General features: G+C 30.4%; 11 protein-coding genes across 19 annotated transcripts; 5 read left to right on the top strand and 6 right to left on the bottom strand.

Annotated features, from left to right (window-relative positions):
* The first annotated feature begins 2,941 nt into the window (after positions 1–2,941).
* On the top strand, positions 2,942–8,505 carry LOC113852718 (replication factor C subunit 2). Its single transcript, XM_027483068.1, has 14 exons — positions 2,942–3,132; positions 3,221–3,289; positions 3,524–3,580; positions 3,662–3,740; positions 3,834–3,913; positions 4,664–4,786; positions 4,876–4,945; positions 5,029–5,102; positions 5,927–6,047; positions 6,146–6,208; positions 7,081–7,140; positions 7,623–7,748; positions 7,855–7,938; positions 8,119–8,505. The coding sequence occupies exons 3-14, from the start codon at positions 3,537–3,539 to the stop codon at positions 8,221–8,223; spliced, it is 1,029 nt and encodes a 342-aa protein (XP_027338869.1). The 5' UTR covers positions 2,942–3,132; positions 3,221–3,289; positions 3,524–3,536; the 3' UTR covers positions 8,224–8,505.
* A 2,417-nt stretch (positions 8,506–10,922) lies between these two features.
* On the top strand, positions 10,923–11,447 carry LOC113867382. Its single transcript, XM_027502677.1, has one exon. It carries the CDS (start codon positions 10,923–10,925, stop codon positions 11,445–11,447), a length of 525 nt encoding a protein of 174 aa, XP_027358478.1.
* Positions 11,448–19,773: 8,326 nt separating this feature from the next.
* Positions 19,774–24,208, top strand: LOC113867378 (metal transporter Nramp5-like). Its single transcript, XM_027502664.1, has 13 exons — positions 19,774–19,896; positions 20,005–20,083; positions 20,165–20,205; positions 20,310–20,388; positions 20,882–20,986; positions 21,233–21,342; positions 22,296–22,477; positions 22,613–22,682; positions 22,822–22,995; positions 23,142–23,246; positions 23,357–23,488; positions 23,608–23,703; positions 23,876–24,208. The coding sequence occupies exons 1-13, from the start codon at positions 19,774–19,776 to the stop codon at positions 24,206–24,208; spliced, it is 1,629 nt and encodes a 542-aa protein (XP_027358465.1).
* A 7,683-nt stretch (positions 24,209–31,891) lies between these two features.
* On the bottom strand, positions 31,892–35,825 carry LOC113852833. Of its 2 annotated transcripts, XM_027483211.1 has the most exons (9): positions 35,749–35,825; positions 35,573–35,637; positions 34,673–34,831; positions 33,848–33,895; positions 33,734–33,780; positions 32,707–32,773; positions 32,575–32,618; positions 32,308–32,365; positions 31,892–32,226 (listed from the first exon to the last, which is right to left on the bottom strand). In XM_027483211.1, exons 3-9 carry the CDS (start codon positions 34,745–34,747, stop codon positions 32,176–32,178), a joined length of 390 nt encoding a protein of 129 aa, XP_027339012.1. In that variant the 5' UTR covers positions 34,748–34,831; positions 35,573–35,637; positions 35,749–35,825; the 3' UTR covers positions 31,892–32,175. The 2 variants fall into 2 exon arrangements, with proteins under 2 accessions (XP_027339012.1, XP_027339013.1); XM_027483212.1 differs by having other exon boundaries at positions 32,039–32,226; positions 35,573–35,750.
* Positions 35,826–37,351: 1,526 nt separating this feature from the next.
* LOC113870304 (SWI/SNF complex subunit SWI3C) lies at positions 37,352–46,750 on the bottom strand. 4 transcript variants are annotated; one of them, XM_027506905.1, is made up of 9 exons: positions 46,494–46,750; positions 45,834–46,355; positions 45,172–45,707; positions 39,764–40,127; positions 39,623–39,696; positions 39,155–39,282; positions 38,757–38,830; positions 38,458–38,642; positions 37,352–38,222 (listed from the first exon to the last, which is right to left on the bottom strand). In XM_027506905.1, the coding sequence occupies exons 1-9, from the start codon at positions 46,510–46,512 to the stop codon at positions 37,761–37,763; spliced, it is 2,364 nt and encodes a 787-aa protein (XP_027362706.1). In that variant the 5' UTR covers positions 46,513–46,750; the 3' UTR covers positions 37,352–37,760. The 4 variants fall into 4 exon arrangements, with proteins under 4 accessions (XP_027362706.1, XP_027362700.1, XP_027362713.1 ...); XM_027506912.1 differs by having other exon boundaries at positions 37,475–38,222; positions 39,623–39,677; positions 39,760–40,127; positions 46,494–46,723; XM_027506918.1 differs by having other exon boundaries at positions 37,593–38,269; positions 46,494–46,724.
* Positions 46,751–53,448: 6,698 nt separating this feature from the next.
* Positions 53,449–58,877, top strand: LOC113864831 (N-glycosylase/DNA lyase OGG1). Of its 2 annotated transcripts, XM_027499009.1 has the most exons (4): positions 53,449–54,120; positions 54,209–54,419; positions 54,895–55,123; positions 55,203–58,877. In XM_027499009.1, exons 1-4 carry the CDS (start codon positions 53,450–53,452, stop codon positions 55,205–55,207), a joined length of 1,116 nt encoding a protein of 371 aa, XP_027354810.1. In that variant the 5' UTR covers position 53,449; the 3' UTR covers positions 55,208–58,877. The 2 variants fall into 2 exon arrangements, with proteins under 2 accessions (XP_027354810.1, XP_027354801.1); XM_027499000.1 differs by lacking the exon at positions 55,203–58,877 and having other exon boundaries at positions 53,455–54,120; positions 54,895–55,191.
* On the bottom strand, positions 56,882–61,974 carry LOC113867354 (beta-galactosidase 16-like). The gene is made up of 17 exons (XM_027502631.1): positions 61,879–61,974; positions 61,650–61,762; positions 61,420–61,486; positions 61,101–61,193; positions 60,864–61,007; positions 60,562–60,656; positions 60,344–60,449; positions 60,124–60,208; positions 59,927–60,045; positions 59,556–59,717; positions 59,197–59,378; positions 59,013–59,104; positions 58,620–58,729; positions 58,083–58,175; positions 57,653–57,757; positions 57,240–57,385; positions 56,882–57,011 (listed from the first exon to the last, which is right to left on the bottom strand). Exons 1-17 carry the CDS (start codon positions 61,972–61,974, stop codon positions 56,882–56,884), a joined length of 1,938 nt encoding a protein of 645 aa, XP_027358432.1.
* A 5,666-nt stretch (positions 61,975–67,640) lies between these two features.
* Positions 67,641–70,215, bottom strand: LOC113852560 (BTB/POZ domain-containing protein At1g21780). Of its 2 annotated transcripts, XM_027482874.1 has the most exons (5): positions 69,966–70,181; positions 69,718–69,869; positions 68,770–68,885; positions 68,437–68,497; positions 67,793–68,367 (listed from the first exon to the last, which is right to left on the bottom strand). In XM_027482874.1, the coding sequence occupies exons 1-5, from the start codon at positions 70,073–70,075 to the stop codon at positions 67,889–67,891; spliced, it is 918 nt and encodes a 305-aa protein (XP_027338675.1). In that variant the 5' UTR covers positions 70,076–70,181; the 3' UTR covers positions 67,793–67,888. The 2 variants fall into 2 exon arrangements, with proteins under 2 accessions (XP_027338674.1, XP_027338675.1); XM_027482873.1 differs by having other exon boundaries at positions 67,641–68,497; positions 69,966–70,215.
* Positions 70,216–73,605: 3,390 nt separating this feature from the next.
* On the bottom strand, positions 73,606–78,460 carry LOC113849667 (F-box protein 7). Of its 3 annotated transcripts, XM_027479744.1 has the most exons (12): positions 78,231–78,378; positions 77,769–77,855; positions 77,521–77,633; positions 76,855–76,971; positions 76,677–76,773; positions 76,208–76,281; positions 75,366–75,419; positions 75,177–75,278; positions 74,929–74,987; positions 74,148–74,358; positions 73,816–73,870; positions 73,611–73,777 (listed from the first exon to the last, which is right to left on the bottom strand). In XM_027479744.1, exons 1-12 carry the CDS (start codon positions 78,244–78,246, stop codon positions 73,773–73,775), a joined length of 990 nt encoding a protein of 329 aa, XP_027335545.1. In that variant the 5' UTR covers positions 78,247–78,378; the 3' UTR covers positions 73,611–73,772. The 3 variants fall into 3 exon arrangements, with proteins under 3 accessions (XP_027335553.1, XP_027335545.1, XP_027335535.1); XM_027479752.1 differs by lacking the exon at positions 76,208–76,281 and having other exon boundaries at positions 73,606–73,777; positions 76,677–76,757; XM_027479734.1 differs by having other exon boundaries at positions 73,611–73,870; positions 78,231–78,460.
* A 22,865-nt stretch (positions 78,461–101,325) lies between these two features.
* Positions 101,326–108,075, top strand: LOC113867508 (IAA-amino acid hydrolase ILR1-like 6). Its single transcript, XM_027502882.1, has 5 exons — positions 101,326–101,879; positions 102,766–102,891; positions 106,948–107,262; positions 107,390–107,518; positions 107,604–108,075. Exons 1-5 carry the CDS (start codon positions 101,391–101,393, stop codon positions 107,967–107,969), a joined length of 1,425 nt encoding a protein of 474 aa, XP_027358683.1. The 5' UTR covers positions 101,326–101,390; the 3' UTR covers positions 107,970–108,075.
* An 836-nt stretch (positions 108,076–108,911) lies between these two features.
* On the bottom strand, positions 108,912–115,138 carry LOC113867513 (delta-aminolevulinic acid dehydratase, chloroplastic). The gene is made up of 12 exons (XM_027502896.1): positions 114,635–115,138; positions 114,440–114,551; positions 113,960–114,033; positions 112,886–112,954; positions 112,721–112,804; positions 112,556–112,625; positions 111,787–111,842; positions 111,289–111,410; positions 110,619–110,690; positions 110,437–110,518; positions 110,222–110,299; positions 108,912–109,428 (listed from the first exon to the last, which is right to left on the bottom strand). Exons 1-12 carry the CDS (start codon positions 114,884–114,886, stop codon positions 109,261–109,263), a joined length of 1,239 nt encoding a protein of 412 aa, XP_027358697.1. The 5' UTR covers positions 114,887–115,138; the 3' UTR covers positions 108,912–109,260.
* Between the last annotated feature and the right edge of the window lie 4,748 nt (positions 115,139–119,886).

The raw sequence follows: 119,886 nt of genomic DNA, 5'->3' as shown, positions 1-119,886 counted from the left end.
TTATGTTTAGAAATCCACATAAACATGCAGTTAAACAGGTCAACTTGTGGGACACCCAACATTCATTTATTTATTTTATATCATTTCATCATTCTTACTTTAAAATAATTAAAAATGTATTTTTTATTTTAACGTGCTAATATTTTTCTTCTTTTAGGTTAAATGGGCTGACCTGCTAAGCTCACGTATATTTGAATAGTTTTACTAGCAGGCATGCAAGCCAATTCACACAGACTTGCATCACAAGTACTCATTTTAAATGTATGGTACCTTGCTTTCTTTTTTTAGATTTCTTATTTCTTTCAATTTATATAAATTTATTTTTCCTTTAGTAAATTAATATTTCATACATAGTTTTCTCGTTTTAATCAATATTTATTTTATCTATTTTTAAATTTTTAATAAATTTACTTGTTTTTTAGTTTCTTAAATAAAATTTCTAATAGAAAGTCTTATAAAAAAAATAAAAAACGGAAGGCCTTTTGAAATATATAAGAAACATATCCAAATTAAATTACAAAATATTAAGCTAATTTGGTTTGATTTTGACATTATGTTTAAAATGAATTGAATCAAATATCTTTATCTATATTTCATATGCAAAATTAATTGTACTAACTATTTTTTTATATATTTATAAAAAAATTTATGATCACTAAGATTTAAAATACTTAAAGTCACTTATATTGTTGATAATTATGAATTATATTTAATAAAAAATTATTAAAATTACTTATAATATTTAATATAATTTAATAATTATAATTATAATTATTTCACAGTTATTACTTTTAAAAATTTTAAATAAAATTTATTAAATGTATCTATTTATTACTCTATATACTTGTAACAAAAAATATTATTTTTAAAATTTAAAATGTTTAAAGTCCCATATATTATTGATGACTTTGAATTGCATTTAATAAAAAATTATTAAAATTAATTATAATATTTTACATAACTTAAAAATTAAAATAATAATTTATTCATAATTATTATATCTAAATTGTGTTTAAATAGAATTAATTACATTTATTAAAATAGTACTAACAAATTTACTATAAATTATATTTACTAAAAATTTTAAAATTTATTATATATAAAAAGTGATAAATTTTACCGTAAATTGTTGAAATTATAAAATAATATTAATTAAATTGTATGAAAAATAAGTTCACAACAATTGAATAAAAATTCCAAGTTAATTGAAAATAAAATTAAATCATTATTTTAATATTATTCAAATTTAAATTGTATTAATTTAAATTATTTTATTAATTAGTTTAATATATTGAATATTTAAAATGTATATTAAAAAAACTACACATATTTATAGACCTATTGTTTTATATTGTATGTTATTAAATTATATTTCTCATGAAAAGACAAATAAATTATAATAAAGATAAAAATATAACTTTTATTACATTAATTTTTTATCTTTTTATTCTTCATATTTCACTAAATAAATATTCATCTTTACCTATACAAATAGTATTTACACATCTTTTAAAAATTTGTAAGTAATTCTTACTACCATCTTACTTAATTTGTTTATAATTTTGCAACCATGTCATCATACTCAAAAATTAACTATCAAACTAAGTATATATGTTTTGTAAGTTGATATTTTTATTTTGTTTAACTAAATTATATTCATATATTTTATTTAAAATTATTGAATAAGCATAAAATTACATTATTTTTAAGTAATATTATATATTATATTTTATCTTTAACTAGTTATTATGTATTAAAATCTATCAATATTTTATTAACTAATCTAACTTACAATATTATTGATTTAAATTATCTAAAATTATGTCATGAAGTTGATATATTGTTGTTTTATTATTTATAATAATTTGTATTTAATTAGAATACAACTTTAAAAAGACAAAACAAATAATGCAAGAGACATTACTTGAAGATTTAAAAGATTAAGTATTAGCATATAAATAATGTTAAGATTTTGTATTATTTAAAAGGTGAGATATATTTATTAAGACATGTAAAATTGATCACATTTACTCATGCTACATGTATTTATGACTAAACTTGTAATTATTAAGATTTGAAATGCTAAAAGTCATATATAATATTAATAGTATGAATGTTACAATATTAAAAAAAAAATATCACATAAAGTTTCAGTGACGTTGATAGTTAAAATGTGTTATGGTGCATGTTAAAAATTAAAATACAAATTGATTATGAACTGCATATAATGGAAGTTTATTAAAATCAATTATAATATTTTACACTACTTAAAAATTTAAATTATAATTAATTTATAATTATTACTTTTGAATTATATTTAACAAAAATTTATTAGAATTGATTATATATAAAAATTTCACAACAGAAGTGAGTTATACAATGTTAAAAATAGAAACTTAAAAAGATTTTATTGAAATTAATTAGATGTGAAAAATAAAAAAAAATTAGCACAAAATGTTAAAAAATAATAATAATAATTAAAATTGTAAAAAATAACTTTATGAAAATTGAACAAAACTCTCTAATTATCATTTTATTAAAAATAAAATTATACCGTATTTTAATATCTTATTCAAATGTAAACGATAATGATTTAAATAATTTTATTAATTAGTTGAATATATTATATATTTTTAAACATACATTACAAATTAAAAAATGACACACACTTACAAAATTATTATTATTTATTATATATTATTAAATTATTTTTATGATAAAAAATACCAATTAAAAGACAATTGTTATTACATTATTTTATCTTCTTTTGATATAAACTAAAATTAAATTTTAACTACAAAAATTTGAAATTTACCTACAAAAATTGATAACATGTTAGTAAAATTGCTGGGAAACTTGGGCGGGAAAAATGCCCTGGGAAATGGCACTGGTGAGTGATGACATGTATTGGGGGTTGGGGACCCTAATCTCAAATTAAAAGCAGAGAACCCTGAAACTCCTCCATCTTCCATTTACGATATTCCACCGTTCCATTTCGGACTCTTCATTCGTGAATCGCGATTTTGATTCCTTCTTCCTTCCTCTTCATTATTGGCCTTCTTGTTTCGCATGTTCTCGTCGTTCCACTGAAGCTTCCTACCGTTGAAGAGTTTCGTTTCAGTCCTACAACATGTATTTGCTTTCTTCTTTCATTCTCTTGATCAATCCATTCAGAATTTCATTACCAGTATTTATTCTTACCTTTCATTCATTTTTGAAGCCTAGTTCTACTCATAGATAACGTACAGCTAGTATGAAGGCTCTAAGGAACTAAAATGCAATGTTTAAGGTTATAGCTGTTTAGGTATATTGTTTATTTACACTAATCACACTGACTAGTAAGTTTGCTTTCACTGCTGTGGAATTCAGGTTGAAGTTAGGAAACTACAAACATAACTTGTCTTGATATATTATGATATGCAATCTCCTAGTAGCTACTACTTATATTGGTGTTTTTGTGCATCAGTGCCTGGTTGGTTACTGTCTTAACATGTTTTAAACTTTTTATTACCTTTTTTAATAGTGCTTGAGAATAGATGGCGCCACTCTTCCAGAGCTCACAGCCATGGGTCGAGAAATAGTAATGTGTTTTTGTTTTTAATTTCATTTTTTTAATCTATTTCTTAGTTTAGCAAATCTAATTTTTTTCCTCTTAACCCAGCCGTCCAAAGCAAGTGAAAGATGTTGCCCACCAAGATGAAGTGGTTCGAGTGCTAATGAACACCCTTGAAACTGGAAGTGTAATCACCCTTTCTAAATCCATTTTTTTATTCCACTACTAGTCTATTACTACTCATTTTATCCCATTGACTTGTGTTGGCCTCATATTACAGTGCCCTCACATGCTCTTCTATGGTCCTCCTGGCACTGGAAAAACAACTACTGCCCTTGCAATTTCCCATCAACTTTTTGGGTATGCCTCTTTTGTTTATTTTCACAATTAGCAGATATCTTGTCTTTCTCTGACCGTAAGTGAATTTCTTTAGCCCGTGTGTGGAGGCAACTCTAGCAGCTGCCAACTTTGGCTGCTGATAGAAACGAGATCAGAGACTTGAAAGATTTTTTTTTTTGTTGATCAAATTCCTCATTCCCAATATCATGCTAGTGTAATAGCAGAATTGAAAATTTCACTTTAATATATGGTTTGTTTCACTCTTCAAAAATTTTCTGTTTAGCTTTTATTAGTACAATCAGTTAATGAAACTGTTTAAATAAAAAAGGAAAAGCAAAGATTATCTTGGGAATATTTTCAGGTTAAGCAAAAATGTAGTCAATAAAGTTATATGACCAAATTTTTGGATGTTACATACTTTACTTTTGAACTCATGACATGTTGAGTCATTGAGAACCATGGACTATGGAAGTTCATGCACCACTTGCATAACAATCTGTTGTAATAGATTTACCAGAAAAAAGCTATTTATGAAATGGTTGGAACAAATGACGCAAAATTGTGCATTAGAGGATCAATTTGAAAACTTTAGTTATCAAAATGTCAATTTTTTTTTTGTTCTATGACCTGAAATTCGTAGGTAGTAAATAAATGCATCTGTTCTCTCCCTTTACCTAAACTTATGTGATAATAGGTACATGGACTTTTAAGATTTATCTCCTTCCTGGACTATTATGTTATGCTGATAATTTTGACAACCATGCATTACAGGCCTGAGCTCTATAAGTCTAGGGTGCTGGAGCTTAATGCAAGTGATGACAGAGGGATTAATGTTGTTCGAACAAAGATAAAAGATTTTGCTGCTGTGGCTGTTGGTAGAAATCAGCACAAGAAGTATGTAAAACTGAATTCCCTTTCAAGACATTTTTTCTTCTTTTACAATTTGTATAACTTCCTCTACATTTAATGTTTGAATATTTCAGTGGTTATCCTTGTCCTCCATTTAAGATTATTGTTCTAGATGAGGCAGATTCAATGACTGAAGATGCTCAGGCATGTTTGCTATGTTTTTCATTTCTAACTTTACATGTCTCTTAAAGTGCTATTGTTTCACACCATCTGCAATTTCTGTACAGAATGCCCTGAGGCGTACAATGGAAACCTACTCTAAAGTTACAAGGTTCTTTTTTATATGCAACTACATTAGCAGGTACCTTGTCTTCCACACTAACATTTACTGGTTACTTTGTTTAGTTTTTTAATCTTGCATCTTTAAGGAGGTGATGAGAAATGTAGGCACAGCACCATTATAAACACGATTTTCATCAATTTTTTTCTATGTTCAGTGGTTTGCAAGTATAAGGTCTGGTTCTATTATATATCTCTCATTTACTATTTTAAACCAATTGTTTTGTTTGATTAAACAAACATTTTTACTATTCTGATTATGGCATACTCCAGTTTTCTCACATCATCAGCTAGAAAATTACAAGGATTGTTTTATTGGTTTGTTAAGCACCACACAACTGTTGAGGATTTTCCCCTTTGTAAGCTTCATTTAAAGTCGGCAGAAAAATCATAAAGTTAAAATAATATATTGATATAGTCTTTTTGCCCATCGTTTCTCTCAATACTTCATCGAGGATAGGATAGGTGACACATGAATTTCACATGTTATAATTATAAGAAATCAGGGTTTAACTTACTCCCCAAAGTTTACTCAAGAGAGAAGGATTGCCTAGCTTTATAACAAGTATCTTGGCCATATTCTTACCAGTGTAGAACATCTTAACACATTGCTTTAAGCCTAGGACTCGATATCTTGCGCATAAAGTTTACAAGATTAAACATTTGTGGGTGGTCCAACGTCAACTAGATAGGTTTTCATAATACCATATTAGGAAATAGAGCTTAACTCACTTTCAAAAGCTAGCTTAAGAGAGGAGACTTTCCTAAGCCTTATAAGGAGTATCTTGACCATATTCTTTGTCAATTTGAAATATCTTAACAAGAATGTTGTCATTTTTTTTGTAGGATTATAGAACCACTCGCTTCAAGGTGTGCAAAATTCAGGTTCAAGCCATTATCGGAAGAAATCATGAGCAACAGGATATCTTACATTTGTAAAGAAGAAGGAATCTGTCTTGATCCTGAGGTGGGAATCGTAGTACTTGTACAATGTAGTTTATTCTTAATGGTTTCAATTTTTGTTGACATAATAATGGATTATTTTAAGTATCTTTGCTTCTATAGGCTCTTTCAACCCTTAGTTCTATTTCTCAAGGAGATCTTCGTCGGGCAATCACATACTTGCAGGTGAGAAACATGACCTGATTAGCATAGTATATTTTCAAACATGCAAGTCATACTACTTCTATTTTAACAATTTTACATGATGTTTATTTTTCTTGTATTTTTCATTGGCAATTTAACTGAACCTGTTTACTTTGAGTGAATTGTGGGTGTATAATGTGTGTTAACAGTGCTGCTATTTAGGGAACAAGTGGTATAAACAAAACTGTTAATTTCATTAATTTTCCTTAGAAAGGTCATTTTGTTGTTGCCTGTTGTTTAATTTGTAGGAATTCACACCTTCATCTTTTTGTTCTTATCTAGTCTAGCTCAATAATTAAAGTCAATGGATAGATGATGCAGTGGTGAGGCTACAAGCTCCTGGTTGAAGGGGAGAACCTCTACTGTAAATGGGAGTTGTTTGATTGGTCAAATGCATGCTTTCATCTTTTAATGCTGGCTTGATATTAAAATGAACAGAAAATTGATGCAGTAGAGAGTCCACAAACACGAGGCTGATAGGGGAGCCTCTACTTTAAATGGGAGATGTATTACACATAGGATTTTGTTGCCTTAAGAATTATGCTTCTGTTAAAACTTAGTAGAATATAGATTTGATATGGGTACTTATTTGCCACTTGTTCTATCCTTTAGAAAATACTTCTATACTTTGTTCCATGTAGATTTTGCTTTAATCTTTAATGCAAAATTAATTTATTAGCATAAAATGGGATTATCTTATGCACTATAGTTGGATACAAATATGCTATTACCAAGAGTTGTGAATTTATTTCTTAAATTAAGGCAATCTTTACTGAAAATAAAGAATTGTTTAGTATATCACATCTATGTATATAGTATTGATTATTTGAACTAACATAGTATTAACATTGCAGTCTGCTGCTCGCTTATTTGGATCTTCCATTTCTTCAGAGGATCTGATTTCTGTGTCAGGGGTAGGTTGTCGCTCTAATTTCTCGTGGCTAGTTCTGTTTTCTATTTTTTAAAAGAAAACAATATACATTTAAAATATTAAAGTTGTTTGTGAGCATTATTTTATGTGGTGTTTGCGTGTCTGATGATGTACATTGTTTTAAGGATTGACATAATTCTTGTCCCAAGTGTTTTTTCCTCTTGCTTTTTTAATCGTATGGATAAAAAGGTTTTTCCCTAATCAATAATGTTGTGCCTTGATATCTAAGTTCACAAATTTCCAGTCTATATGCCATTTTGTGAAACATAGGATGTCAACATTGCATATATTCCTTTAAGTGTCTTATTGAGGTCTTTTATTCATGCTGTGTGCCACTTTTTTGCAAGATTAACTAGGTTTCAATTTAATTGGTTGTGTTCAACATTTCTGGTAATTTTTGTGATAGAGGAATATTTCTTTTTCTCCCTTGCTGTTGTCCTGACTTCTAAAACCTCAATCTATCAGGTTGTTCCAGCAAAGGTTGTAGAGGCACTTCTTAAAGCTTGCAAAAGTGGTAATTTTGATTTAGCAAACAAGGAAGTTAACAATTTTATTGCGGAGGGATATCCAGCTTCTCAGATGCTTACACAGGTATTGGTTTTGCCAGTTTCATTGGGGATTTCTTGTCAATAACTGTGCTTACTCAGTCTTTTACTATGTAGCTGATTTGGGTTTTTCTTTTTTTCTCCTTTTCCAGTTATTTGAGGCCATTGTTGAAGAAAATGACATATCAGATGAACAGAAAGCAAGAATATCCAAGAAGCTTGGTGAAGCAGATAAGGTTACTATGATTCCTTAGGAATTAATATACACACTAACCCCCATCTCTTTTTCCTTTTGCCGTTCCTGGACATGATGTTATCACATTATTCTTTTTTTTAGTTGGTATTTCAAGAGCTTGATAAGTCTGCTTAAATGCATATTTTGGGTACAACTCTTACTTATTGCTGGTGGATTGCAGTGCCTAGTTGATGGTGCCGATGAATACTTGCAACTTCTTGATGTGGTCAGCAACACAATGCAAGCTTTTTGTAACATGCCGGAAGGATTTGCTTGCGATGGTTAAACGTTAGATAGTCAGCTTGTCAAATGGGGCAATTATTCTGCTGTAAAGAAAAGGGAACTGATATAATTTTGTATCACGAGATAAGATTTGGTACCCGTTGCTAACTTGCTTTATGTAAAATTGGATTTTGAAGAATTCATCCTTCATATTTGCACTCAAGTAAATGGTCTCGTAACGGCAAATATTAGACAGCAGCATAGGACATTTCTGAGTGCAAAATTAGCGCCGCTGCTGATAACGTGAATATGTAACGGAACAATTGTGCTGTTTTTGCAGTCATTTAAAGAAAGGACTTTTCTTTCAAGTCCTTTTTTTTTCAGTGTCGTTCCAGAACGAATTCATTGTAAATTACGAATTGAAGTTCAGCTTCAATTCATTTCGTTGGCGCCTTTTTTATTCAATGATTTTATCAGTATGGAACTTAGTATAAATAAAAAGAATATATATTTTCATCCTAATTCGTTAGATAATATTCAGATAATCGTTGGACTAGGGTTTGTGCAGAATTTTGTATTTCTACTAGTAGGAATTTGTTCATGCATAAAGCTTTAGTATTTGTTTCATTAAAATATAAACGTCATTAAACGCGAAACAATTTAACACTATTGTACATGAGCCTCAGGAATCTAATAAAAATGAAAGTCCGAACCATTCTGAACAATATAACATCATAATATTGTACCCTTTCCACTTTAACATACAGCCCCTACGCTGAACCCATTGCAAAAAACAGTCAATAATGAGGAACTAAGTAAATTTAACATATTCCCCACTGGCCACTTCTTGACCACAACAACAGCAATAACAGCCATTTTTTCAACTAGGTTTCCACCCAACAAAAAAAGAAGGAAAGACAACGAGTAGCTGACGACAAGCTTACATTGGCAAAAACTATATGAACCCCTGCTAAAGCCATAGCTGGTAAATGAAAGACATGAGATATTCATTCAAATAGGGTATAGTTGAAATTTTCCACATGACAAAATAGTCACAAGTTATCCCTTAAAGAACGTATTACCTAGCTTGAAATATTAAGGAGACAAACCAGTATACCACAGTCCCAAAGAGCACCTTTCATATCTTAAATTCACTTTCAGGAGTAACCCAATACCAAAGAAATTTGAATTCTTGCCTCCCTATGACGAAGTCAAGAATACTAAAGAAAGAACCTTTTAAGTATTAAAAACAGTCCAACTGGTTCATAATATGTTATTTGAAATAAAAACATTTCCAACATATGACATTTTAAATTCAATCTGAGTAGTTTCTTCCCTGCCTCTGCACATATCACAAGTAATATATACCCCAAGTAATTCGTGTTATCCAAAGGGTGCGGTTATCACTTATTTCGCATGAAACACGAAGGTGTTCCTTCCTGCCTCTGCCCATAATGAAGGGAAATCATGCATAAATATACCGGAGTTTCAAATTTTTGCCTCATTCCACCTTCAGGAGTCAAAGATCAGAAGGTGCAGCCATGGCCAACAAATATCAAACGTCAGGTAACCTGAACAAAGATCAGCATTATATGAATGATGATAACACGGAAATGAGTGCATAAAGCACAGTACATGCATGCACAATTTATAGAGCACACAACTTGAAATTCGAACCCATTCAAATCACGAGGGAAAACCTAGGAACAATACATGGCAGCACAGGGCGTGCGTACAACACTAAAAGTCCTAACAGTTGCTTGTATCGTCCCGCCTGCACAATACACACAGAAAAACCAATCAGAAACGGCATAGAAAAAAACATTAGGACTGTGGTATTATGGTTTGGAAAAAACAGCATAGAAAAACAGCCAATGTGAAGTGATAGTAATAATGGAACTTAAAACTAAACCAGACCATATGGGGCACTATAAAATGTTGATAACAACATATGGGAGAAAATTCAGGGAGGAACAACAGTGCAGCTTAAATCAATGCGGTATAATTGGCGAACATAAAATAATGTTAGGCACATTGGGGACACGAACCAAAGTGGAAGAATAATAAATTAACTGAAAAACAAAACAAAGAAACTTATGAAGCTGGGAGAAAAACAAAATGATGTTACGAAGCTACTAATTAATCCAACTGAACGGTCATAAACGAGGACTAATAAGCACGCTGAATATTATTATTGAAGCGGTAATTGCTGAAAATGATATTCTTTTACCACATGAAGAAAATGATTTATTAACTTTGGTCTTGCACGGCAGTGTTATTACGAGCCACTAAGCATCTTCTAGTAGACTAGACTGGTAGTACTCATAACTGTAATTGAGGTCATTGTTGGGCCTACCTAACCTTGTCTTACTCAACTGGTCTTAGAACTCCCTTTTCCCTTTCAAATACACCCAAAAACCAAAATGATTACACGTGCTCCAACTCGTCCATTTTAATTCAAATCCTGAGGAGAAATGTACCAAATAATAGAATTCTCAAAAGACGTTTCAATTTTAAATTTTGACGCCAAAAAGTCTTAAACACAAAGCTTAGTCACATGGCATGTACTTACTTTTTCTAATAGAGCTGCTCAAAACTGCAACAAAGTCACAGAGAGTGTGGGTCAAGCCCGTAGTCCCCACTAATCCATGCCTTTGATTTCGCCGGCACAGCACCTAATCACCGCTCATCAAATCACAGTATAAATACACCATTAGTTTTTAAAAGAGATATAGAAATTAGAATAATAATAAGCTGAAAAGAATGGGTTTAAGTGTAGAGATTGATGAAGGTGATTGTTGTAACTTTAAGAAGGAAGGAGCAGTTCCTTTCAAATGGGAGATCAAACCGGGAACTCCCATAGTTCAACAAAAGCATCACCACCGCCAGCACCAGAAACCGGAATCGCAGTTACTGAAGCTCAGGCCACCGCCACCTGCCGGTTCCTACCTGTTATCTCCGATGGAGCCTCGGACTCCGTCATTCCGCTCCACTCCGAGGGCCCGGTCGGAGCGGTGGCGGTTCGAGCGCCCACTTCTTGCCCGGGCCGAGAGCGTGTCGTCGGGTTGTTTCTTCTCGCCATTTCTCAGGCGATTACGGAGTAGGAAGAGGGTTACGAAGCGAGTGGTTGAAGAGGATTATACGCCGGAGTTAGAGACGCTTGGTCGGTGGTCCCTGTCGTCGAGGAAGTCGCTCTCGCCGTTTCGGGCCTCAACGACGTCGTCTTCTGTGGCCTCGTCGCCCCGACCCGTCGGTGATGCTGAATGGGCCGGGTTTGGGCTTTTCTGAAAAAGTAGTGCTTTACTTACTGGATCATTTTAAACTTTTTCCTTTTTGGGTTTGGCGCGTGTGCGGAAAAAGGTTACGAGGAGTTCTGTAGATATTAAATTATAAATAAATATCCGAAAGATCAGTACCGTTTTAGAAAAGAAAAATAAAGGGTCTTTTACCTTTCTTAATTCTTCATGATTAGGCCTCTCTTTGGGTCATATCTGCTGCCAGTTTTCTATAAATTTAGTATTATAATTATATAACTTATTAATGTTAATAGCTTTTTTAGAGATTAAATTTTATTAATTTAAGTTTCTATTAAATAAATTTAATTTATAAAATTTTATAAGATTTAAAATAATTAATTCTTGAATTAATTTTATTTAATATATACTACAATATATTTTTAAAAATATATCATCTATAAGTTTTCGTATATATGAATGTTAAAATTTGATAACTATTAAGATGATATCACACACATGTAATAATTAGTTGTTAACTTCTTTACTAATGGTTAAAATACCTTATACAAATAAGGTTTAATTATGCTTATTTAAATATGTTTTTGTGCATTTAGTTTCGTCTAGGTGTGATTTTTCTAGCTGATTAAATAGTTCTATTTTTAAAATTATATAAATTTAGTTTCTCTGTTATTTTATCCTACTTAAAAATTTTAAATTGTTGTTTTTATTTAAATATTTAAAATTTTGAAAAAAAATTGAAGATTTTTTTTTAAATGTAAGCTTAAGATTTGAAGGAAACTTATTTTGAACTTTTTAATATTTTACTTAAAATTTGATATTCAGGTTGATATGTTTTGATGAAAAAAGTTTAAAATAATTTAATTGATTTAATTTATTAAGTTTTTAATAAAAATAAAAATAAAAATTAGTATTTTTAAATAGAAAAAATATAATTTTAAAAATATAGAAACTTAATAAGTCAAAAAAGTTAAAGAAACTAAACTTACACAGGGCAAACTAAAAAGAAGTTAATTAATTAGTGTTAAAAAGAAATTAATTAAAAGTACAATTAATTCCTTTTTTGTTTTTTTTTAACTTTCATACTTCAATATATTTACGGCAGTCCATCTTAATCCTTTGGGGGAATTTAGTTTGTAGATTTTGGTCTCTCTGAAGCTAAATATTTACACTGCATCTTGTCCACATTATATTTGAAAGAACGTATTTTGTGAATAAATAATTAAATTATGTGATTTATCACTGGATCATAATTAAGTAGTAAGTACCGTTAAGTTAAATCTAAAACTAATAAATGATCAAGATATTTAAACGCATAATAATATTAATTAGTTATATTAAGTTGGCTCATATATTTCTTTCTTTTTTGTAACATAGGCCTTTAATTTAAAAGTATAACTAGTTACAGGCCAGTAATAATTAAAGAATAAATTTACTACCAAATGATTAAATAATATAGATTTAATTACTTCCATACATACATACACACACATATATATATATTATTAATAGTTTAAAAAAGTTAAAATCTCTTATTAACATAATTTAAAATAAATATTACAAAAACATAATAAATAAGGAAATAATATAATAAAAACCTAAAATAATAGTAATGCTATTGTCACAGTCAAAGATAAGAACTATGATAACACTTTAATATCTTATATTTTACATTATTATTTTATAATTATTTTTTTATTTTTGTTTTCAACCAATATAATTTATTTACTATATTTTTAGCATGTAATTATTTTTATTATAATAATGATATAATGTTTGAAGCATTAAAATTTTTTAGACTTAATTTACTAAATAAAAAATATTATTTAATAACTAAATTAATAAAATTTAATATATGTAAAATTAATTAAAAATAAAGCTTATTAAACTTATTTCACTCAATAATTCTTTCTAAATAAAATATTTACACTGCAATCTTGTTCATATTTCCTTTGAAAGAACTTATTGTAAACAAACAAGAAATTGTGTGTGTGATAGTCACTTAATTCATTGCAGAAATTTCTAATGACCCCTTTGAAAATTAAGTTTTGATTTATTTATTTAGTGGGATTTCATTATTTGTTCATACACTAAAACACTTTAGACACAAGATAATTGAATATTAGACTTTATTTATTTAGGAGTTAGTTTTTGGAGAAAGAAAGGAGGAAAAAGAATTTTTTTTAATAATTATCTTTATTTAAAAAAGTTTAAATTAAAAAAATTAAACTTTCTAAAACACTCCTAACTACATTTTTATTTTTTATTTTTCAATTTAAATTTTTTTCATTAACCCTCTTTTCTCTCTTTTCTTTTCTCCTCTCCTCTCTTAGGCTTCAAAATATCTTCTTCTTTCTGACCGGAAACAACAAAATCTTAGAAAATAAATAAATTTAATGTTAATTAAAATAAGAAATAAAAGAAATATAAATTGGAAATATACAAATATAATTGTATTAAACATTTGAATAAATTTATAATCCCAAACCTAATTTGGCAACTAGAAAATCAAGTAAGGACTTGGATCAAATCCGTTCATGAAAGTTCAACTGTGGGAAAAACAGAGCAATTAACGGGAATTGATGATCACACAACAATTATTCATGATATATTCATCACTAAAAAGCGACACTGTTTTCATTGGTTTCTGATTTTCATGCATCATTATCAGTAATTTTACACCCAATTCAAGAAGATATGGTAACAAAATAAGTTGCACCATTACAGCAAATGACATGCAGAGAAGAATAAGTAATGGTTACTTATAGAAGCTACCACTATAACAAATGGTTGAGCTAGCGTCAGTTTATCGAACACTATCTTCTCGGTTGCTTAATATATATAGGGGTGTGATTTACCAAAAATTAAATATGGTGTCTGGATCACTAATTCTTATGATAACTGAATGAACAAAAATATGATTGCAAAAACTGTTTAAGATGACGACTATTAAATGAACATATTCTCACTTCGCTGGAAAATGTCAACTCGCAAGAAAAACTATAATATTCACCATAGCTCTCTAAGCTAGTTTTAAATTTGTAATAAATCATAGACACCATCATCAGTAGCTTCAGAGTTGGATTAGCACTAACTACTAAGAGAGCATACTTAAATAAGCTTGACCGTGCTGATAAGATCCTGCTACTTGGCGATCTAGTGACTCAAGAAAGACAAGTACTTCTCAAATAAGGGACATTTATATTTTCATACATATCGTGATGACTCAAGAAAGACAAGTACTTTTCATTCCAAGGACATTTTATTTTCATATATGATAGTTTGATGACAACAGACTAAAGGAATAGTAAATGTTTATTACCTACGTACCCATGTTTGACTACAATTGATATTAAAAAATAATAATACATCAGTACTAGTAGAATGATGGTACATTGAATGCTCTTCTGTTTTTAACAACCAAGAAGATTATTACATACACAAGGGTAGGCCTTTGATTGCTACAAATTCAAGAAAAACTTGATTATTTCCGGTGAATTTAAATTTATAGAAAAATTTGTAAAACAATGGTAAAAATGATTTTAAAAAGTTATGTTGAAGATTTTTTTAATGATAATTTGTATATAATTTTGCAGAAAATTAATAAATTTTTAGTAGTTTGTGTTTTCTATAATGGATAACATTTTTAATGAATGGGTAAGCGGTAGGACAATGACTGTTTCCTTATCCAATGATCTGTTTAGTAACAAGTCAACCTTGCAGGATCAATATTCTAAATCATTACCAGAGTTGACAGTAGCTGAAGTACAATCCAACACACTTCAAAAGCTAGAACGTTTCTATTTTCTATGTACGCTGGCTACAAAGCAAAACATTAGCCACTGTTTATGACTCCAGCAGAAGATAGAAGAAGTCCATCTCTCATTGCTTTGAGGAAGAGCCACGTCATAACTTAATTTTCGGATTATTTTCCCAGATATTCAAAATGAAAATTGTAATGAAGCATGGTTTTTATTATTATCTTTTAAATCTGAATGAATCATGCTGTCTTGCATGTAACATGTTATCGTTGCACACTAGAGAACTAGAAAATATCAAACATATGACCCTAATATTTCAAACCGTGTCCCTGAAAAATGCTTAAAGGCAGCATTTGGTTACTGTCACTAAACACTAAAAATAGAAATACTAGTGTTTCTTTTTTTAAGAAATACATTGGTGTCTTTTAAATTTGTATCTCCTGTCTCCTGAGTCCTTTGTATTTTTGTTTTTTTAACAAGACACTAGCTAAACATGATACGCACCTCCATATCTCTATCTAAGTGTCTCTATCTCGCAACCAAACACTACCCAAAAGTATGCCACGTCTTGCAAGTTGCACCTTATGAACAAGCTAATAAACATGCATTTGTGCAGGCCACTTTATTATAAATTTATTATATTTAAAATCAGCAATAAATTTAATGCCAAAGCCTTAGTCTTATTCAACGTAGCTAATTGCTTTTATTCAATTTATGTTGTCATTGATTGCTTTCATACTTATATATGCTAATCAATTTATCGTTTCCGTACAAATGGGTAAATTTTGATAAACAAACTGATGGAACTCCAACGTCACGTTAATGAATCGAATAATAAATTTTATAAAATCGACAATATAATGGGGTATGGTATCTCTCAGAATCTACTCATGATTTAATTTGTTTCGTTGATAAAAATAACTTTTAAACAAACTTATGATAGATAGCTTCCAAAATATAGAATTATTGTTCCATGTAACGTGTTGAGATTGTATATAACTCTGCTATTAACAATTTGATATACAAATCATGAATCGTACATTGGAGTTCATTAATTACTAATTAAAAAGAGATAATTTTTTTCATAAATTAATAAACAAAATTTCCAAATTCTGTGGAACTAAATGACTTGCTTATTTCTATTTCATACATTGACCAGATGAACTATCTATACTCATGACCACTAATTTGTCTTGCTGTCCAATTTTCATTTTCTATTTATCTTTCGTAAGCAAAAACTTTCGTCGGAGTATAAATATTATATATGGGAAGTACTAGCTGTTTAAATTATGTGTCAATACATTATTGAATAATAGTACGTATAATTTTTTTAATAATTATATTGCTTCATATTTAAATTCTTTTATGCGTTGAAAACATCTACATATTATTGTAACTTAGAACCTACTTTCTCTTAAGTGAAATTATAAAATTAAGAGTTTTCATTTTGACATATTGTACGTATAAATTATTTTACATTATCATTTAAACTTATATTGGCTATCTTATTCAATAAATGTTTACTATGATTAACAACTCTGAGATATTAAATTCATTTAATAATACAACAGTACACTATTTAAGGCGTAAAATTGTTTTATAAACACTAAGATTTATCAAATATTAAATTCCAAATTAATTACATGAAAAACCTAATGCTCGAATAACTACAAAACCATATAGACAAGTTTGCGATGGCTTTCGTAAGGCTCTTCCCCACAAAATAAAGTATGATGCAAGAGAGAAAAGTGGCATGCAACACGACTGCAAATATTCATATACAGTGTATATTACCTAGTCAAAGAAAAATGATCGTTTTAGTTAATACACGGTGTTATTTATTCCATTAATCAATCTTTTGGAAGTGTGTGTTCTTTCAAATTTTGGTATTTGTTTTGGAGGAGTGCTTAACAACATGTTATTTGATAAATATTTTTAATTATTAATTAAAGTTTATTAAATATGAATGTAAATTATTAATTAAAAGTAATAAAGTATGTTATCAACATTTTTCTTTGTTTTAATAAAAAATATTGTATTTATTAAATTTTGAACTTTGCATTAGGAAAATTGGCTCATATAAAGATTAATTTGTGATAACACAATCTGGGTAGATATGTAAATGTACGGTTAGAGTAAATAAATATAGAATTAATTCACAATACGGTTCTCAACTTCATCGATAGTATATGATTCTGAAAATTTTACTTTAGACAAAAGTGTCACGAATTAGAGTCATTCGCAGTTAAAAATATAATAGTAAATGATCCTACCCTCAAATAATTTTTATGTAGTGATTTAAAGTACATATATATAATTATTTGAATGATTAAAGGAAGAACCGTACGGCTTGCGGTTTTGTTTAAAATGGATATATTTATACATTTTTTCTTATTATATCTAATAGATATATAAATTAGTTCTCTTATCAATTTTACATTTTGGAGGAATGCTTTTAGGATATATCTATTACCATATTTATATGTATATTATCATTCATTTTTAAAAGTTATTTTTGTATGAAAATATTCTTTTTCTTATAACTTATTAATAATAAAAATATTTTACATATTTTTTAAAATTAAAGTAACAATAGACATATGCATATGACAATAAATACTCTCATAATTTTTAATATAATATTGATGCTTTTTTCGTATGTTATAAGTGCCAAGGAATATGAAATGTAACATAAGAGACCTTTATTATAATGTTATAGGAAATTGAATTATAGAGTACTTTTTTTTTAAAGAGAATTTTACTTACTGATGATCACATTTGATTTGAGGATTAGTCTCAATTATGTATAAGCAGCCATTTATTTATTTAAAGAAAAAATTTGGGACTTCGTTGACAAGCAGCCATATATATATATATATATATATATATATATATATATATATATATATATATGTTAAATCTTCACCTAACATCAAATAATTAAGAAAATTAGTTTTTGATAACATGATTTAACACAATTCCTTAGAAATTATACTTTTTTCACTTCCAATGAATGCCTGTAGGAGTGATGGTAAAAGGTAAAGAGAGATTAAAAAGTTTTAAATAATTAATAAATGAGGTGAAAAAAATATAAAAAGTTTTTTTTTTGCAGGCCTAATTAAATTAAACTACAAAATTTACGTTGCCTATTTCATGCAAATGGAGAGTAATAATAATTTGATATAGATATATTAGTCAGATATTACATTCATAATATTTTTATATATGTTTCTTTTAAATAAGGGAGAAATTAAAAACATGAGAAAGAAATATATAATAAAATAAGTGAGATACTCTAGAAGTTTTGATATAATTTTATTAAATAAATATAATAACTCAATCCTATAATAGAACATTCACACACTGACACACAGATCTATATAAACATTCTTAACTGACATGATTCATGCTAAATTTGTTTGGACAGCGACTGATTTGATTAAATTATCATCAATTAAGTTATATCTGTGTTCTATACTTGGAATTTTCCATTGTTCCAATGTTGATGCAACTCGTTGTGATTGGATGAGGATAAAAATGAGGGAGCAAGTACTACCTAATCCATTGATAAGCTACATAGCATTGGAATAAAAATATTATAGGAACATAACTGAGAAATGAAGAAAAAATAAAAATATTATTATTATTATTATTATTATTACTACTACTACTATTATTATTATCATTATGAGATTCTTATAGTATTGTAGTAATATTTTTAAATAAAAATATATAAATAACTCAGATTTAGTAAAGAAAAAAGATTCAAAATATAAGTAGTTAAAATTTAAAATGAAAATCATGTAAAAAATATTTAATGAAAAATATTATAATAAACAGAACGTTTTAAAAATAATTGAAGTTGAGAAACATTAACCTATTATATTTATTAGTGAATATATTTATTATATGTATAATTTAATATTATGATAAATTAATTTTTTTATTTTTATATAAAAATAGATATAATAATTCATCATGGAGTGATAATGTAAAAAAGTTATAATGTTAATGCATTATAGTAAAATTTATATAAGAAAAGGTAGTATTAAATAATTGTGAACTCACATGTGAATAAAAGGAAAAGATTATTATATAAATATCACATTAACGTAAGCATAAAATATTTAAAATGACAAAGTATTTGATATTTTTAGATTGAAGAAAAAACTATTGACGATATGTTTTGTCGAATTATAAGTTAAGTAGACATAAAAAAAAAATCAGTAGAATAATTACAACTATTAACGATTTTGTAAACATGGCAGAATGAGCCGTACATCTTCCAAACAATTTTCAGCATTTCCTTCCTTAAACAATATAAAGGAATATATATATAATTGTTAGAGTAAACAAAGAACTAAGGTAAAGATTAAATTCATGGCAAGTGTTAACACCAACATGTGGTGTGGTTACGGTGAAGAAAGCGACATGCAGCTGAGGAAAAGGCATGAAAATGGAACTCTAAGATGTCTGAACGCCAAACAAGGGATAGTCATTTGGTCATCACTCTTTCGCTATAAATAAATACTCTGATATGCATACTTTTTATTCAATCATTCTTTCGTAGCATTTCATTGACACAGACAACAGTGATTGATGGCAAACTTAATGCAACAGCAACATCCAACAAGGCTTGGAGGGAGCAATCGCATAGTTGCTGTTGAAGTCACTTCTGGCAACCTTCCAAATCCTACACCAGAGGCCTCCACAGATCATGAGGTCCCTCTCTTTCTTTCTTGCTTCCTGTGTCTGTTTTTTATAAGCTATTTTTTGAACACTCTTAAATAGCTTCATCTTTAATTTAACATTGATGCATCAATGAGACAGAAACCTGGGTGGAGAAAGTTCCTGTCCTATGTTGGTCCAGGATTCCTTGTTTCCTTGGCTTACCTTGATCCTGGGAACAGTAAGTCTCTTGCTGTGTATATGCATATACAGCTATGTGTGTGATTTTGTGTGTGCTTATTGGCCTTTTGTCACTGTGCAGTGGAAACTGATCTGCAAGCAGGAGCTAACCACAGATATGAGGTATAACATTTAAGTTTTTGTTATTTTGTAAGAAACAGATACTTATTGGATTTTCTGTAAGCTAAGATATAATATCTAAAATTGAAATGAATGATGGTATTCAGCTGCTGTGGGTAATTCTCATTGGATTGGTGTTTGCGCTTATAATTCAGTCGTTGGCTGCAAATCTCGGCGTAACCACGGGTTAGATCCAATGCTTATTTCCTTCTTCTGTGAACTTAAATTTAATTATCTTCTTATTTTACTTGATTAAGATTTATGTCTTTCACCTCTTATATTAAATAACTTCTTTCACCACATATGCCTCACTCACTCACATATTCATATATGTATACACACCAACCCTTCTTCCTGTCTAATGAAGTTGGAAAAATAAAGTTTCACAGAAGAAAACGCGATTCACTACCCTTTGAAATAAAAAATATTTTTTTTTATAATGTTATTTAATTTTTCCTTTTTCTTTCTATCTAATTAACATCTCAAAATTAGGTGTCAGCATATTTCTTATAAAAAAATGTGATCCACCGTAGACATAAGAAGAGAAGAGAGGGAATTAAAAGAATGAGATAAAATTATTAAATTTATCAAAATACTATCAAAATGATTATAATCAAAATTATTTTGATAAAATGCATTTTCTCTCTAATAAAATATTATTGTGATTTGAATTTTGCAGGGAAACACCTTTCAGAAATATGTAAAGTGGAGTACCCATTATTTGTGAAGTACTGCTTATGGTTATTAGCAGAGCTTGCTGTCATAGCTGCAGATATACCTGAAGGTTTTGATTTGTTTTTCTACTTTCTTTTCACCTTTTTTTTCCTCCTTTCAATTAAAATCATATAAATAAATATTAAGTCAAGAAGAAGTTTGTGTGAAGTTTTAATTTTGTTTTTAGAAAATATTTACTTTTTTAAAAAAGAAAAAAATTGTTATAAAGTTGACAATATATATAGACACAAATACAAGTTGAACTACTATACATTTTTATACTCATTAATTTTTATCTAAAATTTGATTGTTGTAGTGATTGGCACAGCATTTGCGTTGAACATACTCTTCCACATTCCAGTATGGGCAGGAGTTCTGGTGACTGGGTGCAGCACCCTCTTATTTTTGGGTCTGCAAAGATTTGGGGTAATTTAGCTTTTTGTAATAATTAAAAAATATGAACATATGATATATATCATTTAAGATATACAATTTCCTAATAATATTTAATTTAAGATTTTGGTTGTTTATCAATTGAAAACAGATAAGAATCAACAAAGAGAATTTAAATTTGTCTTATTCTCAAATATGTGGCTTTCACTCCAACTTTTTCTATTTTTATGGAACTGCTACTTTTATTTTCATCCAGTTTATCACGGCCTCCTACTATTATATTTAAATATTTATGAGTTAATATAATAATATGCCTTCTCTATTAAAAATAGAATATTGTCTTTTATAGTTCCTACCATTTGTGTAATTTTGAAGAATAAAAAGAAAAAATAGATTTCATAATTTAAAAAAAAAATTAAGTATGGTTTAAAAAAATAACAAATCGTTTATTTTAAAGTTGAGCAGAATTACTTTTAATAATATTGATTTGAATCACTGAATATAACTAATATTATGTTTCAAATTTAACTCTAACTTTCATATTAAAAACAGTAGTTTTAAAATTAGACTGACCATTAAATCAGTGAAAGAATTAGTATATAGTATATTGATTCAATAGTTTTAAAAATACCTTAGAATAAACATTTTTTAATAAAATAAAAAACAATATTTTATTATAAAATAATCTATTTAAACCAATTTTTTATCCTAAATCTTATGTAATTTTGATCGATTTTGTCTGCTTTAACTATTTTTCATTTTACTGATTTTTTGAACCGAACGAACAAGTTAATTAACTAATTTCTCTCATCTAATTTGGATTGAATAACTATGATTAAAACATGTCACTGTTGGAGAAATTGATTATATAAATTAACCTGGTATATATATTTTCAACTACAACTAGTTGAACTCTAAATGTCACAAATTGGCTTAAAATTGTTTCTCTTAGGCATTGATAAGAACTTATTTGGGTGTTTGGACAGGTAAGGAAGTTAGAACTGCTGATATCGATTTTAGTTTTTATAATGGCCGGATGTTTCTTTGGGGAAATGAGTTACGTAAAGCCTCCTGCTTCTGATGTATTGAAAGGGATGTTTGTCCCAAAACTCAGCGGTCAAGGAGCCACAGGCGACGCCATTGCCCTTTTGGGTGCTCTTGTCATGCCGTACGTAAAAAATAATTTTAATTTCTGTATTTAATTTTATGTACTAATGTATCATTCAAAATAAATATTGTTAAGTTTGCATAATTATCTCTTTGAATATTCATTACCTGAAATTTTGCTTTTGACAAAATGCAGTCACAATCTTTTCCTCCACTCTGCGTTGGTGCTCTCCAGAAAAGTACCCAGTTCCGTGCGTGGAATCAATGTAAGACACTTGAGAAAAAAAAACTATCATGAGTGAAAAACTTTTAATTTGGAAAAAACAAAACAGTTCAAATGCACATCTAATTTAGCTTTGCTAGTATACTATGCATAAACTCACACGTGTTTGCTTTATTACGCAGGATGCATGTAGATATTTTCTCATAGAAAGTGGGTTCGCCCTATTTGTGGCATTTCTGATCAATATTGCAATGGTTTCTGTGTCTGGCAGTGTTTGCTCTGTCAGCAACCTTTCTGCAGAAAACGTTGATCACTGCAGTGATCTTACCCTTAACTCTGCTTCCTTTCTTCTCAAGGTTCGTAATTTGATTGCCCTAGTCAAGTTATAATATTAAGTTTAAGGATGAGAAAGCCCTAGACTCTTGCTTTTGATATTCTACTGTAAAATTAAATGCCTAATTTTCAGCGCCAAGTTATCTCATAGGATGTTCATTGCTTGTAGAATGTGTTAGGAAAATCAAGCTCAACCATTTATGCCATTGCATTGCTAGCCTCAGGACAAAGTTCAGCTATAACTGGAACCTATGCAGGGCAATACATCATGCAGGTCATCTAGGAATATCATTTAAAACACTTTCATTTCAATTTTTTTTAATAACACACACGTTTTGATGAAGGATTTACTGAATAGGGATTGTTGTATATTGGTGCTATTAGGGTTTTTTGGACTTAAAGATGAAAAGATGGATTAGAAACTTTATGACAAGAAGCATTGCCATAACACCTAGTCTTATTGTAGCCATCATTGGTGGTCCTACTGGAGCTGGTCGGCTAATCATTATCGCATCGGTTTGTATATTCAATTCATTCTTTCTTTGTTTAACATGTGTGTGTGTATATATATATATATATATATATATATGCATTAAACTATTCACGCACACTAACTGACTGAAATTATTTTGCAGATGATACTTTCTTTTGAGCTTCCATTCGCTTTAATACCACTCCTGAAGTTCAGCAGCAGTAGTACTAAGATGGGACCTCACAAGAATTCTATGATTGTGAGTTGTTTTCTATCTTGTTTATGTATGTATGCTAATTTAAGTTGGATTACAAGAATGAGAGAATTTTATCCCATTTGATGGTTACTGGCCATTAACCCAGAATAAGGTTAGAGATAAAGACATTCTTAATTAAAAATTAGAGAAAGAATATGACACAATTTTCTTGCAGATCATTGTCATCTCATGGTTACTAGGCTTTGGAATCATCGGTATCAATATATACTACCTCAGCACATCCTTTGTGGGTTGGCTAATTCATAGCAGTCTACCAAAGGTGGCAAATGTGTTCATTGGAATCATAGTGTTTCCACTAATGGCACTTTATGTTGTTGCAGTAATCTACTTAACTTTCAGAAAAGACACTGTAAAGACATTTATAGAGACAAAGAATGAACCAGCAATGCAAACCCACATGGAAAAGGGATTTATGAATAATGGTCAGTTAGAGTTGAGTCATGTTCCTTATAGAGAAGACTTAGCTGATATCCCATTACCAGAATAGGAGACCAATCTATAAATTGAATGCATCACAACGAGAAGGAATTTTGTCCATAAGTATGAAAAGTCACGTTGCTTTCAAGTTATTCTAAAGAGTAACGAGACGGTTGGTTCTCATAAATAATTGATTGGAAGTGATTGTGATGTTAGGACCTTCAGAATCCTCTTCTTTTGTCACATATGTTCCTGTTGTGCGTTATACTGTACTAATGTATGTTTTATAGTTTTTATAATATTGCCTCAAGTTTACACGAAAACCAGTTCATTGTAACCCACACAGTCAACTGGCCTTGAAATTTTTTGAATAAGAAAACCCATGAGTAAGTAGCTCTGTCCTTTTCTCCATTCAGGGGGAAGGCATAACTGAAGGTGAGACCTTACAGCTTGTACTGTTGTATTGCAACCATTTTCTCTTAAGAAAGTGAATTGTGTTCTCTTGTGTTTTTCTACCCTACCTCTGGCTCTACATGTTTTTAGGCAAATTTTGACTCATCATAAAGTTTACATCATGTGTCCATGAGACAAAATCCACCAAGATATAATCAGATTGAGTAACATGGACTAGATTGTACAACAGCACAGGCATTAGAGACACACGTCACCATGGCCTGGTAATCTAACTAAAAAGATTTATGAAGACAACAATTTTTCATGGTATATTAAGTCCACACAAACGAAAATAGAACTGTAGAACATCAAAAGCTACTTGTTTCCTTAATCCAACTTCAGCTTTAATTGCAACCAATACAGGCTCCATAATAACTTACACGCCACAATAAGCTAATTTCCTCTTCATTTCCTGAAATCAATGACCATATAAGATTGCACCATTGAAGTCCCAAAACTTATGCTTACTTCCCTAATTAGTCTCAACTAGTTATTCCCTGATACAGATCTTAACAGCGGACGAATGGTTGTGGGCTAAGCATTACTAGGGACATTAAACGTGGCATTTAAAGAGGTTGATTGTGATTGTTGCATCGTAGATGGGGCAATCTTTGCCCCAACCTAAACATGGTTTAGAAAAGATACGACCTAGGCATGGGGTATGAAAAATTTTAAAAGTTACAAGACTCAATATGATTAAAACATTAGAGTAACATAAATTAATATTAAAAAAACAATCTTAAATCAAAATAAAAAATTAACTAGTACGGTTTTATAATAAAATAATTTATTAATGAAAAAATACCACCTATTATGTAACATCTAACTTAATTATGTTTTTTAATTTTTTAAATTTTTTGTGAAATAAAAATAATTAAAAGTAATAACACAATGTTAAGAATGCAAATTCGAAAGTCTCCATTTCAAAAGGAGTTTTAAAATCACTGTAAATGAATGTGATTCTTAAGAGTATAAATAATATCAAATTTTAAAAATAAAATGTGAACTTCTCTCACAATTTTTCTATATTTTTTTCATTTGAGTCTCAGTAATTTAGTTTTTTTGTAATAATTAAAAAATATAAATATATGATATATATCATTTTAGATATTACAATCTCCTTTATTATTTAATCTCCATTCATTTTTTTCATTGTTTGTCAATTGGAAGCAGTTAACGATTATGCTTCTAATTAACGATTAGCAAAAGAGAATTTGAATTTGTCTCAAATTTATCTGTAGTTTTGAAGAATGAGAAGGAAAAAAAAAAGATTTCATAATTTAATAAAAATTAAGTATAAGTTTTAAAAATTAGTAAATATTTATATTAAAGTTTAGTATAATTAATTTTAATAATATTAATTTGAATCACTGAACATAATTAGTAGTATGTTTCAAAATTAACTTCAGCTATAAATTTTACATTAAAAACAATAGTTTTATAACTAGACTGACCATTGAATTAGTGAAACATTAATTTATAGTATATTCATTCAATAGTACTTAAACCAAAGAAAAAAAAAACAACAAAATATGTTTTTTAATATTATGTAATATATTAAGTAATAAACCTTATATTAAATTATAAAAATTTAAGTTAACTGAAGTTTTAAATTAACATAAAATGAATATATTGCATATCTTATAAGCTAAAAGAATTATAATAAATAGTTAATGATAATAATGTGTATGTAAAACCTTTTCCGAGCCGGTCGTCGCTCTCTTCAACGTAAGTACATCACGTATTGCACTCAAACTTTTGAAAAAGACTATTTTAAAAAAACCAGAATGGTCGACCCTCCGTGTTAATTTTGATTTAATGTCTGTATTATAAAAGCAGCCCAACACAAATGAAACTAATAGCAAGGATGAATGGCCACCTTAAAGCCCAATATGTGTTGCATACCTCAGGGTCTTCTTATTTGATGAATTTTTTATATATTTCCTTTCTTATTTTTGTACAGCTCATGTCTTCTAGAAAGAATTGGTTATGCTGAGTCATTACGTTATTTCTGTCATATATTTTTAGAGCTTGTTATAGGATAGCAATATTCACCTTTCTGTTAGAATTTTTGTAGATTTCTTAAGATTTGCTGAGCTGTAAAATAGTGCTAGCCTTTTATATATACACACATTGTACAATGCAAAAATAGTGAATGCAAAACATCTATCAATACTCTCAATTTATACTGTTATTACAAGTTCTTTTATGGTATCAGAGCTCCATCAGAGCTTTGCTGCTACCCACAAATGCCGAAACATACCTCTCCTTCTTCAACCCATAATCCTCCATCAACACCACGTCTTCACAAACCACCCCTGTCAATGATAGTGCATCTTTTCAAGATCCAGCACTAAACCCGTCTAATTCATTCTACATACACCCAAGCGAGAGTCCTTCCACTGTGATTGTCAGTCCCGTGCTCATCGGAAGTAATTATCACTCATGGTCTCGTTCCTTCAAAATGGCCCTTGTCTCTAAAAACAAAATGGATTTCTTAGATGGCTCCATTGTTGTCCCTGCCACTACAGATCCCCTATATTCAGCTTGGGAGAGCTGCAACACATTGATCATGTCTTGGATTCTTAATTCTGTCTCTCAGTCCATAGCTCAGAGTGTGATTTACCTTGATCATGCCTCTGAGATATGGAAAGATTTGAGGAAGCGTTTCTCCCAAAGTGATTTACTCCGCATTGCTGAACTCTAGGAGGAAGTTTATGCTTTAAAACAAAGGGCATCAATCTGTCACTGATTATTTCACTAGCCTGAAATCCTTATGGGAAGAGCTTGATAATTATCGACCCTTCATTCCATGTAATTGCCCAGTCAAAACCTACCATCATCAAGACTTTATCATTTATTTTTTGAAAGGGCTTGATGAGCGTTTCTCTGTTGCTCGTTCCCAAATTCTTCTCATGGACCCATTGCCCTCAATTAATCGAATTTTCTCTATGGTTATCCAGCACGAACGTCAAATCCTCAACCCTGTAAGCATCCTTGCTGACCACCAGGTTCTCTTCAACTCCACTGAAAACCGTCGCCTATTAGCTAGCCGAGGGTCAGCCAATGGAGGACGCGGAACATCGCAGAAGATATGCACCTATTGTGGACGAAGTAGCCACACAATTGAAATTTGTTACGCTAAGCATGGTTATCCACCAGGCCACCCTCGTTACCCAGGGCGTCCCCGCTTCCATGATCGTAGCTCTGGTAGTGCTGCCATCAATAACGCTGTGTCTGATGCAAGACAATCTTCTGCAGAAGGAGTTCTTAAGGATGATTCAGAACGGGCCGGGTTTCATCTCTCCCCAGACCAATATCAAAGTCTATTGGCTCTCCTCCAACCAATTACGGGTTTAGGCCCAATCTTGCCAATGTCACTCAAGCTATTGAGCCATATAACACCATTTCTGGTGACCCAATGTCAGGTAACCATTTTCCTTTCTACTTGACCCAAAGTAAGCATGCGTCTTTATCCCAACAGAATCACCACACAGCACACACAACGTCTTCCATTCCACGCAATAGCTCTTGGATATTAGATTCTGGGGCAACTGATCATATCACTTCATCTTTTAATCAATTTGAAAATTATTCTCAAATTAATCCGATCATTATTAAACTTCCAAATGGGTCATCAGTCATGTCTAAATTTTCAGGTACAATTAGACTTTCTTCTTCTCTCACTCTTTACAATGTTCTTGATGTTCCTAATTTCAATTTTAATTTAATTTCCATTTCCAAATTAATTTCTACTCTTTCTTGTAAACTAATCTTTTATGATAATCTCTGTGAAATTCAGGATCTGAGCTCATTGAAGATGATTGGTTTGGCTAAATTAGAAGAGAGTCTTTACAATTTAGTGATTGGCAAAAATGAGTGTTGTTCACTTCCTCCAAATTCTCTTGTTAATTCCTTTATAGCCACCCCTGTCACCATGACCAATATTTGGCATTTCCGTTTAGGACATTTGTTTGGAAAACGTTTGAATATATTAAATCAAGATTTCCCTTTCATCTCTAAACACACCATGGAAACGTGTGATGTTTGCCATTTGGCCAAACAAAAGAAATTATCTTATTCTATAAGTATGAGCAAAGCATCCAAAATTTTTGAGTTACTACATTTGGACATTTGGAGTCCCTTTTCAAAAATTTCTATACATGGTCATAAATATTTTTTAACTATTCTTGATGACTATAGTCGTTACACTTGGGTTATATTACTAAAAACCAAAGTTGAAGTCCAAAATAGTGTTCAAAATTTTGTCAATCTTGCTGAAAACCAATTTGATACAAGAGTTAAAATCATTCGATCTGATAATGGTCCTGAATTTTTTATGACAAATTTTTATAGATCTAAAAGAATTTTACATCAACGAAGTTGCGTGGAAACATCCCAACAAAATGGGAGAGTAGAAAGAAAGCATCAACACATATTAAACGTAGCTAGAGTTTTAATGTTTCAATCTAATATTCCAAGTAATTTTTGGTCTTATGCCATAAGTCATGCTGTTTATTTAATAAATAGAGTTCTATCTCTTATTATAAATAATAAATCTCCTTTTCAACTTTTGTTTAACAAACCACCAAATTTTGCAATACTCAAGGTTTTTGGATGTTTATGTTATGCATCATCTTCCATTACTCATAGAAATAAGTTTGATCCACGCTCACGACGTGGTGTGTTTTTGGGTTTCCAAACTGGGGTAAAAGGAACTATAATATTGGATCTTAATAACAGAAATTTTTACATCTAGAAATGTCCTATTTGATGAAATGCAATTTCCCTTTCATAAACAAAAGCAGCCCATTACTTCTCCCTTTTCTTGGCCTATTGGACCGCCAACACATCTTCAGCCCATTTCTCATGAGTCAACCAATGACCTTGGCCAGCAGGATACATTGCCCACCCCAAACTCCTCAGCCCAACCATTTAGCCCATCTATACACCCTCCCTGTGCTACTCCACCGACGTTATCACCTCACTCTACCCCTACTCTCAAATCCCTAACTGTACCCCATTCACCCAAACCTTGTCGCTCAACCCGTGTTTCTCATCCTCCACCCAAACTTGCTGATTATTATTGTAACACCTCTTCTAATTTGTCATCACCATCATCGTCGACATGCTCATATCCAATTTCTACATTTGTTGATTTTTCACGCTTGTCACCTTCTCATCATCGTTTCATCTTGTCTCTCTCCACTGAGTCTGAACCATGTGGGTACGAGGAGGCCAACACCATTCCTTACTGGCAACAAGCTATGAAGGCTGAAGTAGAGGCTCTGGAACTAAATCAAACTTGGGCTATCATTGATATTCCTCAACACATAAAACCCATTGGATGTAAATGGGTTTATAAGATCAAGAGATTTCCTGATGGAACAGTTGAACGTTATAAAGCACGCCTCGTTGCTAAGGGATATGCACAGACCGAAGGCATTGACTATTTTGATACTTTTTCCCCAGTGGTCAAGATTACTACAATCAGAATGGTTCTTGCTCTAGCCTCAAGCAAGCGATGGCCAGTGCAACAGCTTGATGTCAACAATGCTTTCCTACATGGTGATTTAAACGAAGATGTTTACATGACGCTCCCTCCCAGTATGTCCACTTCACGTCCTAACCAATGTTGTAAATTGTTGAAATCTTTGTATGGCCTCAAATAGGCTAGTCGTAAGTGGTATGAGAAGTTATCTGTCTTACTCCTGTCATGTGGGTATGTGCAAGCTCACTCTGATCACAGTCTTTTTATCAAATCTGTTGGTGAAAATTTTATTGCTCTGATTGTTTATGTTGATGATATTGTCCTCACTGAAAATTCCTCCGCGGAAATGAACATCATTAAAGGCATTCTTCATTCTACTTTTCGAATTAAGGATCTTGGGATTCTTAAGTATTTTCTGGGTATCGAAGTTGCCTACTCTGAGCAGGGCATTTCTCTATGTCAACGTAAGTATTGCCTTGACTTGTTGCAAGATTCTGGCTTGTTGGGTTCTAAACCAGTTTTCACACCCATGAACTATGCTCTCTGACTCCATCATGACTCAGGTGCTGTTTATCCTAATGCTTTGGCTTATCGGCGATTAATTGAGCGTTTACTGTATCTTACGAATACTAGGCCTGACATTGTGTTTGCAACCCAGCAATTAAGTCAATTTATGAATACTCTAACCCAGGCTCACTTCAAAGCAGCAACACGTGTTTTGAAATATCTCAAAGACTGTCCTGGTAAAGGATTATTTTTTTCCAGAGATTCTCCCATTCAACTTCTTGGCTTCAGTGATGCTGACTGGGGAGGCTGCCTTGATTCTAGAAAATTAGTCACAGGTTATTGTTTTTTTCTTGGAAAATCTCTTATTTCTTGGAAAACAAAGAAACAAACCACAGTTTCTCGATCTTCTTCTGAGGCCGAATATAGGGCCCTTGCCTCAACTACATGTGAACTACAGTGGCTCACCTATCTGCTACAAGACTTGAAAATTTCTTGTTCTAAGCCTGCTGTTTTGTATTGCAACAACCAGAGTGCTCTACACATAGCAGCCAATCCAGTTTTTCATGAGCATACAAAGCACCTTGATATCGATTGCCATTTGGATCAGGAGAAGGTTCAAGCAGGACTCATGAAACTGCTACCAATCTCTTCCAAAGGGCAACTTGCTGATGTGTTTACAAAAGCTCTCTTACCAAGGCCTTTTGGTGATATTCTTTCTAAGCTGGGGTTAATTGACATTTTTCAACCACCTCCAGCTTGTGAGGGGATATTAGAAAAGCAGCCCAACACAAATGAAACTAATAGCAAGGATGAATGACCACCTTGAAGCCCAATATGTGTTGCATACCTCAGGGTCTTATCTGATGAATTTTTGATATATTTCCTTTCTTATTTTTGTACAGCTCATGTCTTCTAGAAAGAATTGGTTATGCTGAGTCATTATGTTATTTCTGTCATATATTTTTAGAGCTTGTTACAGGATAGCAATATTCACCTTTCTGTTAGAATTTTTGTAAATTTCTTGAGATTTGCTGAGCTGTAAAATAGTGCTAGCCTTTTATATATACACACATTGTACAATGCAAAAATAGTGAATGCAAAACATCTATCAATACTCTCAATTTATACTGTTATTACAAGTTCTTTTAGTCTGTGGTAGTAAATCACATAATTTGAATATCTTAAATGATATATATCATATTTTCATATTTCTTAATTATTACCAAAAAAACTAAATTGCTATGAGAGTCAAATGAAGAAAATATGAAAAAATTGTGAGAGAAGTTCATATATTTTATTTTTAAATTTTGATATTATTTATACTCCTATGAATTCACATTCAATGGTGCAATCTTATATGGTCATTGATTTCAGGAAATGAAAAGGAAATTAACTGATTATCTTGCAGCAATAAATGTCAACCGCTTTCTACGATATGAAAGTGCAACGGTCAGCAATTCAATATTGAATTTACTGGAAAATCTTTAGGTATCAGCAAACAGTAGTTAAAGTCACTGCCAACTCCACAAGGTTGAGCTCAGCAGTTCTGCATGCTAAACTTAAGTTGATATTTCATCAGCAATTTCTTACCACATTCTATTGTCGACCACAGCAGAAATAATGCCTTTCAGTGTCTCCTGCATAACATTGAAATATGAGGGGTTTATTTATTGTTTCTTCTCCTTTCCCGTGACGAAGAGAAAATCAGTAAAGCGTACCGCAGAATGGTCTTTAAGACCAAGTGACAGCACCAATGGCCGGGAGGAGCCAGACACGCTGCAAATCAGGAATTGGAGAGTCAATATGATTACCTAAAACGAATTACTAAAGTATACATGCACAAGGGTCATATATTAACAACTATTTTAAAATATCTCTTTTTAAGGGATCTTTGAAACTCATGTTAATTTTGAGAAGTTAACAGAAGTTGAACACAACGGAAAATAAGAGTTCATCATAACTAGGAAGAATAGCAGAATACTTACCTCATATGTTCAATCAGCTGGCGTGCGCATGCTACTAACATTGGCTGCATCAATGCATTCGGTGGATAAGAAGCACAAACTTCATAGAAAAGATCAAGGAGAACAAATATTTCCAGACATAGGCAAGCCTACCTCATCCCGTTTGCCAAATATAACAGAAACATTGAATGTTGGATTAATAGAAACCGCTTCTTCCTTCCTGGCAATGAAAACACACATACACAACTGTGTGAGCAACCCTTCTCTTAAGCATCACTACTTTAAAAGTGCACGATGATCCAGAATTTCAAGCTGAAAAAAAAAAAAAGGATTCTCTTAAGTTTTAGTTCTCATACGACTACCAAGTCCAGTGCCATTAATACTTATCCACAATGAAGCAGATGCACTAGCCAATTGCCATATTAAAAATATGTAAGAAGAAGGGATGAGGGTAAATGCTTTCGGTGTGTCCAGCCATATAGCCCAACAGATGTCCAGAAAAAACAAAGCATCAATTTGGCAGAAGATGAACAATTGGAGGAAGATGAGAGATTTGTGAAGACCAACTCTCAGAAAGGAGAAACGCTACGGGAAGGTGAACCAGTTGAATTTACATGTCAGATGCTTGATTATCTCTCTCTTAAGTAGGGGGCATTACACAACCACGAACCACAGAGCTTTGTCATGTGGGTAGGTCCCATGTACTCATCATGATTGATAGCAGGGCAGGTAATACCTCCATTACTCGGGTGTTAGTAAAACACTTGGGATAAAATGTATCCCCAACCACCCCATCTGGAGTTAGGTTAGGGAATGGGCAAAAGAAATTTCCCAAGGGTGCTGTGAAGATTTGATGTTGTCAATATCTTATCATGTCTAGAGGAGATTTTACTCATTTGAGTTAGGAGGAGTGGATCCAACTTTAGGCTTGGTATGTTTGGAAACCACAGGTGACAAGAAGGTTAACTGGACATCTCTACCATAGTCCTTTGTCCATTAGGGGATGGCTATTCTAATCTAAGGTGACCTGAGTCTAACTAAGGCAATGCTATCCAATAAAGCTCTGCATAAATTGTCAGATGTGGAATTCTCTTCAGTACCATTTGTTCTCTCTGAAATTGTTGCTCAAAATTTTATTTGTAAAGAAATATAAAGGAAAACAATGAAGTCATATGCAGACCTGGCATACAATATTGTCCCCATGGTTCCTATTTGAGTGGCAATAACCTGAGAAGTACTCAGAACGTTTAGAACAGTCACCATAAAAACAGATCAAAGCTCCACCAGAACTCACCAGAAAATGATCTTCATAACTCGAAATCATAATCTCTGTTTCATTTCCCTGAAAAGTAAGCAATTATTCAATATTAATTATCAACATTTTAATATTAATATCCCCTAATAATTATTAAATTAAATATTGAAAGATAGTTTTACGGGATCATTTAGGATCCCTCTCATTTTACGTCAAAACACTCCCTGTTTCACTTCATCAATTCTAACCACATTTATTTAGAATCTTGTCAACGCCTATGATTGTGCCACCTAACTACAATTTTGTTTTATTTGAACAGACATAATTGATATTGCGCTTTATTTGTCAAACTTTACATAATTGGTCTCAGGGCCAAATATAAGAGGAGGGTTTAGGCACTCATAATCAACACAAACTATTTGTAGAGTCTCGTGACATGGATCGGAGTCTGTCCTTCATAGGTTATTCTTCCTCTCTTCCTAATTCCTACCTTTCCCTTGCCATTGCTCCAACACATACATGTGGCAGAGCTTTGTGTGAATTGCTCGGGATGTTCTAAGGAAATCATTGTATCTAATATAGAGTGACTAGGCAACCTAGCTGCATTCTTGAGTTGTTTTTCGTAACCCTTCTAATAACATCTATAATTTTCTATTTTGTAGGATAAAATATACTATTTTCTCTTGATTGTTCTTTCCTCATTTCTCTCTAATGAAATTAATTTTTCTAAATATAAAAAAAATCAAAATCTTTTTTCCTACAAATAAAATCTACTACAGATGATTTTTTCCAACTTCAATATTTTCTGAAAATTTTCAAACCCAAAGAGCAGCAGAAAGAGAAATGAGTGAGGGAAATGCATACCTTGATTTGCCGAGAGAAATTCAGTTGGGACACAGGGAACTGTGGGGCTAAAGAAGTGTTACTGCCTATATTCATTGACCAGGTCACTACTACTACTTGGTTTACGAGGATTAGCTGCAAGGTTTTCACAGGTCACGTTTCACTCACCGGTCACTTGTACTGCATAAAATAAAACAAATACAATAAAGTATATAACTATATAACTATATATATATAGGTACAAAATGTCGCAATTTTACCAAGTTCGAAAAAATACATGTTCAGAATTACTAAAAAATAGTTCAGAATTACAAATAAATAACACCAGCTCACGTTTCAAACTTTTTTTTTTTTGAAGATGAACTTTGTTAATGTACATTTGATGATGGCATCTTATTTCTCAAGGAAAAATAGCACCGAAGCACAAAGTAGTACTAATTAACATACTAATACAACATATAGATTGGTCATATTTTGTTATTCATTTTCTTTTAACCGACACTAGTTCAATCCTTCTATTATCACATTATACAAAGACCTAAAACCATCACCTCAAACTGAACCATCCACGTGACTAGAAAATTCTAGCTGTAGTGTAAAAATAAAGCATAAAAAATAATAATTGCTGTTGTTACTAAGTTCAAAATCACTAATTTTATATTTCTTTGCAAACAAAACTTTGAGCAACAATTTCTGAGAGAACAAATGCTGTTCAGGAGTTAGACAGCTAAGGAGGAAATCTTGATTAATTGTACTTGATAAAATCTGGCACCCTCTGTTCAAGTTCTAAAATCATGAAAACATGTCATTTTCATTGCCATTATAATTCGACCAACAAGTGCAGCAAATAAACTTCATTAAATGTAGATTAAAAGGCAACGGAATGCTAATTTAAGGGAAGATAAACAACGATTTACTTACATGAAACAGAGGTAGGAGGTGGATAATTAATTAGCTTTGTGCAGGTAACATTACACCCAAGTTCGCTGCCGAAGTATCATTGATCGAGCAGATTAATCACCGTGAGAGAGGATCAATTTCACTCTTCAAACATATTCCTAGTTCGTAGTGTATAATAAAGGAAGAAATTCGCTAACCTGAAAGAACAAATTCAGTGGGATTGTTCTATGTGATGCGCAATTCACCGCTAGCCAGAAGTTTTGCACCCTACCATAACGAAGTACGAAGCCAAGTTATCACGTTTGATTCGTGTTAGTTTTCGGGGCAGGGCTGACCCGTGGATTGTCCCTAGCCTGACCCGGAATGTTATGGGCTATTTAATTTTGGGCCGGACTAGTTTCTTTGGGTTGCTTTTTACACTTTTTTGTTTGTTTATTTATTTATTATTCTGTACATACCCCAAACGGCAGGTTCTCTCTCCTCGTCGGTGGCGAAGCTCACCGCGTCATCAAGGTGCATCCCTTCCGACAAGGATTTTCACTTCTACCGCAACTTCGAGGAGTTCAAGGTCCCCGTCGAGGTAATCGCGCGGGAATCACAGGTTGATGGTCGAGGCCATTGGCGCCGCCGCACGCGGCATTCCCCGTTCACGTCGATGACGCATATGACTGGCTTGTGAACTTGAACGACTGCGTTTTGGAGCTGTTTGATGCTTCTGCGGACGAGTTTCGGAAGGTTCGGCAGCAGGAGGAGGAAACTGGGCGTCCGGCGAAGCATTTTATGGAGGAAGACGGGTTTCGATTGGTTTCTGGGAGGAAGAAGAAAGGGGGAAGAGGGAGCGTGACGGCGATGGCGACAATGACAACTGAGTCTGAGACAAATACGGGTTCGGCTTTGGCGATGCCTGGAGTTACGGTGGATTTAATTTCCCGAAATCTCTTCACAAATGCTTCCGGAAACTAATTTCCAGAACGTTTAGTTTCGGAATTTAATTTCCGGTAGGCGTTGAATGTGAACTCCTCGCTTGTCCAAAGCTATCTTTTGTTTGAAGGGGTGAAGTATACGAAATTGATAAATAACTTACCTTATGCGAAAATGTTGCTTCATTTTCGTGGAGCAGTGAGAAGAGGTGAAGTATTTTTTAAGCATTTTTTAAAACAAGAAGTGAGAACAAGAAGCCATAAAGTGAACGGACAAAAGTTGTAATAAGGGTATTTTTAAAACAAAATTTATAAAGAAAATAGTATATGGGGAAAAAAATGAGAAGAGTTTTTTTTTTTTTCCCTATTTTTTATGGTAAGAGTATTTTTTTCTATTTTTTTTACCAAAAAACAAAGAAAGAAAGAAAAAAACTGGGTGCAGAAAGCAAAGCGCATGTGTTGATCAAAGCAAAGATTAGCCCTTGCGCTGATGCCCTTATTGACACTGATTCTCAATTATTGGTTGTAAGTGCTTATAAATTTGGGTCGTTGCTAAAAGTTTGGACCCTTTCGCATTTTTGTGTGATTTGCCCAAAGTCAGTGGGTAAACCGGTTTAACTCAAGTCTCACTGTCAAATTGTCTTGAAAATTCTTGAACAATAAAACCCTACGTTGTTGTTTCAATTTATCCACATTCACATCGAAGGCACATCTTACACAAAGAACTCATTCTTTTTCTGTACCATTTGTATTTCAACCATTTTCAGTAGCATTATGTTGATTTATTCCAAATTTTCTCCTCCATGAGAAGCTTCATTTGATTATTTTATTTAAAGTGAAACTGCTTTATTTCTAAATAACACGAGATTCAATTATTTCGAACTTATTTGCAGACAAATGCGGGACACTGGCTAAAACCAGAGAACAGTAGAGGAGACAAACCGCACAATAGATACAAAACCAAGTAACGTGGACTGCAAGAAACAGCACGAGCAGTGAAGACAAAAAGTCAGCATAGCGTGTGGTCCTTATTCATCCAAGTATCTTTTTATTGTAATCTGACTAAACAAGATTAGTGCCACTTAATAAATTTTCAAAGTAGGTACCTAAAGACCACAAGAAAGAAACAAGAATTATGAAACATCAAATGCTACTTATTTCCTTTAAGCAACAGTTTCACAATCAATAACTTTTTTGGCACATCCACCTAACTTCCTCCTTACTTCTGAAATCAAAGACCAAATACAATTACACCTTCGAAGTTTCAAAACTTACATCTACTCCCCTAATTAACCTAAACCAGAGTTAGTTCCTGATACAGGCCTCAACAATGGATGATTGGTAGTGGACTGCACATTACTAGGGGCATTGAACATGGCACTTGAAGAAGCTGATTGCGACTGCTGTATCATAGATAGGGGCAATCTTTGTCCCAATCCAAACATTGAAGGTCGTGGGGCAAAGGACATATGTGGATGAACTGGTTGGTTGTTGCCATACCCCGAGATGCTGGGCTGTGAGGAAGAAGCAGAGATCATTTGTTGCCTATTGTTGCCATTACTAGCCATTGAAGGACCAACACCAGATGCGTTCATTGAGGGTGTGGCTCCTGTATTTCCAAGACGTGCCGATATTATGCGGGACCGTTCACCAGCAAACCTCTGCTTTGTTCTCTCCATTTGTTCACATTCTTTCATCAACAATGTTTCAATTTCTGCAAACTGTTTCAGCTTCAATTCCAATCTTTTCAACTGTCAAGAACAGCAAGCCACTAACACAAGTTAAACACATCAAAATACTACTGGTTCTGCACTTGATTTTGAGTAATCCCCAATTACTTAATTTATGTTATTCTGTAGAAAAATGTTTAACTAACTTCACATCTATGCATACCATCCAGATAGAAATGGAGAGAAGAGAGATGAAGTATATCAATATTTTAGTTGAATCAACTGGAATTGAAGAATTAAAAAAAAACAGTGATACCTGATGATTAACAATATTAGCACATAACCTCTGAATTTCTCGTTCTTCATGATCAGCAAATAATTTAGCTTTCATTGCTGCAGCAGAGAGGCCTGCTTTAGCAGCATCTTCAACTTTCTCAGCAGAAAGAGGGGTTGTCCTACCCTCATTTTGACCCCATGAACCAATTACTTTTGCCTTATCCTCTGAAATCAAAAGAAGTATTGCTCAAGAAGAAAATAAAATATTGGTATTGGGTCTTGTAGAAGTTGGGCTAAGGATGTAGATCAATGACATAAAAAGCAGCAACCATAACTGACCAATATGATTGTTCGATGTTGCTGTTTCTCCTCTAGGCCCACCATCTCGACAATGTATGGTTTCTGGATTTGTCCTTCATATGTGAAAAATATGAATTTTAGCACAAAATTCATAAACTAGCAAACTACAAAGACAACAGTTCATGTTGAGCTTAATTTTTCCACTCTACCCGCCATACCATTCTACTATAGTTAATTTTGTCTTCCCTTTTTTTTGTGAGTGGGGTGGGGGGAGTAAGGTTCAGTTCCACGGCATAAGTTTTTAAGAAAAAATTGAAAAAGAGAGAGAGAAAAGGACAAAAGCACAAGATAGGATGTAAAGAAAAAACAGAGAGTAACAATCAAAGACCAAAAATTTCATTTAATAGAATTACATGCACTATGACAAATAAACTCACCTATTATCGTGTCCTGGTGCTTCCATCTGAGATGTGCTGCCAGAATTATCCTCTGACAATACTGCTAATGCTGCATGGGCACAAGAAGCAGCTACTCTTGGTCCAACAGCAGAGGCTAAAAAGGCAACCTTTAGAATACACCAACCAAAACAAAACATGTAAGAATCTCATCAAATGAACTGCAGAACACAAGTTTAATTTGTTGTGAAACTCTGTCAAAGAATCTAGATCACCCTTTTATGATTTTGATCAGAAAGAGTGATGATCAACATACATGCTCCTTCAAAGAGAACCGATGCAACTTGAAGAAACAAGTTATTTATGACAATTTTTTTAAAACTAGAATAAATAAGTTAAGGACACAATGCTAGGTGCAATAATAAATAACCACATCCTAGCCTAATAAACATGTTTTCAATTGTCTGTTACTTGAATAATAACTTAGGCTTATCATTAGCAGTCACCTACCAGAGCCATTACAGGATTTCCAGAATTAGCAAAAGGAAGCCGGCTGTTAGAATCTCTGATTTGATGGAAAGGTCCTGTGACAGCATATGTACAAAATCAAAACTATATAACAGTGAGTTGATTTAAAAGCATACAACAGACCTGCAGTATCTCCGTTTGAGTAACAATGCAGTCTTCCACTATCATCTCTATTCATCACACTGGATGAAGAAGACATGCTTGGAACATTGATATTTTCCAATTTCCCATCTTCCATGGGTAGACGGAGAAAATGAAGAATGCACTGTGCTTTTGACTTGGTACCAACATACTCAGCAATTTCATTCCAATTTTCATTGTAAATTTCCATTGCTTCAAGCAGCAGCAAAGTTTCTTGATCAGTCCAATTATCTCCATCTAGTTCACCATAATCCCTTGTTGAATCGACCCTCATAAAATCTATACTTGAATGACCAACGACAAATCTCCCATCATGAAAGCAATCAGTGCAGAGTAAAATATCAACCTGAAACAAGAGATGCTAATTACATATGACAGAATAAGCGTTCACAGTTATTCTGCAGCCTACTTAGTTGACAAGTGGTCTCATAGTTTACAAATTTTGAGTACATATATCAGGTAAAGAAATACTTAACACATAATATTGCCTAAGACTTTGAATAGTCTTCTTTAATCAGGCGGATAGACTCTCTCTCACACACACTCCAAATAATAAACACTTCTCAACCCCTTGGAAGGAGAATTCTCTCCTTTTCTGTTTGCCAACCATCACCACAGAAGCATTTTTTCACTTTCTCTCTTCTCAGTTTCCTCAGTACTCTTTTAAATCTAATACTTTGTTTTGGGGTTTGTAATAATTTCATCTGACCTGCAAGAACTCTTGATCAGAAAGAAATTGAACAAGGGGTAGAATGTTTTGGGAGTTTGGAGGAGTTTTGAAGACAATCAGTAACCACGATATGTGACTACACTCTCTGGATGCAAAGTTGAGGACTGAAATGAAATGCAGAGTGCAGGCACAAAACCTCAATGACATCATGAAGAATATACATCTGATCAAAGTTCTGAGACAGTAGTGTGCTTCATAGTAGTCAATAGCAGCCATAGCAGCCACTATTGCAGAGGAGTGGAGTGGCAAGTTGCCGCTATGAGGAGCTTGTAGCGTTGTGTTTCAGTGGAGTGGCCGCAAATAGCGGCCAAATTGCAGGAAAATCGCAGCCATCGTGGCTGCTATTTCATCTCTGGCCAAAACTCGACTTTTCCTCCCTTTCTGAACGTTGGACGACTTTAAATGGAGGCAATCTTGGGATTTCTCCTCCCTTTTACATTTTTTATATCTTCTTCTCCCTCACAAGCCTTAAGTTCTCATTCTCATCTCTCAGTTCTCTCTGGTTCTGTCCTTCCTAATCTTCATTCCCAATGATATTCTTGCTTCTGATGTCCTTCTTCGCTTCAGCGAGGCTTCTGACGCGCCAAAGTCGTTCTCCTATTATCTTCTTCATCTCCAACAAAGCTTCCAACATGACCCAGACATTTTCCAATCATCTTCATCTCCAATGAAGCTTCCGACATGACTTAAACGTTTCACGCCGTCTTCTTCAACTCTAGAGAAGCGTCTGATGTGACCCAGACATTTCCCGATCATCTTCATCTCCAACAAAACTTCTGATGAACCTACACATTTTCCAATGACTGACCAATTCTCTGTTTTCTGTTTTTTGTTTTCCTTCTCTGTTTTTTATTTCTTTTTCTGTATTTATTTTTCTCACTCTATTTGAATATTAATTTTATATTTTTCAACATATATTTGTGTGTAGCTTAATTTATATTAGGTATACTTAGAATTTTGCAGTCGGTCGCTCTGCACCACTATCTGGGATTGATTACTATGGTGTGCTTCCAAACTCCTCCCAGAATCTCGGCATTGAGCTATGGCAACAAGTTTCTAAGATATCTCAAGTAGAAGAATTCTCTCTTGTGGGGGGTCTATTGGAGAAGCTCCAATGAGCTAAACAAGCCTACATCACGGACCCAACGTGATTCAAGGGTAGTCATCTACAGGGCCAGTCAAGAGTGCCACTAGCCCAACCAATTACACAAATAGGAGAGCACAAGGAGAGGATAGAGTTCCAATATGCATTACAACCAACTCCAGTGCCAGTAGCACATGCCCACAAAGAAATACAGGAACTAGACAACTTCCATATCAGGAATATATCAAAAGAAGGGAAGAGGATGTAGATTTTTCAATGTGGCTAACCAATTTTTACCATGCACATGTGCTCAGAAAAAAGTATAAAGGTTACAATCTTGGCAGAGGAAGAACTAGTAAATAAGGATAGGGAGATTGTCCAAATATACGAGGTAAAAGCACAATGAGAAGGTGACCAGCAGGAGTACTCATGCACCAGGAATCACCAATTTCCACTTGAGGACAATGTTAAACACCTAAACATCAAGGGTGGCAATGATGGTGCCAAGACACAAGAATGAAAGAAGTAGAGCCAAAGCAGTTAGAGTAGTTACAAAACTAGTTAGGTGGTTAAATGTCACTACAGAATTGGTTAGATGGTCTGTGGATAGCTTAAATGGTAGGACAGGGTGGGTAGAAGGGGAACCATTCCGAAATTTTAATAGTGGAGAACTGAGCATTAGCACCGTTATAATAGAGGAAACTTTTGGCTGAAGGGGAAACCCTTGTAAGGAGTATTATCTCCCTACATTCATTCTACCATCAGATAAGAGTTCTTTCACTTTTTCTCTTCTCTATTTTCTCAGTTCACTCTCTCTGAAATCTAAGATACTGTATTTGAGTTCTTAACAGAGTACTTAATTTTTTAGCTTCAAAATAAAATGCTATCAAAGAACCATTGATAGTAGTAAAAACATCCAAACATGTCCATAAGCAGCTGATGCATGAAGATTAAATATAAATAAATATATGTATATAGGGAGACATCGGAGGAAACAAAACGATTTACATACAATTTTTATTGACTTGAAAAAGGCATGATTAGGTGCCAATAGAGGTTTTGTGGAAGAACCTAGAGAAGAAAGGTGTTTGTGATAAATATATTCAAACAATCAAGAAAATGTATGAGGGGGTCACAACTAGGTCAATTACACAAAATGAAGTCACAATCGATTTTCCTAAAACCACGAATGCACCAAGAGAAAGATTTGAGCCTTTATCTCTTTACCTAAGTATTGGATGTCCTTAAAGAGCAAATCCAAGAGTAAGTGCCACAATGTATGCTCTTTGTAGAGAATATAGTTCTAGTTGAAGAATCAAGAAAATAAGTGGGAAGTCTGAGATGAGAAAACTTGCTTCAGAAGAGCACAGCTTTCACTTAAGTAAAAATAAGACGGAATATACGATATGGGAGTTTAGTAAAAGGAGCAACAACCAAAGCATAAAGGTAAAACTTGGAGAACAAACCTTACCATAAGTTATGCAATCTAAGTATCTAGGGTACATTATATGGGATGATGGAGAAACAAAGGGAAATGTAAACCATAAGATTCAAGCAAGCTGGATGAAATGGAGCAGTGCCTTAGGTGCTATCTGTAGATAAAATGTACCACTCAAACTTGAAGGAAAATTTACTTTACAACCATAAGACCTATCATGTTGCATGGAACTAAATATTGGGCGATAAAAAGCCTATAAATAGAATAAACTTAATGAGATGAGAATGTGATAGGGTTTAAAACAAAAATTTTATTAAATTAGACAGAGTACATAAACACAAAATTCTTTAGATAAATTTCATTAACCGCCTTATAGCCAATGCTCTCCTCTGAGAAACAGTTCTCAGCCTTACAAAATAGAAAATACATCGTACAGCAGAAACCCCATACCCATTCCTATAACTACACATTACACAGCATACAATTAAATACCTGTTACATAACTGCCCCATTACAATTAAATAATTGCTGCAGCACCAATAACTGATACTAACTGCCCTATTACACAATGAAATAATTGCTGCATAACTGTCCTGCCATATAACTACCCTATTATTAATTCTGACCTCCTACTTTATTATATCTCCAAGAGTACACAAGCCAAATTTTGGGTTTATTCTCTGCATGATCAAGAACTTTACCTATATCTTGATTCTGGGTTCTAATAGAATATTGCATTGGATGAGGAGACGTGGTAGACAAGATAGAATTAGGACTGAATACATAAGGGAAAAAATTGGGGTAACACCTATAGTAGAAAAGATGGTAAAGTCTTGCCTTGGATGGTTACTGGTTAGAACATGCATGGGTAAGACCTCAAATAGCCCCAGCAAGGAAAGTAGATCAGTTTCAAGGTAGCCCAGTAGCTAGAGGCAAAAGGAAACCAAAAAAAAAATATAGAATAAACAATTAAGACAGATCTAGAAGTCTATAATCTGTCTATAGACATAATTTACAACAAAACATTATGATGTTGCTTTATCCATGTAACTAACCTCACCCCATAGAAAAAAACTTAGTTGTTGTTTAGGGTGAGATTACAAACACCATGAGTAAACAGAAGAGGTTGAAAGCTGAAATCCATGGAAGATAATAGAGTTGCTTCCCTTTGATTTAAGAGAAATAGGATATCATTTAAAAAAGAACAAATAAGGAATTTAGAAGGAATTTCAAGAACACTAACCTAATTTTTCTATTTATATTAATAATCTATGGAATTTATAGGATAACCTAGTACAAGCCCAACTTAATATACTACCAAAAATTAAGCCTCTTAAGACAATAAGAACCCTAAGATTATAATAAATGATGCATTGATCCTATCACCAAAAACAGTTCCACATCAGTGCTTATCCCAGTAAATTTATTAATAAACTTACACATAATTATTAACACAACAATCTAAGTAATTTAGTAATTGCTTATTGACTACTTGAGAATGCATTTCATAATACTAAACAAGCATGATTTCATAACAATAAACAAGCATGATAAAAAAAACACTTGGATTCGTGATGCAGCAACAAATCATCAGCATAGTATGTTTCCCTCCACATGGCATCCTCACAATATAGCACTTGATGCATCCTCACATGACAAATCAAATCTCACTTGTTTTCATTTTACCTTTTGCTTTGTTTGTGTATTGAGCCTGAGTAAAAGGAGAAATTATATGCCAGGTAGTGAAATGCAACATTTACAAAAACAATAATGCACTGTCTTGCATTTGTAAACCATTTACTCAATTTTTTTATTTTTGATTTTATCAACCAGTTTTAAGGGCAAGGAAGTGGATAGCTATTTATAGAAATGGGTGGAACTAGACATGGTGCAATAAATAATGTTTCTACTAAAGGTGGTCACCATCTCCAGGCTCCAGCAACTATGTAGTATTGGACGCTCAATGTTATGATAGCTCTCCATATCATGTAAGGAAGGTCAAACAGTGTTATTCAATAACTGAAGCACTTCCAATTCATATTTTCATCCAGGCAACCGTTACCCATATGATAAAAGCAATAGACAGCAGCCACAGGACCATGATATATCATTAAATTTCAAACAAAAATCCAACTTACCTCTTTTTGAGACTGATAGTATACAACGGGAAGAGGACGAGAACAATAATTGCAATGATTTTCAGATAGATGCTCTCTTATTCTGTCCTCCAGATCAGAGACATTGGCATTTTGCGCTGCCAACGATGAATAAATTTCGTCTGCTTTCAGCTTGCAATTGGGTTTGTCAAATTTGATCAAACTGTCAATCGATTTTAATGCCTCCGATGGCAAACGGACCTCTCCACCTGGCTCCTCCCTCAGGCAGGACACGGGATTCGGAGGCTCATTACTCGGTATCCGAACACAGTAATTGATGATTCCCCAGTGATCAAGGAACCTGACAATTCGAGTCAAATCTTCAACATCAACTCCAGCCACCAAACCCTGGCAATCAGAGACCATAATCCTCTTTCCTGGATCCTCCATGTGCAATGCAACAATATAGTTCCTACACTCCATGTACTTCTCAGGAGTATGATCCTGAGATTTTCCAGAAAAGAAATGAGGCACTGCTTGTCTCTCCAATCTATGCACTGTGGCTGGCGAAAACCAATCTGCGCACACAAATTCCAAAATCAACATCACCTCAACTTATTACCCAAAGCTCAAACACGAACCGAAGCCTCAAAATCTCAAACCAAACACAATAGGAATAAAATAACATGGATAGAGAAAAGAACCTGAATGCATTGGAACTACAAGAGTCTTATTTCCAAAACGCTTAACAACGCCACGACCTTCCAAAATTGGAGGAGGAGTGATAACATAAGAGGAATCTGAACGGTCCTGATCAAAAGCGGCGCTATCAGAGGGCACAGTAGAAAGCGCTTGAAGCTGACCATGAGACACATTCTCCAGAAACGGAGGGTTATGAAGCTGAGCCTTGTTATCTCCAGATTCTAGGGCTCGCTCCAAAGCCACAATTGAAGTAACAGAGGAATGTGGACGATTGACGGAACGCTTAATCACGAGTGGGAACTGCGAAATCTGAACAGCGTGGTCAGAGAGAACCTCAATCTCGGGATGCTGTTGGGAATTAGTGTGGTTGTTGGGGTTATGGTGGGTTTGTTCCTCGGAATCGTAGTCGCGGTCTTCGTCGGCATTGGGGTTTTCTTCTTCCTCCTCCTCGTCGTCGTCGTGCTTCTGGTGGCGCCGGTTGATTTGGGATTCTCTCTTGCGCTTCCTCCATCGGGTTCGGTTCTCTGCGAAAAAAGGGAAAAAGGAAATTGAGAATAGAAGTGAGAGATTGAAAATGAAATTTAAGAATCGCGCGAATTGGTTGGCATTATAGAAAGAGAGAGAGAGAGAGAGAGTGAGGGTTTTAGAGAGAAAGAGAAAACCTGAAGGAGAAGCTGGCATGGCAAGAAGAGAGAGAGGGGTTTAAGGGAGGGAGAGAAATTTTTGATTGTGGGGTCGTTGATTGGCGCAAAGGGTTCTGATTGTTGTTGGCAGAAATTTTTTTGAGTTTGAGGATCGATCTCTCTCTCTCTCTCTCCCTCTCCTCTCTCTCTTTCAACCCTTTTGTGTGATGTGTGAGGCAAATTTGGTTTGGGTTTGGGGCAAAAACAGTGTTGATGTGCGTTTCTGCGGATGTTACCAGAATCAGAATTGGGGCTGTAGGGTAAAATTCTGGCCGCCTCCCTTCGTTCGCGCGTGCTAAAAACGCGACTTTCTATTGGCCCGTGATGTCCACTTTAACGTTCAGATATTTAACATGCTATTTTGCTGGCTTTTTTATATGTATTTCCCTCGCTTTCTCAATTTTTGTGTCTTGTAATTTTGGATTTTCGTTTTATTTTACAATTAAATTTTATAATTTACCGGAATAAATAACGTTGCCGTTTAATGAAACTTTAATTACATGAGTTATGAAAATAAAAATCTAGTTTAAATTAAAATAATACTAAAAATATCTAAATATTACACTTGAAGTTTGTTTTTCTCCTTCGTTTGATCTGATTGATGTATAAATAAATAATGATCTTAATATGCGATGTACCCAAAAAAAAAAAAAGGGTTATTATTATAATAATGCCAATATTTCAGTTCTAAAAACAGAATATTTGAGCAGAAAAAGTGTTAAAAGAAGGAATAATTAAATGATGTTTGAAAGACAAAGCCATGAGATGTTTTGAAGGAAAAAATAAAGGATGTCTTGTAATAAATTGTGTCCAAAAAGAATCGGAATGATAAATTTTAACTCTGGTTTAGAAAAGGGTGTATGTTAGAAAAAGTGTTTTTATTAACATGTATTTTAAAAATATTAGTTAAAAAAAGAAACAAAATAATTCTTTTAGCATAATTTATGATAAAATTACTTTGAAAGGTGTTAATAATTCTTTTTTACAAGAGTTTTTATTTTAAAATTGTTCATTGGAGCACTAAAAACACTTATTAGGATTACATTTTAAGAAATAAAAAATATTAAAAATATCAATTAAAAGATTTAGTTAGGATTTTAATAATTTCAAAATTTTTATATATGTAAATTAATTTTATTATAAGTTTAAGTATTGTTGTTTTAATCAACAACTATAGCTAAATTTTATCCGCGAAAAAGTGTACAGAATGTCAAAACCAAAATCTGTATTTTAACTGTAATTATTTTCAAATAAAATAAATTGAAGTTTTTCCACATAAAATTATGTTAACTGGATTTAATAAATTTTAAAACTCATTAACACCCACTTTAAACTAATGAACACACACACACACATATGCATGTTTAATTAAATCAATTCTTTCAACAGCAAAAAATTACTGCGAAGTAAAGTTAGATTTTATATATTAACTTTTAAACCTCTCACATTCAGTTAAAAAATAACTTAATGTGTATCTTTATATTACAATCCAATACGTGGACAGACAACAGCAAGAGACTATTAATCTTTGTTTTCCGATAGTTAAGTTTTAAACAATACCCAAAATAATTGTAGTTAATTCAAAACTTTCAAAGATGAACAATGTTTTTAAAAAATGTCTGCATCGTTCATTTTTAATGAATTTGATTTATATGTTCGTTTTTAATTGGTTCCATTATTTTCTTTTTATTTTGGTATAGGTGTATTTTATTTTATTTTTAATTTAATTAAGTTGTTATACTTTTATACAAATTTACTCTATTTGTTAATTTTTTTTCTTACCTAAAACATTTAAAATGTAAATAAATTGAATATATTAAGATTTTTAAAACTTTCTTTTTCTGAAAACACATATTTAAACATCAAAATTTTGTCAATATATAAAAAAAAATTATTTTTAAATATTAATTTATCATCATAAAAAAACTTGTAAAAAAATCACTAATTTATTTACTTAAACATTTAAAATCATTTTATATAATAAATTTTCTCACAATATCCTCAAATATCTGGAAATAATAATAATAATGACAATAATATCAAATTTTCAAGTGTAATAAAATAAATGGAGGAACCAAAATTATACAATTTTTTGGCCTATGTCATGAAAGTTGTATAAGCTGAGATTTGAATTGTTAGTAGAATATTCATCTTGCGCAATAAACTTTTTTCCTTCAATAAAATACATGTCAAACATGTGAAAAAATAATATAAAAAATACACTTTAATGTTTAAGCCAATAAAAAAACTAAAAATTAATAATATATGTTAAAAGACATAGTTAAACTCATATAAGTCATCTTATTTTATAAAATAAGAAAGTTTAAATTAATATACTTTTATTTTATATATATTTTTTAATTTTAGTCTTACTAAACTTTATTTTAGCTTTAGTCTTTGAGTTTTAAAATATAGTACTTTTATTTTTTTAATTGATAAATAATAACATGTTTAACTAAAAAATTAATACATGACTGTGTTTTTAATAAATTCACATTTATAAAAAACAAAATAAAAGATTTATGAAAATATACGAAATAAAAAAATTATAAAAATTTAAAAATAAAAAACACATTTAAACATCAAAAAACAAAAGAATGTCTCCATATGTTGACGAAGAAAATAACATATTTAGATTTTATAATACCTTTGAATAATTAATTTAATCAAGTGCTTATTTTATAAAAAAAAAATTATACAATCTTATTATAAAAATTTATAAATAAATTAAAAATTTGTGAAAGTCTTTAATCTTTCCGAATGCCCACTTGGTTCTTTTTGATGGAGAAGGCTAAATGATGAATGACTTGATAAGCCGAAAAACCAAAAGTTAAATCGACTGACATAATATTATTTGAGAAATGCTAGAAATGATTCTCTCTTGTGAAATCTCTATCTCTCTACAATTCGGAAGTTTCACCACTACACAACAGTACTTGATATTCATGGTGGATTGAAATGGGTATTCTTGATCTTGGTTTGACAAAATCAATTAAGGCATTGATTGTGGAAATATATATAAAACAAATCTTAAGACATTCTATTATGTTGGAATATTAATTATGATTCTAATTTTTTTATATAAATTTTTTAATTATCTTAGTATTTTTTTTTCTTCCTCATCATTTTGTTATAAATTAGAACAATTTAAATTAAAGACAAGGTCTCAGCAGTTGGAGAGCAACATATTCAATTTCAAGCCAAGAAGTGAGTAGAAGTGAACAAGAAAGAATTGAAAGTTGGCGAGCAGCTTAACACCCTTTGGCCCAATGCTGGATTTGCATCAAGACAATGGTTCATCAAACTCAAAAATAACAAGAATATAATGGAATTAAAGAACACATAAAAATGAAATATAAGTCCTATGCCGTATGAAAGGATTTCAGGAGTTGAACATTTTCTACTATTTGAAAAACTGCAAAGGGACAAAAATAAAAATTGCAGAAGCTTAGCAGATGTAATAGATCCTGATAAAGTGTAGAAAGAATCACCAGGGAGTAAAAATAGTAAGTATATAGACAATAACAAGTATTAAAAAATACAGAAGAGAAAGGACGAGAACAAGATCAAGACTAGAACAAAGAAAACGAGACCAAGAACAACATCATGACCAAAAGCTAGAACAAAGTCAAGACCAAAACCAAGACCAACACATGAACACAAACGAAAGCAACAAGATCAGGATCAACAACAAGAGCAAGAAATTGAGACCAAGAGCAGGAACAAGAAATCAAGACCAAGATAAAAAAACAAAACATGAACACACACGAGTGAGAACAAGATCAAGACTTAGAAAACGAGACCAATAACGAGATCAAGACCAGAAACAAGAACAAGAAAAAAAGACCAAGATAAAGAATAAGAACATGAACTCAAATGAAAGCTAAGAACAAGAACACAAAAAAGACCAAGAGAATGAGACCAATAACGAGATCAAGACCAGAAACAAGAACAAGAAAAAAAGACCAAGACCAAGATAAAGAATAAGAACATGAATGAAAGCAAGAACAAGAACACAAAAAAGAGCAAAAAATGAGACCAATAACGAGATCAAGACCAGAAACAAGAACAAGAAAAAAAGAACCAAGACCAAGAATAAGAACATGAACAAAAAAGAAAGCAAGAACACAAATAAGACCAAGAGCAAGAGCAAGAGCAAGAAAACGAGACTAATAACGAGATCAAGACCAAAAGCAAGAACAAGAACACAAATAAGAAGACTAAGACCAAGAAAATTATGTGTTAGCATCATATATTTTTTTGCTAATAGTTAGCATCATATTTTGATAGTAATCTGTAGTAAGATAACTTATAGGATGTGTAGAGCATGCCGTTGATTCAGTAATGTCGGATCCTTGCATGGTGTTATTGCGGCTCAAGTCATTGAAGTGATCGAAACTGGAGACTCATTCATATTAAACTTAGTTTCATCTTAATTTTTTCCTATCATATCTCGCAATCTAAAATGATTGATTATATTTTGCAATGAATTAAGGAATGAGCCATGAAAACTAAAGGATGATACTGTGAAAAAATTGTGAGCTATTTCATGATGTAGAAATAAATAAACAATAACAACCGAATTTAGTAAGCAAGGTTGATTATATCATACATTCGGTTTAAATTTGAATAAAGACTAAAATTTTTAAAATATATTATTTATACTTAATTAAATATTTGTTGTATAAGAAAATTATAGAGTTTAATTTAGTATTCATATAATATTTTTGTTAAAATAACTAAAAAAGATTAGTTAAATTAAGCGGCTCAATATTATTTAAGTAATATATTTACTCATCACTTTTAGATACGCGACCTGAATCTGAATTACATTAAATGAAAAAAAATTTTAAAATATATTTAATAGACTATGTCATAAGCTAAAAGTAATAGTTTGTAAAAAAATAAAATTTTATAATAGCTAAGTATAAATTCTACAATTTTTATAGGACTAAACATTTAATTAAACTTTTTATTTATTATAAGATAATTTTTAATAAATTTGTTAATCTCTTTACACTTTAAACAAAATTAATTGTTAGTAAATTATTTTATTTAATGATTAATTAGAACTGATTTGAAAAAAAAAAACAGCTAGCAAAGTGTGATTTAACCTTATAATTTCAATAATATAATAATTTTTATGCTGTGAATCAATTAAAACAGATTTAAAATATATTATTTTTATATTAATTATATATAAAAAAATAATTCTGATACGTTATTCTATAATTAAATAATATTATTCTATAAATATTTATATATTTTTTTACTTAAATATAATGAATGAATTTATTATTGAAATTTTTTTACATACACAAAAATTTGAACTTAAATGATACCAAACTTCTTACTACTTGAATCAATTTTTATTAATAAAATATTTATATATTTAATATATTAAAGCTTAATTCTTAAATATATTGTGATAATGTTTTTAACGTATTGTCAAGATTCTATTAGTTATGCCTAACATCATTTTTGTGTTTTTGTCGACCATGATTTAGTAGCAACGAAATGAAATCATAAGAATGATTGAATCTAGGGTGTTCATGGATTAAATTTCCAAAAAACCAATCTAGATCCATTTAAAATCTAATCCATGAATTTTAAATCAATTCATTTTAATTTTTTTAAAATCGGTTTAAATTTAGTTTTAAAATTTTGATTTGGATTAAAATTGGTTTAAAATCTAATAAAAATATATTATAAATTTTTTTATATTAAAAATATTTAAATTTTATAATAACTAATATAAAATTATATTTATATATATTTTAATTTATTAATAATATAATTTTTTATTATTTTTATATTATATTAAACTAATAAATATTTATATATATTCTACTTTTTATCATCTATCTACCATACAAATTAAATTTTAAATTATTTTATTTTATTTTTTTAATTAATTTAAAAGTAATTTTAAAATTTGAATTTAATTTAAAATTAATTTAAAATTTAATTTTTAAGGTAATACTAATTTTTAATACATTTGTGAATTTAGTTTTTAAAGTAAAACTAATTTGTTGCTTACACGGTTGAATTAAATTAATGCATTTTAAGAATATTTTAATAATATTTATTAATTATATTATATTTTATAGAAATTTATAAAATATTTATACTTATTTTTAATAAACAGAGTTGATGATAAAAATTTAAATTAAAACCTATAAAAATAAAGATTAATAATATAAATGATGATAAAATTATTATGTTATAATATTTTAAAAAATAAATATAAATATAATAATAGTAATTAATTTAAAAATATTTATTATATTTTAATATCTTTAATATAATAATTATATTTTAAATTTTGTTGGCAAAATACATATAATTAGAGATTTGTGTACCTATAATGTTACGAATAAGCTGCAGTTCAATATTAAAGCTTTGTACTATATTGGATAGTTAGAAATAAAAAAATCTTTTTAGTTCCAAAATATTCAGTCATGATAATGGTCAAATCTTAATAAATTTTTTTATATAACTTTACACCTATTACAAGTAAGAATTAACAAAGGTAAGGGAAAGAGAATAAAAAAAAATAAAATTAAAGAAATTCAACGTACTTGCGATATTAGTTGTCAGATTTAAAATAAAAAAAAAGGAAAAAAATCAGTTTTCATGGATTACATATTCAAAATTTTTTTTATTATGAATTAGACGCCTCATTTTATTAAAATTCTAAAATTTTAAATCTGGTTAGATTAAATTATGAATTAGATTTCTAAATTTGAATTTTTTTTTACCCCTAATTGAATCTTTTCAAAGTCGGCGCATTATTATTATTTTTTCTTTTAAAATTTAAAATGTACGACAGTTACAAGTCCTGAAACAGTACCCTCCCGAATCCAACCCGACCCAATTTCGGGACAGTTTTACCGGGCGCTCTCCCTCCTGACCCGAGGGGGAAACGGGTGCACATGAACGCGTTGCATTGGAGGGCCATTCAAGTACCGGCGATGAAGAAGAGAAAAAGATCCCCAAAACAGGTGGCGCCACCTCCCTCGACGCCTCCATCGCCCCAAACCCAAACCCGCCACTCTCTCAACGCCACCAAATCATGGGCCTGGGCCCCTCTCAACCTGGCCCAGCAAGAACTCTCCCTGCCCCTCACCTTCCCCACGGGCCAAACCTTCCGTTGGAAAAACACCGCCCCTCTACAATACACCGGCGTCGTTGGGCCCCACCTTTTATCCCTCAAAAACCTCCAAAACGGCGACGTTTGCTACTGCCTTCACTCCCACTCCCACTCAGACGACGCCGTAACGGCCCTCCTTGATTTTCTAAACGCCAACGTTTCCCTCGCCGACACGTGGAAGGTTTTCTCCGCTTCCGATGCCAGGTTCGCCGAGCTCGCGCGCCACTTGGGTGGCGCCAGGGTGCTCCGGCAAGACCCTTTCGAGTGCCTTATTCAGTTTCTGTGTTCTTCCAATAACAACATTGCAAGGATCACCAAAATGGTCGATTACGTTTCGTCCTTGGGAACTTACGTTGGCCACGTTGGAGGCTATCAGTTCCACGCTTTCCCCAATTTGGAACAACTTTCATTGGTCTCTGAGCAACAACTCAGAAACGCTGGTTTTGGTTACAGGTTAATCGCATTCAGATAACCAGAATTACTCTGAGATATTATATTAGGTTTTTGAATGTGATTATCATTGTTCTTCTGTTGTTGCTAGGGCTAAATACATAATTGGCACGGTAAAGGCTTTGCAATCAAAACCTGGTGGAGGGGAAGAGTGGCTTCGGTCTCTTCGTAAATTGGATCTTGAAGATGTTATATCTGCACTTTCTACGTTACCTGGTGTGGGTCCTAAAGTGGCTGCTTGCATTGCTCTTTTCTCACTTGATCAACACCATGCCATTCCTGTTGACACTCACGTGTGGCAGGTAATTAACCCTTTGCCTTCAACAACGAGTGCTTCAAGTTGAAACTCGTCTCCATGTTATCACCATCAAGCTATTTTTTTTTTCTTTGCTAAACATTGTTGCTCCTGCGGCAAGCTTATCAACATAATCCATTATTGTGATGGAGTTTGGTGTTAAAATGTATAATGAAAGAGAATGTATTTGGATATATCATATATTCTAGATAAGATAGGAAGGCAAAGATGAAAGCAAATGAATGGATTTAGATTACCATTTAGTTGGAAATAAAATATATCTATAAATTTCATTGTGGCTTTAGGAGAATTCTTGATCCTCCTGTTTGTAGTTTCTACTTTCTTAATTGATTTCTTCTATACAAAAAATTATCATTTATGCTTTAATGACTGTTACATCATGTAGAATGTTCTGATTCAATTTCTCTTATTCTATACTGTTGAGTGTTAATTTGTATGTGTCATTTTGTAACTCGGGTAAGATTGCCACCAAGTATCTCTTACCTGAGCTTGCAGGTTCCCAGTTGACACCGAAGCTCTGCAATCGTGTTGCAGAGGCATTTGTAGCCAAATATGGTAAATATGCCGGCTGGGCACAAACTCTATTATTTATAGCTGAATTACCTTCACAAAAGGCCCTTCTACCTTCACATTTGTGGACTATCAAACAGCACAATCCTGCGAAGATAGAAGATGGCGAAGAAGAATTTGGTAAGAAAAGTAACTGTAGTCTTTTGATTCTTGAACTTCACCTCTCTGGCAGATATTAACTTTTTCTTTTTTCCGCTAGAGTGAGATCTACAAATGGTGTGGCTCTCAATGGACAAGGGTTAGGTGTGACATGCTGCTGTCAAGAATTCACAAGTTAGAATATGGTGATAACGGACTGCTATGTAGGTTATTCCATTATATAACTGTTGACTGCCTTGTCTGGCTTTCATTTTTCTTCTTTGCATTTTATTAGATTTGATTGATCTGTTGTAATTGATAATCAGTGTCTTTCTTCTTCATTAGAAAAGAAAAAAAGAAAGATTTATTTTTCTTGTTTCATGTTGTTTGACTTGAAATTCTGCTTTCCCTGTAAATAGATACTTCGCCTAGTTGATTATTTACTTTCATTTTAGCTCCTGCAGTTAGAAAGACCTGTCTTTTGCCTGTTTGGTTCTTATGTGCAATAAACATGTTATCTGTTTGAACATATTCTTTTGTTTAATGAACGTTTCTATGTACATATGCACTTCTTCTAGTGACATGGTGATATTAAATTTTCAAGATTTTTGACACTTCCTTTCATGTTTTTACTGAGTCATTGTATGCCTTTATCAAGAGGTAGCAAACTGATTTTTTTTTCTTTGTTATTTTTTAAGACCTATTTCAATAGGTACATTGAAAAGGGTAATATTCACACAAGCACTGGTATTGAAATTTTTTTTTTGATATGCTTAGTTCTTCATTGCAATTTGCTTTGTATATATACTATTACTGTGTTATTTTTTCTTCTTTAGCTCATAACTTATGCTCCTTTGAATTGGAATGTTGAACCTGGCCCTTCCTCTTTCTTAATTGAAATTCTGGATGACCAATGTGCTTCTAATTTATTATATTTCCTGGATGATCAAATAATAAATATATTAATGTTATAGGAGTGTTGCATGAAACCCCAACTTCAAGGTTTGGTATTGAAAGGTAATATGACTTGTTGAGTTCTTCATTGCTACTTGATTTGTTTCTAAACTATTACTTTGTGCTGCTTTTCTTTCTTTCCTTTTCTTGTTTGGCTCATAACTTCTGCTCCTTCACAATGAAGAGTGGATTTTCTTTGACACACTTTAACGGATTTTAATACCTTGATTATGATCAAATACTACATATTATAAGGTTTACAGTAGATTTTAGGGGGGATTGGTGTATGTGATACCTGAATAAAAATGTTCAATTGTAAGTAAATAAATGCTTGCATGCAGGTAGGAGACTCGAATTATATTTTAAGGTATATATAGAGTGTAAAATCCAAATTTGAAAACATGAAGAAAACAGAATTAATTATTCAAGCACAAGGCACTTATGTCATTTTTGTTTGAAAAAGTTATGCACTATAAAAAATTATCATTTAGAACACCTAAAAAGTTTTGTTTGTTTTCATACATGTTGTCTAATTTGCATCAATAACTTAAGGATGACAAGTATCATCTGCTAAGAGAATGGCTCCTTGGTCACAAGAACAATTAATGAAGATATTGAAATTCCTCACGACTAATGACAATTTGTTTGTCTCTAAGACCGCCTTTTTATATCTTGGAGAAGACATCTAAATTTGTATCTGGGAGAGAGAGATACAGGGTCACAATAACTATCTTTCCTTTAGCTATTCATCTGGGCTCTCTGCAAGTAATAAGATAACCCTTTACGCTAACCTGGAGCAGAAATGCTACAAAAAAGTATAATTGAAGATAGAGCATTCTTGTATACTCATGACGTGCTATCTTTCCCTGTAATGTGGACTGTGTCTAGAGTGATCCCTAATGGGTTTCCAGTATCTTCTTCTAGTAGAACTAGCAGGTTCCCAGTAGATTTTAGGAAGGACCTAGGTATGTGATACCTGAATAAAAATGTTCATTTATAAGTAAATAAATGTTTGCTGTGCAGGTAGTATATTTTTAGGTATATTGGCAGTGAAAATTCCAGATTTTAAAGTGTGTAGAAAATAGAAATTTATTATTCAAACACAGCTTTTATAAGCATCTCTTACTTTTGTTTGAAAATGTTATTTTATCTAAGACGATGATAATTTGAACACTGGGGAAAAAAATGTGGCATAGGAACATACCATTTCTGTGAAGGAGTTCCCTGTGGTGTGTGGAAAGACACCCAATATCGGCCAATACCTTGGCCATTAACCCAAGCAAATCCCTTTCCCATAGAACCAAGGTTCAGCACCACAGGATCATTTCCCACTGGTGCATCAAATGTGGTCTGTTGATCAGCAGGGAAATAAAATATTAGTGTACTGTAAAAGTAATGTTGAAGATAAATGGTCAGCAGTTGTGATGGTGAAGTGGTTTACACCTTAATCCTCTTTCCAATCCATAATAAGGGTAGTGACTAACTGTAGCACAAAGTAGTAGGAGAAACAACAAAAACTAAGGCCTTTTAACATATTTAGTTGGATGCCCTCCAAGATCATCTATGCTTTGTTGAAGAAGAATAATGGAACTGCAAAATTTTCTGATGATAATATACCTGATACCATGTCAGTGGTTTAGTAGAGCTTTGAAAACTTTCCCACTGAACTTTACTTGATCCACTAGCTGTATAGACTTGCAATTTTTCTCCTAACAATCCAACCTTCATTTAAAAATTTAACATCAGCAAGCAGTAGACGATATTTAATTTAAAGAATATGCAATCAGAGCTGACAGTTCAAAATCATATCTATTTCTTATGATTTGAAATTTTAAGCAGTTGATAATTATAGTATATAGGGGTCAATTAAATAAAAATTTGGTCAGAGAGTAAATGGTGTAGGAAAAGCAATATTAACTTAATTCTGAGAACTGCATTATGATGAGTATGCCAAGATGGTTTATGATTAAAGAAACATGATTGATAATTGAGATCTCATTTAACTGCAGTCTACTAAGTCAGCATCTCACAGTTTAGAGATAATCACCTGATATCCCCATGCTTGATTTGTGAAATCTCTGCCTTGAACTTTCACTCTATACAAACCAGCTACTCTGCGCTCTAGATATGCTCCTGAGTTCTTCATGCAGAACACATTTCATGTAATCCATTATAAATTATTTGGCTACCATATTGTCTGATATTTATTTCATATGATTATTAAACAGAATGTGCTTGATTCTACAAGGGCATGCCTAACAGATTGATAAGAACCTTGAGAGAACCACAATACAAAAGTTAGCTATTGTAGTTGGAGAGTTCAAGGCATAATAAGCCTCACATTAGAACCAAATACTTCTATGTGGGAGTCAAATCTCATTCTTGCAATTAGATTCTAACACAAATATTTGTTGTAAAGGAAACATCTCAAATGAAATAACCATGCATATTATGTCGTACTTCATCTTTAGAATTGACAATTATCATGGAGATCAGTTTAATATTCAACATTTATCTTTTCTAAGTAGTTTCTTTTGCTGGTTAATAATGAATAAAAATAAGACTTAATAATGGAAACAATTACCGGCAATCCGACTGTTGCACTGAGGAAAGAAATATTGTTCATCCCATTTATAAGATTGAGTTTGTTCTCCATGATGAAAGATGCATTTCTGTGACTTCCATGTGCAGAACCTAGAGTTAGAAGCATGAATAGAGCCCTAATTAACATCTCAAATTGTAGTTATGAAAAGTAAAGTAAATAAGTGATGTAGAATATACTGAAGATGAAAAGTAAAATAAGCATTATAATCTAAAAAAGATGAAAGACAGATATGGACCCAAAAAGAAAGATGAAAGAAAAATATACATTATAATTTAAATTGATACTTGTGTAATAACCAACTCTCCAACTATATTGATACTATTATTTCTATCCAACAAATGGGGATCCTCAGTGTTGAGGTTTAGAGCTTGCCTACTAAAACTCCATTGGTGAAGACATGCAAAACATGTCCTTGGCTGTATGCACTAAGAACAGATTGAGCATTAGGAGAGTTGTCATAAAACCTGTTAGAGCAAGATGTCAACACAAATCTTAGTAGAGTATAACAAACATTTTCAAGTGTAGCTAACATTAAGCACATATGTTGTTATTTTACCTGAATGTGTACCACATGTAGTCAGATCCATCTTTTGCTGTGCTGATTTGATCTAGTAGTTTATTTGCTCTTAATGAAGTATCATCAAAGTTGGGGATGGCTTCTTTGTAGACTTTCCATTTTTCAGCTGAATTGAACTCTAACTGTGATTTCATTTCTCTGGCATTGTTTTGTGTGCTTACCTATAAGAGCATAAAATATGAAGTGGCTTTTACTAGCTTCATTTTATTTATGTAACTTATTAAATTAGTACGAAGAATAATGGTCAAAGGAAGATGGCAAGAGCGAAGAAACTGCCCAATATACGCATTGTCTTTTAAAATAACTGAAATAGTATATATTGAGCATTTGATTTTTACCTTGGCGGTGTTGAAGGCTACATTCTTGCAGTCTGGTAGGATACTGATTGATTTGGGGGGTAACTGATATGGAATATTTTGAAATTGGATTGTAACAATCCGATCTTCACTATTTTCCAGGAAGGCAGCACATTCTGTTGAGCTCCTTTTGAAAATATAAGCCTGAAGATGAGGGATGGAAATTATTTATTTTGTTTAAAAGATTCAGCTTTTAGAGAGTACTTCGTAAATTTATAGATTGAAACTCAAAAGCCAGTATATTGTAAGAAATTTTTATCAACGTTTATTCGCTTCATGCTCGGTTCTCCTGTTTATACTGGTTAAAGAAAATATAACAGCTAAGGAAAATAACAGGAGTTTAGTTTTCTTACTTCTTGTTGTAAGCCCAAGCTGAACGCAGTTTTGGTTCCATAAAGTAGTGATGTTGAACATGACTTGATTGTCGCATGTAGCTCCTTTAGATGCCCCCATTTCGGTTGCCTAACCAAACCTGGTTACCCTCGCATAGTCAATCACCTAGTGTTCAATATCTACAATTTTACTTAAATGGAAAAAGGAAAAAACATACCATATTCATCCAACGGAGCTTCATCATAATAAGCCGTTGTCACGAAAGCAGAGGCTATCCTGTCCAAATTGGTTCCTCCATGGTACTGCATCAAATCGGTCACGTGACTTAATAACTCAATATTATCATATTCAGCTGCGTTGGAATACCTACTTAAATGTGAGGGAATAGAAGAGAGAACATAGACACAGTTACAGCAAGGTACTGGCAGTGTTGATACCATGTAGTAATTGACGTAGCTTCCGTTCTTTGCAATGAACAGGGCAACATTGTACGCGATGTTTTCAGCTGATCTTATGTATGGTACTCCACCGAAGACTTGGTAACTTCAAATTTTAACATGAAATGAATGACACTGTTAGCCTTATATGACGCTGTGATAACTAAATTTTTAAGAAAAATGGTTTATAAATTGGAATGAATTCCACAAGAACGTACAAACTTGTCCAATTCTCTGTCCATAGTGAAGGCTTGTTACGAGAGTTAGGCCCCATAAAAGTTTTCCCACACTGCATACCATTGCATGTGTTGATCTGCAGATTACAAACAGGACTTCATTTATAGATGTTATAAATGATCCAATGTAACGTGTGCTTATAACCGTCTTTTCTGATTTAAATAATATTACCCTTGAATGTGTACGAAGTATATTTAGTAGTGATCCAAATTCTTAATTTTTTTTGTTATATTGAACGGTCTGAATTTGTAGATCTTAGGCAAAACAATTCGTAGAGACTAACCACTGGATCAGGAGCATTATCTTGCTTGCACATTACCCAAGGCACGCCAGTTTGGAGTCCCACAGCCATTTGGGCAGACCAACGAACATAGGACAGTCCATTCTCGTGAAACGCCCCTTCAACATTGCCATATTCGTTCTCAATCTGCATGGACCATGAACCCTTTATAAATACCTCCTAAATAAACTCAAAATGGTATTTAATTGGCAAGTCAAATTGTTGATTTGCAGGTTAAACCTGAGATAGTATGATCGGTCCTCCTTGTGAAGCATAAAGACTGGCTGATTTCATCATATTGACTATTTTGGCAGTGAACCTTTGCATGTGGAACTGCCATTAATGACGTGAAGAGGAGTTAATGAATGGTCTGTTAATATTATATTTGAGTGGAAAGTATTGCATGCACAGAGTAAATTCTGTGTTTAAGGTCCAAGTAGATAGACCCAGCCCCTCAAGTATGTTTAAGATCAATTTGGATAAGATTACAATTTACAGATGAACTACCATGATTTAGTTCAAATTATAGGAGGCAAGGAAGGTGAACAAGGGTTGATACCTTGAATTGCTCATCATCAGATCTAAAAACAATTCCCGGAATATCATGTAACCATATTGGTAGACCCCTGCACCATCAAAACCGTGAGTCATTCTCTTCTAAACAACTGTAATCATTATCATATTGTTTAGTATGATCAGAGTCTTCAAAACAACTATATAATGAAAGCAAAATATGTTTAAATTTATAGTAATTTCTTTGTATTGGAAATTTTGTTAGGAAGGTCTTACCCGTAAGTGCATTCACTCTCAATGTATGGTCCAACTCGGAGGGTCGCATACAAACCCTGAGCTTGAACTTCCTTAATGAATCTCACTATATCGCGCCTTCCACTAAAGTCGTACTGCAAAGCAGGAAAGAAAATATCACAACCATCACCCTGCTTGCAAGTGCTGAGATTAAAAAACCAAATACATGACAAAAAATAGAAGAATAACATAAACTCGAAATCGAGGTCACCTGGCCTTGCTGAGGTTCGTGAAGGTTCCAAAACACGTAAGTTTGTATGACATCTAATCCCCCTTCTTTAGCTTTGGTAATCAAATTAGGCCACATCTGTTAAAATTAAGAACGAATTGCAATTCACAATCTAGAGGTGTGCCTTTCAGTCTTTTTTTCATGTTACTCTCACATACCCCTTCAAACTCACAACTAAGCTACATTTTAATCTAAGTGATTTTCAATGAGTAAATTGCTACGAGATCTGTTTAATATAAAAAAAAAAATTATACAGTTTTCTTCCATTCATAAAAACGTTGCAATTAATCTCGTTTTTGTTCTTGTCTTGCCTGATGATAGAATCACAATTGAGCATTTGAGCTTTGATGTTTTATACTAAAAGGCCATTGTTTAACCCTTTATCGCATTTGTATTTAGTACTGTAGTTGAATTGTAAGCTCATTTTGGTGCTTAACTCCATGATAGTTTAAGTCAACATGGATAAAATGATGGTGCCCCCCCGCCGCGTCAATATATAGAGCTAATCGCATAAATTTTGATTACAAAATATATATCCAAGAACGAATGGTTCAATTAATGAACATGTTTTCTTTTGGTTAACATGAAAATTGATGAATATGTTAGGACAACATTATAGAGCTAGTTATGTGTTTTTCTGAATACGTTTTTTAATAGATACTTACAATAAAAATAATTTAGTAAATGTAAAATATAAAGAAATTCTTTAGTGTTTTCATTTTTGCACAAAAATAATTATTTTTTGCATTAATATTGGAACTAAGAACAAGAGAATTTGAGAATACATAAACATATTACAAATTACGTCTCAAGAACCTAAGGGTCCAAAAGTATTAATCGATTGAAATGAATAAATTTTAAATTATATTTCTAGCATGCCTCTTAACGCAACAGTTCTTGTGGTCACAGAAGCATTTAAACAAAATGACATGAATCAATCATTTTAAAAATTTAAATTATTTGCTATAGATAGATACATGAATGGCTTGGGTCCTTATCAGGTGGTCCAACTCAGTTTTGAACCTCACACAATTCACTTTGTATAATATTTTGGTGAATTAGATGATAACTAGTGCATTAGAAACATGATATTTTACTTATATTCTTTAAAAATTAATTAAATTTACCCTATTGGTCACCGTATAATTTCTCTCTTACTCTTTTGTCCCTCTAAAAGAAATTAATTAATTTTGCCTGACCATGAGCCAATTAAACAACAAAATAATTATAGAACAACTTACTTTGAATTGGTGTCGCAAAACCTAAATCATGTAGGTTTGACTCAAACGAGATCTAGTCAAACTTCAAAAAGGCTAAAATAAAATGGGGGTGAAAGAATAGCCCACCAAAATGTCAAACAATACGATTAATTTTTTGTATTTAATAAAATATATATAGTATAAATAATTTAGTAACACACTCGCGAAACTATCATACACGTTTCCTTCTATAATATTTTTTGGAGCACCCTTGTTGTCTGATTAATTATATTTATTTGGTTCATATAATTAAAAAGTCAAGCAATATATAATAAAAAAAATGAACTCTCTCTCAAGGTTCGCCCCATGTGAACTGAAATCTACACATAACATACAATAAATGCCATTACAGAAAAAACAATGATAAAATAAAAGACTTAGAAGACCATGCAAATTACTCATATTATAATAGCTCTGCCAAAACAACTTGTCCTGTCATTATGCCAAGAGTTTTGACGTGTAAGTAGGTTCATGACATTTTTAAGTCTTATATTTCTTCACGTATCTTTTATTTTTTTTATCCTATTATCTATTTTTTTATCATATTATCTATTTTACTTTTTTTTTACACTCATTATGTCTCTCGCTATCAATTTATTTGACACTCTAGGAGTATCTCTTACACAAAACTATTTTATTCAAGTTTAAAAATTCGTAATATGATAAACTTATTTTTTTATTTAGCTTTTTTTTACCAGGTTAAATGTTGAAACCTTTACATATTTGACATTTTATAATAGAATAAAAATATTAATTAAAATTAGTAATTTATTTTAGTAATTTGTGATAATATTAAATAAAAATATTTTATTAAAGTAAAGTTTTATTTTTAATTATAAAATAACACTGAAAGCACCTAAAAATGACATAAATTTTATCTGTTATAATAAAAATTAAAATTTTATTTTAATAATCTATAATAATATTAAAAACAAATATTTTATTAAAATAAAGGACCATTTTGAATTAGCAAACAATATTAGAAGTATATATCTAAAAAAACATCACACAAATTTCATCTTTTATAATTCGTAAAAAACAAAAATAATGTGAACTAACCATCGTTGTTGCAAAAATTAACCGTGTCAATGCTAAGTTGTTCAGAGTATTTTGAAAAATGGAGCATTGTTCCATATTTCTTACCTAACAAGGACAACGAGGATAAAATGACTCGTCTCTCTCTCTCTCTCTCTCTTCTTATGTTTCTAAGACATTATCGGTTTTGTTCTCAACCCCAGAAACATAAACAACATAAAACATGGCATAAAATGAACTTAAGTTCAACAAAAGTAAACATGAAAAATGTATAAAAGATAACATCACATAACATACGAAGAGGACAAATTAAGAAGAAAAGAAAGGACGATGAGTAATGAAGATACCTCAGGAGTGCTACGAGGATAGTGAATTGAACCGGAGAAGAGGATTCTATGTTGGCCATCAATGATTAAGGATCTTCCGTCGTAGGTGACATTGCCACCATTGACGGAGCCAAGGGACGCCGTTAAAATGAGTGCAAGGAAAGAACAGCAGCACCACTCCCCCAACAGCAACACCATTATATTTCACTTCCAATGGTAATGCTTGTCTCAGCAAAGAGTATAAATGCTGAAGTGGATGCGTCTCCCTCTCCTTCTCTTTCACTCTTCAGTGTATATATATATATATGTTTATGTATTTGGAGCTGTAAGAGTCATTTGTGTTGACTTGGTTCTCTCCTGGGGCTACCTACAAATAACTATATATACAAATGGCAAGGATCGAATTAAATCATGTAAGTATATATTTATACTCATAGTGAAGTTAAATTCTTTATTTTTCAAAATAATAACTTATAAATTTATAAAATTATTAAAATAAATAAAATTGGTTCGTACACAAATGGTTAGTTGGCAGCAACAGAAAGTACGGTGATTAATCGTCCAAATTCATTTATGGGAAAATTAGTTAGTTGTGGTATGTAGCATCTTTAGTAACCGAAAGTGTCAGAAAAAGTAGTTCGTTACTCTAAGTAACTTTATTTTTCAGTACTCTATTTTTATAGATTCTATTGCGTCATTACACTAAGGAGAAAAAAGGAAATGTGATAAGGATGTTAATTCATTTCGTCAAGAAAAAAGATAAGAACATATAACATTCATTATTCTATTAATTTGAATGCATTATTGTTTTGGTAATTTAATTTTGAAATAAGAATTGTAAGGTACTAAAATGAGTGAATATATTTAATAAGTGAATATATTTAAAAAAATTACTTTCATAAATTTTGAAGTATTACCAAAATGAGGATGTTGTTTGCATGATTTGATCCAAGTTATTGCAACGTTAATATTAATATATTTATATATGACAACCATTGCGTGACGATAACAAAATAGCTAATTATAATGCGAGTATTTGATCCCCACAAGAATTTCTTACCTTGTTTTTTCCTGAACTGCGTTGGCAAAAAAATAATGTTATTGTATTGATTCTTCAAATATTTCATAAAATAAATATATTTAATAATTTTAAAATATAAATAATATTTAAATACTCGGACTAGATGAATTAAACATTCGAAAAGAAAAATTTTGCCCATTGCCCATTGCCCATTGCAGTAATTATACCCGACTCAAACATAATTGACTAAAAGATACTTGTTCTATAAAAAAATACGTCAACAAAAAAAATTAATGTTTTTTTTATTTTATCCTTCCATTTCAAGGGTATTAAAATTTCTTTCCCTTTTGATGTCACTAATCTTCTGGGTTAACTCACTTTTTAATGATAAAAGGAACATTATTGTACAAGCATTAAGATGTTATAATACCTGAATAAAACTAGGAAAAATCTCTATAAATTTATGGCGCAGAGCATATCTAAGATTTTCAATTTTCCCAATAATTTATATTGATTGCTAGTAACGTTTGACTTGCCAGTGTGAGAGGGATACTTTTCTATTGCGTAAATGAGGTTCCCCCTTCTTTGTCAAATGTTCATGTTAGTGCACAAGGAAGATTCTTACACTTAACCTCACCAGTCACCAACACTATATCTATATATATATATATATGATATTGATAGGGAGTGAGGTTTTGATATTTCCTTCCCCTTTTATTTCTAGCTTAATTTTGTTTTTCATATTGTCGAAGGGCAAGTAATGAATTTTATTTCCTGAAAATGGTAATTAAGACTAATAATTTTCAATGTTGCTGAGGCGAGATCTCTTAACACGGCACAGAAGCCTCCCTGTTTTGTGGTGCAAAACGTGACGTTTCCACAGCCACCAATCTCCATCAACCCTAATTGTATAACATAAAACCAAATATTAATATCGAAGGAAACGCCACACTGACTAGAGGCTTTGATCGAGTACCAAAAAATTAAGAGCAATGTTAATAATAACATATACTTTTAACTTACATTATATAATTAGCTTTATTTTTAAAACAAAAATGTGTGTTAAAAAAAATAAAGCAATGGAGGGCCCAAAAAAAATCTTAAAATATGATTTACTAAAATTTCTCAAAAAGTAATAAAGTGGGACAGAGTTCACCTAAAATGAAGTAAGAACTTGTCTTTAAAATGGGCTAATAGTGTTTTATGCATTGTTGATTTAATTCAAAATGCATCCCAAATTCAATTAACTAAAGACATGTTTGAGTAATTAATTAAATTATATTTGTATTGAATAAACTCTTATTAAATGAAAGTTCATAAGTTTACTGTGAAATTTATTAAAATAAGTCATAACAACCTAATTTTAAACGTGCATTAATGATATCTCCAATTAATAAGTGAAGAAATTATTATAGTGGGTACTTTTTAAAATAAATAAATTTTCAATCATATATGTAGAGAGATCGAACTTAATTAACATATTTGAAGGACCAAATTAATAAACTATAATATATCTCTGTAGTTAAAAAGGATTTATTTTGATAAGTTTTTCCATGAATTATTTAAAATAAATTAAAAATATAAAAATATCATAAACTGCTAAATAAACTTTATAAAAATTCTTTCAAAAAGAAGCCTTTCGTTATGGGACTAACAAGAAAAAGAGCAACACTAAGAAAGAAAGTCGAGGTGTATAAATTGCTGGAAAAGAAAAGGGTGATGACAGTTTAATGAAGAGAAAAGCATTAGTTTGAAACTATCGATCGAAATCTCAGCAAGTGTTTATATCCAATATAAACTACCCCTTCCTAACAACAAATATATACCTATCTTTTTATTTCACATAACTTGCACCAGACTCCTGACAATGTGATCAGAAACGGAAAAACATCTGTATATTCGAATTGTCAATATTGCATTATAATTTAAATAACATTGAATTTTATGCCTTACACACAGAATTTTGACCTCCGCCAGATGGACAGCAAGTGGAAAAAAATCAATCAAAATAAACAAGGAATTATCTATTAATTTTTAAATCACCTTTCCAGATCTGGTCAAGTAAAATGTTTACTAATTATACTAGTTTATATATATAATTGAGAATAAACAAACTATAAGATCATTTGAATAATCAAAAAGAAATGTTAACAGTCCTTCGCATCAACTACTAAATAATATACTTTTCATTTGCCATTTTCACCACCGGGCTGTTGAAGGCAAATACAATTTAGTATTATGAATTATTATCCCTGTACAGTGAAAAGTATGAGGAGGAAACGTGGCTATACACATTGATGTATCATTTACAGGGTCCGAGTCCAAGGGGCCAAGAATATTCCCATGTTAACCTATACTGGGTTTGAAATTGAGAGCACTTCATGAAACATCTCCACCATTAGCTCCCTATCAGCATGCTGGAAAAAGTTACTTTGTTCATCCTCTTTAATATCATATATCTTACCAAATTCAAATAAGTACGTCAAACATCCTTTCTTTAACTTGTGTAATTGATAAAACCAAGCCTCATTTAGCATCTCGAGAACATTTCCAGAGTTGAGATCTTCCAGGAGGCTTTCCTCACAGAAATCCTTGAGACCACCAATATCATATTTGTTTGCCGCTCCAAGCAATGCAAGCCGGTGTTTCAAGAAATCTTCTTGTTTGATTGTTCCATACAAGTAAGTTAGAAGAGCCATGCATGATTCAAGTGACATGTCTTCTATATGGATTGTAGAAGACTCTTTTTCCTTCAGGTTGTGATGAAACATGCTCTGAAACACTGGAGAACTTGCGGACAGAACTGCCTTGTGAGCTTTCAATGTACCATCTGCAGTGATAATGGTTAGGTCAGCATGTATGGCCTCATCAAGCATGCGAGAGAGGCAACGAAGAGTACTATTTCGAGATGCAATGGATTGAAAATTTCCTTCAGATGGCAATATAGAACTGGCCTCACCCTGAGTTCAAAAGAAATGATCAAAGGTTAAGTGGCGACAATCTGTAACTAGTTCAGAGATCTAGGGACAAATTTAGTCTATAGATAATGCAATGTGCTAAGCAAGTAACTCAAACCGACTTCATCTTCCAGAATAGTCACTGTAGTTTATATACTTCCTAAATGGTTAGATAATGAAATGGAAGCTAGTATATTTCTCAAAATTATATATAATAATTTAGTACATCAAGATCATATATTATAAAAAAAATAAAATCAGGTACAGGAACTCACATTAAGAGGGCATATCTTCAGGTCTAGGAACTCAACATCAATGATGAAGCGACCAACAAAAGTAGTATCCACAGGCCAGACGAAGTCGTCATGCGTTCTAAGCACCCTTTCTTGAACTACAGCATTTCAAGAAAAAGCAAAATGAAGGTACTACCTGTGTGAGCATTCCTTTAACTAATCTTGAAACTGCTACAGGTAATTCCAATTTCAAAAAACTTATTCATGAATTTGAGTTGTAAATAGCAGTATGAAATTATCCCTATTTCTTCTAGGCAAAAAAAAGTGGTGCAGAGTAAGGAAGACAGGCAACCAGGCTCAGAACATCAAGAATAAATAAGTAAAAGGCCTTAAGCCCTTGATGGCATTGTTACTTAGAATCTGCTTATAAGCAACTTATTTCAATAAGTTTCATTGTTAAATTTACAGCATAAGTTATCATTTAATAAGAATTTATTGAATTAACACTTAATTAAACTGTATCCAGTCTTACCATAATAGCAAACTCAAAGCATGCTGATCACGTAAGTAATTTATCTACCTTTCTTAAAACAATTTTTCAAACCTGTACATCGTTGAATGTGATAAGAAGTTGTATACAGTAAATTTTTATTAAAAATTATAAAATTCAATGCATTAATATTAATGCTATAATTTTCAATAAAACTTTATTGTTTATTGATTTCTAACCATGTGCAATGGTAACCAAGTTAGAAAAATCGTTCTTAAAATCATAGTGTGATTTCCCTAATTTGACGGAATACTCACAAGCTTTCACCATTGATAAAACCATTTCCCAAAAGGCAAAACACACTTTTTAAAAAAAAAAAACTTATCCCTTTTAAAAGGAAGATAGCACGTTAAAGAGTGAAAATAGAATGATATAACAAGTAAGCTTAAAAAGTTAAAGCTAAAGAGAAGGTGTTGATGCAATGATGCATATAAAAATACCAGGAGAAATACGAAAGCTGCGGGAAGAACCGGCATTGGAGACACGAAGAATGAATCGGGCAAGGGGTGGATGATCCTTAGAAACCCGGGAAGGTTCTGGGAAAAGATGTATGTAAAGATACCTATGGCTATTCCTCACTATTGAAAAGTACCTGTTTGATGATTGGTTAAGAAGGTAAATAACAGAATGAATGAATTGAAACATTGAATTGAAATAGAAATATTGAATAAATGAATAGTGAACGCACCAGTTCCAGATTCCGACCTTGAATGGTTCAGATTTTTTGTAAGAAGAAGATCCGAAGCTGTCAATTTTCCATTGGGCTAATCTGGCAAGCGTTTCCACCCTATCCCCCATTCTCGATGATATTCACAACAACGTTGGACTCTGTCTATGCCATCTTGACTTCCCACTTCTTCCCCTGTTTCTTATCTTATGTATCTGAACACAACTCAGAACAAATTCACCGTCATTCGTTCCCTGTTCAGTTAGAATTTGAAGCGTTCAATATAATTAAGACCTTTTTATTTTAATATTTTTAAAATATTTATGGTGTTTAATTATTTCTTAATTTAATTTCTATAGTATACTGTAACTGTATCATAGTTAATAATCTTTAGGATTAGCCATATTTTTCTGTAAATATTATGTCAGTTAATTGTGTCTTATTTGTTTTTCTCATGATTCTATTTAACATTTGGCATGCATTATTTAATTAAGATAATATCATGTAACTTAAATATGTTAAGTTTATTATATATAAAAATAAAATTTTGTCGTTTAGCCATATGTTATGTATTTTTTAAAAGATATTTAGTTTTTATTTAAAATATTTATAAATTTTAAATTTTTTAGTTAAATAAAATATAAATCTTGAACATTAATTTTGAAAATTAAAACATATAAATTATGTTAATTTTAAATTTTTATTATTTTTAAGTAATAATTTAAATTTAAATTTTTTAAATTTTAACTACTCATATATAATTGTACAATTTAACTTTAAAATTTTCACTTTTATATAAATCATCGAAATTTATATGAAGTCAAATATTGTTTCGTCCACTTAATCTTCTTCTTTTTTTCATAATATCTCTGTTAGTGTGATTTATTTTGTAGTTTTTAATTTTATTTATTATCTTTGAGCTTTTATATTTATTTTTTTACTTTAAGGTAGAATGACAATATTTTTTAAAATAAAAATAATATTTTCATAATTTAAAAATGAGATCAAATTTTATTTTTTAATTTAAAAAAGCATGCATTACTCAAATTTGTAATAATCTTGTGACAGAAAAAAAATGTAATAATATCTTAGTACAAAGACATAAATATACAATTTCGATTTAAATTAGATTTCATTTGTTAAAGCAAAATTCTCTAGGACACTATAAATGAAAAATTCAGCTAACTTTAAAATAGTGACAAGGTCTTCAACCTGTCAATAAACAGAAAAATAACAGTAACATTTTTTTTCCACATTTTTTTATTGTTTAATAAATTTTACAGAAGTTTCATTAAAAAAGAATAAACTCAAACTGTTTGATAAAATTTAAATAAAATGTATGGAATGGTAGAAAAAGAAATGCACATATACAAAAGGGTGCGTTGTATTTATCGAAAGAAAATTGGTGGGTACTTTGTAAGCAAAGTAATATAGTTGATGGCGTCCAGCGTAAAAGCATATTTCTTGCTCTCCCGTTTTTCTTTATCAAAAGTGAGGCATTGGTACCTTTTGAAAAGGTAAATGCACCCACCACTAGCTATCAATTCATTTCACTTCAATTCTATGCCCAACAATGTAAGTATTACCTTAAGAAAAAAAATATAATTTTAGAGTATTAACTTTGGAACTGGAATCTTAACAATGTTTATAATAGTCATAATAATGCACTTAAGTCTTAACTTAATTGTACAAGTACTACTGTTTAAAACATAATTTGACTACTTTACTTTTATGTTTTATTCAATAGTTGTGATTTTATTTTTTTAGCTTTTACTTGCATTACCATTGTTGTTCTGTGTTAGTCAGATCTCCACTAATTAGATAGGTGACCTTTGCTTAACGAGATGGATTTGCTTGTTTCACCTTTGCATGAAGATATGGGGTCGAGGGGATTTCCCTTGCTGCGAGGAATGGAGGATAATAATTTAGCTCTTGTTTAAATTAACTAATTTTTATAATCTGTAAATAAAAAATTACGGGTGTAAACAACTTGACTTATTTGATCATATTCCCCTTATTAAATTGGCCCAAATAAATTATTTAAATATTATCTGATTGAGCGTATTTTGAAGTATTTATCCAAATAGGATTTTATATTAAAATTTATAACGATATAGTTTATTTACAAATTTTACTAAAATAAACACACATTTACTTTATTATATAAATAGAGGCATAGAACTTTACCAAATAATGGGCCAATGGAGAACAAAAGCCGAAGCAAAATTTGGAAACTGGCCGAGGAAAAGACTACAAAGTCCATGGTTTATACCCACCCAAGTTAAAACAGGCCTACGCACCATGCAGCTCAACCTGATTTGAGTATCTAAACACATTAAGTTTTTAGTAAAAAATATATATATTTATTATACTTTTATATTTTCGAAATAATAATTTTTTATAATTTTATTTATAACATTATCTTTCTTTTTATACCATGGTTTAAAGAAATTAAATTTTGAAAATAATTTTTAGAGTTTAATTAAAAAATAATACATTTCAATTTTTTTTAAACATAAGAGGCGGCATAATTAATATATATATATATATAAATAAATAATTATAACAAAGGCTTTGTTATAAAATATCATGAATGTATTCATGTTATCCTATTTTAAAATGAAAAATGAAATCAGAAAAATGAAAATTTAACACACAAAAAATATTTTTTTAATTATAATTTTTTTGCATGTACACACTTTAAAATATATTAACAAAGTTGAAAATTATTTCAATTTAACATAAGATCTCGAGTTCAAGTTACGATGAATTCATTAAATATTTTGTCTCGTTGAGGATGGTGGTGATCTAGAAAAAAAAAATAGTAATAATGGCATTAATTAGCACTGACCAAACTCCTGCATCGTTCATCTTCCTGCGAGTAGCTGTGGCCCTTGTATTCTCCCAGTGTAGTGATTCCACATTATGGCAACTTTAGGGACTGTGCTTGTACTAGGATTAGAAGAAAGTTTGAATTTACTTTTGCTGTGTTTGCATCTTCGTATTTCTCTTTGGAGTTGGTATATGAAATCTCTTAGGATTCAATGTTGTCTTTATTTTCGATTTTCGTGCATTGGCGTAAGGTGGAAAGTGGAAACTTGAATGGTTTGTTGATTAATTTTCCTATACTGCAGTTGCGATCAGTGTTGTTTTACTTGTTCGTGAATGTAAGAAATCTGCAGTGTCTATTTTAAGTCGACGTTTTCATTAGGTGGAGAGGGTGCCATAAAGAGAAGAGAGAAAAGTAATATAGATAGGATGACTGATGCGATATGATGAGAAGAGACTGAGAAAGATAGAAGGGATAAATGAGTATTGACCTTGCTGGAGTTTTAAAAATAAGAATTCTTAAGTTACCACTTACAAAACAGGGAATAGTGCATGAGCAGCAGGAATTCGACAGTCTGACGTTTGACCTTTCAGTTTGTTGTCACTGTTACTTATGTTTATTACATTTACGCTAAATGATCCTGTAGTATGATTCCTATTCAATATGTTTAATGGCAGCCTCTTCAATGTCGCATTTTTAACAACTTTTTGAGCGTAGAGGATTTTATGATCTTAGGTGCCAAATTATTCCTGAAACTTTTTTAAATTCCCAATAAAGGATTAATGTTTCAAACGACACTGATTCGACATATGAATCCAATCCAGTCCAATTCCCTTAATCCAGTTGCATAAAGCATAATAAAAAGATAATTCCGAAACACGAACCAAAATCAATCTCATCAGTCCATTATTATACATACATATCAATATACAAATTCTGACCTTATTTCGGACTTATGGAATATTTACAAATGAACCAGTTCTATCCTTAAGCTTCGTTCAACCAGGTACAAAATAATCCATTTTCTAAGCTTCGTTCAACCAGGTACAAAATAATCCATTTTCTCCACTGGCAGATTCAAAACAGATGTCTCCACCTATACAAAAAGGGAAAAGAATTAAGGAGCATTCAGATTTCAAAGAGAACGTAGTGTGATTACTGATTAGAGCCTCAATAGGAAGCATTAAAACAAATAATCTCTTTTTAATATTCGGTTGTTGGCCTTTCGAATGGTATTATCACTCGTGTTAAAGTGTTCACATGCTTCTCTATAAACAAGAGAAAAAAAAGTAATTTTAAAAAGTTTACTGCTCAATTTAGTTGCCGAAGCCTGAAAGCTAATATAGAGAGACAAATGTGAGACAAAAATGCACCTCTTCAAATGGAACAAAGACAAAAGGAGTCATGCCCCTCTTATGTGAGATTGCTGGGACATCTGGATTGTGTGTTTCATCATCCTGCCATCCTTCAACAACTCCAAGAATATCCTCCTCAGGTGCACTTGCCTCGCTACTGTTTACACCACTAGTGACAAGTGACATCAAATCCATCCGATTGTTAGCCCCTGAAGTCGTTCCTCTTACCCTATACCACAATTAGATCCACCGAAGCATAGTGCAAATCAGTGCAAGTGTTAAAGCATTACAAGAAGCCTCAGAAATAGAACATTATCGTCAACAAACACAATAATAGTTATTCCTAAATCAAACTACTCTGCTCAACTAATCCTTGTCCAAGCACAACTTTCTCCATCTTTTTTGCTTTTGGTCTCTTCACAAGCATAAACAATGATGCCTTCGAATACCATTCTGAAAAGGATATTCCTACTCTTTCTAGTTTTTTTATTTATTTATTTGGCATGATGGAGGGGACGAATTGTTTTACAAAGCATCAATTGGATATTGGTGAACCCCAAATCAAAACAAAACAAAACAACCATTAATTTTTCATAGTGAAATCATTTCTCTGAATTGAACATCTCATCTTCAATTTGTTGAATATAATTTTGATGAATATTTGATCTATTTTCTTAGTTAGCATGAGTATAGTAGCACATAAAATCCCAACCTAACAGGGAATGAATGATTTCCTTTCTTCCTGATGTTAGCTTAAATTTTCAACAAGACATAATAATCAGGAAAACTTGTCAAATACCTTAAGCGTATCCTCAAAACAGTTGGTCGCAGGCCTGGATACAAGACTGCAGCTTCAACCTGCAATGTAGTATCAATTGCAAATGCTTCAACATCCTTATAACGAAATAGAAATGTTATGCAATAACTTTCCTTGAAAGAAAATGTCTACTCAGATCTGCAAATAATGAAGATTAAAAAGGATAAAAGGAAACACATAAGAAGCAAGAAAATCCCAATTACATAATTTGATCAAAATTAGAACACAACCTTGTCATCTGACAATGTGTAGTGGCCTCCAAAAACGCAGTCTGCTTTAGATGATCGAAAGTTCATATACTTCACCACATCCTTGATCTTTTGAGAAGAATTCTACATAACACAAATTAATATTCATATAATCAGGTAAAGGAAAACATAAATTTTAAACGGACATGGACAACAGCACCAGATTATAACCTTGTAAAGGAATCGCCCAGAAGGAAAAAATCTCATGTACCGGAAATAGCAGACCTGCAGAAAATGGAGAAAACTATATATAAAAAACAAGTGAAAGAATGAAAAACTAAACAAGATTTACTTACACCTTGCGGATACAATGTAATCATTCAAATACTGAAACTGTAGAACAAATATATATAAAACCCACATTCTTATATGACATTAAATGGGTCCAGAATTATACTGCAGGATTTAAGAGTTGTACTTTCATTTTCAGTATATTGCATTTAAAAACTTACAAAGCAAGGTTTGTCATACGACAACATTAATCTCCCATATTTTTCATAGGTATATAAAGTCACATACAACTTTACCGTGCCAAGCAATTAGTGTTTCTAACTTTCAACAACACTAAACATTACAAACTGATGAAGCTAGATTTTAAGCAAGGAAGACTAAGGGCTGTGTAGTTTGTTTTCTGTTTTTGCTTTTAGTTGATGTTTTTTTTTTTCATTTATAATGACAAAAATGTCATCTTGATTTTATTTTACCTTCAAGTTTTAGTGAAGGAACTTAGGAATAACATACAGAATGGAAACATGGTAACATTTTTCTAGTTACTAATGAATACGTATGTACCAAAAATGAAAACAAAGCAAATACGCTCTGAAACTACTTTCAATTTGATTACAACTATGCATGCTATGGGTATCTTATTCTCAAACAATGATATTGATAAATAGTTGACAAAAAAAAACTAGTTAATTGCATGCTATTTAATGGCATGATAACCAAAAATTAACAAAAGAAAAAAACAGTATGTTAATTGCCTAGCAATAAAAGTAGATATTGATGCATACCACATGAACTGGATTAGTGATTTTCCACTCTGCAACTCCTGCTCGAATGTAGGTATTTCTACTCACATAAAGACCTGTGATGTAGGAGCAAAGTAAGACAAAAGAATGGGAAAATAATGTGCATCTCTTTTAGCTTGACATTAAAGCACTTTAATGTTATTATTTTCTTTTCTTTTTTTGGCATTTTGAAGTGGACGAAAGGGAGGATCATTTAATCAATATGAGTGTTAAGATGTCCCATGTTAGCTAAAAATATAGTCAGATCCCCATAAGACTTGGACAATCCTTCTCCCTTTAGTTAGTTTTTCAATCAAGTCCAATCCATTTCTAATAATCATAATATCAACTTTAAATATGATACCTTTTCGTACAGAAATTTAAATTAGAATTAAAAAATTAACTATTGCATATTGTCAATCAATATGAGGAGCAGGAAATAAAGATATACAATAAGAATGGCTGCTCTTACCATCAGTTCGCAACCTTGGTCGTAGCAACCACATTTTCCGCCATGAGCCATCATATTTTGATTGAAGTATCTTATAGTTTTCTACAACCCCAGACAGCTTCATAAAGGAGGTTCTATAATCAGAAATATGATTTATATGCAGTAAAAGTTCCACATTCAAAACCTTTATTAAGTTTACCTGCCAAGCCTTCAAGCATGCATTGCGCCAAAATACAGGGTTACGAATTGTGTATCTCCATTTTCGACATACGCATGATGCCTTTCCCAAGTCATACGGAGTCATTCGAGCAAAGACCTACAAAATATATTGAATCTCTTACAGCTTGTTCTTGAATACAACAATAGACCTCTCTGCATATGAATTTTCAAGTATCTAATTTTTCAAAAATCAGTAAAAAGGATTTTAAAAAGATTATAAGCTACAAACAAGTGAAAGACTTAAGTTATTCATATTCTGGTTCTTATTTTACGAACAGCTTCTGCCCTCAAAGCTGTAGGACCAAAGACAATGCCAAAACTAATATCAAGTTAGTTTTCAATAGTGTGTGTGTGTGTGTGTGTGAGAGAGAGAGAGAGGGGGGGGGGGGGTAATTACAAGAATGTAAAAATAGCCTCTCAAGTTTCCAGTCTAGAGAGAGAATACTTGTTATCATGTTCTAAAATAGTTTCATATGCATGACCACTGTCCCACACCAAATATTTTCGATTACAAGTGAATGATCTGACGTAGTATCATACAGCACATGGTAACTAGTCCCATTGTCACTCCCACACAATGTACTTCCACTACCAACAATGGCCATTAAGTCATGATAAAAGACTGTAACCTGAAGATGTGAAATACCTCAAAAAGCAGTTCATCCGGTAAGCAACGATGTAAAAGTGCAGGATCCACATGAGGCCTTCTACTAGCACTTCCAAATGGCGCAACAGGTCTCACGTTAACTCCATAAAGATCTGAAACAAAACGCATAGCAACAATGAGAAGTGAATTTGACCACACAACTACACTAAGTAAACGATACAAAGCTTCAGCAGAAAAATTAGAATGAGAAAACGAAACAAGGCCAAAGTAACCATTGCAGCACATACCAAGCCATGGCCTCCTCGTAACAAAGTAGTCAACAGTCTTCAACCTCAAAACTGACTCGAGTTCAGAAGACACTGCTAACGCAAAATCTGCCAAATAAAAAATGAAGACGCACTTCAATGCCCAAATCATTCCTGGTGAGAACCCTTGCACTTGCACGCATAACAAGTCAACAACAACACGATTCATAAAAGCTCAACTTTAATCACTTGTACACATTAAACCAACTTGTAATTTCTAAACATGAAATTACCTTAAATGTACACATTGAGCTGAAGCACGGATTATCAATTCTTAATTTATTTATCCAAAATTAGAGAAGCCATATCAAAATAAAGAAAATCATTGACAATTAAATCCAGAATTTCAAGATTTTGATAAGTTTGAATTATCAATCGTGTCAGATGACCAATTCAAAATAATATATATAGAAAGCGGAGTGCAGAGAGGAAATCCAAGAGCACCTGAACCAGATGCCATTAGGACATGCAGCAGCAGAGTGAGGCTCCTTCACGAATTTCTCAGGCAAATTGAGAAGAAGGACAAGAGAAGAAAATGAGTTCAGAAACTCGGTAATAATTTGGAAATCAGAACCAACAACAAACCCCTAAAACGCTGCCGTATCGACGTTAGCCAGTTAAGAAACGCGCCCTAGTGCTTTGGCGGGTCCTTAAATTGAGAAGCCTCGCATTCTATCCCATGCTTGTTTTGATACCCTTATATCACAAAAAAAATATTTGTTCACTAAATTGCGTCTACATACATCCAAGGTATGATGATTGGATAAGTTTTCTATAAGTATTAATTTTTACAAATTATTATTTAAACAATATTATAATGTATTTTTTAAATTCTGTTTATATCAATTTTTCAAATATGTTTCTTATTTAAAAATATTGAGTATGAAAATCATTTTTTAAATAATTAAAGTAGAACAATTTTTATTATCTCCTTTCATTTTGAGAAAATAATATTTAAATATGTGACAAAAAATAAAAATTAGCCAGAATAGAAAACTAGATATGACAATTTAAAAAATAAAATAATATGTATAATAATAAATACAATATTAATTATTTAGATGTATAAGTAATATATTATACACAAGTTTTATGTCAAGAAAAATTGACTTTATTTACAGCCTCAAAATAGGTCATAAGTTTTTTTTTTTTTGCCGTTAAAAATGTCATAAGGTCATAACTGCTTTTATTTGCAAATTGAAATGCACGGTGTTTATCCAAGAGGCCCGAAACTGCAACCACAAAAATTTTGTTGTGGATAAAATAAATAAATAAATAAAACGAGCACGTGAGAAAGTTTGCTGTGTGGGTGACTGGGTGTGGATTTGAGCTGCTATAAACTGTCTCTCTCTCTCCAACTTATAATATCCATGATGAGTTCAGATACAAGTTCAATTAAATGTTCATCTAATCATTTTTTATTATAGTCAGATATTTAATTATAAAAGTTTTAAATTCAATTAAAACTATTGCTTTTTAAACAAGCTAAAAATTTTTTAATTTTAAATAATTATACTGAACATGCGTGTATCTGTCTCTTTTTTATAAATTATTAAAATGAACTTAAAAAATATTAATTTAAAATAGTTTATAAACTCCTTTAAACTTTCATAAATTCATAATGTTTTAAAGATAAAGATGTATATCTATCTTACATAAATAATCTTTTTTTACATATTTACTTTTATGGGCTATCTTTGTTCCCATGCATTGTCCTTGTTATTAGGCTTGACCCATTCAAAAGAAGAGTTAGTGGGCACGAGGAAAAAAAAAACATGTGCCAACAAAGTTAGCAAAATTAATACATTGATTTTTTAAAATATAGTTTAATTTCAAATTTATTTTTATTTAATTTAATGTTCTAGCTAATAATTTGAAATCAAAATTATTGTTCTAGTATAACAATGTTAAATTTTATCAATAATTTACTCGAACTTTACTAAAAATAATATTTATGATAGAACATTGAACTAAGACATATGATATGCAGGCAACTAAGTACAGCGGAGGTCACACAACAATGGCAGGGAGAAGCCCATAAAATTTTATCAATCATCTCTGAAAAATAAATATTTTATATTTGAAGCAAAATGATAAAAAAAACGAGTCACCAAAAATAGTAAGATTTAGATAATGTTTGTTTGTATTTAAAAAAATTAATAAGAAAATATATTTATTTTTTTAAAATAAATTTAATATATATATATATATATATATATATAAATAAATATGCTCTTAATCTATATTTTGAAAAAGAACAGGCGTTCAAGATTAAAATTTGACCCCAAAAAAAAAAAATGCTTAGATTATGATGAAATCACAAATTTTTAATATGTTGATTGAAATTTATATATAAATAAAACTTTTTAATTAATCTTCAAAAAAGAAAATAAAAATTGACTGTTTAGAATTGAGTATTAATATAGTTTTCGATAAATTTTTAGTGCTCATCACGACGGATATCTAGCACTCGTATAAGAGAACAAACGTTAAATAAATATAAGTTAAAGGATTAAACTGAAAAGAAAATAAAGGAATAAATTAAAATATGAACCAAGTTTAAAGGCCTAGGGTGTTGATTTTATTCATAAAAAAAACATTATAAACTTCAGAATGAAGTCTTACGCAATTAGGATGCGAGGAGTTAATGTTGGTCCTGCAATTATAATAAACAGCATTGTTTTAAATAAACGATTTAAATTCAAATGTCTTATATATGAAAGTTCTTTAAAATATTTATAATCAATCTTTTTGATTAAAAAATATTTTTGAAAATTTTTAATTTTTAGAAATATTTTTAAAGTATTCATACCAAATATGAAAATTTAGCATTTTCAACTTAAAATTCATGAAAACCTTAAAATTTGGCCTACCAAGCATTCCCTTACAGAAGATTATTCGATAAAAATAGTTTTTGTGAAAAGAAAAAACAATTTAAATATGTTTATAATATTATAAAATATAATAATAGAATACTAACCTTTAAGATTTAACAATTGTATAAACAAATTTTACTCATTTTTTGTAAAGTTTTATTACTTTTTACATATTTATTTTGTGTGATTAAATTATTCAATTAAAAAATTTTATGCATCGTTAAAAGGATATAAAAAATAAAAAACTTTTTGAAAGTAAAAAAAAAAAAAAAAAAGGTGACGTGTCACAGTGGTATAAATTTTGTGTATAAAAACCATCTTATCTAATTATTGGGCCAGACGAATTTTCCACTCCGTAGTAACGTGAGGTTTGTTTTTGGACCTAACGTTTGTTGGCGTTCCGATGAATAAATTAATATGAAACAACCTTAACGTGGCCCAGGTACTGGCTGTTAGGAACCACATGGCCCAATTAGGACACAAAGAGGGACACATCAATAATTTTTTATTTAAAAAATGATGGCAGGTCTGAATTTGCATCTTTATATCAACTAGTCAACCTTCTTATTATTAGTCTAATATTAATGACTTCATCTTACCTTGAACATGGACGGCAATAGATGTCCATATATACTTGATGATCCAACGTTAAATTCTCTGGAATATTAATCGCATCAATAATTATGATAACTGTAATAAAATATGTTTAATTTTATTTAATTTTATTTTTAAATATTCTTTATTTAACTTTATTTTATGATGTACACTTTCACGGAGTTACTTCCTTATTTGATATTGGGCTATATAGTGGCATCACAGCTCAGTGAACTTTGATATGGTTTTGGGCGTTGTTAACTGAAAAAAGCAGTGAAAGATTTTGAACTGAAAAAGATTAAGAAAAAATGGCCCGGGGAAGAAGGGGGTCGTCTTTTTCATGGAGAGTTGAGAGGAATCAAAGAAAGTTGAAAGATTTCCATCACCGACAAGTGAATGTATGAAAGTAGTTATGTCAGCTAGAAATCAGAAAAGCAAACGAACCTTACTAATTAAATGAAGGATATGAGAGTGATGGACACTCATCTCAACTTAATAGCATTATTTGAGTCGACCAGTCATAATCCTTCACATAAAACATGGTATGAAAAGCACCATGCTACTCAAGTTACATATCATTCACCCAAAAATACCCACCATCTAACCACTCACAACTCATCCTATTATTTGGTCGGTGACTCATAACCTTTCACAAAAACATGCCATGAAAGCAACGTATCCAACGTTTTTCACTTTATCGTTTACACCAAAATATACCCAACAAAGCATCCACGGTCCTAAATAAGTGGTTAATCGTTATTCAGATTATGTTTCTTATGGAATAAGACCAATTTCAATATTACATATATTATCTATCATATTTGTATAATTGGTACGCCACATGCCATATCTTAATTAATTATCACTAAAATGTTTTTCTCACTCAACATTTTTATGGTGAAAATCTAATTCTATGTAAGGATCTAAGTTAAAAATCAAAAGGATAAATAAGATAATGTGTCTATTTATTATTTTAGTATGTATTAAATATAAAATAAAATAATATTTAATTTTCATCTCATCTTATATTTATTTTTTAAATTATGCATATTTTTTTTTAACAAAGACAATCTTGCTTAATTAAAAAAAAATTCACGTTATAGTGAAATAAATTATATTAAAAAGAATATACACAAAATTTAACACATGATAGCTTGTTAAAAATAAATAAATCATACACTACTTAAACTAACTTCATTAATAAATAAAATATATTTTTATTATTTATATTAGTAAAAATACAGAAAAATAATAATAAATGAACTCCACGACAATAAAAAATTTTATTTAGTTATTTAAAAGTATAATAATTTTTTAAATAACATAAAATGAAAAATAATTTATATTAAAGTTAATATAAAAAATGTTAATTTGTTCAAGTAAATTTAATTTTTAATTAATATAATAAAAATATTATTTATTTCCACTTTTATTATTACTTATCTTAATAAATAAACAATTTTTTTTATTTTAGTCCATACAAATACTTTTTATCTATGTTAGTTTTTTCCTCTTATTTCTTAGTTCTCTAATTCTCTTCTCATTCAATATATATACACTACTTAAACTAACTTCATTAATAAATAAAATTGGAAGGATAAAAAACATGATTAAACCTAAAAAAATACTTGGATCATGCATATTAAAGAGTACATAATAAATATGATGCATTTGATCACAAATCAAATACCATGATTTAATAACGTTTTTTTTCTTTACATTAATTGATAATAATAATAATAAATCCCTTGTAAAAGATTAATTTGAAGTAAATGATTTGATTAAGTTTTAATTTATCATCTGAATTTTCTTCACTTTCGTGAAAGAGGGGCCGCTACCAACACTTTTTATGAGACTGAGCAAAGTCGCGTCTCTGTGTACTTTCCTCTTTGCTGCACTCACTCGTCCTTTTGTCTCTATATCCAACCCTTTTCCTTTTTCCTACCCAAAAATCGATAATGAATAAGAAAAGCTAATGTATGTTGTTGAACAAAGACCACAATTACCTCTTTTGGTAACTCTTCACCTCCATTATTCGAGCTTTTTATATTAGAGGTCTGGATTCTAATCTGTCACAATCATCGTTGGACGTGTCCAAAGTGACGAAAAGAAACTGATAATGCATTACCTGCGACGATATTTAATTTATTATTAAAAATAAATATCCCATCTTTTTTTTTGGGGCACAAACATGTAATTTCTTAAGGCCAAATGTAAACCATAAAAAAGTTATGCCAAAGCGAAATCGAATTAAAATGCTAACTTTCAAGCTATTGTAAGTTGTTTTTAGTCTTTTTAAACCCTCATTCAATTATGACGGTGTGTTTTTATTCTAAAAGAAAAGTAGATTCAGAGACTTAAAATCATAGAAGAGTAAAATATTTATAGGTCTTTTTCTATTATTGAACTTATTTTAAAAAGTTAATAAAAATTACCTCCTGCATATAACAAACAGATATAAATAATAGAATTATGTAATCACATAATGTCTCTTTAAAATCAGAATTATAAATAGAAATTGGTTAATATTTTTTCACTTAAGATAAAACTGCTAAAACCTTATTCATGTATATATATAATAATCATTTTTCATTATCTTATTTGAAAAAATGCTTTTTCCTTAAAAATTTATGGCAAAGACGTTAAACTTACAACAAAAGCATCTCTTTTTTTTTTATATCATAAAAGCATCTACAAAAGGTGTATATGGACAGAACTTGTAACTTTTAAATTTTAATAAGAACGTATTTATATATAAAAAATTATTTCTCTTTTATGTATCACAAGTAGATATTTAAAAAGTTATGACTGTGGTTTTTTTTTTATTATTTGAAATTGGTCAATTTTCAGATTTTTTTTTCAAATGTTTAAAATATCTTAAAAGCGCTTTTTCTCAAATCACCTTTTAATTTACTTCGTATTTTGTTTTGCCTATAAGATTTTGCAATTTGAAGGTATAGTTAATATTTTATTGATAATGTAATCAGATTTTGCAGTATAATTAACGAACAATACTTTATAATTTATTTAAATGAAAAGTATAGTTTGATACACAAGGACAAATTCTGCTCGAATCACTTCCCGAAATCCACCATGAATCCGTTACCATGTGTCCAACAGTTTTTTTCAATATTTTTATAATACTTATTTTAGTTATTTTTCTTCCTTTGATGACTTTTTTAATCTTTGAGTAAAAAAAATTCAGAAAAAAAACATATCAAAGTATATATTACTTTTTTTAATTAAAATCTTAACTTTTATTTTTATTCTAAGTCAATTATTCTGTTATAATATCATTAAATCTTGCCAAAAAAATTATTAGAATTTGTATTTTTTAATTGGATTTTTGGCGCCTCTAAAGGTGTATACAGACTACAAAATGGAATAAATTTTTTAACATATGTTGTAAGTTAATATAATAAGCAAAAGTTCTTAGAAAAAAATATGAAACAATGTGAAAATATATATATATGAGAAAAAGATCTTTTTATACTAGTATAAATTTAAATATCCTTATACCTAATCTAAGATTTTTATTTAATTTAAATCTAATAGTTAATTAAGTAATAAATTATAATCTGTTAGATTTAAATTAAATAAAAAGTTGTAAGAGTTTTTACGCTTATACTGATATAAAAAGATCTTGTCATATATATATATATATATCATTTAATTCTAACTATGTAGACATATATATGAAATCATATCTAAGACTATATGCTTAACAGATTATATTAAAACTCACCCCACTTGTGTCAGTACATATTGGTCCGATCTTCCATCTTTTAATAGATTATATTAAAACTCACCCCACTTGTGTCAGTACATATTGGTCCGATCTTCCATCTTTTAATCGGTAAATTAGTTATGTGTTGTTTCTACTTTCTACAGAATAAAATGAGTAGGGGGAGAATAAGAGAACTAATAATAGAATATCTGTGCATTAATGGAGAATATAACTGAACAGCACCGATTCGTTTATACTCCCACACGAATGTTAACTAGTATTTTAAAATTAAAAAAATTGTTAGTATATATAAATGAATTTCTTTCACATCTTTTTATATAATTATTTATGATAAAAATTACATATTATAAATAAATAAATTTAAAAATAATCAGAGACTGAATTTTAGGTTCTTTTATATTTTTTTAAATATGTTGTTAAATGAAATGACCAAATTAATGTCGTAAAATAAAATATTGAAGAGAAATAATAAATAATAATAGATAATAATCACGTAAAACTAAATTGAATGCAGGAATAAACAAAAGTGAAATTGTAAGAACAAAATGCAAAGCAAACTAAAAGTAAACAAACTAAAATTAAGATGTTAAAATATAAACGTACAACTCTTCACACTGAACCACAAAAATTGTGAATCCTTTGCTAGTATCTATCTAGGTGTAGAGTTCTCAGCGTAAAGAGAATTTTTAGTGTTAGTATTTAGGTGCAAAAAGTCATTTTTCAAAATATGAAACTTTATAATAGGCAAATGAACTACAATCGCTTTTCATTTTTCATAGACACTTCTTCTCGATAATCGCTTTATGTGCACATCATCCACAAATTATTTTTTTATGTCCACAATCTACTTCAGACTAGAACCCTTCAAAACTACTCAAAGTATGATCTCCTTTTCAATGAAGGATGGAGTTTTTTTATGATCTTTAAATCTTTTCAAAAAATAGTTTCTTCGTAAGAAGTTTATGACTTAAATATTTTTACAAGTTCATAATTTGTCAAAGTATGAGAACTTAAAATTCTTTAATTTTCTTTAAAAAAAAAACTTAGTTTATTTTATACCACGAAATTTTGGTAGGTATCTTTGTAACTTAAATTTTTTTTTATCTTAAATAACAATCGAACGCGTTTTTGAATGCTTTTATTTTTAATAAGTAATATTTAAAAACGCTAATAAATAAAACCTATTGCCATACCGGATGTCGGACTCATTTTTGCCCCCTTAAGGTCTTAACTTCCTCTGAACGATCACTTTCTACTCTCTAATGTACGTTGGTTAATCAATTTAATTTGCTTTTGTTGTTTGGATCTGCAGTAGAATTGTTTAAGCTACCACTTAAAAAGGAAATTGTTTTTTGAAATTCGCGTAGGTACAAGTAACTTCAGACTCTGAGTCAAAAGGAACACGTGCACAATTAAATCCTTTTCAATATCCCCGATAATCAGATAATGCAAACAAAAGGAATATATATGATAATTAATATCTTAAAAGTGTAGATTAAATAAATTATTTTTTTTTTTTGAAATTATTGTATTTTTAATGTATTATTTAAGCTTAATAATAGTTCCTTATCTTTTAATCCGCAGCACCGGCGCATAGACATGTATATATATTGGGATGTGAAGAATCTTCAACGAAAATTAACATGAGTGAACGGTGAAATAAATGCTCGACTCAGATGGTCATATTCAGTAGTTAGCGGTCATATTCAACGTTGTAAAAATCTTTGATGCCGTAGCAATTGGACCATCAGGGATCAGCAGTAGCTTTGTGATATCACGGGTGGTAATTGTTTTTGCAAAATCAATTTTATTTAAACGTGAAGTGATTTATGTTTACATTTTTTTATTTTTTAAAATATAAAAAATTTTATTATTAAGTTTTTAGTTCAAAACAAATGCAAATGTAAATTTCAAAAAATTGTTTTTAAGAATAAAAAAAAAAACTGTGTGTTGTCATGACTCATGACTAACCATGTTTAAAAGATTTTTTTTTTTAATGCTTTAATACCATCTCGTGAATTAATTACTGTAAAAGTTTAAACCGTTGAGCAAAAATAAATGAATACTTTTATATTATATTAGTATTTTTAATATGTGTATATGGTTATCACATAGCCACATTTACGATGCTTGGAGTACAAGTCAGACATGCAGGCTAAGTTTTGAGCATAAAAAGGGAAATAGTATAAGCTATGTATGGTTCACAGCTCGCTTCACAGTTCTGAGTTTGGCAATTAGTTTAGCATATGATCAGTTTAAAGCATCAATGTCCTTTTTCTGGTGATTTACCAATTTATCACCAATGTCCTCTTCATAACATAAATGCCAATAACTCTATTTTATTTTAGCCTGGGGCCACCAATTCCTTGGTTGGTGAGAATATATAAGACAAATTAAAGAGGTGTGATGTCATGCTTCCGAAACACTCCATAGATAAGGAAGTGGGCAAACGTAAGTTAAGGGAAATAAAACTATAATTTTTATTTTAAAAGTATTTATTACATCTGTATCACTTTAATCATTTTTAATTAGTAATAAAATTTTATTTTTATATTTTTAAGATATTAAGTATAATTTTTTTCCTATTAGTTTTGTTTAAAGTTGAGTTTTGTTAATAATTATTCTAATACATTAGTTAAAGAATACTATATATATTATTATTTTGTTATATTTTACCTTTTTTATATATCAATTTAGAAATTTAAAATGATATTATTTTATTATTTTTAAATATTTTATACACTCGTCTTGAATAAGAGAAGATAATAATAAAAGTCATGTTGAGAAGTTAAAGAAATATTATGAATGAAGATGTTTATTACATTTTATAATTTATATATATTATTTTTATATCAAAGTTAGTATAATTTTTCAAAATAGAGTATTTTCTTATATATTCAATAAGGAATTGAAGAACCCAACTATCCATAGATCATGCCAAACTTTATGAAGAAACATAGCACTTGCTTTTCAAAAGTGTACTGAGAGTATTAATAAAAGTAAATGTTATAGAATTATATAATGTTACTTTATATAGAATGTAATAATTCACTTATCATTTACTTATCTTAGCTATCAAAAATTTAATAATTGACAGAGTCTACTTAAATTTTCTATAATACTAAGTTTGAATATCATTTTAAATGCTTAGAGAAATATAGTTTTGTTATCTCAAACATATAAGAAAAAAAAATTTGATCATGATGCTAAATTGTCCCTTTTCAAGATTATACATTTTTAATATTTTAAAATATAAATATATTTATATTTTGTTTAAATTTTTTTTGGAGATAATATATGAAAGCTAATAATAAACTTACTATAAAAGAATAGAGAAATGATAACAAATATTTTTCTAGACAAGGAATAAAAAATAAAAATATTTTATGAACAAATATAAAATTATATATTTACGTAATTTTTATATACATTTAATATAATTTACAATAAGAACATTATTTATAAATTTTTAAACTAATAGCTTATTAGAAGTACTTATTAACAAAATATAAGGAATGTAATATTATCTATAAATAAGAATGGTAAGAACTTTCAACCCTTAAAACATTTTGTGCGACAAATAAAAGTAAATAGTAGTACGAAAAATATTATTTTGAATGAAATTGGATAAATAATATAATTACTTAATTGTTAGAAAATATTTTATATGTAAAACTGTAATACAAGTTTAATTATAAAAATATAAAATGATAAATATAATTAATTTAAACCATACTTATTTTCAGTATATTATACGAATAATATTAAACTAAAATAAATAATAAAATATTTATTTTATAATATTTTGAAATTTAATAAACATTTGTATGACAACAAAAATTAACTTTAGGTATATTGAAGTAAACATCAGTTAGATGCTTATTTAACAAGTTATTTTCATCTGAAATTGATAGTATAAATTAATTGTAATTTTTTAATATTTTTAAAATGAAATATCACATATACGACTAATTATTATATAAATTTAATATAAAATTAATTATCATAATTATTTCATGTATAAGAATACATAAAATATATTTTTAAATTACGAATAAAAAAAATTTAATTTTTAATAACTTTTGAAAAATATTTTTGGATATTATTAATGAACCACCCCTTAAACATGCAGGAATAAACGAGAAACTGTAGACGATCCCTCCCAATCCGGCGGCACCCATTTTACTTTAGTTGATGTGAATGGTGGCGTCGGCAGTTGTCTCGTGAACAGCCCACCAAACAGAACCTTATCCCAACACTCCCGCATAGCCGGACCTACTCGCCTTCTTTTCCCCATGATTCTTCTGCTCTCTTTGATTTACCATTTATAACTTTATTTCGAATGGTTTTTAATTTATATATAAATAATTATTACACGTAAGTTTGAAATAAAATATTATATTTTAAAAGTATTTTTTTATTAAAAATAAAGTTCAAACTTCAGTAAAAATTATGACGAGTGTGTATTGATAGTATTTTTTATGTTTTTTAATTACTTAATCAATATAATACTGATTAACATTGAAAAAAACCAAATGACACGTTCACACTGAATGCATTCAATGCGTTAATTAATTTTGCTTCAGCAACTAAATCAATGCATATTGTGACATTAATTAAACGTGTAATATCCAAGAGGAAACGAACACTTGATGATGGGGTTGGTGTCTTATGGTCATTGGTCACTGCAAATTCGTACGTCTTGGGTTGTTTTTATGATCACCTAAGAATACCGAAATACTCTCCTCTATTGCACCACTGTGGATCAGTATAGTACATCTATTAGGAGCTGTATAATTTTAAAAAATATTTTTTATTTTATTTTTTGTGTTCATGTTTCTGTTTCTTAAGATTTGTAAAAAAAAAAAAAACACTGAAAATAACTTTTTTCACCATTTCTTATATAAATATTTTAAAAACAAGAAACAGAAAATTTAAAAAAAAATAAAAATTCCGGGAATAAAATAAACCTTAAAATTTGTTTAGTTAACGCAACTTGAACACTCTTATTAGCAGGGTGTTCAAGGATTAGATTGATTTAAAAAATATATATTTAATCTAATCATAAAAATATATCGTGGTTCAGTTTAAATAAGATTTTAAATTTTATTTAATTCAATTGAAAGTCGTATAGATTGAATAACATATTCAGTTTATTGTGAGAATTATTTCAATTACTGCCCAAATTACCAACTCCTTGTGAGATCGAAGAAGTGTCTAACTCCTCGTTAAGTAACAGATGAATTTGTCTTAATTTTTTTAATAGCTTCATCTTTTCTAAAAAATAATCGTTAGAAATTCGACACCAAAATTGATTTAAAAAATGTTTAAATATATTCTAACTACAGTCATCGTTTAATTAGATTTTGATTTTAATTTTTGTAATCTTTTTATTATTTTTTATATTTATCACTAGCCAAATATCATGAAATGCTAGAAGAGACAATTATATTAAGACCAAGGCTCAATTTGTCTAAACTTTTTAAGGAATTCTTATAAAAAAATTACTATAAAAATAATAAAAAAATGTTTAATAAGTTAAAATAATTTATCTTATCAAGTTTTAGAGAAGTTAAACAAAAAATATTTCTTAAAATTTTTATAAAATAAAGAAATATAATTTTTTAATTTATTACAAATATTATATTTATTTTTATACTAATTTTTCACTTATAAAAAATTTTATAAAAGTTTATCTAAATAAAGCCTAAGTCAATCTATAAGAATAAATAAAAATATTATAAAATATAAGTACCAAAGCTTCAATGAAACCAAATTATGAAGATCATTGCGTAAAAATTAAAAGCATAAAAAATATTAAACTTTTAATATATACCAATAAAAAATAAAATTAAGCTAAAATATAAGAATAGAAATATTTTTAAATTTAGAAAAAAAAACTTAAAAAGCATATGTATTTTTTTTTAGTTTGATTATAAATATTTTTTTAACTTGTATTGAAAGACATGTATCTTTTAAGTAGATATTAAAAGATTCGTTAAAATTATTATCATCTATTCTAAGCTCTTCATAGTGACATCAACAAGCGTAAATCTAGGTTCTTTTGATCTTATTCCAAATCAATGCTTGCAAAGTTCATCATGGCTCGTAGTGGGCGGAGGAAGTTAGACCTAGTGTTAGGTAAATGGTTTAGAAACGTAGTAAACATGGGGACCATTGGTGGTTGCAATTCAGGGATAAGACTAAAATCATTTTAGTAAGACACCAAGTAACAACATAAGTAGGGTCCATGACAAATGCCAGGTAATAAAACCAGACACTAAATCAAGGAAGCTTTTACAATGTAAGCATGTGAGACTTGCTGGATTCAAAGTGAAGGATTATTGGCTCTCAAATTAGACTACCTTTGCAACAAAGCAATTGAGGACATCTAAGGTTGGAAATGTATTAATGTTCACAAATGACATTTTTTTATGTGCATTTGATCACATTTTTAATGCAATGGACAATAAAGACTGTTTTTTTAGGGGAAAAAATAATTGAAGTGGGTATAATTTTTTAATATTTTTTTTACTCACATGACCAGAAATTGAATCTCCATGATATTCATACCAATTATCTAAACTTCATTAATTAACAACAACATATAAATCTGATTAGAATTGTCTTGCACTAATAATATTATTAGAGTCAATATCAGTGTTTTGTGCAATGGAAGCTCTACTATGAAAGTTTTTCAGAATTTTATACGCATATCAAAGTCACCCTAAGCTGACAGTGATCATGTACTTATCACTTGTGATATGCAAAGATTGTCCAACTAAGTTATATATTTTTTAATAATTTTTTTGGTACACAGAACTATTATTATTCATACAAATAAAATTTAAATATAATACTTTTTATAAAATATAAATATAAAGATAAATATTACAATACTCTACTCAAATGTGTACAAATATCATCCCAACTATGGACTACATTATTTTGTTTTTGTATTTAACAGAAATTAAACTATTAATATTAATATTATGATTCTATTTTACTAATGTAATATATTATACTAAAATTTAATGTAATATTGGTATTTTTAATTATTTATTCTGACATGTTTATATACACAAAAATAATAATAATAATTTAGAAACAGCACAGAAAAAGAGGTCCAGAATTTACTGTTGGTAGTAGCTGGCAACCATTGGATAAAATACCTGTTGTTAAATTATATTTCTTAAAGAAACGTAGACTATTCTACAAACGTAAGTGTGTATATATATATATATATATATATATATATATATATATATATATATATATATATATATATATATATATATATATTAGTGTAAATTTAAAAATTTTTACATTTAATATGAATTTTTTATTTAACTTAAATTTAATAGTTACTAAAATAATAAATTATAATCTATTAAATTTAAATTAAATAAAAGACTTAATTTAAATATAAAAATTTTTAAATTTGTGCTAATGTAAGAAGATATTTTTTCATATATATATATAGAATTAAAATATAATTTTTATAATATTCAAGAGAAATAACAGTACTTTAAAAGAATTTTAATTGAAAAATACTTTTTTAATAAAATATAAGCGGGTACTATAATTATGTGTTTGCTTTGAAGGAAAGAAATAGAAAAATAAATAAATTAGTTTGAAAAAATTAAAGAATAAATTTTTTAATTTTATTTTCTTAAACTAAACTAAAATATATTATTTTTTGCATTGTTTCCTTATCAGTTTTTCTCTCTCATGCAAGCATATAATACTTATCCTCATAATGTAATAAAAATATATATATCTTTTTAATTTGAATTTAACTGATAACGCTTCGTTAATAAATTGTTTATAAACAATAAAGTCTTATTTAGTGGTATCTTATAAATTAAGAATTAAAAAATAATTTTTTGTTGTTGAGATATATTAAAAATTAATATTTTTTTTATTAAAAACAAACAGTATTATAAACTACGGTCGAGACTTAACGCTCTGATTTTAAAATATGTAACTTCCCTTCTCTTGAACTCTAATGGAAAAAAAAAATGCATAAAAGGTATTTAAGAGTTATTTAAACATTTCGAGAAGCTTCCTCTTGGTTTAAAGCATCTTAATTATATAAACAAACAATGTAGATAGATAACCATGCCAAATGGCCACAGCATCTTGATCTTGGAATTGGGATTCCTTTGACGCGTACTTAGAACCTGTTTGCTTTAAAAGGCAATGACTCTTTGTTCTCTTTAATTTGAGATTCTTTTGCACGTTCAACGTCCATAGAGTTGATGAAATTTAATAAGATGATTAAATAATGGGTATGACCAAGGTCTTCTGAAATTTAATTATGAAATATTTGAATAAGGTTTTGTCTTTTTATAATTTATTATTTTTAAATTTTAACATTTGAAAAATCTATTTTTTTATTTTTTAAGTTATTTGTTAATTTACTTTATTATTTATTTACATAATATGTAAATTGATTTATATAATTTAATTATAATATAATATAAATAAAATGTATCCTTAATAATTTCTTTAATGAATTCAGAGGTTATAAGGTTAGTGTTTTTAAATTTGAAATGTAGATAGGTGATGAAGGTATGACTCATACTTATTAAAAAAATTTACATATTGGGATTGACATCTTTAGGTGTCTCTTGTGATTGAGAAGTATGTTTTAGTGATTTAAAAAATGAAACTATTTTTAAATACAAGATAATGTTAATAATATTTTTTCTTCAAATTTTAAATATATTTGTAAGAGTATTTAATAAAATTTATTAATACACAATAATTTTTATTAGAAATTATAATATTATCAATATTTACACATAATTTATTATTATAATTTTCAAACATACGTTAGACTTAACCACATATAGCGTGAGTGTTGTTGTTTTTTTTCTTTTATTTTTATTTATCCAAACGCTGCACTAGTGATTCTTTTTCTTTTTGAATTAAAATTTCAAGTAATGTAAATCTCAAGATTTTATTAAAATGAAAATATACCTCAAAACTTAAAATACATATTTATAAAGATATTTACAAATCAGAATTAAAAATAAGAATTAAGTTATTATCTACCGTCCAAGCTTTGTTGATGAGTGTTAATTTTTGAGTCATTTAAAAAATGTGCATTAACAAGGTTTACAAAAAGACAATTAGGAAGTGGAGTGACTAAAGTGGCTTAAATGCTCGTTAATGGATAGTGGATTCAAATTCTGCGCTTTGACTACGGATCAGAGAAGATTTCGGCTGATTGCACAGTGCACGATATGCATAGGCCTGGGCGGCTAGGCCCTACATCCCTGCAGCCTATAATTTATAGCGCATGTTTTCTTTTTAACTGAAGAATGAGGCTCTTGCAGGCAGAGGTGGATATATATGACTTAAATTAAATATTATATTTGTATATAAAATAATTTTTATATTTCAAAAATTATACTTTTATTTTATAAGAGTTTTTTAGTTTTTAATGTTTATTTTTTATTCTTATTATAATAGTTATTGATTATATTATAATAGTAAAATTAAAATATAATAAAGTACTCATTAAAGATTAAAATATGTTTTTAAAGCACAGAGATTAATTTATAAAAACTATTAAATAAACGAATTAAATGTATGTTTTAACAAAAAAATTAAATAAATGATAAGCTTGTCTAAAAGAATACAAAACAGTTATTAAAAATTTTAGAAATTTTAAAAATAAAAATTCATATAGTTAAGTCAAATATTATTTATAGTTTATATATATATATATATATGTTTATTGATAAAACTAAAAAATAACATATGTCTAAATATCTTTTTTATAAATAAGTTATTTAATTGGTAGAGAAAATTAGCATATAAGTAAATTTATAATATTATGAGTTGATACAATAATAGTTGTTTATTCATATATGATAAAAAGAAATTCTCTCTCACTGCTGCGAGTAACATAGGAAAGAAATTTGTTTTTGATCTTCTAAGAAAAAATTAATATATAAACCCAAAAGTTTTCATTGACAGGCTCACTACATAACGAGAGTTATTATGTGCCAATTCTCAGGTAAGTGGCGCCAATTTAACGAGTTTTGCACGGTTTAAGTGTTCCTTTTATTCATTTTGATAAATTATTTCAAAAATATTTTATTTTATTATTTTGTTAGTAAATTTTATTTATACAAAAATGGGTAATATTAGATTGTGGGACAATAATTTCACAATAAATAAAATTTATTTAAAGATTGATTATTAAATTTTAAAATGTCATATTTAAATAACTTATATAAACTTCTTTTTAAAATATTACATAAATGGATAAAAAAATTTGACTATCAATAAAACAAATATACTATAATTCACTTTATCCTTCACTGTATTTAAATTTTATGTAAATTTATAGTGTGTTTGAATTGTTGATTTTTTTTCACAACAAAAATGAAAAAAAATTAATTAGTATTATTTTAGCGAATAAGCGAGCTAAACTTATACCAACCCAAGTGCTGCTGAACAAAAGGAGAAAAAAACACCAATAAAAAGTCAATATGTTAAAAAAAAAGGTGAGACATCAATTCATTATTTATTAATTTAATCATGATTGAAATAGCACTATAATGAGTAATTATTTTATATTATATAATATTATAAATAATATTTACATATACATATTTGGTCTCTATAGTTAACATTTGACACAAAATAATTTATATATTTAAAAAAGTTATATTTTATTCCTTATAGGATCGTTTTGTTGGATTTGAATAATTTCTTATTGTGGTGGGAATTGGACGTCAACATTTAAGTTAAAATGGAGAAAAAAATAACATAAAATTTGTTTAAATGAATTTTACATGTTTCTTATAAAAAAGAAAATAAAGAGAAGATTAAGAATAGAGAGAGCAGGTGATAGAGAGGTAGAAAGAAAAGTGAGGAGGTGGGTACTAGTGGAAAGGAATATGAGAATTTGGTATAAGGTTAGCATGGGAAAAGAAGGAGTTTGGAAAGGTAGAAAGAAGTTGAATATGAGAGGAACAAGATAAAGGTTGGATATTAAAATTGGAAAGGCAATATTAAACATAAGAGAAGAAGACAACAAGATTGGAGTAGGAGATACAAAATTTATTTGTATCATATTTTTATTCATTTGTGTAATGTTGAGTTTGTCTTGTTGGATATTAAGTTTTAGAATGAAGTTTTCTTTTTAAAGTGTAAGAAATAATTTGTAAATAAATGTTAATTATATAATGATTAAATATATATTTTAATCAATAAATATTTTAATGAACTTGTCTAGAAAAAATTAAAAAGAGTCATCAAATAAAAAAATCATAAATATTAAAAATATTAAAAATTTATATTTAAATTTAAAATCATATATGTATTGATTGATAAAACTCATTGATTTGATAAATATACAAATAAATAAATAAATATTAATTGTAGTTAATATAATACTAAGAATAATTTATATATGATAAAGACTTTTTATTATGGTTAAAACAAATTTAGCATATCTATATGTTATAATATTATAATAAAAATACCAACAGTGATAATTTATTCATTCTTCTAGAAGAAGAATAAAAAGTAAAATATAAATTTAAGTAAAAAAAATATTAGTAAAAAATAAAATGTTTTGGAAGTAAAATTAAAATATAACACATAATTTTTTTCAACTAATTCTAACGGATAAAAATATATATTTAATTTATATATTTAACATGTTTATGAATTAGTTTCTATGTTTAAAAAGACTTGTATGTTAATTCATATACTTAAAACAACTAATGTATTGACTCCTATCGTTATGATTTAGTTTCTTCCATAGATAATGTTATTATAATGACATATACCAAAACATAAATGACATTATTAAAGCATAACAAGACAATTGTATAAGAATTAAAATGTTAATTTTTTCTAAGTGTATAGACTATTTTACATGTGTGTGTCAATTATAAAGATTAAATATATAATTTAGGCAAAATTAGTATTTTTATCTTCTAACTTTAAGATAGATTTCGACTTAGTCCTTTTTTTTTTGTTCAATTTAATACTTTGACTTTTACAAAAATTTTAAATATGAATTTTTTTTTGTTAAAAACTTAACTTTATTAAAAAATTTGTCATTTTCTACTACATGTAGTTTGTGGTACTTTTCATCGTATTCCTCTACAAATTTCTAACTCTATCTCTCACACCTTTTTTCCTTACTCCTCTCTTTATTTCCATATTTATTTTCTTATACTCAAAACTCTATCTTCTTGTTACAAGCATCAAGTACCACCTCAAAATCCTAAACCATAAACAAATCAACTTTTTAAATACTCATTTTCCATCTTGAACAATTTTGAATATAAAAATCGAAAGAACATAAATAAGCTTTGAGCTTCTAAAATACGATGTTCTTATTAATGAAGACTTTAGAGACTATAATAGCATGAAAAATTAATAAAATAAATTGACAAATAGTATTACACCATATAGGTAACACAAAATAACACATTTTTTTTAAAAGAATTTAGGATTTTTAACAAAAAATACTTATTTAAAACTTTGTAAAAGTTAAAAGAGTATAGTGAATTAAAAAGAAGTTAAAGGACAAAAATTAATCTATCTTAAGGTTAAAGAATGAAGCTTGTGATTTAACATATGTATATATAATTTAATTTAATTATTTGATGATAAATTTATAGCTTATAACTTATTTTACAGTTATATACTACGCAACAAATATTTAAATGTTTTTAAAATTGTAGATTATCTAAAATAAATACAAAAAAATAATGATTTAATTATATTTTTAGTCCTTATAAATGTTGGTCATTTTGTGATAAGTACTTATAAATTTTTTTGTTAAGATTTAGTCTTTGTAAAATTGAAAAAATAGAATTTAGTTTCTACCGTTAACCCTCTCTTTATTAAGTGTTGAGCTAGCTGATTCACATGACATGTCACGTTTTTTTTATTTAAAATTAAAATTTACAAATAAGTCTTTGAAATTATTTTATATAATTGCATAAAAGCTCATTCTCCGTTTCTTTCTCTAACCTTTTTCCATCACCTTTCTTCCCCCCTTACCCCTCCCTTTTCTCCCACCTCCACTCCCTCCCCTTCTCCCTCCTTGTACCACCACTCCTCCTCTTTCACCCACCCTCACCCATTCCTCTTCCCCACACCATCCCTTTTGATTCTTCCATCCACACCATCCCTTCCTCTTCTCCACACTCCTCTCCTTCTATCACCCCTTTCCGCACAACCCTTCTCCCTTACTCACTTTCATTCTCCTATATGTACCACTCCCCTCCCCTACCTTTTCCCATTCCCCCATCATCCGCACCACCCACACTCCTTTCCCTCCAACACCCACACTTTTAACTCCCATCGGCACCACCCCCATTTCCTCTCCCTCCCCACACCTTCAACCCTTTTCCTTCCCTCCACCCCAACTTTTTTTCTATTATCTTACTCTCACTTCTTCCCTCATCCCACTCCTAGCTCCTCCCATTCTCCCAATTCGCATCTTCATTCCTAACTTGTTCTTCACTTTTTTTCTATTAAAATCTTATTTGTGTTTTAGATATTGAGCAGTTGTGTGAAGGTTCTACATTGGATGATGAAAATTTAATTTGAAACGCGTACAAAGTTTAAAAATAAATGGTCTAAATATAAGGTGGAGAGAGAGAGTTGAATGCAATGAAAAAGTGTTGATAAGGGAGGGGGACGAAGAGGGGTTGGGGAAAAGGTGTCGAAAGTAGAGCTATCAATGAGGGTCAAGGCCTGAAATTATTTAGCCCATAATATATGGGTTAGGGTAGGGTTATCCATGGGTTAGCCCTGACCTTACAATCTTACCTAAATTTCAGATTTTACTCAAATTATTCCAGATTCATTCAAATGATACGAACCTTAACTTACACTGCTCCGCTCCTCTTCCCCTTATACTGCTTTTTTTTTTTTCACTGCTCTGCTCCTTTTCCACTACTCTTCTTCCATTTTTTTGCTCCTCTTTCTTCTTCTATTGCTTCCCTCCTCTTCCGCTGCTTCACTTCTCTTCCAACGAGTTGCACCTCTCTCTGCATCTCTCTCTGCTCTTCTTCCAAGGCTTCACTCCTCTTCCTAGAATGAGGGACGACTTTGCGCCTTGCTGTTTATCAGTACTAACAATGTTATGGCTTCTCGCGGCCAACACTGTTTCTCACTTGTTGCATAAATACATATTTGATTGTTTCTGGTTTATTATCTTGTCTTACTAGAATATCTATTTTTTGGGTTAAAATCACAATGTCCATTCATTCTTTTATCTCCTGCTCTTAAATCAGATTATGATTAAATTTTTTGTTACTAAAAAGCTGATTAAATGCTACCCCAAAATCTCAAAATTAATGAGAATAGTTTTTTACATGCGTTGTATGACATGGAATGCATGTATTTTAGATTTTCTGTCTTTTTAAAAGTTAAAGTTCATTTTGTGTATGAATTTGGATACCATTAGAATGATGAAGCTGATTTGGAAGTACATTTGCAAGAAACACTAAATAGATAAGTAGGTTTCAATTCCATTTACTCATCGAAGACAACCTAATTGTTTAAATTCTATATTTTTTTATTTAAAGTTGAATAAAATTAATTTTAATATATTTATTTTAAATTATTAGCTGTAATTATAATATGTGATAAAATTAAACTTAATCAAAAATATTTATTAAAATATGCATTTTTTATATTAAAAAGTATATAAAAAATATTGTAAACCAAACAAACTCTATATCTTAGAAAGTAGATTTATCTTATTAAAAAGTTAAATTAAAATTTGATAAATAATTATTCCATTTTGCATTACAGAAATTTGTAATATTGGATGTGGTGTTATGGTGTGTTATAAAATTTTTTGGCCTATAAAGGCCTGATCCTAACCTTGACCCATAGGGTTTTTTGGCCCATAAAGCTTTTTATTTGTTGGGTTTTTGGCTAACGAGGCTATAAAGCCCTAACCCACATGGGCTAGGGGTAAGGTTGGATCAATTGGACTTTTTTGACAGCTCTAATCAGAAGGGGTTGTAAGGAGGTGAGTTGAGGAGCTACGGAGAAGAAAGAAAAAAAAGTTAAAAGAGTTTTTTTACAAGTAAAATGTATTGAGAGATTTATTTATAATTATATGATTTTAAATGAAAGATTTAAATAACGCGGTATGCCACGTGATGCCACGTAAAGTTGCTGAGTTTGACATAAAAGAGTTGACAACAAGAACTAAATCTTAATTTTTTAACGACTAAATTCTAACAAATTTTTTTTATGAAGATTTATCTTAAAATATCTCCTATTTGTACAGACTAAAATTATAATTAAGTCAAAATTAATTATTGTCTAATTTTAAATGTAATTCAACTATCTTGTTTAAAAATTACCAATAAACTAGAAAATATAATAATTCAATATAAAAATATCAGAAAAAAAGGCAAAATGGATCACGAGAATCTATGTCATCGAAAAATACCGATCTAAGTGGCGGGGTCCCCAACTCCCATATGTGGCAATTCCTTGCCTGATTGTCAAGAGTTTGATAATATTTTTTTTATTTAAAATAATATAAAAATAATAAATATAACAGTGTTTTATTTATATTGAAAAATTTGTTATTTAAAATATCCTCAATAGTATTTCTTACTTATTTACTATAAGATTGTACCGTATTTAAGGAATAGATGTTATATATATATATATATATATATATATATATTACATTTACACGTATATTTATTTTTTATTTTAATTTTTTTATTCTTCATGTAATTTCATTTGATATAATTTTTATTTTATTTTAAAATTTATTAAATATCATTATACTCATCTTAAGAAAATATTAATTTTATTAATTACTATGATAAATTAAATTGATGTGATTAAAATATTTTTATTAAAATTTCAAATTTATTTCATTATTTATTTAATAAGATATTTTTTAAAATAATATTAGATTTATTATAATAATTAATTTGATAAAAAATATCCCTATTAAATAAAAATATTACTAAAAAAATTAATACTCTCTTGATATTTTAAATGTATGTTTTTTATTACAAATTTTAGAATTTAATGTAATTACCATGGAGTTTTAAGCCATGGACTGCTTTCTTCGTACAGCAAATCTCATCAATCAGACTATTACTGCAAAGATCAAAGTTTACTTCTGTATTCTACCCACGTGCTCCAATTCTCAACTGCTAGCATGGAAAGAAAAATAGAAAAGAAAAAGAAAATTCTGTCACCTCCATTTCTTAAAGTTTTTTTTATCCTCACGTGTTTAAATTCTCTTCTCTCCTTCTTCTCCTTCTCTCTCATCCTTTCCTCCCCTTCTTCTTTACGCCCCCTCCTCCTCTGTTCTGCGCTCTCTCCACTCTCTTCCAACTCAACAAAACCAAAATGAAAATCCCAAACCCTGTCTTCTCCTCTTCGATCGTCTTCTTATTAATCGCTCTCCGAGACTCGCCGTTTTCACTCGCCGAGCACATACCTTCCGCTGCTTACGACGGCGTTTTGTTCGCCGACCGGATATGCTACAACCGGGAGAACAACGACGCTGTCTCTCCGTGCAAAAACAAGACGCAGCGAGGCGCACCGGCACCGGTGGACTGCGAGGTGTGGAGCGAGGCGTGTTCGGAGGCGGTGCTGAGCGTGGCGCGGTTCCCGGAGACGGTGGAGTGGTTGAAACGGATTCGGAGAAAGATCCACGAGAATCCGGAACTGGCTTTTGAGGAAACCGAGACGAGCCGTTTGATACGAGAGGAGTTGGATCTGATGGAAGTTAGTTATCGGTATCCACTCGCGAAGACCGGTATTCGAGCCTGGATCGGAACTGGAGCTCCTCCTTTTGTTGCGATCAGAGCTGACATGGATGCACTTCCCATCCAGGTTGCACTCCTGGAACATTATATTTATTCTTCTATTTTTAATTTCTTTACTTTTTGTTATGCTTGAAAACCTAAAAAATAAAAAATATATAGGCACGATATAAAAGTAAATAAATCAATAAGGTCCAATGATTGAAGTTCTTACTCCCATACTTGCATTTACTTTGTTGTGAAAAATTGTTACTCTTTATTGTATTTTTCATGGTTTTGCATCAATATTTAACTAGAAATTTTAATTTTTTCTTATAATATTTAAAATTTTAAAGACAAATTATTTTATTTTAATTAAAATTATCATTATTCTTTTTTTATACTGACATATAAACATTATAACTGTTATTATAAATTTTTTATTTACGTAATATTCATAATAAAATTTAAGATATTTTTCACATGTACCATGTGTTTTAGTTAGTTTGTCATATATAAATCATATATGTTTATTTTTAAAGTTTTATTTGACTTTTTATGTCTGACACAAATAAATAATGTACTTGCACTGTGTACTTATTTTTGTGTACTTATTTTGACAATGAAATGAGAAATTTTTTTAAATATTAGAGAAAAAATATTATTTTTATAGCATTATTTTTATTATTCAGAGAGTATTGAGGTGTGTTTAACAGTAATTTATTAAATATATTTGTTTTTATAAAGCTTGAAAAGTTTGTTGTGCATAGATAAAAAAAATTAGTTTTTTTTTCCTATCTCAGCTTTGTTACTAGTGATTTACTTTGTATGCATTGGGTGAAAAAAGAAAGAGAGCTCTTTAACTAGTGATCGGTTGCTTTCATGGTAGTTTCTGAACTTTTTTGGGAGTAATTGATAGTAATTTATTCCCATAAAAATAAAATTCCATCTCATGCACTGCTTGGGATTCGTTGTAGGAAGCTGCGGAATGTGAGTACAAGTCGAAAGTTCCCGGCAAAATGCACGCTTGTGGGCACGACGCCCATGTGGCTATGCTTATTGGCGCTGCCAAGATCTTGAAAACTCGAGAGCATTTATTAAAGGTTTGTTCTTCTCTTCACCCTCCGCAGACTCGTATGTTTATTTTCAATCAAGTATTCCATTATTTTTTGGACACTTATTCCTTTATTGTACAATCTCATTTCTTAATCATCAACGGTGAGACATACTTAACATCAAGTCCACCTGATATTTACATTTAAGGATTATTTTAAAAAATTAATAATTAAATAATTAAACATGGTATAAGTTTTTTGTTCATAAAATGTATTATTACATACAAAATATTAAAGTGGAATAAATATTTGTAAATAAAACATGATTACTTTTAAATATTTAAAATTAATTTCAAGGATTGATATTCATAAAATCAATAATTATAGTGAATCTCACAAATTAATGTTTTTAAAAATTATCTAAAAAATTAATAAATAATTTATTTAATTAAAAATCACATTAAAGACACACTAAAAATGATTATAAAATACATTAATGATGTTTTTAGTAAATTTTTATTTTTAATTTTTAAATCAATACCTTTGAAACATTGTTTAGCGTTTGTCATTTGGAGATAGTCAATTGAACTTATCTGTTCAATTTTGAGAGCAAATAAACTTTTATACTTCAATTTAACTATAAGGTCATAATGGAAACTATGAAATTTGACTGTAGTACCTTCGTTCTTTACATTCATTGACCAATTAAAAGTTTCAAACTTCTGGTCCTTCCCACTTTTCGTGTACTAGGTACAGAAAGGAATTGAAGGAACTTCAGACGTCATATTTATGTATAATTTTTTCAATAATATATGATGAATACAAAATTTTAAATAAGACTTACATATATGCATTACCTTATCCAAAGCACATTACCTTTTTATCGTGGCATAACTTTATTCGAGGGGACACTTCGGCCAAAAAGTCTAGTCCGTTACACCTTTAATGCCTCCTAACAATTTCCTCGCACCTTTTTTCTTGGAGACACAATCTTGTTAGCCTTCATGGTTTAAGACTTAAAGATATATTGCCTCTATCGTTTAATCTCTCTCCCGCAAAGACTCACAAGCTAGGACTATTTTTCTTTTCTTAATGTCCGATCTCTTGAGAACTTAATAAGTGGATCATTGAACTTGAATCTTGAAAATAAACATTCTTTTAGGGTCTTTAGCATTTTTCTTTCTTTCTTTCTTTATTTAATTTTCCTTTCTCTCAAAAACATGAAATATCAATTTTAGGTGTTGGTCAGTTCATTATTAAGTACTTATGATTTTTCTTCTCATTTTAACGTGTACCAATATGTGTCTTGACCATCTTAATTTGTTGAATAGTGATATTAGTTATACAATATATGTATATATTTTTTTTAATTCAAAAGAATTTTACAAAACAAACTTTTTCAACCAAGTCTGAAGCTGACCCTCTACCAAAAAAATAAGATTACTCTACCCCACAAAAACCTGTCTCATATATATACAAGTAAACGACCTCACCTAAATATTTTGTTATTCCAACATTAGGCACGTTGACACCTTTTAAAAGGGATATTTTAACTATATTATATGAACGATGAAGAATAGTTTGTTTATGAAATCTCGTGTTTTGGAGGCCGTACGTATAACCAACATTTTTTAAAATTCATTTTACATCTTTTATTTCTAAATGTGAGACAAGGTGGACGGTCTAGCCAGGTTTGACAACTAAATGTGGCTGGCTATCTTCGATAATATATGGCCATCTCTCCAAATCTTTATTCAATTATGATGACATAGTTGATGGTAGGAGAACATGTAAGGTATAAGCTAATAATTTCCTACAAATAATAAATTATACTATAATTATTTTTATATTTTTATGCTGTAATTTATTATCTTATTAAGTATTACAAAGTTATCTAAATTCATTTTTCACGTAGAGTTTTGGATATCTAACAATGTAGAAATATAATTCTTACCAAATCATACACGCAATCGCACAGATAATATTTCGTAAATTGATGAGATGAATTTTATTATACCATATATTAATACGATTTAAGATTTGATCAAAGTACTGGCTTAAAAACTGGTTCACTGTCTAACTTTTTTACATCAATCTCATCGTAATTTTCTTATTTTCTGTTATTAATTTTCATATGTTAGCTTTGCTGGGCATTTCCAAACTATTTTATTTACCGTGTTAAATGGGTAGGACTATGATTTGTGTTTCGTCTATCGTTAGAAAGTTCAAACTTGGACTTAGTGGTTCCATCGACTTAGAATAAATTTAGATAGGATTGTTGAAATTAGATATGACGATGAAATTCAAATGCAGATTTATTCCATTCCGTATAGTCATAATTTTGGATGGAGAAAATTGAATTTGGGACCGAGCTTTTTCGAACACATTAATATTAATAGGGTAAAGAGGGGTAAGGATGAGTTTGGAATATAAATACTTACTCTTCAACCTGATCTCACCTCAATAATAATTAAATAATAAATTTGAGCTTAAATATTTTTATAATAATATAGTTTGGTTCTTATATATATGATTTGAAACCTTTTGTAAGTGGGGTGGCATCACTGCTGCATTGCTGTGAAGCAACTTGTTCTGAAGCAAGCAATGTTAATTGATCCTTGTAGTTATTAATATAAGCAGTGGTCCTTCTGAATAAAGTTTGCTTTGTCTTGTATCGGGCTGAACACGTGCTTCAATAAAAGCTGCATTAGGCTTTTATCTCGGTTAGAGAGAAAGGAGTATTTTTTCAGCATAAAGAGCATGGGGCCTCATGAGACATAGTATTAACTTATGATAACGAGCATAAACTTTTCTGTCCATTTACACATTAGGGGCTATTAATTGAGATGCCTTTCTACAATATAAATTAAAATTATCGCAATTGCCTCGTGTATAAAACGATTAAGAGAACATCGTATTTAAATAATGGCAATAGGGCATAGGAACGGTGTAGCCAACCAACGGGTGGGGAATCTTGTCTACGGTTTCCACTTGTACTAGATTTAGAACATTACAGAAAATGCGAAAACTGACAGATGAGTCGACTCTTGTGTCTCTTTCCACCGCTGTGTCTGGTAATCGGTTTTGGCGTGGATTATCTCATTCATAAAACAATGTCATTGACAAATTGGCACGAGAAATGGGATAAAAGGAGAAAACTAAGAGAAAATGAAACTTATTTTCATTAGCATGTGAGAAGAAAAAAGAGGGAAAAAAAGGACAACTTATCCCTTGACGGAGAAAAAAATATAAAAAAGGAAAACTTTTAAGTACAAGCTTACATAGTCATGTTAAATTGACACAAAATTCATTTATCATATATATTCAAATAAACATAAAGATAGAAAAATTATGCTCTCTCTCTATTTTCTGCATTCAAACAAAGTTTTATCTACACTCCTGTCAACGCCTGTCGCAGACTTCTGTTGACTATAGGTTTATTCCTAATAGAGTTGGAACGGGCAATGTTTCTATAACAGTCTAGTGAAGAGAGAAAAAGAAAAACACGCAGGAAAACTCCACATTCTCGTTCTTGTACAAATTTCTGAGATATACGACCTTGATTGAGTCTCTGTCTCTTTGAGGTACACATACGCATGTATTTTGTAGATAATGAGGTTTTAAATAAAACCTTAGTTTTACCATATTGACCTGAGTTTTAAACCATTCATAATTCTAAATAATTATACGATTTTAAAAAATCGTCGTATAATTCTAAATAAATAACTGATTTATGAAGCAGACAGTGACAAATACACCTTTGGGTTTTGGGACTCGGGTCATTGTTTTAAAGCTCCATTCACATTGTGATTCCAAAGAAAACAAACCCAACTTATTTTACATTGTGATTCCAAAGAAAACAAACCCGATGGCCCCGATTGCAAATTGCACAATTATTAGGAAAGACTTGTTATATATGAGAAAAAGTTTATATATTTTCTGTCAAGATTTTACTAATACCCGACTTAGTTAGTCGTAACCTTTAATAAGAACAATGTCTTATGACTATTTCCTATGTAAACAAGTATGAAACAGATAAAGATACAAGAAGGAAATTGTATCAATAAACTTAATAGCCCTTTACTCTTATGCTGTCCATCACAGGGAACTGTAATTCTGTTATTCCAGCCAGCAGAGGAAGCTGGTAATGGTGCAAAACGAATGATGCAAGATGGTGCTTTGGAGGACGTGGAGGCTATATTTGCAGTTCATGTATCCCATGAACATCCAACTGGTATAATTGGGTCGAGGCCTGGACCCCTCCTTGCTGGCTGTGGATTTTTCAGAGCTGTGATTAGTGGCAAAAAAGCCCTTGCTGGCAATCCTCACCATTCTGTTGATCCAGTTTTGGCCGCTTCAGCTGCAGTTATCAGCTTACAGGGCATTGTCTCGCGCGAATCAAATCCATTGGATTCACAGGTTTTGCATCATAACAATACACCCCTTTCTAATTTTCAACCCATGTGTCATTTTCTATTATACTTTGGTAGTCTTGCTTGCATACCTTCTCTAACTATGAAGTCCTTGGCTTCCTTTACAACTTTAGGTTGTCTCTGTAACTTCATTTAATGGAGGCAACAATCTTGACATGATACCGGATACAGTGGTTCTCGGTGGGACTTTCAGAGCGTTCTCTAATACCAGTTTTTACCAAGTTCTTGAAAGAATAGAGCAGGTTAGCAATTAACTTATTCTATTACTAACGTGAATGCTAATGATTGCATGGGTTTAACTTGAGTCCTTTTTGTTGTCTCAAAAAGGTGATTGTGGAACAGGCCAGTGTCTACAGATGTTCCGCAGAAGTTGACTTCTTTGAAAAGGAGTACACGATTTATCCTCCCACAGTTAATGATGATAAAATGTATGAGCATGTGAAGAAGGTGTCAATTGATTTGCTTGGTCAGAAGAATTTCAGGGTAGTTCCACCTATGATGGGTGCTGAAGATTTCTCTTTTTACTCCGAGGTGGTTCCCTCAGCTTTCTTCTATATAGGGATAAGGAACGAAACACTGGGGTCTACTCACACGGGACACTCCCCGTATTTCATGATTGATGAAGACGTTCTACCAATAGGTGCTGCTGCTCATGCCACTATTGCCGAGAGGTACCTCATTGAACATGGCTGATGTTGGAAAATAGAAAAAGCCCTGCACTTGTTGCCACTTCCTCTCAACTTTGTACAAAATCGGTACACAAGTTTGTTTGTCCTTCTCATGTTCCTTATATAAGTAAACCCTCCCTTTAGTTATTGATATTTAAAGTGCCTATAACATTAGTTTCTAACTTCATAAAATATTCTCTTTAGTCTTTAATATAAGTGTAAAATATAGTAAAATAAAATAAAATTTAATTTGATTAACCGTTAGTTCTACACTATCAATTAATTTAAATATATCAAAATATAATTTTTATATTAATTATTACATAAATCAAAAATTATTATTGATATAACAATGGAATATTACAAATAATTTTAAGTGTCACTGTTTAAATTAAATTTTAAAAAAGTATAATATATGATTTTTTTTAAAAAACTAAGACTATGTTGAAGTCAAAGATTAAAATAATAGACACAGTTCGCGGGAGTAAAGTAAAAGCTTGTTCTCCATAGTTATTTTGTTGCTTGAGGTTAAGGAACGGTAGAGATCAGGCTATCCCTTTCTATTTTCCTTGTACAGTGTAGGCTCAATAAAGAGCAAAGGGAGCGCCAAAATTTGGTGGAAGGGGCTTTAAAAGCTGTATGGTTTCTGGAGGCAAATGTCCAGCTGTATAAACTATTAAATAAAACCTTAATTTGAGGAAATCTTTGTATAATTCATTTGACTTTTTCTTAACGAAATCAATCGAATAAGCGCGTCCTACTAGGATAAAAAACAGCAAATGAAGGAAAGGATGTATATCTATGAAATTGGCTGAAGTTTGAGCTTTGACCAGTTTTATACGATATCTTATAAACCATTCGGTATTAATAACCCATCATAAAATTCAGTCAGTCCTATGATATCAAACACACTGCATGTTTTACATCATAAATTGCATTCTTTATCATAAACAGGAGAAAGCAAATGGAACATAAGCATTGACTTGCCAAGATAAACTTTATTTCAGCACCAAATACATTACAGTACGAAATAATCTGCTGGTGCGGGCACACTTTCATTTATGCAATGCGATAGGTAAGGCTACAATAGCAACAAAACAACTACGCTTTTTCCCACCAGGTGGTATTGGCTATATAAATCAAGTGATAACATAATGTTTAATTGTAAATTATATCTACAGACAAACCCCTTTAAGTCCTTAAAACAATCGACAATTGACATGTAAAGCGTTTAAAAGAAAATCAAGCGTAACACGCTAGTACTTCGAGCTCTTTGCCCTTCTACAGCGAACAATGCCGTATATATTTCAACAATCTCACCTTTTCTCTCCACACAAACATCTGGCAGCTTGCAGAGCAAAATATGTAACGATGATATCAGCACCAGCCCGTCTGAGGCATAAAAGTGACTCCATCATAACCTTTTCTTCGTCAATCATTTTGAGAGCACCACCAGCTTTTATCATTGCATATTCACCAGAAACCTGTTCCATGAAAAATAAGAATTTTGAACAAGGACCAGGGAAAATCTTAAAGCAAACTACATCTATAAAGAACTAAATCTTTTAATTCACATAAAATAATGCAAAGGTTTTCTTTTATTCCAAGCCTTAAAGCATAATTTATGGTATCACTATCAAGCATCACCACATCCATGAAATCTTTTATTCATTAGTTGTACACTAGCTTCCATCCTTCATCAACTGCTTTTGTGTTTTATCTGCTTCTCATACATTTTCCACTCTGCCTAGACAGAGCTCCAGACCCCACTGAGGGGTCAGGGAAGAGGAAGTAAAACTTGGATAATCTTCTTAGAACACATAGAATGCAATAATTTATAATTAATAAATGTGTTTTAAATAAACTACTAAACTAGCATATCAATCAAAGTTATTCTTCAACGTCATATTCCTATAACTTTGTAATATTTGGGCTTTAACAGTGCATGGAGTTCATACCGCCAAATTGCAAGACTCAAAGGCAATAGATATAATGATTGTTATGGAAACAAATTTGCATACCATCATTCTTTATAATTATTGCATTATAATTTGATGCTATGTCAGAGCGCAATAGCATAAGAACAATAACTGTTAAAGCAACCATAAAGTTGTGCTGCAGCCTGATATTAAATTAGAAGAATGACGTTTGTCTAATATAGATTTCTGTTACTTGAAGTAAGCTTAATGCAGAATTCATTGGTTAAAATTTATTGAATATTTGATCAACTTTTCATCAGAATATTTCGTCTAGTGCTAGAATGGGCAAGAGAAGAACCTGGTATGCTGCAATTGGCAAAGGAGAATTATCCCTGAGCAACCTTATGATATCCAAATAAGGAAGACCAGGCTTCACCTGCAAATCCATTTTTTCAAGTTCATAAAAGAAAATAGTACAAACAAAACAACCATAAGATGAATTTCATTCTTAACCATGGTCATGCATGCATACACACACACATGCACAAAAAAAAAAAAAAAAACTAAACCAACCAAGAGAATATCAGCTCCTTCAGATTCATCTTCACGCATCTCAGTCAGAGCCTCTCTGTAATTTGCTGGGTTCATCTGATAACTTTTGTTCAGCCAGGCCAGATTTATGAGCAAAACAAGAATCAATAGTCTAAAATTAGTCAAAAATATAAAAGTAAATTCAATTTCAAGATGATACATACGTCTTCTTGTCTCCAAACCGAGGGTTTGAGTCTAGTGCTTCTCTAAATGGACCATAAAAAGAACTTGCATACCTGTCAGTATCAAAAAGGAGTGGATGAAGCGAATAAAAATATCCATCAAACCATTTTGTTAGCTATAACTTCTATTCTTATAGAATTGTTCTTCTATAAGTAAACTCGGGAATGAGTAACAATTAGCAAAAATAGTGAGATGGTTCATGGCAGCAACAAAATACATATCTAATGGAATTTGAAAGCTAGTGGCTATGGCAGTGAGGATGATACAATTGCTAATAAGTTGCACAACAAAGAAATTGACTTGTGCATAATGGAATTGTTCCATGTAAAAAATGAATCATATGCCACACATTTTGAATAACTGTAACACACTAACACCCCTAGCTACAACATAGAATATCCATTGATATTGAGTTTGACTTCTTTATAATACATTCTCGTAAGTTAAACTGATCAATGAAAAATAATTCTACATCCATATTTTGAATTAAATTTTCAAATCATTTATTTTTCTTTTCATTGGAGTTATTTCTTAATTTTGGGTGTATTTATACAACTCCATAACTGAATAAACCTTCCATAACTTACATTACAAGCTGACACAAACAGAAAACGAGATAAGGAAAAAGAAATGGCCAAGTATTAAAATTACTTTGCAGTATAGGACATTATAGAAACATGCTGAAAGCCTTCAGCATCGAGAGCTGCTCGCATTGCTCCTACCCTACCATCCATCATATCACTAGGACTGACAACATCTGCTCCAGCTTGGGCCTTTTTGTAAAATAAAGAAGACCAAGAAAGGAAAAAATGATGTTAGTAGGAAGGTAAACGCATATGATGATTTCCTCAAGTAACAATGCTAAAGCATTAACCTCCCTATATTTTGGCAAAGATTACTTGCTGATAACTACCATCAAGCATTAGCTCTTTCCTCTTTCATTTTATTTTCTCATATGAGAGTTGCACCATGTTAAACCCATTACATGAATCAAAATCACTTCCTTTAACAAGTCATACTTATGTGAAAGTAAATGAATCTTTCTAAGCTTTACAGAGGAGGCTATCAATGTGCTCAAGAAATCTGAAGAAAATGATTGGGAACTTCCTACAGTTGAAAATGTGTATAGAAGATATGCAGTCACATTACCTGCGCCACAGCCTGCTTACTTAGCTGATGAACTGTCTCATCATTCATAATGACTCCTACAAGGTATCAAGGATATATAGTGTAATTAATTGGTACTATATTGACTGTAATCAAGCAAGGTACTACTAGGGGGAAACCCTGTATAATTGTTGTACTGTTATTCAAATCTGGTTTATAAACCACATTATTCTAGTAAAAGTTAACTATTTGTGTGTGTTCAATTCTGGAGTCTTACAAATACTAAATAGAAACTCATACTCTTCTTGTGTTCCTTATTTTCTGCCAAGTCAGAAGGAAACAAAGCAAAACATGCACAGCAAAAATTGTTCAGCAATTGATCAGACCTCTACCAGTTAATTCCCTTAGCATAACACTCCCTACCCTAACAGACCTTAAATCAGGTCTAAAAGCATGGACAGAAATGCAAACATGAAATACAGCATGGATATGGGCATCATACAGCGTGACACAACCAAATGTAAAATGTTAGTTACTTTTGAAGTATTGGGTTGTGTCTAAAATATGTTCCAAGGTAAACAACCCCTTCAATTTAATATCTGTGCTTCAGATTAACAATGCATTTCTCATGAATTATCAGGTCAATGGATCATGTTCAGTAACGCATATCCTCCATGTCCCAAGGTCCCTAAAATGTGAGAAATAACAATTACATTCATCTATAAAAGGAACCAGCTTTAAACACCCATAATTCGACATGTTCCTTAAAAGATTCCAACTTCAAGTAACAAAGACAAATTTGATAGCATACCATCTTCTCTAACTATGCCATCATGCCCATCTGACGAATAAGGATCTAATGCAACATCTGTGTAGATAACCTGAAGAAAAATTGAATAAAATATCATATTGGCTTAACTTTCTGCATGCACCCGAAAATATAATATCCTCAAACTATGGAATTATGTTCACTTACAAGGTCTGGGTACTTATCCTTGAGCAAACGTATTGCCCGAGGCACTAAACCATTTTCATTGTATGCTTCATCTCCTGTGGGAGACTAAAGGGAAAAACTTGTTATACAAGATTGCATTGCAGTTATCCTACTGAAAGTCTAAGGTATGTAGGAGAGAAATAGAACCTTCAAAGCATCTGGAATTTTGGGGAAGAGTACAACACTATTGACACCAACATCTCGGGCCTTTGCAACCTGAAGCACAAAATGCTCACTGAAAATTACTAAACCTATATGAGTTATACAAGGTATATAGCAACAGTGATGTCACCATCACTCATTCAGTTTAGGAATATAGAAAACAAAAGGCTTTGTGTGTATGTACTCATAAGTTATAAAACTATGTAAGAGAAGGTTTCTTCAATTAATTGAACAAGCAAGCAATGTAATGGGCAGGTTCAGTATGAGAAGTAAAATACCCAAACAAAACCAGCCAGCTTTCCCCAGTATGGCATGATTCAAACTAGTCAGATGGTGAAAGGAACAATAAAATCCATTGAAACTCCTTGACCAAATTAAAATAGCATCAAACTTCTAATATGTAGCTTAAATAATACTCAATACAATGAAGTTAATCCATAAAAGTACATGCAACAACAAGGTCTTTGTTAAGATGTTCCACATTGGTTAGGAATAGAGACAAAATACTCTTTAAAAGGGCTAAAGCAGTCCTCCTCTTATGAGTTAGCTTTTGAAAGTGAGTTAGACCCAAGTTTCTTAACAGTCTTTACCCACTAGGTAAGGTCAGCTAGATGGATTTTATAATGCCATAAATGTCTGTCTTTCATAGAGTACAAAGGTAGATGATTAATGTCCTCTTGACAAGTCGACCTAATATTCTAAATAATAAAAGTACATAATAGTTTATCTCGATTATACTGGACTAAAAGTGACACAAAAGCGGAAGGATATAGCTCCCGAGACACATTGGAATAAAGTTTTGCAAAAGAAAGTTAAAAAAAATCTCCAATTAAAAACACCAGTTTATAGCAGTAGACAACTTTCATCCCCAATTCACTTATACTTTGAATGGTTTAATTAGGGATTCATTCTACTACATTTTCAAAACTCCTTTCACTTTATAAGTTTCTTTGCTAAAAATGAAGACCATTAACATAAAATCAATGCCTAAGGCAAATATGGGACTCATTTACGCTGTGCTTGAGAGTATGAGACACAGAAACAGTAGCAGATAAAAACCTCTTCTACAAGTCCATTTCTCCACCCAAGCCTGTAGCATCCAGGCATAGCTCCGATCGGAGTATCCTCTTCACCTGCAGTTTCAAACTCAAACATTCTCGTAAGTCATAATCTAAAATCAAATAATCACCATGAGGATACTATACAACTTAGTAGCTACAAATGAAAAATGGGTAAACTCCCATTCTAATCCTAAAATTGTCAGCCACCAACTTCATAATCTCTTACTTTACAAAATATCTTTCACTTTAATCCTTTCTGCTTTGTAGAAAAAGACAGTGGAAAATAAAGTTAAAAAAAAAAAAACACGAAAATGAATGACATTTTATAAAGTCCAGAACTGAAGTGAGAATTTTGTAGAATTAGGGATTTAACTATTTAAGCAACCAACTCTTGAGCACTAGAAGGGGGTTTAGTCAAAATGCATATAACCAACAAGCGCTAAGCTTCTAAGAAAGCATCACGTGCAAAAACACCAACCTTCGTGTATGAAAAGCGGGTAAACAAAATTCGCCGGAGAAATGCTCGTTTCCCGAAAAGCCGATCGAACTGCAGAAGACTTCCGGTTCCGACGAGGACGCCGGTGAAGTGGCTGATGCAAAAAAACAATAAACGAAGCCATCAAACCATTGCGTAGGAAGGTGTAGTTAGTTAGAAACAATGCACAAGACTCACAAGTGAAGGCACCACCGGCGTTCCAACCGGAGCTGCCGGTTTGGGCGGCACAGGAGGCGCCGGAGGCACGTTTCCAGCGACAACCGCAGCTTCACATTCTGAATCGCTGGCTCTCACGACGAAAAGGTGTGGACGCTGAGACTTGGTCGCAGCGCGTGGACAACAAAAGTTCAGATTCCTCGGTAGTGCTCTGAGACCGACGTAGCTCTGGCAATTCACCGCAGAGGGCGCGTTAGGGATTGTGCAAGCCATTAATTGCACTCCTAAATGCACTATCAGTGATTCTTAAACCTCTTGAAATTGAGATTGATTGAATGAACAGAATGCAGAGAGTGGAAATTCTAAGGTGAAGACGCAGTGGGATCGAAGAATTGGGGTGCAATGATAGAAGAAAATGGAAGAGGGGGTTTATCGGATGTGGGAGAATAAAGAGAACCAATGAGAAGAGAGTTGCAGGAAGAGGATAAGTGAGGAGGTACACACAGGATTCAACACTTTGCCCGAATTTACCTTTTTGTCCTCCACCTACTTAAAATTGTGCTCTGAATATAAACATATCGTTTAAATATGAATTAGGAGTGTATTAACTCACGTAGAGTATCACATACCTTTATGAGGTTTTTATTTCATTTTTTAATTATTTTATATTTAATTTTAATGCATTTAAGGTAAATAAATAAATAAAGTTGGCGGTTAGAAATGATTTCGAAAGAGTTTTTGATGGTGATTTGAGAATTTAGATAGTACAATAAAAAAAAAGTATGATAAATTTTTTTGTCCAAAATATTATCATTTTAAAATTATGGTTAAATTAAAAGACAAAACAAAGATAAAATGTTATTATTTTTTAAAAATAATTTTAAGAAATGAATTAAATTGAAAAAGGTTAAAAATTAAAGTTAAATTTCGAGCACTAAATTGAATAACAAAAATTCATCTGTTTTTGGGCCTTTAAATGGGCCCTGAAACAAACTTGGCCCATCCAAATCTCAACTCACTTACATTTTATAAAAGTAAGATAAGAGGAAGAGTACGAGTTAGATGTTTGGAGAGCAGATCCAGTGAATGAAAAAGCACGACGCCATGGGTTGAGTGAAGCCCATTGCCTTCTATTACAGTTGAGTGGAGCTAAAAAAAAATGTGTTTGTGATGAAATGTAGAGTAGAATAAATTATTATCTAATTTAGATAAATTTATCAAATATTTGTTTGAGAAAAAAGTTATATTACGAAAATGAATGAATCGAAAAATGTATAAATTAAAATTAATTTATACATCTCAACATTTTGGGGAATAAAAAACAAAATAAACTTATAATTTTAAAAAATTAATCATAAAAAAATTTGAATATTCAGTTATTGAAATTTACATTTAACCTTTTAAATGATTTACACTTGTACAAAATAATATTAGCAGTTTTGTTTAATCTTTTGACATCTTTATTAAAGAATCCTAATTCAAGCATCGAATTATAAATTATAAACTTTTATGTAATTATATAGTCGATGGCATGATTCAAAAGCGCATATGTTCACGCTTGAAAATCTTTGATGCTTATGACAAATACCGAAGGCAACCACCGATTCGAATAAGATAATAAAAGGAAGTTTCTTTAAACCTTTGTCGGTGTTACTTTTCTTGCATCGCTTGAACTTTGAAAAGTTCATATATTTGGTCCCACTAAGGTAACACACCCAGAGACATATCTCACGCGCACGAAAATTAATAAATAAATGAAAGAGTCAAAGATAATAGGTTTTAAAGTAAAATAGTTATTAATAGCATAAAAACAGTAAAATGGTAATTTAATCTTTAAATTTAATGTGATTAATTTAGTTTTTCATATTATAAATAATATTAATTAGTTTTTAGCTAATTTAATCTTTGAGCTTATAAAAAATAAATATAATTTTAAATTTAATAATTATTAATTATTTAAATCTTTAATGTTGATATAAGTTAGATAATTTAATTCACTTCAATGATTTAACTGACTGTCAATTATTAAAGTGAAAGAATAAATTTAATTTACTTTTTCATAGTGTTGAGATTTTTTTAATAGAAATAAAATAGAATAAAAATGATATATTATTTAGATGTATAGAAATAAAATAAAATAAAAAAATTACTTTCACTTGTTTAGTAAGTGAGAATAAGAATAAAATAAATAAATAAGTAATATAAGAAGTATTTTATAATATTTAAAAATAAATTTAAAATTTAAATTTTAAAAAATTTGTTGTATCTTTTTAGTGTGAATATAGAATTATTAATTTTTTTATATAGTTTTTACTATAAAATATTAATTTTTTATTTAAAAATAAAAATTAAAAACATTGCAGCTGCAATAGAGCTAGATTTCACGCTTAAGAAGGCAAAAATAGTATTGTGTGGGTCACGAAAACGTGAATATTTCAACCCTAAACTTTAGGTAGACCAAATTAGTATTAATTTTAATACTAATTTTATGAATTAAATTGATAGGTACTTTTTTTCATAGTATTTGAGTCAAATTTATGAGTGATATCATTTTGAAAAATCAAATTTAAAACAGTCATAAACTTTGATACATTATTATATTAATATTAATAAAATTTAAAAATATATATTTTAAAAAATCAAATTATATGTGTCATTTGAATAGTAAAAAAAAGAAGGAAAAATATGTGTAATTTTAAAAGGAAAAAAAATAATGAAGTGGAGCCGAAACGTGCCTATATTACACACACCTTGAGAAGGAAGAGGTCCAATCAAAAGGGAAAAAAAATATCTTTAAAGATTTTAAAACGAATTCACTTATTTTATTTTAAAAAATTACATGACAAGATTATGTTATTATCAAGGAAAAAAGATGACGGAGAAATAAAGAAAACTAAAATAATTATAATAAAATATATTTATTATTTATAGAGATTCTATTTTTTTTTTATTTCATAACGTTATGTTACCATGTTTCTTATTATCGCAAAAGAATCTAAATCTTAAAATGATTATTATAAAAAGTGTTGAACTTTTATTTTTAGTTTTATTTTTTGTCCGTTATATATCACATCATTAGATAGTATTTGGTTTGTTATGTCATATTGGGCTGCTATATTCTTAATCACTTTTTAAAGTTTCAACTCATTCCTGCAATTGCCTATCTTGGGCCCAACCAAAAAATGATTCTTATAACAAAAGACAAGCTCCATTAATCACGTTTTTGTCTGTAAGACTTTTGAAAATTTGTCATTATCCCAATTCAAATCCTATCTTTTGTTGGATATGAGGTTTGTGTAATGTTGCATTTGTCAAGCATTCACAATGTGCATCGTGTTTTGAAATATTGTAGTTATAGGTTAAGATTTTATTTTAAAAAAGGTTATAATTTATTTATTTTTTATTTTTCAAAAGTTTCTATTCTATAGTTAAACCTTAAAATCTTTTACTTACCTTAAAATATAGCAATCATTCTTATCTGTGAATTTCAACTTTAGATAGCTTTCACATCTCATTATTGTCTGTTTAAATACATTTAAGGAGCAATAAGAACCAAGTTTACCCTAAAATATAAATTAATATGTGGAGGAATTTACTGGTAATTTTCAATAACTACTACACTATCAATTGGTGAAAATTTATTATTAGCCATTTTTAAAAATCTCACAGCTCAATTTTCCAATATTTGCACGGTGATTATTCGTAGAAATCTGTTTTGTAACTATACTATTTATAAAAGTCTCAAGATAATTATTCCCAGAAAAGGTCTTAATATTTTTTTAACCAAATTTTTGTAAAATAATGAAGTAAACATTTGCAACGACACTAAACATTATTATATTTTTCTTGCTAAATGTAGCTTTCCGAAGCACCAAACACAAAAGGAAAAATAAAATAAAATTTCCCGTCCTCAAAATGTTTGTGGCATTAGCAATATACTACTAACAGGTTCGTAATTAAAAAATTAAACATAAAGAAAGCTTTTTCTTTTCGTATTATACAGGTATTTTTAAATTTAAATAAAATTTATAAATTATAAAATAAAAATGCGTAGTAATATTTGTATTATTAAAAATAATTAATATTCTATCATAAAATAAAATTAAAAAATAAATATTTTTAAAACTGAGAAGAAACTATAGAAAAGAATGAATAAAATTAAAATGCATCATGTTAATTGACATGGTGTATCAAAATTTAAAAATTGAAGTTAAATTAACATTGCTTGTAGTATAATAATTTTAAAATTTTATTTATTTAAAAACAAATACATGTTAAATTTGTCATAGTGTATAAATAAAAAATAAAATTAAATGATAAATGTGAGAGAGCTGTATGGTATAGTAAAGATAATATATAACTCATAAAATTTGTTCGTCCAAGGATAAATACTCAAATTTACAATATAAATACTTTTTTAAATATCTTTAATTAAATTGGATGTTATAAATTTTAACTAATATATTTTTATTTAATTAAATTTTCATACTTTATCTTAATATTAAAATAATATTATATTCTAGTAATTTTCGAAAATAAGACATTAAATTTCTTACTTTTATTATAATGCAGATACAATTCAAATTTTTTTTATCAATTTCATTATTTAGACTTCTAAATATTAATATTGAACGTAATATTGTATATCAAATTTTTTATTTTTTCTATCTCTCACTTATTTTTTTTATCTTATTTATGTATATGCTTTAAAAATATACTTCAAATATATGAATAAAATATCTAAGATGTCTACTCTTTAGTAATACTTTAAAACACTTTGCTTACCAGAATGGGTACCATTGTTGATGCGAGTGCAGATATGAATTTGAGTTTCTTTTTCTTAACTGTGGGTCTAAGCTCACAGACTTTAATACTTTTTTCGAATTCTCACCATTTCCATCGCGTTGGAATGTGGTTGCAATTTCAGCTTTACTCTGTACTACATACAAATAATCAAAGATTGGAACTGCGCTTGCCAACTTTATCCACCATGTTCTCTGTGTTTCAGATTCACAGTTCATGTATGATATCTCATATAAGTTTTAGTGCAATGTCTACATGATGATGGTGCAGCATCAGTCGTGAGATGCATAAATATGTTCATTCAAGATTCAGAAGTACCATTACACCTCCCAGTCAAGCATTCATTTGCTTTCAATTCTTGCGGCATGAATTGTATGTCAACTATGAAAGCTTTGGATCCATTCTTATATAATTTCGGAAAAAGAATATTATATGGAATAAATGGAATATACATTTTGCATGAATGGACA

The sequence above is a fragment of the Abrus precatorius genome, unplaced genomic scaffold (assembly GCF_003935025.1).
Source record: "Abrus precatorius isolate BTA unplaced genomic scaffold, Abrus_2018 Scaffold10, whole genome shotgun sequence".
NCBI classification, from domain to species: Eukaryota; Viridiplantae; Streptophyta; class Magnoliopsida; order Fabales; family Fabaceae; genus Abrus; species Abrus precatorius.
This window is presented reverse-complemented; position numbering and strand designations above follow the sequence as displayed.

What these genes read in the sequence shown, in the direction of transcription:
- LOC113867382 (XM_027502677.1), top strand. Translation starts at nt 10,923, where the DNA reads ATGGGTTTAAGTGTAGAGATTGATGAAGGTGATTGTTGTAACTTTAAG.
- LOC113852833 (XM_027483211.1), bottom strand. Translation starts at nt 34,747, where the DNA reads ATGAATATAGGCAGTAACACTTCTTTAGCCCCACAGTTCCCTGTGTCC. An exon ending in GGGACAATATTGTATGCCAG is followed by an intron (nt 32,774 to 33,733) that starts GTCTGCATATGA and finishes TTTCATTGCCAG; the next exon opens with GAAGGAAGAAGCGGTTTCTA. An exon ending in CAGCTGATTGAACATATGAG is followed by an intron (nt 32,366 to 32,574) that starts GTAAGTATTCTG and finishes CCTGATTTGCAG; the next exon opens with CGTGTCTGGCTCCTCCCGGC.
- LOC113870304 (XM_027506899.1), bottom strand. Translation starts at nt 46,512, where the DNA reads ATGCCAGCTTCTCCTTCAGGTTTTCTCTTTCTCTCTAAAACCCTCACT. An exon ending in TGTAGTTCCAATGCATTCAG is followed by an intron (nt 45,708 to 45,833) that starts GTTCTTTTCTCT and finishes TTGTGTGCGCAG; the next exon opens with ATTGGTTTTCGCCAGCCACA. An exon ending in ACTATCAGTCTCAAAAAGAG is followed by an intron (nt 40,128 to 45,171) that starts GTAAGTTGGATT and finishes CTCTTGTTTCAG; the next exon opens with GTTGATATTTTACTCTGCAC.
- LOC113852718 (XM_027483068.1), top strand. Translation starts at nt 3,537, where the DNA reads ATGGCGCCACTCTTCCAGAGCTCACAGCCATGGGTCGAGAAATA. An exon ending in ACACCCTTGAAACTGGAAGT is followed by an intron (nt 3,741 to 3,833) that starts GTAATCACCCTT and finishes CTCATATTACAG; the next exon opens with TGCCCTCACATGCTCTTCTA. An exon ending in GGTAGAAATCAGCACAAGAA is followed by an intron (nt 4,787 to 4,875) that starts GTATGTAAAACT and finishes TGAATATTTCAG; the next exon opens with TGGTTATCCTTGTCCTCCAT.
- LOC113867378 (XM_027502664.1), top strand. Translation starts at nt 19,774, where the DNA reads ATGGCAAACTTAATGCAACAGCAACATCCAACAAGGCTTGGAGGGAGC. An exon ending in TGGGTCTGCAAAGATTTGGG is followed by an intron (nt 21,343 to 22,295) that starts GTAATTTAGCTT and finishes GTGTTTGGACAG; the next exon opens with GTAAGGAAGTTAGAACTGCT. An exon ending in CAGGGCAATACATCATGCAG is followed by an intron (nt 23,247 to 23,356) that starts GTCATCTAGGAA and finishes TGGTGCTATTAG; the next exon opens with GGTTTTTTGGACTTAAAGAT.
- LOC113867354 (XM_027502631.1), bottom strand. Translation starts at nt 61,974, where the DNA reads ATGTGGCCTAATTTGATTACCAAAGCTAAAGAAGGGGGATTAGATGTC. An exon ending in GAGAGTGAATGCACTTACGG is followed by an intron (nt 61,487 to 61,649) that starts GTAAGACCTTCC and finishes TTGATGGTGCAG; the next exon opens with GGGTCTACCAATATGGTTAC. An exon ending in GGAACTCCTTCACAGAAATG is followed by an intron (nt 57,012 to 57,239) that starts GTATGTTCCTAT and finishes ATTTTTATTCAG; the next exon opens with GTATCACATACCTAGGTCCT.
- LOC113867508 (XM_027502882.1), top strand. Translation starts at nt 101,391, where the DNA reads ATGAAAATCCCAAACCCTGTCTTCTCCTCTTCGATCGTCTTCTTATTA. An exon ending in TGGATGCACTTCCCATCCAG is followed by an intron (nt 101,880 to 102,765) that starts GTTGCACTCCTG and finishes GATTCGTTGTAG; the next exon opens with GAAGCTGCGGAATGTGAGTA. An exon ending in CTCGAGAGCATTTATTAAAG is followed by an intron (nt 102,892 to 106,947) that starts GTTTGTTCTTCT and finishes TGTCCATCACAG; the next exon opens with GGAACTGTAATTCTGTTATT.
- LOC113867513 (XM_027502896.1), bottom strand. Translation starts at nt 114,886, where the DNA reads ATGGCTTGCACAATCCCTAACGCGCCCTCTGCGGTGAATTGCCAGAGC. An exon ending in AGGATAAGTACCCAGACCTT is followed by an intron (nt 112,626 to 112,720) that starts GTAAGTGAACAT and finishes ATTTTTCTTCAG; the next exon opens with GTTATCTACACAGATGTTGC. An exon ending in TGGCATAGTTAGAGAAGATG is followed by an intron (nt 111,843 to 112,555) that starts GTATGCTATCAA and finishes GATACCTTGTAG; the next exon opens with GAGTCATTATGAATGATGAG.
- LOC113852560 (XM_027482873.1), bottom strand. Translation starts at nt 70,075, where the DNA reads ATGGGGGATAGGGTGGAAACGCTTGCCAGATTAGCCCAATGGAAAATT. An exon ending in AAGGTCGGAATCTGGAACTG is followed by an intron (nt 69,870 to 69,965) that starts GTGCGTTCACTA and finishes ATCATCAAACAG; the next exon opens with GTACTTTTCAATAGTGAGGA. An exon ending in TGAAGATATGCCCTCTTAAT is followed by an intron (nt 68,498 to 68,769) that starts GTGAGTTCCTGT and finishes TTTTGAACTCAG; the next exon opens with GGTGAGGCCAGTTCTATATT.
- LOC113849667 (XM_027479734.1), bottom strand. An exon ending in CTGGGCGATTCCTTTACAAG is followed by an intron (nt 75,279 to 75,365) that starts GTTATAATCTGG and finishes TGTGTTATGTAG; the next exon opens with AATTCTTCTCAAAAGATCAA. An exon ending in GTTTTGAGGATACGCTTAAG is followed by an intron (nt 74,359 to 74,928) that starts GTATTTGACAAG and finishes ATTGTGGTATAG; the next exon opens with GGTAAGAGGAACGACTTCAG.
- LOC113864831 (XM_027499000.1), top strand. Translation starts at nt 53,489, where the DNA reads ATGAAGAAGAGAAAAAGATCCCCAAAACAGGTGGCGCCACCTCCCTCG. An exon ending in AACGCTGGTTTTGGTTACAG is followed by an intron (nt 54,121 to 54,208) that starts GTTAATCGCATT and finishes TGTTGTTGCTAG; the next exon opens with GGCTAAATACATAATTGGCA. An exon ending in TTGACACTCACGTGTGGCAG is followed by an intron (nt 54,420 to 54,894) that starts GTAATTAACCCT and finishes AACTCGGGTAAG; the next exon opens with ATTGCCACCAAGTATCTCTT.